The sequence below is a fragment of the Episyrphus balteatus genome, chromosome 4 (genome assembly GCF_945859705.1).
Source record: "Episyrphus balteatus chromosome 4, idEpiBalt1.1, whole genome shotgun sequence".
NCBI lineage: Eukaryota > Metazoa > Arthropoda > Insecta > Diptera > Syrphidae > Episyrphus > Episyrphus balteatus.
The window spans coordinates 72,004,663-72,148,841 of record NC_079137.1 but is presented as its reverse complement, the minus strand read 5'-3'; positions in this window follow the sequence as shown (position 1 = coordinate 72,148,841).

The following is a 144,179-nucleotide window of genomic DNA, read 5'->3' as shown; positions in this document are numbered from 1 at the left end:
GTCTGCAGGAGAAATTGCATTTTTGTTTGGCACTTGTTGTGAGTGAAAGCTTCCACAATGATGGGCTTTATTTTTTTTTTTTCCTTTAGTTTTGAGATAAACTTTATTTTTTGGTTTGGTCAAGTACAAGTATAGTGTATTTGAAGAGTGAATTTGTGTGGAGGAAAAAAAAACTTTATTTGCATCTGATGTTTTTTTGATTATTTTTTGTTTTTTTTGGAGAAAAAAAAACTTTTTTTTGTTTTCGATTTTCATTGAAAAATGTTGAAGGATTTTTAATGGAGAAAATAATTTTCTTTATTTTTATTTAATTTTATATTTTTTGTCTAATCTTGTGTTGTGTAAGTTCTCAAAAAGTTGACGATGTAAAATGAGCAATTATGCAATTGAAACTTTTCATTTGTTATTCCATTTAGAATGGATAACAAGAGCCTTGGACATTTCTCAAGGATTTTCTTCCTGTGAATGAATGCTGTTTCGAACAATTTTTTATGGTTAAGATTCACGTCAAAACTTTCCTCTTCTCAAATTCTGTATGAAACATATCTCTAAAATAGGAAAATTTTGAAAGAACTCCAACCATTCAAATCAGCTTTTCCAGATCAATTTCACAAAAACGAAATTCGTACATTCACTTTATCCTTGAATTGTGTCTATGTAATTCCCTTGAAGGGATATCATTTCTCTCTAGTTTTTACCTGTCCATTCGTTCAGTTATGGTCTTGAAACGAAAATTGCCCAACGAACGGTTTATACACCTATTTGTGCATTTAGATCCGAAATTCATTCGATGTCTAATTTGGGGTATTTTTGCCAAATAGGAGAGATACCTACTAGACAAAGACAGTTACATACAATTTGTGGATTGTAATGTTTCTGTGTAATAAATCGAAGAAGAACAACATCGATACTTTGATTAACTACAAACGTTTAGGATGGATTTTGATTTCAGGCAAATGGGAGAATTTATGATGCCAATGACCACAAAACTGAGGTTTGTTTTTAGACACTAAATATTGGTAGAATATATGAAGAAGATTCAATTCAAATATCAAGTTACTTCATTAGTTTAACAAATCAAGGCAAAAATTACTTAGAACTAGGAGATGTGGGTTTGAGGTTTCTTTTCCTTTAGAAAACATCAAGTAAAATACCTTTCAAATATTTTGATATGATGATGGTTATAATTCTGATTGGTAGGTACAGTATTCATAGAAATACAAATTTTCATTCATGGAATAGTTTTCTTATACAGTTATATGAAAAGCAATTTAGTTATGCTTCGAAAATTTTAAAAGTTGGCATATTTGAATGGAAATGACATATTTCGAAGTAATATTCTGAAATATGTACTAAGAATTTTTGAAGTAACATAATGCAAAACATTAAATTTGAGATGTTTTATCACTGATTTCTCAAAATTGAAATGTCATGAACAAGAAATTTACTTGTTTCTTATGTTACCGAAAGATGTTTTTTTTTTGGAAGTTTTCCAAGAGATTCAAGAATTATTCAAAAGTAAATTTGTTAATACGTAAATGGTCATGATATGGAAAATGTAAGGAGTTTTTCGGCTTAGTGTTTATTTAATTAGAGATAGTTGAGAAAGATTGGAATTTTTCAAACATCTCTAGGTAACATGGAAAAGTATACTATTTGCCCATTTAAACAGTTATAACTAACTAAATGCTTGTTTTGGGTACTGAAAATCGATCTCCTTTTACAAAGAAAAAGGCTCCAAAATCTTTATGCCAAATTTTCTCAGTATTTGATAAGGATTCGTTTTAGAAACTTACTTGATTCATTCATTTCGTTTTGTGTTCCACAGACTTGACAAGAATAGTTTTATTTTTTTTTTTTAACTTATTTTTCACAAAAATGTTGACTTTGAAATCGATTATTTCGAAAGCAATTGTAAAAATGTATTGAAAACTAGCCTTGCGTTGATACGAATTTTTCACGACAAAAAAAAAAAAACACGTTTACGGGGTTATCTCGAAATAAATTTAATTCGATTTTCGTAAAAACGGATAATAATTATTGCTGAGACCCTCAGGAATAAAGTCTCATTTTTAGTTTTTGTCATCATTTTAGGTAAACTTTAAACTTGTTCAGGATCACTGTGACTTAATTTTTATTATTGATAACTATTTGGGGTGTAAGATGCACAGCGACCTTTAAGGTCTATTAAAACGTTGCGACCACAGCCCTTTACTTCATCCACATATAACTAGTTCCTGAGAATTTATTCATTATTTGGGCAAAAATACTATTTAGTACCTAAAAAGTCCCTTTGGACAGTGAATTTTGAAAAAAAAAATATGTACATTTTTATCAATATATTTTCACATTTTTCAGTTGACATAGAATGGTTAATACCGATTTTGCACCGATGTTTTGAATTATATTTCTATATTTATGACAGTTTAAACACAAAGTGATCAAAACAAAACAACTGCGTTACTTTACTGCAAATTTCAGGAGTGTGTGAAGTTAGCCCCCCTTTTTTTTTGAAATTGTAATTTTTTAAAAGTTGTTTCAGGTTGTTCCCGATTTGTTCCGGATTGTTCCAAATTTTTGTTGAAACATTTTCAAAAATGAAGGTTTTAGATCCAAAAAACCGTTTTTGACCTAGCCCCCCTTTTTTCGAGAATTGAAATTTTCAAAGTTGTTTCGGGTAAAGTTGTTGCGAACAATGTTCCAAATTTTTGGACCTCTAAATTCAATATTTTTAAAGTTAGGGGCCAAAAACAAAAAAATTCTAGCCCCCCTTTTTTCGATGTTTTAAGTTTTTATATTTTTTTAACTTTAAAAAAGTGTTCTAAGCATTGTTCCAAAAAATTGAGGTCCTAAAATTTGTATTTTTAAAGATATCGCTTTGGAAACTTTTTTCAAAAACCAAAAAAAAAACAAATTTTTTTTTCTGAAATCGAATATTTAACCATACATACATATTTATAGTGAGTTTCAGTGTTTTACAGTAAGAGTATCAACTCGAAAATGCACTTTGAAAATAAATCGTGATGTTTTCACATTTTCAAAAATTTCCATAGGCCCCCCTTTTTCGAAAAATAAAATTCCAAAAGTTGTTCCAAGTTGAGCCAAACGAAAAATCGTTAAGAAAAACAAACAACTAGGCATTTAAACTTAAACAAAAAACAATTTTATTAAACTCTTGCCCAATTTTGCCCCCCTTTTGAAAATTTTAAGATCCAAAAATTAAAAAAAAAATTAGTTTTCTGATTCTCTTTAAAGTATTAAAATATAATATTTTTCAAAGATATTTCAACCCCCCAAAATTATTTAAAAAAAACCCCACCACCCCCCCAAATTCGAAAACTGAAAATCAAAAAAACACACACAGAAATAATGAAAAATATATATTTTAGAGCAAAAAAAAACTATTTTTACGATATTAGAAAAAAGTTCTTATTGAACCCCGACAAATTTTCAAATATTAAAAAAACAATATTGTGGCAATATAGTCACATAAGAAAATAAAATGTATATAAGTTTTTTTTTCGAAAACGTGCTCCCAGACCCCCTTTTGACCAAAACTGAGAATATCAAATACTTATAAAAAACCCCATGTTAAAAAACACTATACGAGTTTCATACTATAAAACTTAAAATTAGATACAGTTTTATGATGTGGACTGTAGTTGTTTGTATGTAATTGTGTATTTTGTTTAAATTGTGCTCCCTTCTTAATTTGAGAACGTAGAATTCATTACTGTCATTTTGTTGTTTCAGAATTACTCCCCGATCATTTTGAAATTGCTGGATGGTTATCTATCGTCATTTGAAATTTGAATTTTTAGAGTGGTTCATATTTTTCTCCGACGCAACTTTTTTTTTGCGATGCACTGTCACGCCATAGGTTCTAGGTTCAAATCTAGCCTCCACTATCAAGACGATTTTATTTTTCGGAAGAATTACTTCTTTTAAAAAATTAACAATAAGCCTCCAAGAGCATCAAGTGCATCTGCTAAGCCGTTCGGACTAGGCCTAAACCATGAAAATATTTATTTTATGCAGAGGCAGCAGGTTAAGGATCGTGAAAAATAGAAATCCACATAGTCTCCTAATCAGTAATCCATAATGATCGGGAGCCTTTCTTACCTCTGTCTTTCGAAACAAAGTTAATAAATTATTTGAGGACGAAGCTAAATTACAAGCACTTAATATAAAAGACTTTATCGACAAAACATAAATCTCATTTACAGTAATAACAATAATAATAAAAAAAAGGGGTAAAATTAATATCCATCCTGCAAATGATCCCTATCAACAAATTTTCCTAAATTCATATAGGCACAGGTATCACAACAACTTTAATGACAAACAAACAAAAATATTAGTAAACTAATAGAAATTATAACTACCAACTACGACTATGCACCACAAAAAACAAGAACGAAAATTCAATAAAAACTAATGTCCTGGAAAATATTCTTCAGTATATTTCCTAATTTCCCTCCCTTTCGTCCCAATAAAGTCCTCTCTGATATATATACATATACTCTACCTAATTTTTGAAATTGCTATTCCCGCAATAAACCACTCAGAAAATCTCATTTAACGGTATTCATTATTCTATTAATTGTTATCCTAATTTTCTTTTCTAAACATCCTTGATGGGTTATAGAGTCTTGGGTAGTAGTAGTTTGGTAGTAGAAAGAAGCGCATTTTGAAAAAAAAATGACGACGAAGAAGAAAACGAAGGAAGATAATGAACATTTTTGATGACGATGATGGAAAAGGACAGAAAAAAAAAATAAAAATGAAGAAAAAAAAAAGTAGTTAAATGCATTAAGCAAATACCCCTGACATTCATTTAGTTAAAAGACATACAAGAAAGGGTGGAAATTGAGGGTGAAGGTTTGGTATGATAATGGTAAAAGTATATATTCTCTCTCTCTCGTCTCATTAAAACATTCTCAACTTCTTCTTCTTCAAGCTTTAACAAAAATAAAGACAAAAGATTATAAAATCATCTACCCCCCTTAACACCCCCTTTAAGCTGGCGCTGCTGTTCTAGTGGTACACAAACACAATACCTTTTTTCCCTTACCCCATTACCAAGAGAAGACTGAGATAATTCAGAGACACACCTAGGAATTCTGAATTCTCTTTAAATTTAATCAAATAAAATACATCCTTAGGAAGGATGAAGAACAAAGCATATAAAAATAAAGGGGTTGTCAGTGGAGTGGAGCGGCATGGAGCAGCGACAATGGAGAAAGGTGGATGATAGTGGAGTCCTCTCTAAATTGCCTCTTGTCATATCATTGTGCGACGCTGGCTGTTGTCAACGTGGTGGTGAGTCTTCGTCGTCGTTGACTTTGTCGTCCTCATCGCTATCGTCGTCGTCGTCGTCATGGTCCTTATAGTCAACACAAGGGTGTGTGTCAGCACTTTAACCAGCAGTGTCTCTTAATTACCCATTATCTGTCATAAAGGTAAATGTACCAACGGCAGTCGAGCACACTGTTGGGATGAGGATGGGGTTGGGGGTGGTTTAATGTGAGGGGGTGGATTATAACTACAACGAAGAATCAACAAAAAACAATAAAAAAAAAAAAAAATGTAGAAAAACGACAAAATGCACGACAGTTTTACGAGTATTTGTTAATCCTTAGCGAGGCGGCGCACAGTGGTGCCTTTGGTGCTTTTTGGCGTCAAAATTCATTTGCACGGCCATTTTTGGACGAAAAGTCATGAAATTTGGTACACTGAATGATCTGAATGTTCTTAATTCAAGTCTGAATTCGAAGTCACGTTTCGTAGATAAATATTAATTTTCAACTACTTATGTCTCAAAAACGTGACGTTATAGATTTTTTTTGACTTCAGATTTGAATTTAGAACATTAAAATCTATTAGGAAAATGTATTTTGGTTTATGGAAAAAAAAAAAAATCATGTGTGCAATTAACACGTGGTAGAAGTGAAACCTTAAAAATCATTTTTCTTGCAAAAAAAAAATAAAATAAAATAAAATAGAAAAAATCTACCTATTTTTATTCAATCACCTTCAAATCCATGTTTTTTATATGACAACCTATATAAATTTTATATCATCTGAAAGCTGGTTGTCTTAGCTCAAAATATATTATATCGATCAGGTCTATGAGACATATACAAAAAGAGCTAGAGTTTTTTGAACTCGATGAAATTTCATCCAAAAAGCAAAAAAAACATTTATTTTTATGTTCTCATGCTATTAAATCATTTTTTTTTGTTTGACAACCTATAAAAAGTTTTATACCATGTGAAAGCTTATTGTTTCACCTTGTATAATAATGTATAAATCTTATTTCAAAGATGTCTACAAGAGAAGTTAGAATTTTTTAAAGTCAACCATGTCGAATTTCCAGACTGAGATTACGGTACTTCCTACACTGGTAGCTGGTCATCGCCAACAGATCTCCACAGGTGTTTTGAGGTATTATAGGTTATGTTATCAGCATGCGTATTAAAGTTAAATCAAATTTCTATGTGCACTAGATGAAAAGATATAACGTGTGTTGGAAAAGAACATCTTTTTACCGTTATCTCCGAATTTTGAATTTAAAATGAATTGAAATTTTGTACAATTATAATTTATTTAATTACCTATCTACAGTACAAATTTCATTCATCTATCTATTAAAACAAAAAAGTTATAACAAGTTGAAGTCGTGTCGCGTTTTCGTTTCATCTTGTTTCAAATCACTACGATACTAAAGAAGTTTTCACTTCAATAAATTTTCAGTTTAATCGAACATTGAAACAAGAATTTTCCTAAAAACATAGTTGGCAACCATAGAATCCCAATTTTTTTTTAATTTTTTTATGATACACAAATAGAAGAGATGTCAAAATTGTGCTAATTTAAAGAATAAATATATTAAATATCGTAATAAGAGATCTAACATTGTGTTTTACTAATTTAACACTTTTTGGACTTTGTTTTTAAATTTTTTTTTTTTTTTTATGGAATACCTATGAATCTTTGAGTTCTAAATTTAATATCCAACACCTTTTTGACATGAATTTAGCCAAATTTTTAGCTAATATACTATTTTGAAAAAAAAAAAAATTTATTTAAAGGCTTATTCTGACCGCAATTTTGGAGCCGCCATTTTGAATGAAAAAAAGTTGGCAGTTTTTCCATACTAATATTATGACATTTTGTCAAGAAATGGCGGTGCAAATGAATTTTGACGCCAAAAAGTACCAAAGGCACCACTGTGCGGCGCAGCAGTTGTGGCGGTAATAGCAACGAAGAACCGAGAAAACGAAATGAAAACATGAGAACGTTGTTGCTTCTTCTGTTATTCTGCTGCCTTCTATTGTTATTGCTCTGCTCTTTGACAAGAGGAGCTCACCGAAGGGGGTGTTGGTAGGGGGTTGTGATGAAAACTAAGGGTTTTTGAAAAGTGTTGTTGACGTTGTATGGGTCATGAGAGAGAGGCATATAAGTGCTGTTGTAGTGTCGTTGGCGGCAATAGCAGCTAGTAGCAGAAAGCAGAGTGATGGTTGGGTAGAAGGCTCAACAATTTTAGCTCATTTGACGATTGTGTAGGTGAAATTCTGGCTGGGTTCTGGGAGATGTTGCCGACGACTACAATGATGATGATGATTATTTTGATTGTGATATGCAAGGCACATATACTCTCAACTGGCTTGCGAGTATAAAAAGTACTTACATCCAAATGAAGAATATGAGGGTTGAAAAAGAATTGCAGTTTCTGGCTGCTGCTGCTGTTGCTGCAATTAGGAAAAGTACACGTGTAATCGGATGGCAAGTGAAGTCTTACAGGTGAATAGATACAGTTTATGAGTTGAAAATTTATATATTTTCTTTCTCTCTTTAGAAAAAGGTAGCTTAATTTCTACTATATGCCTTCACATGCGATATAACAACAACAGCATTCATTTTTCATTGTCTACATGTTTTTCTGATTCTGATGATTCTACGATGGTTGGGCTCATTCTTTTGTTGCTGCTGCTTTTCTTGTTTTTGTTTAGAGAAGAAAACGTGTGCGCTCTTTCGGTGTATGTTTCAAGTTGATTTTTATTGTTTCTTGTTTTTGAAATTTTTTTTTATTTTTTTTTTTTTTTCATACAATAAAGAAACGTTTTTGAATGCTACTTCATATTCATAGATGGAAATAATATTCTTTTTTTTTTTCTGTAAAATGAAGAACAAAAAGAAATAGATAAGCAACAGATTCTATTAGAGGAAGGTTTTTTAACCTTATAACAAGTTTGATCAATATTCTTGGTTGGTTTTTACTAGAAAAGGTAATTTTATTTAATTTTTTTTTTGTTCAAAATTGCAAATATACATACTGTAAAATTTGAACTTTGAACATTTCTTTAAGTCTGTAAGGCAGGGAAATGCATAGTGCATTATATAAAAAAAAACCCAAATATGATATCAGCAGTACACAAACGATTTTTAAAAATAACTTTATCCATAAATGATTAGATTTTTTGAAAACTCGATTGATATAGTGAACTGTCCACTGTATAACCTTTGTTTGGTTTTTTTATTTTTAACTTCTACAAAAATAGTTGGATTTTAACAAAACCTACTTTTTAATGTGTTTTACATATTTTTATAATTTTTTTTTTTCAGAAAAATATTATATTTTTGTAATTTTAATGAATTTATTTTGTCTATTTTTCAATCAAAAAAGATACCGAAAAAATGTTTAATTTTTGAAAAGTTTGGGAAACCGTGTTTTAGATTAAAACCTTTTATTCAAGAATATGTAGAAAAAGTACACTTTTGTTTCAGGAAATATTTGGAAAAATTAAAAAATAAACTATTTTTAAAATCGATTTTTTCGTAAATGACAGTAGGTAATATTGGCCAGTCAGATTTTGCCATAGAAACTAAACTATAATTTACTAATGGACTTTGACCTTCTGAATTTGAATCTAACATCAGAATTTTTCCAACGTTCAAATTTTTTGAAGGTGTAGAATTTTGAACTTGCAAAAACACTGCTTTTGTGATGAGTACGTAAAAATGTTAATCAGTTGATTTAATTTGATGATTTAGAGAAAAACCTACTCTGGGTGTGGCAGTGGTAGTGTGATGCGTAGTGTATCGGCCTCCAAATCGCTATATAGCTTGTTAAAGTCCCTGCTCGGGCATAGAAATTCTTCAAGTTGATTGAACAGAAATGTAAATAGCACCACTAAAGGAGTTTGATCATATTTGAAACCAGCAAATAAAATTTTACATAAAGAATTAAATAATTTTGTCAATCAATGAGTAAGAAATCCATTTTTTGTTCGTATGTTGACTGTGGTGTACTTGTAACTTTTTTCCACAAACAAATTAATATAGTTTAATACTAATTGTTGTAAATTACACTGGTCGGCAAAAATAAAAAAAAAAAAAGTCGCGTTGAGAACTTTGTAAGGTGATTTTTATTGACTTTAGTGTGCTGAATTCAAAATTGTTTACAGTTTTGTTCTATCACGTCTAGTTTTTGAGCTATACTCATCTCTATTTTCGCTATTAATTCTCAAAAAATAATTTTCAATGAAGTTTTTTTTGATGTTTAATCGAAGAAAATACATTTTTCCTTAAAATGTTGCTTTTTGAAATAGAAATCAGAAGTAGCAAACTGTAATTTGGATGAAAAAAAAACCATTCACTACGATATGTGCTAAGATTTTGAGATATCATACATTTTTGTTTTTGCAATATCTTTGAGAAAAAAATTAATTTTGAAAAAAATGTAAATATATTTAGGACGATAAAATATTGCGCTTTGAAATTGCATAAAAAGATTTTCAAAAAAATATTTAACGGTGGTGTAATTTGACGTCAAATGTACCCAAAAAACGTGTTTTTGACTTTTGAATTGCCAGTGAAATTGTAACCTTTAGAAATTTTGATTTGTTTTTGTAAGAATAATGGAATTAAAAGAATGAAAATCTGTTCTTCAGTGATATTTAAAAAAAAATCAACATAAGTTTTGTATCAATTGAAGAAAAAACTGATATTTTGCTTAAAATACAAAATGTTCACAAAATGTTTGGTTATTTTTTGTAAAAATAAAAATCTAATGATTTTATATTATTAAACGTAAATTTCATGATTACTCCTTTTTTCTGATATTGATTTCTGTTTAAAAAAAAAAAGAATTTATTTTGTCCATAGCACAAGCAGGCAGTAACGAGAAACTCAAGATTTTTTCAGATAGTACAAAATAGAGCTAAGAACCTTTATGATATTGTTATAAACTAAATTATTATTGATGTAGCAAAACTAACCACTTTTAAATAGGGTTTGCTTATAAAAATGTTTCTATAAAAAAAACCGGTTTTCCAGGAAACGAGTTTTAAATTTAGTATCGATTTATTTTTGTATGTAAAAAGTAAGTTAAAAAAAAAAAAAAACTAGTGCTCCTTCTCGTTCAGTTTTTAAAGTTAAGAAATGATTTTCTGTAGGATCAAAGATTACTTTATTCTAATAACTTTTGCATTAAAAACTCAAAATTCGTGACTTTTAAGTTATGCCAGTATTCAAGTAATGAGCGATGGGAACTATCGAATGATTTGAAATATCGAATAGTTCATTCATTTGTTCATTCGAATAAAAACTATCGAATAAAACTATCGAATAAAACTATCGAATAAAAACTATCGAATAAAAACTATCGTATAAAAAAACTATTCAAATGAAAAAACTATCGTATAAAAAAACTATTCGAATTAAAATAGTAACTAAATGAATGAATGAATGAATGGTTTAAAACTATCGAATGAATGAATATATTACAACTATCGATAGTTCGATAGTTCTTGTTCGATTGTTCAAATCACTAATATGTACTGTACATATATAACATTACATATCACAAAATCAACGAAGTTAAACCGTTTTCATTGTCAAGTTGCGTATACACCACCGTGACCCTTTAAGTGTAAACCTCAAAAATTGAAATATTTATATATTTAAGAGCTGAGGAAAAAGTAGAAAATAAGAGTTTATGTTCAACATAATTAAATTATTTAAGTTTCTATTCAGCAAATGGCCCTAAAACAGTTGAGCTTTTTATAGCTTTGAAATTTGTAAGCCTTTTTACTTATAGGGCTTGTTAGAGCAATCATTAACCATATTAAGACTTCAAGAAACAATCAATGCATGGAAAAGTCTATTAAAAAATCTTCCAGGTGTACTTCCGATTGCTTACATTTTTGCTGACTACCTTTGCCCTTTTAAAATGCTCTATTGAAACGTTTCACCTTCAAAAGTTATCGAAAATTTGTTATAAATTTTAATGTAAGTCATCTTTTCCGATATTTTTACGAAGCTGATTTTATTTTTATAAACCCCATTTTTATCCTTATCCAGTCACTCATATCATTATAAAGATTCTTTTATTTTTCCCTTCAAAATAATTTTCTTTTTTGTTTTTCGACTTGTAACGATGACTCATTATTTTGTAAAAAGGTGAAAAATTAGAAAAGTTATATTTTTGTTGTTGTTTTTGATTTCCTTTTCGCATCGTCATTGAAGTAAATAAAATCCAATTAGTGTCGAAGAGAGATCTCTTCTAATATAGAATATCAATGCTCTTCCCTAGTTTGAAAACCATGAGTGAGTAGGTTGATGATGGTATAGAATAGAGATATACAGTTAGTTATTGCTGATTCCTATACCAACCAACCATCAAAACCTAACCAAGCCATAACCAACCTGTGCAACCTACTTACATTATTTACGACTCACAAAGCTCATAATCAATGAAATGTGTGTACTTACTGGGGCAAACGAAATATAAAAAAAAAAAACAATACAAGAAAAAAATAATAATAACAAGCAAAAGGAGAAAAAAAACGCTCTCATCAAGGATTAAAAATAAAAACCCATTGGCTGACTCGTTCTCTGGATATACCGCTGCATAATCGTGTCGGTTAGGGTTGCCATTGTGTGTCTGTGGAATGGGGTTTTGTGTGTGTGTTTATGTTTATATCCCTGGAAATATTTCAGGTTAAATGATGCTAAGCCGCCCTTGGATATTTATTTATTAATACAAAGCAACCGGGGAACTGGCTAATCATCCCAAACAATCTAAAAGTGGGTTGCCCAGGCTCACAACAGAACCCAGGACAGGGAAAAAAAGAATATAAAAAAACATAAAAACTCAATAGCAAGCTACTCATCTTACTCACACCCTTAACACCGACCCACCCTTTTTTTCTGTATTTAATGGTTCGTTCAGAAAAAAAATTGTGTGGTTTTAGTTGAACATCAGACGACGAGATTGACGGCTACAACCCCCCTCAACACCACCCCCATCATGATGATGATGATGCAGATGATGATGTTGATCCAAAGAAAAACCATCACAAACCTTCAACCCCGTCATAAAACAAAAAAAAAACAACGAGAACAAAAATACTTGTTTTAAGGTCCACCGACCTCCACTTCTCCGGCGGCGTCCGTGCGTCGGCGGCGGCTGTGGTGGTGCAGGTGGCTTAAAAAAGCCACTTCTTTCCAGCTCCAACCCCTACGGAATTCGGACCATCAGATTTGTTGTGTGTGTTTGCTGATGTTTATTTGTTTTTGCTCGAGGCTTTTTTATTTTTATATTTTTATTTTCACCCAATATATTGTGGAATTTTTTGGAACACAGATTTGGGGGGGTGGAATGCAACCCCCCCTCCACAAAAAAAAAAAAACCGTTAGTTATATCGAAGCGTGAAATATTACTCCAGGTATACTTCAGTCAGTGCGGTGTACTTCATTTTAGATTTACACTTGGTTTGGTTGAATTTTTTTTGGTAACAAAATTGCACAAAATTGCTCGATGTTTTGCAAATAACATAAAATATCAAAAAAAATAAAAACATTACAGAAACAAAAATGCGAAGTAAATTGCGCAATGAATGGGCTTTTGCGTGGAATTGGGATTTATTTTTTATGAGTCCTTCAGTTTTTTTTTTTTTTGTATTTTTGTTTGTTTTGTATTCGGTTTGTGATACAATTTTTTTGTATGCCTAAGTGCGTATAAATGGAGTTTATATTTTATGGTCATAAAAAATGAAAGAGAGGGAGTTACCCCGTAGAGAGTAAAATAGAGTGAAAGGGGAACAGAGATATATATTAGAAACAATAATAAAAGGGGTGGAAAAAAGGTGAGTTATATTTATATTTTATATTTGTTCTAAGGTGCGGAGGATTAGGTTTATTTTTTATTGCATGTTATTTCGAATGTTGTATAACAGTTATAGGTTTTTGTGAACCTATAATGGATTGGTTACGGTTTTTTCGGCTGCCAAGTGCGTTGGGGGGTTGTAGGTTGGTATTTTTTTTTTTTTTTTTTATTTTTTTTTTTTATATCAAACAAATAAACATTAAGAAAATGGGAATTCTCAAGCATATAATGGGCTTAAATAAATTTATATTTCATATTGTCTGTTGTATTGTTATATAAGGGTGTTTAGGGAAGAAATTATCAGTTTTTTTTTTTTTTTGGGGTTTGACCCGGGGAATTTCTATTGATGGTGATAATGGTTTTTATCATGTTGGTACTTAAAATACTTTTTGAAAAGAATATTTGGTGACAAAATGTTATTTTGTGTTTATGAGAGTTGGGGCTTTTGTTGTTGTAATTATATAGGATATAGATACAATAAGACATGTGCTTTCAAAAAATGTGTCTTTATATCTTATTTTGGAGTTATTGTCATCTGCAATTTAAGCTAATCATAACATTTTGTGTAATTTATCGCTTAATTAACTTGTCCGAATATTTCATTCTTTTTAGCTTTCAATAAATTTTGACAACATTTCCATAAATTTTCAGAAAATAAATTTACTATTTTGTTCATGTTTAAGATTACATTTTTTTAACTCTGGAATTCAATTTAAAACATTAAATTTATATATTAGAAAAGTATATTTTTGTTAAAAAAAAATAAATTAAATAAATATTTATTTAATTTTAATCCATTTAATTGTAATTTCTTATTCAGTTTCGCCCGAACGTCATTCCACCCGAAAAAAATCCATTTTTTCTTTTCCCTTATTTTAAGTTTCATCCGAAAAAAATGCATGTACAAAAAATTCCCCTCATCATGAGCATTCAATTCGGGCGAAATATCACACATTTGACAGCTAAAATTTTCACTTATGTAATTTATGGAGGCAAACAAGACGAAAAAACATTAATATGTAGTTTTTCGACAAAAATGTTTATTGTTAACATAAATTATTAAATTTTTGTGTCGGATCTCTGATCAAAATAAAACAACACCAAGGAAGCAAAAAAAAACAGAGGATTGCCAAAGTTAATGCGCAGCAAATTACATTTTATGAACACGATTGAAAATTTGCTTAAAAACAGAGGGGGACATTTTGTGATTTGCTTACTCAAAAAGTTTTTGAAGTGAAAACTTGATTTGTGTAGTGATTTGAAACAAGATGAAACAAAAAAGTGACAGGAAAAATCAATTGATCAATTTCTGTCTTAAAGATAGATGCATAAAATTTATACGGCAGACCGGTAATTAAATAAACTATAATTGTGCAAAATTTCAGTTAATTTTATATTCAAAATCCTGAGATAACGGTAAAAACATGCTCTTTTTCTTAACACGTTATATATTTTGATCTAGAGCACATACACATTTTTTTTAAACTTTAATACGCATGCTGATAATAACCTTCATTTGATATATCACACGAAACGATACGTGCTCTTCAACTTGCCCAATTTTAAATTGAAAAACTTGAAAAATACCTCAAAACACCTGTGGAGTGGAGATCTGTTGCCGATGACCAGCCACCAATGTAGGAAGTACCGTAATCTCAGTTTGAAATTTCGACTTTTTTTTATAGGCATGATAGAAATATGATTGAAGCATCATATAAAAGGTGAAACAATAAGCTTTCAGATGATATAAGATTTTTTATAGGTTGTCATATAAAAAAAAATGGATTTAAAGGTCATGGAATAAAAAAAGGTACATTTTTCGATTTATTTTTTGTAGGAAAAATTATTTTTTAAGGTTTCACTTCTACCACGTGTGAATTGAACACATGATTTGTTTTTTTTTTTTAATAAGTCGATTGTAGAAGCATTTCGAGTCAAATCAAGGTATTCAGTGGCCATAATTTTAACTCAGATGCCATTCTCAGTTTCCATAACAGAAATGGGAAATTTTATTTAGAGATGTTTTCTGAACATACCTATTTTTCGAAATGTCAGTTCTAAATCCGAAGTGAAATCTTATTCGGGCGAAACTCCTGATAGATTTGATTATTTAATGTTTTTTTTTTCAATCCTTACACTACACCAAGTTTCCAACAGTAAGGCCAACATTGTTGCTCATCTAAATTATAAATATCATAATATTGACTTTTTAACTAGGTATGTTTTACTGAATTTTACATTTCATGCCATTCTGGGCTTCGTTTTTTAAATTTAAGAACTTTATTCATTAAATTCTAACTTATCTACTGTTAACCCTTACGGACCCAGCGTTACCCTCATGTAACATATTTTTAAAAATTCGTAAAAAATATTAAATTAAATAATTTTTAAGGTTTCGATGGCTTAATTGAAAGATAATAATGCCTAGTTACTGGATTAGTACAAAAAGTTAGTCAAAAATTATACCTTTAATTTTTTTTTATCATAAAAGGGAATGAAATTTACATTTTTTTTTGCACAAATATTTTTTTTATATATTATGGTCATAATTTTGAAAAAAAAAGATATAAAAAAAGTTAATGCAGAAAGTGTTTCGTTTTTTGGCTTAGAAGAAGTAGCATACATTATAGTTTCATAAAAAGTTATTTTCTCAGTTTTCCGACTTTTTTTAGTGTTCATAGGCAGTGCATGTTACTTACATGTAACATGAAAGTAACACATTAGTTTTGCTATTTATTATATTGGAAAATAACTTTTTGCTATTCATATTTCTTAGTTGTGATGTTTTTGACACGATTCTACTGAAAAAAAAACATTTTTTAATATCGATTTTCATAGCTTGGGTTCGAAAGGGTTAAAAAAAAATTGGTATTTTCTATACCAATATCCGTCAGTGTACTTAATTTCATGTTTTTTTGACAATTAATGACCGTGCGCGGCTGGGTAAATTTTGGTTGATGAGAACAATTCTTACATAATCATTTTTATCAAAAAAATTAAATCCGACTTCCATGGATCAAAACCAGGTTTTATGGTTTTTCTAATAGTTCCTATGGCCAGAACTGGACGAAATTGAAATCAAAATTGGTTCATTCAGTCCAAAGTTATGAGGTAACAAACACAAAAAAAAAGTCGGTAGAAGTCGGTAAAAAATCATTTAAAATTAAAAAAATTGTTGTTTAGATTCAAGTGGATTTTTTGACGTGATAACGTCTTATAGGTAAATCGATGAACCATGGTAGCCACCACGAAAAAGTGACGCCTATTAGAGATACAAAAATCTTCTATAGTTTTTTTTGAAAGATAATAACCTAAATTTAAATAAATTTGAAGGATTTTAAAAAATTCCATCTTTTAATAGGGTAAATAGGGGTAAAACAAAATTTCAAAAAATTGGCTATTTTCTAAACTCGACAATGTAAAAAGTTGAATTTTTTTTAATCAATAGATACACTTAGATAAATTTGACAATGATATTGAAAAAATTCTAAAAAATTTCAAAACCAAGCTATTAATGGTTTTCTAAAACTAAAACATGAGGTAGACCTTAATGCCATTAAAAATGGTAAATCTCTCTAATCGCGCACAAATGTAAAAATTTGCGGTAAATAAAGGTTTAAATTTAATGTTGTGTGAATTATTGGTGCTTAATTATTCTAGATAATTTTCCAAAAATAGAAACACATACGTTTGTCGAAAATGACGCAAAAACATTTGCATGGAAAGTCAAATTTATGTAGGCTTACCTACATTCCTTAAATTATTTTATGGGTGGGTGTCACATAGAAATTGCGTTTTTTATTTTCACTTCACTTTTATTTGACCTGAACCTTCTTCGACTGTCAGATTTTAGCAAGAATTTGTCAAACTTTGTTAAATTGAATTCAAAAGAAAATGGCACCATTTCGACATGTAACATGCAATATTAAAACCAACAAAAACACAATTACAAGTTTCAAAATAGAATTTAATAAGAATTTCTGTTTGTATCGATTCATTTCTTAGAAAATGACATTACCAGAAAGGAAAGTTTGCAAATGATAGTAACGTTTTAAAATAAAAATAGTCTTTCTCTATAATAAAACTAGCAATTAGATCTTTCAAAATCACACGAATATCTTTAATTTTCTGTGCAACTTGCCATTATTGATATTTTATTAAAACTAATTTTTCGAAATTATAAAATAGAAAAACCTTCAATATTTCAAAATTTCAGCAGAAATTTTAAATTCAATTTAAATTATGGACGAAACCCTTCTGGCTGAAAAAGTTCGTATCCTCATAAAGGTAACTTCTTGACATTCGATGAACCCTACAGAAAAGCTAACATTATTAAATAGCTATTATATCTGGATATAGGTATGCATTTTGGTTCCTCAAATATTATAATATTATTCGAAAAGTCATATCATAATCATGATACCTATTACCCATAGTTTCACCTGTAGGCAACTGTCAGAGAGATCATTGTTTCAATGTTGATACGGTTATACGCCCAGGAGATATTAATGATAGGTCACTGAATCTATCGACCCATATTTATATTTGGACAAATTTTCGCGAGCCTTTAGCTATTAAATTTATTATATTGAAGCATAATTGGCTTTTAAGCATACACAAAACTGATTTCATTGGTGTTGATTGTTTTCATATAATATTGCCAAGTCTTTGAGATATCAAAATATAATTTTGATATCGTTGGCTTTTGATACAAATTCAGTTAGTAAACTTTGGAGTCAATTTTGATAAATTTTTGGTTTTTACTATGGTTATATGGGATTAAGAGAGCTCTGTTTTAGAAACTAAAGAAACTTTTGAAAAAAAAAAAATATTTCAACAATAACTTTATGTTTCTTGAATTTGTTTCTAGCATTTTATTAAAAAAAAAAAAAACATAATTTTTGTAAGACCTTAATACAACCAACTTAAAGAGAAGTGGATTTATAACAAACTATAAAAAAAGAGGTTGTCTGTAAAGCCGGTTTACGGAGGATGATTTAACGTTATAACGTCGTCAGAAAACAGGTTGTGTTTTTGTTTAAAATGAGTCGATTGAAGCGTTTACTTTTTTCAAACAATCATAATTTAGAAGAAAAAGTTAAAAAAATACCTTTTTTATTTTCTCATTATATTAATTTTTTTATTTTAAAAGCTTACATAAAAAATTATGCAATATTTAAAAGCCAAGTAGGTATTTCTTCCTAAGAATAAAACCATTTTTAAATTTTTACAATGCGCAAAAAGTATAAAAATAATTTATTGAAAGCAATCATTTTCATTAAAAAAAGCAAAAAAAAAAAAAAAAACATGAATTTTTATCTTCTCACGTCATTAATTCCATTTTTTTCCCTAACAACGTATAAAAAATTTTATACTATCTGAAAGCTTATTGTCTTAGCTCAAAATATATATATCGATCAGGTCTATGAGACATCTACAAAAAGAGCTAGAATTTTTTAAACTCGATCAAATTTCATTAAAAAAAGAAAAAAACATTTATTTGCATGTTCTCAGGCTATGGAATCAATTTTTTTGTTTGACAACCTATAAAAATTGTATACCATGTGAAAGCTTATTATTTTGCCTTTTATATGACGTATCAATCTTATTTCAAAGATGCCAACAAGAGAAGTTAGAATTTTTTAAAGTTAACCATGTCGAATTTCCAGACTGAGATTACGGTACTTCCCACACTGGTGGCTGTTCATGGCGCAACAGATCTCCACTGGTGGTTTGAGGTTTTTCGCAAGTTTTTTTAATTAACATTGTGAAGCTTGTAGTTAGTCTATCGTTATGTGTGATATACCAAATGAAAGGTAATTGTATCAGGATGCTCTTAATTTAATTTTAATAAAATTTCTATCTGCTCTTGGTCAAAAGTTATAACCTGTTGAATTCTAAAATTTTATTTTACCGTTATCTCAAAATTGTGTTTACGAAAATGATTGAAACTTCGCACACATATAGTCGTAGTCATGGTCTATCATTATTCTATATACTTTATTCCTGTATCTATTAAAGAAAAAAAGATAAAAATAAAAAAAACGATGAAAATCAGTTAAAAACGGTCAAAAAACGTGTTTTTTTAAAAACTTGTTTATTCCGTTATTCAGTCAAAACTCACTAAACGATTCTAAGCTTTTGCACATGTAGGGGAGAGTGGGGCTAAATGTAACAGGGGTAAGAATTAACAGCTAAAAAAAGCGATGTTCCTTTCAATATTAAGAAACGCGTAAAGGAGAAAAATGCTCAATTTTTGCATATCTACCGGCACATTTTCTTCAGGTGAAGATTAGACGACAGGGTGAGAAGTTACACTAGTGGTGCCCAAAAAATGCATGTTTGTAACTTTTTTTTTTAATTTTATTTTTGGTCTACCTCTTTACCCGAAAAAGATAGAGTGCTAAGTGTTTTTTTGTTATATGCAACTGTGTTTTGGCTCAATTTGCGTGTATATGTTATGTCTACATCAATTTCGCTTTTTTTTTAAATTGATTTTATGTGCCAAATTTCATGCTTGGGCTAGTTGTAACATTTTTCCGGGGCAAGTTGTACCATGTAAAAACCTACCTCTACTGAAAAATTGTTTACCTAATATAATTAACAACCCTGAATATGAATGCTTGTAATTGAATTTGTATTTATTTTGAAATTGGAAACACATTTTCGAACCACCACTTGAATTCCTAAAGCTTATAAAACAATTTATGAATTCGAATAACTTTTATTTAAGACTACTGTCAAATTTTCTCTGGAAATCTTGGATTTGCTCCACTTTTTACAAATTTGCACCAAAATTTCATGACTGAGGTTTGATTTTATTGTTATTAATTAAAAATAAATAAATATAAACAAATAAAGGTATTTTTCTCTTATTTTTAGTTCTTGGTACAACCTACCCCGGTATGTGTTACACTTTGCCCCGTATGTGGGGTAAGTTGAAACAACACGATTTTTTTTTTGGAAGCTTTATTTTTCAACATTACCGTTATGTTTTGCTAAGTTTTTATGATGGATCTTGGAGCTAAAACATGGGTCTTTAATTTAAAAAAGGTCTGGTTGACCCACTTTCAAATTTGTAGGAGAACCATCGATTTTAGAAAAAAGTGTTACATTTGGCCCCACTCTCCCCTATGCTTAAGGCGAAAAATTAAATGTCCTATAAGTTTGAACGCTTCAAAAAAAAAAACTAAATATAAGAAATTACCAAAAAATACCCCTTAAAAACAAGGTGTTTTTCAAAAATTAATATTTCGAAACGCAGAGTGTTGGAAAAAATCCGTATCGGACACCTAATTTTTTTCCCTCATCTTTCACTTGGCATCTTTAGAAATGTCAAAAAAAAATTTCCTTTACCCAAAATCATCATTTTGTCATAGCCCCAACACGTGTACAACGTTCAAACAAAACGTTATAGCTTAGTTTCAAAATTTTTTAGAATTTTTTCTTAAATGCAGTTACTCTTAAATTAATATCATCTATCTAAAGCAAAAAAAATCAATTCTCTACGACTTCGCGTTTAGATTTTAGCCCAAATTTCATTTTTCCGTTTTACCCCTGTTTACCCTATTAAATGACGGAATTTTTAAAAATACTTCATTTGGAATGAGCTTTAGGTTATTATCTTTCAAATAAGCTATAGAAGATTTTTGTATCTCTAATAGTTTATTTCTAATTTTTAATTGATATTTTTTGCCGCACTGCGAAATTGCGAGAGTGTAACGTTAGAAAATGGCGTCACTTTTTTGTGGTGGCTGCCATGGTTCATCAATTTATAAGACGTTATCACGTCAAAAATTCAATTTCTTTCTAAACTTCTAATAAAATATATGGAAGCTTAAAATATACATGTAGAGTAGATAGACAAAAAAAAATATAAGCAGAAAATTAATAATTAGTATACAGGGTGTCCCACAGGACAGTCCAAAGTAATTTTAAGCCAAAAAATGTATGAGCAAATATCTCTTTTTGGCCTTAGATGGGAAATAATGATTCAAGCGCTGGTGTTGAGGGAAAATATCTATAACTATTATTGTGGTAATTTTTCTACATCAGAACAGAAAATTTTTTCAAAAACTATTTAATTTTGTTCGAAGCAAAATATTTACCGTTCCATTCTTTACGATGTGTTTTTTTTTTTTTTTTTTGTAAATGATCTGATTTTTCATTTTGAAAAATGTAAGTGAACAAACTTTTAAATTTAAAAAAATTTAAGATGAAATTTTTAATTCTTTAAGATTTTGTAAGCATATTGTTACTCTGAAAATATATTTTGATAAAAAAAAACGCTTTTTTTTATTAGTAAAGTGCAATAATAATATATTTTCGAATTCTAAAATTTTTCACTTCAAGCAATTTTTATAGAAATGATGTGATTGTATTGGCTGACCAGTTTTAAAAAATACGCTATTGACTCCTTTGTTTAAAAATTTCCAAAAACCTTTAACCATCATTTTTGTCCATTTTAGGACTTAATCTTATTTGAAAATACATACATAGGTAGTAACAAAAAATTAAAAAAAAAATTATTCCATAGATTAACTGAAAAAAACGATCCTGAAAAAAGCGGTTTTTGTTTTTTTTCCAATTTTGGAGTTGCCTATATCATTTGAATGTAAAAGTTTTAACAATACAAAAAAAAATTCTTCCTTAATTTATCAAAACGATTTTTTTTGTACAACCAACTTTCTTGATTTTAATAAGACCATATACAAGTTAAACCATGAACAATATACCTGAAATCCTCTAAAATTAAGTTTAAGAAAATTTCTTCATCACCAAAAATGTCTTCAAACGCCAAAATATTATTAAATTAAATTAAAAATTACATTTTGCAGGCACAAGATTTCCTAACACTTTTGATGTAAGTTAAAGAAGTCTAACTTGATTGTGTTACTAATTTGTTTGGGTAAGTGTTTCAATTTATTGTCTTATTGGCGTTAGAGGTCACTGTGGCGTATGTGTAACTTTTTTTTTAAAGAAAAAATTAAAATATAAGCTTGAACTTGGATTTGACTTTGAACGTTCCAACTGTGCTTGTTCATAAAAAAAATTTGTACCTACTTTGGAGCAGGGTTGAAGTGGATAAAAATGTGTCTGCGTTTAAAAAAAAATAAGCGAAATAAAAATGTAAATATTAGACTGATTCATAGTTATTGAACGTTGTAGAACGTAGAATTTTATACAAGAAAATGATTAAATCTATCCTTTCTGATAAACAACTAAAAAATTATAAAATTCTAAACTCAAAAACACAATCTTTCACATTTAAATCATATGGTAGATAGAAACTTGCGATGGGGTAGTAATTAATATTAATATTAAATGCTTTACTTTTACAAGATTTTTTTTTGTCATTTCCAACAATATTTGCGATATAACTATGAACAAAAAAAACATTTTTTTTTTTAATCAGCCTAGTAAATTTATTAGTCTTTTTTATTTATTGGTTTTATTTTTTTAACTAAATTTAAAAATATTTATAGTAATTTTGTATTTTCTAAAGTATTAAACCCAAAAATTTTCCAAGATGCTTAAAAAAACGACAATAAACTCCAACACAACACCCTATAACTAGCATTATGTTATTTCCTATTTCCATTTTTAAATGTTTCCTCATTTCCATAATATTGATATAAAATCAAACAAAAACTTCCCGCCCAGAAGTTAAAATCTATTTATACCCTAAAAGGTATTTCTTGTCTTACCTAAAATAAAAAAAAAAAAAAAACAAAATCTAATTTAAGACATTAAATAAGTTAATTTTACATCATATCCTTAAATCAGTCTTTCTACCTTCCAACCAAACTTTTCCCAAAATTTAAAAACAAAAACCAATTTAATTATTTACAAATGTAAACATGAGAAACGAGATAGAGTGAGAGCGAGATTGGCAATTAAAATTTAATTTGAAAACTTTGTTGTGAGGGTATAAAACTTTTATCTGCGATGGGGATAGAGTATATATAACAAATATTTCACATATCCAAATATCCTTTAAAAATTCCATCACTTTATAGCTATTTCTGTATACACACTTTCTCTCAACTCTTAACAAAAACATTTTTATTAAATCCTTAATCAAAGTCAAAATCAAAAAAATAAATACATTTTTTTTTTTCATTCATAATCGGTTTAAATTCTTAAGCTTTCCTTTAAAAGTGCGACGCCCCCATAAAAACATTGATAATTCAATAATTAGGGCACGTCGCTGTCTTCTTTTCATTGTTGGTTGTTTTTTTTTTTTTTTTTTTGTATCCAGACAAACAGCTGGAATAAGTTTTCCCAAAAATATACAACCAACGAAAAAAAAAGGACTCAACTTTTTGCGTTAACAGATGTGATAAAAACCTTTTTTAAAACAGTTTTTTTTTTAGGAAACATTTTTTAAGGATGGTGCAACGCCCCGTTGTCCTTAAATATTTAAAGAATTTTCTTTTTTGACAGCAAAAAAAAAAATATTGCAAAACTTACCTCTCAAGAAAATTCACAAGGATCCTAGAAAATTTATAAGTAGATATCCTTTATTTTTGCTCCTTCAATGAATGACGTCGATGAAACACGACGACGATGATGATGGGAAAAAAGAACACAAATTTATTTTTTTTTTCTCTATTTTTTTGTGTACAATGACATATCACCGTTATACAAAAAACACGCACATAAGTATAAGTAGTAAAAATACACAGACACTATTATAACACACACACGCTCTGATGTGCTAACAAAAGCACATAATTTTTTTTTTTCCCAAAAATAAAAAATATACAACAAAAAAAGGACGAAAAAACTTAAATTTGGAACAAAAATTATTATACTCTCAAATTCTGACACCAACACACTTTCTTGTGTATTTTTTTTTTATTAGAGCTTTTTTGCCAATAATTGCACCCAGAACAAGTCGTTGAAATTGGTTATGTGGAGAAACGTGGTGTTATCCTTTTATGTGTTTAATTTTTTTTTTAAGGAAACTCGGAAAGTATTCTACACGAATTCTTGTGTAATCATACAAAAATTCATATGAAAAGGACTATTTTTTTTTTCTATTTTATTTGAAATCCTTTATTCTTCTATTGAGGCCACTTGCACTTTTTTTTTTTTTGATAAATAAAAGCCTCATTGAAAGAGGAGAGCACTATACCACATCAAGTAGGTAAGCGCGTTGATTGCGTTTTTTTTTCCTTCTTCTTCTGTGCTTTTCTATAACGGAGAATACCCGGTTTGTATTTAATTTTTTTTTTTACTAGTTTTTTATTTGCCTCTGGTTGTATTGTAGAAAATTCATAGTAAAAAGGATAGCAGGATTTTTTTTTTTTAATTTTTTTTTCTATGTTTTGTTGATTGAATAAAAAAATCCTTTTTTGATATTAAAGAAGAGAAGGATTTAAAAAAAATTTACGCGCACGATATTCCGTGGTTTACTTGTTACACGGCAAAAGTATCACGACGACTGCTCTAGCCCAGATAGCGGCACAATTCCATTCACCTTTTACGAAGCCTGTGGAATTCCAAGAGGAATAAAGCTTTTTTCTATGGAAATTGTACAGGCGCAGAATCTGGAATTCTTACAGAGAATTCCAGAGCTTTTCTTGATTTCTTTTAAATTTTTTTTTTTTTGGTTTTGTGATTTTCCACACAAAACATTTATCCTGTTGTGGTTGGTCCTAATGGAATATTTTTGAATATGTTGCACGTGTTGCTCCTTCTAAGGACACATTTGTGAAAGGACAATAAAATGTATAAATTTCCCAGTATATTTTTTGTGAATGTCCTGAATTTCTATTTTTAACGAAGAACTCTTTCTCTCTCTCTCTTTCTTGGAATTTAACTCTCTCTTTTTTGTGGGGTTCGTGGGATTTTGAATAAGAAGGTCCTTTAGTCCTTGTTTTTTTTTTTTGTTGTTGTATTTTTTTTTTAAGTCTCAGGTGGAAAATTGGAAAATAATTGCACCTACCTACACAGCAGCTAAAAAAATCAGCGGCGAACCTTTGGTTTGAATTGGTAGAGTGTTATCCTTGTTGGCAGTGTAGGTACCGTTTTTTTCGATATTCAACTGGAGTTTCTTTCTATTTTTTTTTGTCTTTAGAAAAGACCTACGTGGGTGATGTAGGTTTCTATATTGCGTGGGTTGATGTGAATCGAGATTTCAATTTAATGTCAAATTATTTCAGGACTCGTATCGTAAGGTGTGCAAAAAAACATAGGTACATAGGATAGAAAGGAAAAAAAAACTTTTTACCATCAAAGAACTAGTGTGTATGGAAAAACAAACATCCCTTGAGTGGGAGAGGAGAAAAAAAAAACAGGTCGTTTATTGTTCTTGCATACTGCAATGAATGTCCTTTATACTAAAGGTACTATACGTTTTGGTTTGGTTTTGTGCTACTTGCGAGGTGGATATAGGAATGAGTGAAAAAAAAAACAGAGGGTGTGATATAGAAAGGATCCCTGGATTGGGTGGTTGGTAGATATGTTTAGGTTATAGAGAGAAAGAGCGGTTAGCTGACTAGTAGAGTCAATTTATTGCAGAGTTGTTGACTGCATGAGTTTTATGGGCAATGGCAGTGCAGTAGTAGATTTTTCTTGTGTGTGGTTTTCTACTTTTTTTTTTAAGTTTTCTTTTTTTTTTTGTTTTTATTATATTTTTATATATTTTTGTGGATGTCATAAAGTGAACATTAACCCCATTTGGTGGGTGTTATTTTCTTTTTAGAAATTTTGCCTTTTTTTTTGTTTTTCTTCATAAACAGAAAAGAGTGTATATTTTGTTTGTTTTTTTTTTCTTTCTTGTTAGTTTATTTTTTTTTTGTTCATATTTTGACAGCAAAGGGTAGATTTACTGTGTGATGATGGTAATTATATTGAGATCTAGGATGTCTTTCCTTTGAATGTGGGACAGTAGATATTTACTACCTACATGCCATAAGGTATCCTCATAGTTTTTTTTTTATAAGTACCTACCTAAACATTTTCAGATTTAAAAAAAAGGGTAAAGATATAGGGTATTTCTTTCTATGGAGGGTTCCTTTGTACGTTTAATGTCAAATGATGGGGAGGTAGGTATCTATATTTTTTTTTATTTATTTATGAAAGGCGTGATGCTCTAGTTAAGATTTTATTTTTATAAAGAGGACCTTATTTTTTCGTAAAAAATAATAAAGACCTATGCAAATAAGTTTTTGTTTTTTCTTACAAGCATACAAAACAAGAGAAATTCTGTAGAGTTTCCAAGAGAAGAAGAAGCAATATAAAAATAAAAATAATATCACGATTTTTTAACGAAAAATAGATATTTTCAAAATCAAGTAGGTACTATTTCTATAGTTACAATCATTAGGGCGTTCGTAATTTAAGAATCAAGTTTATAAACAGAAAAATTATTTCAAAATAATAAAAAAAAGGGATCGGGTCAAAATTCTGGCTTCAAAATTCAGCTTTTCAAAATTCAGCTTTTTTAACGAAAATTCTGTTTTTGAAAATTCTGCCAGTATTATACTTAGGTAAAGAAAAAAAAATTCTGCCAAATCTGTTTTTTTTTTTTTATAGCATACCTATGCGCTGACTAAGGAAAAATACACCTCATTAATGTAATTCAACATTGGTACTTTCCTAAATTTTTTTGTTTAAGTGTCGCAAATATTTTTTAAAATTCATTGACTTACTTTCTTTTATATAAATTCTATAACTTATTGGAACTAATGTTGTTTGATACAAAATATTCCTTTTCTTATTCAAATTTTTGAATATTCATCTTTATTTGATAAATTAAAAAATTTTGAATTATTTTCGGAAATGTTTAGGTAGTATTAAAAACTTTTTCTTAATATTTTCAAATTTATTCATTTATAAAACAAAAATAAAAAAAATTCAAAGAATGACAAATTACAAATACATTTTTCAAGAAGATGATTTTACAGAATTCTGCAAGAAATTAAAAAAGGGTTTGGAAAATGTTAAAAAGCGCGCGCTTTTAACATTTTCCAAACCCTTTTTTAATTTTTTGCAAAATTTTGAAAAACAAAATTATGAAAAGCAGAATTTTGACCCCGGCAGAATTTTGACCTTAACCCAAAAAAAAAAATTCCCTAATTTTTTTCAGATTTTTAGATGGCGCCCAAAGAAGCTTTAAGTTTTTTCTCATTTGAAATATGTATATGTTGACTTATGAGGCCATTTTTTAGATAAAGCCTTAATAATAAATTTTGAAAAACAGAATTTCAAAAAACATAATTTTGAAAAGCATAATTTTGAAAGCAGAATTTTGTAAAGCAGGATTTTAAAAGCAGAATTTTGACAAAAGAATTTTGACCCCGGCTTAATTTTGACCCCAACCCAAAAAAAAATCCCCTAATTTTTTTGAGATTTTTAGATTTCTAGATGGCGCCCGAAGAGGCTTTAAGTTTTATCTCATTGAAATTTATGTATATGTTGGCTTATGAAGCCATTTTTTAGATATAGCCTTATGTCAAATTTTTTTGATGAAGTTCTTGTCTACACTAAACAGTAAATACCGTTTTCAAAAAAGTATAAACCATTTTTCTACTACCAGGGTTATGTCAGGACATGCATGTTTTTTTTCGCTTGTATTTTCTTTTTCATTCTATATCATACCTTTGTAAATTAAATTATCAATTACACAATCGGACCGTTTTTTTAATCCTCTAGATATTTCCAAGTTAGACAAGCCCTCTTCATGGTTAACCTTAATTTTGGCCATTTCTGCCTGTGGGTCAAGGATTTTCCACCCCGCATTTTAAAATGACCAACAAATTTTACTTAATAAATGGGCATAATGGGTTTAAATTCACTTTCCAAGTGTTTTGCTTACTTTTGATTACATTTTGATCTCGTTGAACCACATTTTATGCGAAAATCAGCTGTGCCTTCATAATTATTTCGCACCAGAAACTCAAAAAATTATTTTTTAAATTAAGTTTAACGAATTAAATAAAAATAAAGGGTGGCAAACAATCCAGTATATACTTTACATACCTAAAAAAAAAAATAAAATCAACTGTCTTTATAATTATTTTCTACAGAAAAACGTAGTTTGTAGATTTTCCCCACTGTCTAAAATCCTGCTATAAAACCATAATTTTGGATACAAAATTGTCTAAATAAGCAAAACCCTGCCTTTTATCCCTACATACTTTTTTTTTTAAATTTATAATTGAACAATTTTAATTTTTCGAAATTAAATTCGAATATTAATTTTTTCAAAACTATTTATTAGAAATTCCAAATTTTTTAATTAAACAATAGAATAAGTTCTATAGCACAATTTAAATTTGATCTTGAGGCTAACTCTAAAGTCACACCTACCACTTTTAGCCATTTCTTAATACGTTTTATTGATCAAAATGAAAGAAAAATATTTTAAAATCATGGCAACCCTATTCGATTGTAGCTTGTGGATTTCAGAAAGTGACCAATTTAAAAAAAAAAAACTGTTTGAAAATGATTACAAAATAATGACAGGACAAAAATGTTCCACATACACCACAGTGACCGTTAATTTTAAATTCTTCAAATTGTAAAAAAAAAAAATAACTTTTATTTCTGTACTTTTAAAATATATTACTTAGTAATAAATTAAGTTAAGAATAACACTTTAAATTAACCAAATTATGTTTGAACTCTCAATACTTTAAGGATAATGAGAACATGAAACCTTATTTTAGATATAAATATGTTTTTAGAAGCGTAATATTTTTTTGTTCCTTTAATTTCGACGAAAAGTAAAAATTTTTAAACCTTAACGGTAAGTTTTAAATTAAATGATCCAAAAATAAATTATAGCATAAAAGAATTTTCTAGGAAAATATTTTTCAAAATCATAAAATTTTCCCTAAAATAAAGGTATGATTTTTCATACACATTACCCTAACCCATTTTTTTTTTTTTTTTTTTCAAATTGAATTGACTTGAATCTCTTTTGAAAGCATTCATTATGATACACAAAGAAAAAAAATACAGAAAAAATAACTCTAGATTCTTGATCTGTCAAATTGACAAATAGAAACTCATTCAAACAGGTCTCAAGCCTCAGTTATATAAATCAATGGCACTCCAATCAAATCACATCATATATCTACTCCCCAGGTATGGGATTAACTTTTTAAGTGATTTCAAGTAAAATAGAAAAAAATTACAAAGCTTAACCAACACACATACAATGACGCCGAAGTTGACGATATCGATGAAGACGACTTTGTAAACCTTTCCTATATTTTTTTAAAAATTTCAATTTCCTTTTTTTTAATGTCTCGTCTGAGGCCATGATGGAACTTCATCATTTATCTCAATCATTGAAGTACAAAATATAATACACGCACCCAAACCATTATTCCGGGTAACTCTTATACCAAAATTTCTGACGGGTCTTTTTCATCAAAAATATAAAGAAAAAAAAGTATATCTTTCACATTTGAAAATTAAATCCCTGTGAATGGAGGGATTGGAATTGGGTTAGGAGTGGGTAGTGAACCTAAAACCCTTACTGCACTACCCCCGAAGGATTACGATAAGTACTTTGCTCTCTTATTCTTGGCCAGGAAGGAGGTATTTGAGTTGGTTTCATATAAAGTCACACCACACCACACCGCTGCTAGAGCAGTCATCATCCATCAATAAGAGGCCGATACTTCTCTGACTCGAGACTCTACTCAGTTCATATGTGTGGTATGATGAATTGATGACTCGAGGGCAAAAGAAGAGGGAATTTCGATGTTAAGTATTATTGAACACTGAAAAGTACCTCCATACGCAATACATGTTGCTTAGACTTTTTTTTTATATTTTATGGTTTCTTGAAGGATAAAGAGAATCCTTTTCAATATGTTACTTTATGGTTTTTCTTTTCAGGGATGGTTTTTTTTTTCTTCTTCTTATTCGATTTATTTTTTTTTTTTATTTTTTTTTTTTTTAGCTCTATCTTGAAGCCATTTGTAAGAGGGCAGGCTTGATAAAGGAGTATAATTCGATAAACCGCTTAAGAGGTAATTTTATGTGTTGCCGCCTTGGCTGGGGGTATATTGTATGGATTCTTGAAAAGGTTTTGACATTTTCTTTAATTGGATACTTTATCCTTTAAAGAAAAGGCAACAAAGTAAAAGAGCAAAAGAGTTAAGATATCGATGAAGGGGTTAAAAAAAAAATAAAATATAGATAAGGCCACAAACGATTATTTATTGTTTATTTGTTAGCCTTGAGAACAAAAGCTGACCTAAAACGAAAATGATATGTTTGGTACTTCTTGGAATAAAGATTTAATTTAAAAAAGATTTTAGATAATATTGGGGATTTTCTTGTGAAATATTAACCAATATTGTATTATGTGGGCCAAAATACTTTTTGATGTTTAATTAGGGCAGTGAATTTTGAAAAAAAAAAAAATATGGACATTTTTATCAATATAGCTATTTTCATATAGGTATTTATAGTTTACATAGAATGGTTATACTTTAATCTATTATGAAATAACATTTGCACCAATGTTTTGAATGATATTTCTATATTTATGAAAGTTTAAACACAAAGTGATCAAAACCAAACAACTATGCGTTACTTTACTGCAAATTTCAGTTTTATTGGTAAAATCATATAATAAAGCTCTCCGAACAACGTAAGTCTCCTATGAAATTAAATCACAGAAAAATTAATTTCAATTAAATATTCTTAATAGTTTATTTCATTGTGTTACCTACCTAAAATCAGCTATAAAACTTTAAATACCACTGCGTTACCAAAATAAACCACAATGTTACCGTGGTTTGCAAACAATTCAATCCGAATTTGGGTTTCAAGTATTTTGGCCCATGTGATATTTAATACATTGATTTAAGTAGCGAACGAAAAACACAATTTTTTGTAATTGGAATTTTTAAGAGTTTAAACAATGAGGGCACTCTGACGTATGAGTATTATTTTTTTGACGTGATAACGTCTTATAAATCGATGAACCATGGCAGCCACCACGAAAAAGTGACTCCATTTTCTCCCGTTCCACTCTCGAACTTTCGCAGTGCGCGCAAAAATTTCAATTAAAAATAAACTATTAGAGATACAAAAATCTTCTATAGCTTATTTGAAAGATAATAACCTAAAGTTAAATAAATTTGAAGGATTTTATAAAATTCCATTTTTTAATAGGGTAAATAGGGGTAAAACAGAACTTCAAAAAATTGGCTATTTTCTAAACGCGACAATGTAAAGAGTTGAAATTTTTTTAATCAATAGATACATTTATTGCAAGACTGACAATGGTATTGAAAAAATTCTAAAAAATTTCAAAAATAAGCTATTAATGGTTTTCTAAAACTAAAACATGAGGTAGACCTTTGATAAAGTAGTGATTATAGGTAGGGGAATTTTTTTTTTGACAATTTGAAAAAACGTCATTCGAAAGATAATAAAAAAAAAGTTAGGGGTCTGATATGGATTTTTTTTAAGTCTCCGGGTTTCGAAATATGAGTTTTTGAAAAACAACTACTTATAGACCGAGAGCCGGCAGCATATTTTGGCAGTTTTCATATAACCGAAATTCGAGTGTGCACATATCTAGATATGCACCACAGTATGTCAAGGGAACAAGTCTGGCAGTGATCTTTTTCAGCTTTCCCTTGCCAGACGCATCCAAAGTGCAGCAAAAAATCAATTTTTGGCGTTTTGGTATAACCGAATAAATGATACACCAAAAAATCATAAAAAATCCCCTGATTTCGAATCTGTGGGTACCGCAAGTTTCTTTTTCAGCTTTCCCCCCGCCAGACCGCTTTAAAGCATTTTTAAGTATATTTTTCTAATAAAAAACCTAATAGCTTATTTTCTGTTGGGTATAACCGTATGATGGTAATAAATTAAAATTCTATGTCTATTACTGGTTTAGAAAATATAAGTTTAAGCCAGATAGCTTTCCCTCTGCCAGACGCCCTTAAAGGTTTCCCAAACAGGTTTTTCCATAGAAAAAACACCTAGTTTCTGTTTTTTTCTTATAAAATTGAAATAATATTTTTTGTTTAGAGTAACCATATGATGGCCAAATATTAACTTTCTCTGCCTTTTCCTGATTTAGAAAATGTAAGTTTAGGCCAGTTTTGTTTCAGCCTACCCTCTGCCAGACGCCCTCAAAGGTATCTCAATAGTACGGGAAAGTTAGATTTTGCTATATGGGGGGTCTGGGAAAAAATCCGAAATGCATTTTGACTTCAAGGCTCGAAAGGCATAAAGACACGAGTCGTAAACCAAATTTTGTTCAATCGCACTAAGAGTCATTTGGCCTCAATTTTTTTTTAAATACAAATTTTAGTTTTTCACATAACTCGCGTATTTTTGAACCTACAAAAAAACAATGTCATACTTGAAATAATTTAATTTTCTACAATATATGTTAAACAACATTTTTCGATTATCCCTTTGGTTTAAAAGTTAGGGTGTTTTGTTTTTAAACACGTCAAAAAGTGATTTTCTTATTTTTGTCATATCTCTTTTACTTGAGCGTTTTTTTTTTAATTTGTTCGTTGTAAAAGTTGTAGATCTTTTAATTACCTTCATTTGTTGCAATATTGGTTTTTCGATTTGACAGACCGTTTTCGATCTGTAGGCAAAAAACTTCAAAAAATTGCAATTTTTTGTATAGGGACAAACAAAATGATTCTTGGTGCGGTTGTACAAAATGTGGTTTTAGACTCTTTCGATTCCTGGGTTTATGCTCTTTTAATCCCTGAAGACAAAATGCATTTCGGATTTTTTCCCAGACCCCCATGCCCCATATAGCAAAACCTAACTTTAACGTACTATTGAGATACCTTTTAGGGCGTCTGGCAGAGGGTAGGCTGAAACAAAACTGGCCTAAACTTACATTTTCTAAATCAGGAAAAGGCAGAGAAAGTTAATATTTGGCCATCATATGGTTACTCTAAACAAAAAATATTATTTCAATTTTATAAGAAAAAAACAGAAACTAGGTGTTTTTTCTATGGAAAAACCTGTTTGGGAAACCTTTAAGGGCGTCTGGCAGAGGGAAAGCTATCTGGCTTAAACTTATATTTTCTAAACCAGTAATAGACATAGAATTTTAATTTATTACCATCATACGGTTATACCCAACAGACAATAAGTTATTAGGTTTTTTATTAGAAAAATACACTTAAAAATGCTTTAAAGCGGTCTGGCGGGGGGAAAGCTGAAAAAGAAACTTGCGGTACCCACATTTTTGAAATCAGGGGATTTTTTATGATTTTTTGGTGTATCATTTATTGGGGTAATACCTAGAAAAACGCCAAAAGTTGATTTTTGACTGCACTTTGGATGCGTCTGGCAGAGGGAAGGCTGAAAAATAGCTGACTAAAACTTATATTTTCTAGACCAGGAATAGACATAGAATATTAATTTGTTACCATCATACGGTTATACCTAACAGAAAATAAGTAATTAGGTTTTTTATTAGAAAAATGCACTTAAAAATGCTTTAAAGCGGTCTGGCGGGGGGAAAGCTGAAAAAGAAACTTGCGGTACCCACAGATTCGAAATCAGGGGATTTTTTATGATTTTTTGGTGTATCATTTATTCGGTTATACCAAAACGCCAAAAATTGATTTTTTGCTGCACTTTGGATGCGTCTGGCAAGGGAAAGCTGAAAAAGATCACTGCCAGACTTGTTCCGTTGACATACTGTGGTGCATATCTAGATATGTGCACACTCGAATTTCGGTTATATCAAAACTGCCAAAATATGCTGCCGGCTCTTAGACTATTATTTTGGGGTATTTTTGAGTGAGTTTTTATTTTTTTAAATTTAAATAAAAAAAAATCTCAAACTTATTGAACATGTAGTCTATGGCTGTGTGCATACATGTGCAAAAAATTGGTATTTCAAAATGGTTTTTGACCGAATAACGGGAAAAACAATTTTTTTGTCCCAAGTTTGTTGACCATTTTTAACCGTTTTTTATTTTTTTATTTTTTTCGACAACACATAAATGAATGAAATTTATACAGGACTATATCTGTGCAAAATTTGAATCAATTTTGTAGTCACAATTTTGAGATAACGGTAAAATAAAGTTTTATTATTCAAAAAGTTCTATCTTTTGATCTAAAACAAAAACAAATTTGATTTAACTTTATTGAGCATCTTGATGATGTTACCTTTCATTTGGTATATCACACATAACTGTACATTCACTACAAGCTACACAATGTTAAATTAAAAAACTTGCGAAATACCTAAAAAACACCTGTGGAGATCTGTTGATCATGAACAGCCACCAGTGTGGGAAGTACCGAAATCTCAGTTTGGAATTTCGACATGGTTGGCTTTAAAAAATTCTAACATTTTTTCTAGGTATCGCAGAAATAAGATTGAAACGTCATATGAAAGGTGAAATTATAAGCTTTTACATGATATAAAACTTTTTAAAGGTTGTCTAAAAAAATTGATTCAATAGCGTGGGAACATAAAATTATATGTTTTTTTTGCTTTTTTTATGAAAATTGATCGAGTTCAAAAAATTCTAGCTCTTTTTGTAGATGCCTAATAGACACGATCAATATATATATGTTTGGAGCTGAAGCAATAAGCTTTCAGGTGGTATAAAATTTATTATAGGTTGTTATATCAAAAAAATGAATTTTTGGGTTAGTGGAGTAACTAAAGCTCAAAAATTGGCAATATTAGGGAACCCGGCGGAACAGCTTAGATTTTGATGATCTTTTTTTTCAAACGTCGGTAATTAAAAATACTTTAAAGTCTATAGATTAAAAATTGCCGGTGTTGCCGTTTTGATTTTTTAAATTTAATTGAAGATTTTTTTGAACAAAAACAAATTTTTTTCAAAAATTTTTCTTAAAATTCATAAATTAATTGATGCCAAAAAATTGTCTAGCAAATTCAAGGAAAAAAAATGTATGGGAGTGAGGTACAATCTTCCATAGTTCAAGCGATAGATGCAATTTTCTTATTAATTGACTTCAAACACAAAAAAAAATATTTGAACACAACGGCAACACCTACAATATTCAAATATACATTTTTTAAAAGCTAGAAGCTTAGTCATATATGTAAAATTAAAATGAAGTTAATTGAATGAACGGCTTTTGAAAGAATGGTAATTGAACTCAGATTTTTGAAAAAAAAAATTATTGAAAAAATTTTAACATGTCGTTTTTTAAACTTGGTCGTAATGTAAAATGCATTTATTTTCAAATTTTTTTGGCCGCATTTATTATGATTTCAAATTATGAAAGGAAATGTCAATATGTATTACGGTTTATGAAAAAAATTAAAAAGTATTTCATTTTCGAAGAACTTTTTTTAATAAAAGTTTTGTAACTTATTTTTTTTTTTAAGTTCAACATCTAAACATAAAATTATTTTTTATATATTTAATAACCCTTACTGTTGAAAGTTAAATAGAAAAAATTTAAAGTTCCTATTTACCACAGTATTTGAGAAAATTAATTATTTCAATGCAAAAATTCAGTTTTAATAAAAAAAAACCATTGAAATTGAAGTAATTTTTCATTTTTTTTTCAAAAGTGTGATATATTTTACCTTTTTTGCTTTGAAATTCAACTGATAATATTTATGGCCAAACATTTTTTTTAAATAAATTCATATTTTATTAGAAAAAGTTTGGAAAAAAGTAAAGTATTGTAGGTGTTGCCGTTGTTTTCAAAATATTTTTTTTGTGTTTGAGGTCAGAATGTTAGAAAATTGCATTTATCGCTTAAACGATGGAAGATTGGCCCTTACTGCCTTTTATATATTTTCCTTAAAATACCTAGAGAATCTTTTGCTATCATTTGTTTTATGAAATTTAAGCAAAAAAAAATGATTTAGTTAAAAAAAAATTAATTTTAATTTTAAAAAACAATACGGCAACACCGGCAATTTTTAATCTATAGACTTTAAAGTATTTTTAATTACCTACGTTTGAAAAAAAAAATCGTCAAAATCAGAGCTGTTCGGCCGGGCTCCCTAATAATTTGCTTTAGTTACTCTACTATACTATTAAACAAGTTTAAATACAAGATTTGTAAGAAAACAAAAATTAATTATGGGCAGCGAAAGCAAAGTACCAGTGCATACATAGGTTTATTTTTGAAATTTCATGAGACATGAGGATACCTATATAATATATTTTTTTTTTAAATCCTAAACCAACATTTGCCAACCCTCCAATTTTAGATCAAAAACTGTCAGGAGAGACACTTCCTTACATCCATTTCGCCACATAATTTCAAATGCATATGTTATTTTCTGTAAATCTTCTTATAATTGACATAGCACTTACCTGTTAAGATATACTCGTACATAAAACTTGTACCTTCAAAATGTCTACGTTTCAAAAAAAAAAAAAAAAAATCACAAAGTTGATAGGTATGTAAGAAGAAAACTTGAAAGAGCACTTGTCATAAAAAATTCAAAAACTTGTCATTCTTTAACTTTCAAAAAAATACACACAAAACTTTTATACATATATACATTGCATACCTCAAAATATCGAATATGAGTAAGAGAGGAATACAGAGTACATATTCAAAAATATGCTGATGCTGACATTGTGTATAGACTGAAAAGTACCTACTTTATCCATTTATAAATCAAAAAACGAATTGCTATGCCAAAACTTTTATCTATTTATCTTTTCTTTTTCTCTGTGTGTGTTCTTCAAACACAAAATCCATTTTTGCCTCTATGCATGTTTACTTCAAAAAATGATGAAGAATTTTCTGTGACATATTCTCTCGTTCTATTTCTACCGAACCGCTTTGGTTTCAAATGTTTTATCAACTTTTGAGGCTTAAGGAGTCAAATCCAATGAAACTAAAGGAAAAAAAACTTTGAAATTACTCTCTAAGCAGTTTTACAAATAATTTGAATTCTTGCTTTGAAACTTCAAATAAATTCCAAATCACAACTTAATTTTTGATCTCATGTGTTTGTTGAAAATCGCAAAAATCAATTCCTGTCATAATGCGTGTTGGAGCTAATGAATTCCAAAATGGCGTACCAACTATTACCTTGAACGTCCTTTAATGCTATTCAACAGGAGTAAAGTACAACAACAACAACAAAAATCATCAGAATTTGTCTACTCAACCATGAAAAAGAGAGAATGAGACGGGGTTTGAAACGATAAATCACAAAATGAAGCTACCTTCTGTTTATTTTATTTTTTTTTATTTCATTCCCTCATTTCTATAAAGGACCATTAAGTGAATCTGTTGAAACTTTTAAGAGCTGTAAAAATTTGTTTTTTTCAGTTTATCAACTTATTCTGCCTTCATTCGAATGATTGGATGTGTCGGGAATAATTGAGCATTTAAATTGGAATATACAAGATATTAGTATCATTGGCTTTTATGGGTATATTGATATCAGTTTCATGGTTGATTAAGTAATTGTTGTTGTTGTTATGTGTTTGGTCCTTTTTTATCGAGGGAAATTCAATTGACCACATCATCGTGTAACTGAATCAATCTTTTTCTTTTAGCTTTTAAATGGGATTCAATTATGAATCCCAAGTGGCCTTAAAGAAAAAAAAATATCAAACATCCTTGTCATATTGTAGGATTAAAGAATCTTAAAAGTGCAATTTTTCATCCTTCGACAATAATCTGCACAAAATAAACGAAAAAAAAAAAAATAAAAAACTAAAACTCTTCAATTTCAAAACAAAATAGGCCCATAAACTTTGTAAATCCCTTATTGCCACACACTCTTCGACTCGTATTCGAATCCTTTTTCTATTTTTCCTTTAACTATTGGTAGATATACCTTTTTCTTAAAGTTCAAATGCTAAAAAACAAAACAAAAGATTTTTTTCTAAACTACACACACACAAACAAACAATCCCGGTTTATCTCGACACCACCACCACCACCGTCCATTAGTGTCTATATGTGTGTCTAACATATGGAAAAGTAATTTTAGTCTATTTCCGGATTTCATAACTCCCCATTGAACCATCCTTTTGTTTTTTCTCTCCCTAGGGAATTATATACGAAAGGTACTCTCCTACATTCGCACACAAAACTTCACTTCTTTTTGTTTTCTATATGGATTTGTTGTTGTGCTTCAGCCTTCTGCTTATTCTTGTTGGTTATAAAAATCCTTTTCATTAATTTATATTTCGTAAGAGCATCCCGTTTAAGCCACACCAACTGAACACATCGAAAAAAAAAAATAGACAAAATAAAAACATAGAAACAAAACAATAGAACAATCTTTTACATCTTTGAACTTAAATAGGGATATACCAGCTATGAAAAATAACAATTAAGTGGACGAAATGGTTGTAAGAACTTGCTTATGAGTTAACTGTCAGGAATGATATTGGCAATCTGAAAATAAAATGGAAAGCAACAAAGTGCGGTATTCTAACCTTTTATATAAATTATTTTTGTTTATTCATCTGTTCTATCATAGCTCCTTAAATACATATCACAACTTCAAAAATGAGATAAAGTTCGAAGCGTCTTGTTTGTCCGCTAGTTATAAACTATACGACGCGACGTACGTTAAATTAAATGGGGCGCCCTCTAGAGGCAAAAGTCATTAATTAATTTTTTATTATTATTTCAGCACTTGCATTAAACAGTATTCTTATATGCAAGATTGATTTTCCGGACTCACTGTGGCGTATGCGTACCTTTTTTTTAATAAAAAAATTGTAGTTTTTTTCCTATAAATTTATCAATGGCATAAGTTGACATTTGTTGACTATTCTTTGAGTCCTTAAATCTATGTGAAAAAGTACAGTTTTAAATTTTCAAATATTTAAAATTTTTTAAAAAGGTATAAGATGAATTTAAATTGTTATTTTGTACTTTTTTTTTTAAGTTACAAAAAACTTGTTAAGAGAAATAAAGTTTTGAAACACATAGAAAACATAATTTTTCAATCATTTTTCTATTTACATATATGTCGCACTTCTTCTTCTTCTTCTTCCTTTGTACGGCACTATAACTATCCCGATGTGTCTGTTTTACACAAATAACCCGCCTGAGGGGTTCACCCGATTGATCTCAAAAAGTGGTTGAAAGCTTCCCGATTTTAAACGATTTTAAATTGTTCCATTTCTTGAAACTTTGTTTTAATGTGTTGATTGATATTTCTAACATTTTTGACAAAATTTTTGCTTTTGTTATATTTATATAAATCTATTTTAATTTCTTTCATTTTTTTTTTTATAAAAATTTCAATTTTTTGCAGGTTTTATTAAATCTTATATAAAAATGAGTTCGTTTAGTGTGTGTGGCCGATAAACTCGCGTTTGGCTGGTCCGATTTTGGTAATTTTTTTTTTTTTGTTTGAAAGGTATTAATATGTAGATGGTTTGTATCAAAAAAAATAATACCTTTTCTCGCATCTTTTTACAGTTGTCAATTTGTACGAGTAAAAAACACTCTCGCTTTTTAAATTTTTTAACTAAGCTTAGTTTGGAAAGCTTTCAAAATAATTAAAAAAGCCTGATTTTGAGTGAAACAAATAAATTATTCGCCTTGTGACATTAAATCCACATATGGACTGCACAAATAAAATGTATATTCAATCTCTGATCTTCATTGAGGACACGTGTTTGATTATTGCGAGTAAAGCATTGGCGCAGTTAGGATTGGTTGTTCCAAATCGTGCAGACCAAGATGTATTTGATCAGAAATACTACGCGAAAGGCAATACAATTGTTTAATCAATTAAAAGTATTTGTGCAAACCAATGTGCCCATGTTAAAAGATCAACAAAAGTATGTGTATGACACCATTATGCAAGGTGTCATTAATCAGATTTATGGTTTGTATCTATTATATTATATATTTCTCTCTATTATATTATATATTTCTCCACTTCGACTATGTGCTCAAAGTACTTAAAATGAGCTCCTCAAGGCTGATCTTTAGAGTTTTAAACTATCTGATCACAAACAAACTGAACTTTGTCGCAGCTTGGTTTCAAATTTCGAGTTCCGTGAATGAAACACTGGTAATCAATTTACACGATCATTCAGCATTAAAACAATCTCTTTATCAGTTGGTGACCAAATTAGATGAACAATCTCACCAGAGTTTCATCAACCAGGCCAAATCATCGCAATATAGAGATTTTTACAGCAACCTGCAGTATGACCTTGGACCTCTTAGTTATTTTAATGATAAGAATCCTACAGAAATGATATCGCTGATACTACGAGCTAGAGGGGAAATCCTTCCTCTTAATTTCATTCCACATAGACCTGATTTGCCTCTCGAGTGCGACATCTGCAACATGCATGCCAGAGAAAACGTGGCACACTTTCTAGGATCATGTCCAATTCTCCAAGAAATGAGACGAAATATTTTTGGAAAAAACCATTTGACATCAGAGGAAGTTATTCAAATTTTAAATGGGGCAAAAAGTTGGGAAAATTTGTACAAATTTGTTCGTTTGGCTCTAAGTTATAGAAAGAAAATACAAACAGAAAGCTTTTGATCTATCAGTTTTGATTTTTAAAATAAGAAATTCAAAGAAAAAAAAAAAAAAATTGTTCTTAATATTGTAAACTATTATATTCTATTTGAAAAATTAACACAAAACGCATTGTATAAAATATTATATTATGTTCTGTCAATCTGACCGACGGTTATATACCAGGTCGTAATCGACTTGTATTTAAATATTGTATTTATAAATTTATTTTTTTTTTATGCTTCAATAAAGTCTAATCTAATCTAATCTAATCTAATCTATTTCTCCTGTGCGTTTGGTTGTGACCCTACTTCTAAACGACTAGACAGATTTTTCTGAAATTTTGTGTGAAATGTATGTGAAAAGGTCCATCAGACACAGGTTTTGTTTTATAATTGGACCCGGTAGGTGGCGCTATTTTCAAGTTATACACTGAGGGAAAAAACAACTTAAAATCAACGAAAACCACGTTGATTCAACTATTTATCGGAATGAACATCTTTACTTTAAAGTGGTTTGCCGTTATAAAACATCTTTAAACCAAAGTTGTTTCAACTTTGAAAAACGGCATCAATTTATTAAAAAAAAGAAAAAACTTGACAGCCACTGGGGATCGAACCTACAACTCTTGAATCTCCAGGCGAATGCTTTAGCAACGTGCTATCTCGCTGTTGAAAATAAGGGTGATAAAATGCAACAAAAGCTGAAGTCCGACAAAAATAAAAAAAAATTCTTACGTTGTTTCAATTTTAATTTAAAGATGTTTCATGTTAGTTTTTTCAACATTAAGTCAACGTTGAACGTATTACATTTTACGTTGCGTTTTTTCCCTCAGTGTAGGCAAGTTCCATAGGTGGAGTCGAATGACTGGACAGATTTTTGTGAAAATTTGTGTTATGACAAGGTTCATTCGAGACAAGTTTTGTTTCATGATTGGACCCAGTAGTTGGCACTGTTGTCGTTTTAGGAAAATTGTATATTTTGAACGAACGACTGGACAGTCGTTAGTGGCGCTGTTGTCAAGTTCTAGGAAAATCGCATATTTTGAACGAACGACTGGACTGATTTTTGTGAAATTTTTTGTGTCTGATAAAATTCATTCGAAACATGTTTTGTTTGATAAATTGGACCCGGTAGGTGGCGTTGTTGCCGAAGTATGTATAGACAAATTTCTTATTTTTGGAGTCCGAAAGACTGTGTGATAAGGTCCATCCATGTTTTGGAAATTATAATTGTATTCGGTAGGTGACGCTGTTGTCAAATTATAGGCAAATCTCCTTCCATATTTGGAGTCCGAACGGCTGTATAGACTTTTATGAAATTTTTTGCGTTTGATAAGGTTCATTCGAGACAGGTTTTGTTTTATAGTTAGACCTGGTACGTGGTGCTGCTGTCAAGTTATGAGCAAATTCAATATTTGGGGTTCAAAGAGCTCATATTCAAGGCTTATAAAAACAAACATGATTTTACTCTTTAAAATGTTATTTCCTCAATTAAAATTGTTTACCACTAAGCTATCTCACAGTTAAAAATTGGTATGATAAACTGAAACTTAAAATTTGTTTAAGTTTTTTCAACTACCAATTTATTAATACAATTTCCGCATTAATTTAAGATGATTTAATCTTTTTAAGAAAATATTTTAATATTTAGACGTATGCATAGAATTAAGACGGAATCTTTTCATTTTAAGTCGTTTTCTTTACAATTTACAAAAAAAGATCGTTATTTTTTGGATTTCCTAAATAGCTACAAAATATGAAATTTTAGTAGCGATTGCAAGTGATTGAGAGGAGTTCGAGACACATAAGATTTTGTTTTTAAAAACATTTTTTTACTATTTGACGCAAAAAAACCGTGCCAATACCAGAAAAAATAGTGGCATGCATACAACATATGTACATATCCCCTGGAAAGCAAAATTATTATAACTCCATAGGATCTGTTAAGGACATAGCAGCATTTTGCTTTCCACTGAAGATTTATGTTGTTATACCTACCTTAATAATAATATTAATGAAACTTGGTGCACACCCCAATTAAAATTATAATAGCTGTCAAACAAATGGTTTGCTTTTTTTAATACTTTATACAATTGTATGTTTGTGCTCCATATATCAATATGTGGCCCGATTTTTTTTTGTATTGGAAAAGGTTAACACATTACAAAGCAAAAAATTGGAAATAAATACTAGAAAAATGCGGAACGAAGTCCGCCGGGTCAGCTAGTTCCTTATAAAATTAAATTTAGAGTTTTTATAAGTTTTTCAATATTTTTAATATTATAAGAAACTTTAACATAAGACAAAGTAGCACCTAGTTGTAAATATTATTGTTTTTTATGGTGATCTTAAAGTTCAAACCATATATGTATTATGAAAAGTATTTTATTGATGAAAACTCGTAAAAGGGAAAAATCAAACTAATTTTTTTCAAAAAAAAATTGACCAGCTAGTACAGTCAAATAAGATTTTTACATCACAAACATTATTAAAAGGACTTTTCTTGCAACTTGTTGTTCCTTAAAGCCAATGGCATAAAAATGGCTAGGCACAAATTAAAGTGGTATGTACTATGAATTGGACTTAATTACTTTTTCAAGTAGGTACGATTGGGTCCGTTCACCCTCCAGTTCTGTAGAAAATGTATAGCTAATTAAAAAAAAAGGCAAACATTGCAATAAAAACTGCAATCACAGCTCAAAAATTGAGGGCGACCGGTCCAAAAGGATTTGAAACTTCAATTCTCAAACCTTCAAAAAAAGTACTTTTAAAAAAATTGCCGACTTCTATGTTCTCAAGTTGTAACAACAAAATGCCAAACACATAGCATTAAATGTTCAAAAATTTAAGGTTAATATTTTTTTGCTCTCAAACTTTTTCGATCTGAAAAACTCATTACACTTGCCAACAATTTTCAACTTTTTAAAATTTTCGAGAAAGATTTATATCAAATAGATTTGGGTTCAGTAAGCTCAAAAATCATATTGGTTTCTTTGTAGCAGTTCTAGTTTTTGAAATATTTTTCATATTTTGTGGAGTATTCATACTAATTTTCAAGTTTTCTGATTTCGGGGTCAGTAAACCTAAAAATCGCATTCATTTATTTCTATTTTTTGAAATATTTTATTTTTCCACATTTTGGGGGTAGTTTTGTACTAATTTTAAAGTTGCTTATTTTAACTGTTTAAATATTTTTTTTTATATTTTTCACATTTTGGAAATAATTTGATATCATTTTTTTTTAGATTTTATTATAATAAGCGATTTTAATGTTTTGCTGGAAAAATTTATTTCGAACGTTATGTATTTAGTTCAGTAAGAGCCAATTTTTCAATCTTCTAATAAACAGTCAGTTAACTGTTCGACGAATAAAGTTATTAGGCTCATAAACAATCAAATAAAAACATTGAATTTTTCAATCAAAAATAATTTATTCTACATATAACAAAAAAAAAAAATTGTCAAATTCAAAAATATTTAAAATTAAACGTCATTTTTATTCATGATTGTTTTTGTTTTCTTGTTTTCCACTGTATTTTTTTCAAAATTCTTTCAAAACAGCTTTGACAACTGACACAATATTTTTATTGAGATTATTCCTTAGAATAATTTTATTCGTCTCTGAAAGAAGCAGATAGATTTATTCTTAGGAATAAGCTATATCTGCCTGTTGAAAAATTGATTTTTTCTCTATCCTTAGGAATAAGTACTAACTGACTGTTTAACTGACTATTGAAAAATTGGCCCTAAGTAAAATAAAAATACAAAACAACATTTTTAAATAAAAAAAAAAAACATTTACAAAAAAAATGTTTTTATGAATTTCTATGCCTTTTCATGTATGAATAGTTTAAAAACTAGAGCTGCTAGAAAAAAACTAATGTTGTTTTTGGAATCGGCACCCCAAAGGACATGACCCATTTTTGGGCCCAGGGCGTACACTGACGAGACTAGTACCAAATGAAAGCTTATATTGAGCTCTATAAGTGAGCCAAATATTTTCAAAATTACTTTTGGGGATTTCGAGATATTTGAGTCTGAAGTTGGGGGCGGAAAAATCAGAAAAATTGGAAGTTTTCGAAACAACTCTTCATAACATCCGAAATATAGAACCTAGAAAAACAATTCTGATACCAAATGAAAGGCTACAGTAATTGGTACTAATATCTTTTTCCTATACTCAGTATAAACAGCAGTCTGGAAAATTTGTGTGTGTTGGGCCAGTGTTTTAGATGAAAATGTATTAAAATGCATAGATCGTCCTTTGTTTTATAGTTTCTGATATGTGCCCCCGAATTTTCGTCTAATTTGACTTTACTAAATTATTCCTAGCGTATATAATACCGTCCAATATAATATTTTGAATGTCCCTTTTTTTCTCTAAAAAAAATAACTGACCCTTATCCAGATTTGTGATTTGAAAGTAAAATTATAAAAAAGAAAATAATAATAAAAAATAAAAATATGTGTGAAACAGGATAATTCTCATTTATTGTGTTTCTTTAAAATTGTAGGTTGAAAGAACTAGAAATAACAATTTTCATCCCAAAAAAAGGATAAACATCAGGAAGAGATGCACCACGAGTTCAGAGGGCGTTAAAGAAAAAATAAAATAAAACAAAATATTATACAAATATTCATTTATATCATAGGAGAGTATAGTAAAGTCGGTATAGTTCCTCTCGTGTTGTTTGTAATTTCCTTCCTTTCAAAATATAGACGCCCAGCTTTATTCTCAAAATGCCAACAATATAGAGGTGATGCTAAATGGAAACATGTTTGCCTGTTTGGTTACTGTTCAAGGTGAATTTCTTTAGAAACTAATTTAATTTGAAGATATTTATTTGTATAAAATGTGAAAAGGCCAACCAATGTACCAAATTTTGGAAAATCTTTTCCTATCATTTCTTCATTCGGAACTCAAAGCTATTAATACTGTTTCCTAAGCCCTCGTAACACTCCTTTCTCTACAAAAATAGCAAAACACAGACGCCTATTTTGATAAATTTTAATTTTAGACGATTTTTTCTATGATTTATAATTCACACTCTGTTTTGACATAAAAATAAAAAACGTAGTTATGGATCTAGTTCTATCTAATTTTGTTGAGAGTACTAAATAGAGGTTCTAGGCAACATATTTAGTCTTGTAAAGGGTAAAAATTAAAAAAAAAAAAATAATCGAAAACTCTTTGACTTGTGAAATTCCGTTTTTGCAAATAAACGTCTGTGCATAACAGCAAGCTGCAATCCAACCACCAGAAGATGCTTGCATGTTTTATTGGCAAAAAACAAAAACATAACCAAGTTTGAATCCAACTAAATGTATGAAATGTGTATGTTTACTTCCTTCTCTCCAATTCTCCAATTTATTGAGAAGACGTTGCACATTGCTCTTTGCCATGGCTTCTTGGTAGAATGCTTACAATGTAAACAACTGCAGAAGCAGCAGCAAATGTGCATTTCGTCGCAGTGTTATGAGATTTCCTGTCAAAATGGAATCTTTCTTTGGGTAAAGTTAGCACAAAAAAAAACACAAAAAAAAAACATCCTTCCAAATCCTTCTTCCTTCTAATCAGAGTGTCTTTAACTGATGGTTAAAAATAATTTTCAAACAACTGAAGCTAGCTAGCTGCTGCTAGAGGTGGATAATTAATTTGTTTGTCTGTTTGTTTACTTGAAGTGAAGTGATGGTGAAGAAGCTCTAGAAAGGACGAAAACGATGATGAAGGCAAAACGAGCGACGAGGACATTTTTCTCATCCATCAAATTTACCGGCAAAAGGTATTGATGTTGTACAAATATTCGTAACACTTTTATGTCACCGAAATGATCCACAAACAAGTTTGTTTCGCCTCTAGAAAATCGCTCAATCGGAGGCGGACCATCATCCAGGAACTGTTTTGATGGTGTCGGTCGTCGTAGTTAACCATCATCATAGTCACCATCACAGTATTGCCATATCCTTGTCCTTGACGTCGTCGTCGGTCGTCATCATAATCATCGACGAACGTCCTACTGTTGGGGGTCTATCAAAACTGTTATATACGCAAACATGACCCTAATCAATTTTCAGCAAATATTTATTTTTCGAGGGTGTAAATTCGGTTTTGTTTGTCGGCATAGTTTCGGGCCACTTTCAATATCTCTTATTTATTGATCTTTCGTCCTTTTACAAAGGCAAAACAAAAATCGAAAAAAAATAAAAACTTTTAGTTTGAGGGAAGAATTAATTAAATGCCAATTACATTCTTTTGGGCCAGCTAACAATATTTGATAGATGTTTGGTTTTATATAGAGAGGTTATATGGGTGTTATTTATATGAGTTTATTTTGGTGGGTTATTATAGAAGAGCTTTGACGCTCAAAAGGAGTTTTTGAGGAAATTGAGAATGATAATATCGGTTAACCTTTTTTGTTGTTGACTTAATTAATATTAAATTGGGAGCAAATATTTGATGGGAGGGGTTCGTTCTTCTTCTTTTATAAATAAAGATGTTTGTTATTGATATGTTTTTATTTTATTGTTTTTTTTTTTTATTGCTAAGAAAGGGAAGTTATTATATTTTTGTCAGGTCTACATCAAAAAAATTATGACATATTGAAGAGTAATTGGATGTGAAGATTGATTTATTCAAATGTGACTAGAAAATAGAATTCATGACTTGCCAATATGTGTATAACATAAAAGATGTTTGGATTATATAAAGCTTGTTTAATTAAATGTACATATGTTTTTGATTCGTCCTTGAAGAATAGAAGAACCTTTTCATTGGGTTTTCTTTTCAATAACGCTACCATGTAAGGTCGATGCGGGTGTAGAAATTCAGTTTGGAGGGGGTTACAGCATTCCAGAATTAATCAATCCAAATAAAGACAAAAAAAAAGGTTCAAAGTGCCAAATATACATAATAATTATGTTTGTAAGGGTGTGTCACTTTTGTGTGACGGAAAAAAAGTACTCTAATTTTGCAATGTAATAGTGGTCAAAAGTTGTATTAGGGTCTAAGGTTTAAGAATATGTAAAAAATAATTATAATATCGTTCGTCTTTGGCTCACTCAAATCGGTTAAAGTTGTTAACCCTAGTTTACAAATTGGGGTTCGTGCGAACCCCAACGCAAGTTTAAATGGTTATAACTTTTTTCTAAATCGTTTTTTCGACCTGGGATGAAAACTCACTGAACGAAATTCATTTTTGTTTACGTTTTTTGTCTTTTTTCCATAAAAGCGGTTTTATATAATTTTCTGGAATTTTTTTCTGAAAAAAAGTCACAAAACAAACTTGGGGTTCATGCGAACCCCAAGACTTTAAATGGACTATTTTCAACAATTTTTATTAGGTAGGTATATTTTGGCAAAAATATACCTGTTATATATACGTGTTATCATAAAAAGACACCGCAACTGTCACCTTAATCAATAACAGAAAGAGACAATGCATCAAATTGTTGATAATGAACAATTAGAGGTGCATAAAAGCTTTGGGGTTCGCGCGAACCCCCAAGTTTGGTTATTGCATTATTTTGCGTGCGTTAAACTAGGGTTAAGAAAAAAAAAAAAACGATTTTATATGAGAAAAATGATTGTTTTTTCTTCACTCATTATTTCGCACTTTCCTTACTTTGTGTTCAATTCCAACAAATATGTATAAACTTAAAAGTTTTTTCTTGGAATTATCTTTTACGTGAAAGCCTAAAAATATTTAATATTTTTTTTTCTATCCAAACGCAGCAATCAAAATAAAAACATACGTTTAAGAAATCTCTAAAAATCCAAATTTCTTCGATTTCTTCCTATATTTTGAGCTACCCAAAGATATTAATTAAAATGAAAATTGTAAACGCAGAATTTAATTTTGATAACACAGGTCTACAAAGTTTTTGGTGCCGAGACTAAGATATACTTTTCTGTAGGTTTTCGGTGTGCTGAATTCGAATCTGAAGTCAGAAATATCCTATCAGCTCCCTTTTTTTAAATATTACCGTTAGAAGATGTAAAAAATCTACTTTTGAGGTTATGCTTTATGTGAAGAAATTTTTTTTTATATATAAATTATAACGGTTTCTATAAGAATTATTTTCGTTCTTTCAAAATGTTCTTTAATCTTTTCGATATCTTTTTTATTGTTCCAGTTTTTTGGCTTATTGTAATGTATCAAACAGATTTCACGTTTTCATTTCCTTTTTGATAAAAACACACTTACTTCGTTCCAAAATTTCTCGGGCAGTAAAAAAATATTGCAAAGATTTAAACAGTTTTTGAAAGAAGGAAAATAGTTCTTATAGAAACCGTTATGATTTATATTTAAAATAAAATCTTCAAATAAGGGCATAACATCAAAAGTTTTTTTTTGCATTTTCTAACGGTAATATTTCCAAAACAGAAGCTGATAGGATATTTTTGACTTCAGATTCGAGTTCAACACACCGAAAACCTTCAAAAAAGAATATTTTGGTTTAAGTGGGAAAAATCTTTTCAACTTCAAAATAAGTCCAAAAACAATTTTTTTTAACTTTCTAACGGTAATATTTCAAAAACTAGAGCTGATAGGATATTTCTGACTCCAGATTTGAGTTCAGCACACCGAAAACCTATAGAAAAGTATATCTTAGTTTTAGCACCAAAAAGAAAATTTAATTTTGTTGACCAGTGTATGCAATGCAACTTTTAAAGGCTATTACATTTGAAAATTCCATAGTTTAGCATTTTGACACACCCTAATGTTTGTATACATATCAATATAAATGTTTGTACAAAGTTTTTTTTTAGTAGGTACTTCTAATGTTTGTTAGAAAAAAAATTTCAAAATTTTTGGATTTAAAAAAATAAATTGCACTTGCTCTTATGGTAAAATTAGCTCTTATCTAAAAGCTTTTATTAAAACATTTAAAATAATGTAAGAAAATACAAAATTTCTGTTTTATAATTTATTAATGAAACACTGTTTTTAATGATTTGTTTTTTTTATTTCTAGTATGAAAAGGAATTTTTTTTACCACCTGAAAGCTTATTGATTCAGCTCAAAATGTATATATCGATCATGTCTATTTGGCATCTACAAAAAGCGCTAAAAATTTTTTTAACTCGATCAATTTTCATCAAAAAAAGCAAAAAAAACATATAATTTTATGTTCTCACGCTATTGAATCAATTTTTTTTTTTGATAATCTATAAAAAATTTTATATTATGTAAAAGCTTATAATTTCACCTTTCATAAGACGTTTCAATCTTTTTCCTGCGATGCCTAGAAAAAAAGTTAGAATTTTTTAAAGCCAACCATGTCGAAATTCCAAACTGAGATTACGGTATCTACATCATGTTCATGATCAACAGATCTCCACAGGTGTTTTGAGGTATTTCGCAAGTTTTTTAATTTAACACTGTGTATGTAGCTTGTAGTGAATGTACGGTTACGTGTGATATACCAAATAAAACATCATCAGGATGCTCAAATTTGTATTTGCTTTAGATCAAAGGATAGAACCTCTTGAATAATAAAACTTTATTTTACCGTTATCTCAAAATTGTGACTACAAAATTGATTGAAATTTTGCACAGCTATAGTCCTGTCTATTATCTATCTACAATATAAATTTCATTTATTTATCTTTAAAAAAAAGATAAAAATAAAAAACGGTTAAAAAAGGTCAAAAAACTTGGGACAAAAAAACTTGTTTTTTCCCGTTTTTCGGTCAAAAACCATTTTGAAATACCAATTTTTTGCACATGTATACGCACAGTCATAGACTACATGTTCTATAAGCTTGAGATTTTTTGAATGCTACAAAAAAATTAAAAAAAATTAAAACTCACCCAAAAATACCCCAAAATAAGTAGGTGTTTTTCAAAAATTCATATTTCGAAACGCAGAAACTTAAAAATTTCAGATCCCTAACTTTTTTTATTATCTTTCGAATGACGTTTTTCAAATTGTCAAACAAAAAATTCCCCTACCTATAATCACTACTTTATCAAAGTTCTACCTCATGTTTTAGTTTTAGAAAACCATTATTAGCTTGGTTTTGAAATTTTTTAGAATTTTTTCAATACCATTGTCAGTCTTGCAATAAATTTATCTATTGATTAAAAAAAAAATACAACTCTTTCCATTGTCGCGTTTAGAAAATAGCCAATTTTTTGAAATTTTGTTTTACCCCTATTTACCCTATTAAAAGATGGAATTTTTTAAAATCCTTCAATTGTATTTAACTTTAGGTTATTATCTTTCAAATAAGCTATAGAAGATCTCTAATAGTTTATTTTAAATTTTGAATTGAAATTTTTGTCGCACTGCGAAAGTTCGAGACTGGAACGGAAGAAAATGGCGTCACTTTTTTGTGGTGGCTGCCATAGTTCATCGATTTATAAGACGTTATCACGTCAAAAAAGAACGAATTTAAACATTAATATTGTCAAAATTTTGTTTTCTTATTTTATTTTGTTTTTAACTTTTCGTAATGTATGGATATTTAATTCTTTAAAAAATAAATAAAAAATAGTGATACATTTTAACAATTATTCAAAAATATTACCAAAATGTTGCAAAAAAAAAAAACAATACATATATTGATTATTCTACAGCCATTTTTTATAATTTTGCTATTTCCGTTAACCTTTATTGATGATTCAAAAAATTTTTGTCTCCTTTTTGTTACCAAGCTTCTAAATATTCTTACCAAGATTTCTTCCTCAAAACAAAACAAAAAAAAAAAAAACATCAACAACAACAAAAAAAAAGTTTCTAAAGAAAATTGATTGTTCCTTGAAAACATCTCCCAAAGATGACTTCGCCACCATAAGGACACTCTCTCTGGGATCTACACAATTTCGAATAAGAGAGATGAATTCCAATTTATCTGACACCTTAAGGGTTGTTATATAGAAAGTGTCGTACGATGATTGCTTGAGTATGGTCCAGAATACTTAAACAGTTTCGCGCATACAAAAATACTATACAATTGTGAAGGAGCATAGAATAGGTATGGGCCCTTAAATAAGGACACTTTATTGTCTTTTAGGCATAGCTGAAAAAAGGGGTGATGACATTCATGGCTATATACAAAGTACATGTATGTTGTTTGTTTACTTTGATGACATATTTGCAAGACGTTCTTCGAATGCTCAAATTTCACTGGTTTTTTGTTGTTTCTTAAATGTTCAAACGTGTTGTCATTAAACTTGAAGCAGGTTAAACCTATAAGTTGTTGAGTTGAGAGGCGCAGTGATTAGAGAATTATGATTGTTTACAAGTTCGGTACAAGGATTTATCTTGACAATGTGAGTTATAGAAGTAATTTTTCTTAAAAGCAGAGCTATTAAAAATTCAGTATCATTTGGTAAACTCCTAAATCAAATCTTATCTTGGTATTTTTTTTTTAGGTCAAAACCGTTTAAGATTGAAATTGAATTTTTTTAAGAAATAAAATAAACTCGAACAATGAACCAAGTGAAAAAATATTGACCTATATTTTTCTTATAGGAACCAAGTTGTTCCCTCAGCTTTTTTCCATTCACATCTTCGACAAGTTTAAGGACGAAGCTAGGACGAGTTCGGATTCTGCCTGCATTTGACACTCTTGAGTAGATAATGGAAGAATAATTAATTGGTTATGCAGTAATATGCTCATGAATAATTCAGTTAAGTGTTCGCTTGTGATCTAACGAGGAGGTAGTACAAGTATATATCGGGTTCGTTTATTCTCTTCTTATTTCGATATCCATTTGGCACATGAATTATTCAATATATCGATATAATATTATTCAACATGAATTTCGAATTTTCGTTTCGATTCACCATTTGAAAGGCTGGGCAGAAGAGAGGTGAGGTATAAAATGCGTTGTGTGTGTTTTCTTCTATATTTTTCAGCAAAAAGGGGGGGTATTATCAAGTATTCGAAGAAGAAGAAGTGTCGAAAGTTGTTTCTCAAAGGAATATAAAGAATCTTTTAATATTCATGATTTACCTATATACCTTTTTGTATAGAAGTACACAACACAAACATGCATTATTCTATACAGACTGTGGCTGGTTGTTTTGAAATGAAAATTTTTAAGGAAAAACGTTTAACTTTAAACTTTTTGTGTATATTGGCAAAAGTTTATAAATTATTATTTATCAATTTTGTATACAAAGCAAAACAGTTTCAAATGATGTTTGAGTTATAGGTAAACTGCGCAAAGTTATATCAATGTTATCGGTTTGAGGGAAGAAACACGCGGTTAGGATTTTTGAAACTTGTAAAATTAGGGGGAATTTGTATTCCCACCATGTTTTTAGTATAATTAAATTAACACAACAGCTGAAACTAATAATTTAAAACCAAAACTATCTAATTGCTGCTAAAGCTGTTTAATGAAAGTCAAAACTGTTAAATCCCAGCGGAAAGACAGCCAATTCTCATAAATCCCAATCAAAACTAAGATATAACAATGGAAGCTGGTAAATCGCATTGGAAAGATTGTAAAGAGTACAACTGAAACTGAGATAAACAATTCCAGCAGGGAGCTGTTAAAACCATTAAATGTAGAGGGTTAATGAAATTGGTCAAGGATTTTACTGTCTACACCGAAAAAAAAAAACAATATCAATTTAACATTTTTTAAATATCAAATTAACATTTTTTAAATATCAGGTAAAAATGCTTTATAAAATGTGTTTTATGATATTTAAAATGTTAAAACAACATTTTTATTATCAGGATGATATTTAAATGTCACATTTTGGAATTTTTTTTTGATATTTTATTATCATTTTTTCATATCAATTTCTCATTCCAAATTATTGAAAAATATTAAATAAAAAATTGTTAATGTTTACTAATTTAAAGGCGCTTTGTGTTTTTTCGAAGTAAAATGTATGATTTACTGAGAAAATTTGATCGGCACTAAGATTTTACTTCACATAGTTTAAGAAAAAATAGCAAAACCATTACATATATCACCTTTAATAGAAAAATAATAACACCATTATTTTGTTAAGAATATTCCCTTTCAGTAATGTTTTGAAAAAAGAAAGAAAATTCTTAAAATAATAAAAATAATAAATTGAAAAGGAAAGAAATAGGTTTTATTATAATAAACTAAAACGTAAAATCTAGTCAACATTGATATTTTAATTGTGGGTTTTTTCGGTGTAACGTCAAGGAAAATATTAAATATCTCTTAAGAACGTTGGGCGCCATTATTCGTTTTAATATAAAAAGGACAAGGTTTTTAGCTCAAGGAATCGATTTTAATGCTCAACAATGATCAGTCCTCAAAATACATGATTTGGGTTTTTGTCTCCAAGTTGTATAGGTAATACACTTTATTAGTTTTAAATAAAATAATAAACAGTTACACAATTTTTTATATATAAATATTTATTTATTTTAATTTTTTATTTTAAAAATATACAACTTTTATATTTCTTGTGACGACGACGCGTTTCGGAGCTGCTACTCCATCATCAGGTCGAATACTTTTGTTGTTTAGTGTTGTTGTATTTTATCATTTGACCTGAGCTTTTTTAAATCTTCTGTTGTTGTTGTTGGTGAAAGTTTAGTTGTTCTTTGTTTAGAGTTTTTATAAATTTTTTATAATTTTAAAAATTGATATCCTCCAAAAGATTCTTTTGAGTAGAGTCAGATACCTATGTTGCGAAAAGATATGTCGTTGTTGAATTTCGGTAAGCGGATTTCGGTGATATACTTAACCCTTTCGGACCCAGCGTTACTCTCATGTAACATATTTTTAAAAATTCGTAAAAAATATTAAATTAAACAATTTTTTAGGTTTCGATGGCTTATTTGAAAGATAATAATGCCTATTTACTGGATTATTACAAAAAGTTAATCAAATATTATACCTTTATTTTTTTTTTATCGAAAAAGGGACTGAAACTCACATTTTTTTTTTTTTGCAAAAAATTTTTTTTTGAATATGGTCATACTTTTGAAAAAAAGATTAAAAAAATTTTAATGCAGAAAGTGTTTTGTTTTTTTGCTTAGAAGAAGTAGCATACATTATAGTTTCATAAAAAGTTATTTTCTCAGTTATCCGATTTTTTTTGTTGGCAGTGCATGTTACTTATGTACATGTAAAATGAGAGTAACACATTAGTTTTGCTATTTATTATTTTGGGAAATAACTTTTTGCTATTCCTATTTCTTAGTTGTGATGTCTTCGACACGATAATACTGAAAAAACATTTTTAATATTGATTTTCATAGCTTGGGTTCGAAAGGGTTAAAAGATTCTTGTTTTACACATCTGTGAGAGTTCAGATAAATCTCCTTAAAGTTCAAAATTGTGTACTTTTTTTCTTAAGGTTGAACCTTGTTCTTGCTTGCTCTGAATTGTAGCGAATTGAGAAGCTTTTGGTGATGATAGATCTTTAAAGTTCTTTTTTCAATTAACCAGCTTTGTACTGTAACAAGCCCATTGGCTCACTATACTCCATAAGGCAAGCTGACTATGACGTTATTAAAATGTATGGGCCTTCTACATTCACTTGTCCGGACCAGATGGAGTTTATTTTAAAGTCCAAACGTACTTAAAAAAAACCTTGGAAAATCATCGTGTGTGAACTTTGGCTCTTCTGGAAGCTATAGTATCAGCGATGGAGACTTATGTGAGATGGAAAACAGCAATCTCACTATATTCTTCGAGGTTGAATTGTAAGAACAAGATGAAGGTGCAAAAAAAAGTTTTCTAAGGATGCAGACGAGCAAAACGAACAATTCCATTAAATAAACAAGTAGCAATAATTGTATAGAGGTTAGTGAGACCACCAAAACAATTATCACTGGATAAAGTCCTCTTGGTTTCTTTTACTGACTTTTGTGAATTCTGGATTTCCTCAGGAGTTGTGAAGGCTGTGATATAAATGAATCGTTTATTTCAGAAACAGCATAAGTCCACTTTTTCCAAAAATTTTTTTTTTGGAAATTTCTCATTTATGTATAGTTATTCATCTTGTGAAAAAAAAAAAAATAAGTATGTCAGTCCCCCCAAAATACGAAAACTGAAAGAAAAGGGCTCAAAATATATGGAAAATTTTCACCCGGTGACAACATTTTTGACTGTTAAATACATGACTTTTTACCAGTTTTAAATTTTTTTGGCAAACATCATGACACGCAAGCCTTTAAGTTATACATCTATAAAAAGGTAAAGATTTACTCTATCTACTGCTATTTAATTTATTAAAATCGTAAGTAGGGTTCAAAAGCTATAGCTAAATAAAAACAAAAGTTTTACCACAAAAATTTCGTTTATTTCAGAAACGACATAAGTCCACCGACTTTAAAGGCTTAAAAACCCGCAAAGACCTAAAAAAAAGTTTATATTTTTAAAGTTTATAAATGCATCTTAGGCTAGATTATAACTCGGCATACTCTAAATTTGAAGTGTTGTGGAATTTTAAGTAAAAAAAAGTTATTTGTTGCTCCTGAAAAGTTTATGCTCATGGACTTATGTTGTTTCTGAAATAAACGATTCAAATGGGATTACTGATAAGATAAACGAATTCTTTTTCTCACAAGAAAACGTTTGGTGAAATTTTAGATCTAATTCCTCTAGGAAACCAATACTGCTGGTGGATTTTGTTAGAAATAACATTCCAAGTATGTATGTCCCAAAAGCTCAAGTTCAGCCTTAGTTGACCGTAACTTGGAAATACCTTGACATCTTTGCTCTGGAAAGTATGCCACTTCTTCTGTTTCTCAAGAGGGTTTGGAGAAATAGCTGTCTGAATCATGAAATTTAAAATTTTTCTGTTCCCAGAAAGGTACTGATCCCGAGGCCATATTTGAATTTTTCGAACACTCTCTTATTACTGAAATATTTCTGCAACTATAAATCAATGAATTCAGTAAACGTCTTTATAAATTACATATGATAAGGTGTTTGTTAACAAGTGGTTCGAAAAAGGAAGGAGCTTCTGCTTTTTAGAAATGATCACATTTTCGTAACAATTGTGCTTAATCTTTCTGAAAATATGACTTCTTCCAGAATGTTGTTGATGTTGTTGAGCTAGGACTTTGTCCTGTTATTGAAAGTTCCATTATTACTGCAGTGATACCATTTCTATATCACATCTATCTGGAAGATATAACAGCAGTTTTTCATTATTATCTTAAAAAGCATCATAGCTTACTTTGGAAGTACTCTCATTACGAAATTGAATTCTGTTTTCTTTAACTTGAATTGGCGGTATTTTTTTTTTTTTTCATATTTTGCTTCTGGGTTGAAATCCAGCCTTAATACAAAGACATTTTTTCAGGATTGCTGTTTTTTGAAAGAATTCTTAACAGCCTTTTACTTAAATGAACCGGCCTGTAACAAGCCATTCTCAATTTTTAGAATAAATTTGGACCTCATGATAGTCAAAATTATCAAAACTTTCATAAACATTTAAGAAAGAATTAGGTACACTATTAGACCAGTGCCAAATCCGGTTTTCAGAAGGCAAAAGTTGAACAAATTATTACAGCATAAGGGTGGTTAGGATAAATGGTATATGAAAGGGGAAAAATAAATTTCCCACAAAAAAATTGGGGGAAAGGGGGTGGGTGGGCGAAAAAGTGGGGTGGGTGTCAAAAATCATGGTTTTTTACGATTTCTGTCAAAACTAGACGTCCTATCGAAAAAAGTCAAATGCAAAAGTTGTAGGTAGTATAAATTTCTACAACTTTTACTCAAACAATTTTTTTCTATAACCTCAAAAATATTGAAAAAAAATGCAAAAATACGATTTTTTATTTTTATCTTTTACAAAAATAGTTGGATTTTAACAAAACTTGGTTAAAAATTACTTTCTTATATTTTCTATCTATTAAAAAATGTTTTTTGAGCAAAAAGTTCATTTTTGGATTTTTGACGAATTAATTTTGAAAAAATAGCCTATTTTTCGATTGAAAAATTTTTGATTTTTGAAAAGTGTGGAATGCAATTATTTAGCTTAAAACCGTTTTTTTTTAAGATTGTATGGAAAAACTATACTTTTGTTTTAGAAAATATTGAGAAAAATTGAAAAAAAAACAAAAAACGATTTTTAAGATTGATGTTTCCGTAAATGACAGTAATATTGGCGAGAAATAATTTTCCATAGAAACCAAATTATACTTTTCTAATGGTCATTGACCTTTTTAATTTGAATCAAGCACTATTGAATTTTGAACGTCCCAAACACTATTTTTCTGATTTTTGGCATGGTAATATGTCAAAAACGTGATATGATAGAATTTTTCTGACACAAAAAACAATTAGAAAAATATACTTTGATTTCTATAAAAAAAACTTTTTGACTAGTGAAATCGTAAAAAACCATGATTTTTGACACCCACCCCACTTTTTCGCCCACCCACCCCTTTTTATCAATTTTTTTGTGGGCAATTTATTTTTCCCCTTTCATATACCATTTATCGTAAATTTTCCCACCACCCATATGCTGCTAATAATTTTTTTATTTTCAAAAATTATTGGCACTGGTCTATTACTCTAATGTGTTCACAGTTTTCTACGAAAAAAAAAAACATTTCCCAAGAAAAAGCAAAATCACAATTCCTGTAACAATTTGTCATTCAGAATTCTTCATTACATATTTCATCAACGTTTAACCTTGCTCATCGTCGTCCTACATATAAAAACCTAATCCATTTTCATTGCAATAGATCACGTTGTTTGTCTTATATTGTTCTTCCCAGAGTAATCAACTTGGAATATCATCAACCTTCGTTCACCCGAAAAACAATCATCAAGGATATTTGCTGGCATTCGTAATTACATCACCAATTGAAATGAATAGACCAAACCAATATCATGCTCTATATCTTATACGAGATTTCGAAATACAGAAAAGACAAGGAGAATGAAATTTTCACAACAAAATCCTTCTTATATCAGCTCCTAACTCCTATACTATTCCTATTGCTATCGTATTAGAAATTTTGTGTTGAGTGGATGCGAAAGGATTTGTGTGTGATACGCTATTTTATCCCAAAAAAGTTGGTGATCTGTGAGGAGGGGAATACGGGGAAGAGAGGGGAAAAGCGGATGAAATGTTTTGTTGATACAATTACACTAATTGAATCAAAGTGCTACAAAGTGCTTTAACGACAACACACAATATAACTCTGGTGCTTCTGTGTTCTTGTTTGGTTTTTTTTTGTTGACTTACCAGAAAGTGTAATGATGGGCATTTTTGGGGTTGTTGGTTATTTAGGATTTTGTGTTGGTGTTGGCTATGCTATACTGCTTTATGGTTCAAAAAGCTTATGCGAGTGAAATGTTTTGTGAAATATTTTATTGGTCAAGTCATTAAAGTAAATGATTTGATCTTATTGAAATTAATAGGTATACAGAAGGAAACACAAATCTGTTGAAGAAAGCATTGCTAAACGAGAGTTATTACTTATTAGTCATATAACACGAAAATTTGAGGTTACATCAACAAAAATAATTGACAGGACTTTATTTCCATTTTCCAGGTTCAAAAATACAGGTAAACGTTTTTTTCCTCCTCGTCGTTTTTTTCCTCCATTTAAATCGATTTAGATTGATGATAATGAAAAAGTGTGATAGTACAAAATATTCACATTAGCATTTTAAAAATATTTTCAATTGATACAATTTGTCGAAAAAAGCATTGCTTCGGAATAAATCGGGAAGCGTCCTTATATCATGTCATTTTATTTGGTGGAATATTGAATGTTCCAACCTATGCTTAGGGCGGAGTAGTGCTGCCTAGCAGACACAAGAGGGTTACTCATGACAATGAAGGTTTGACAGGTGATTGAACTCAAAAGATGGGTAAGAATGGAATGAAAGATTAGTCAAAACGAATAGAGATCATTTCAGACACTTTGTATTGACTGTTACGGATGAATTTTTCTTTGAAACATCGAAGTCACTGGCTTTGTTGGAGTGTGCAACGTCAATCGTTTTCTTGTTGATGATCTTCCAGTATTCGTTAGTTTTCCAGTATTCGTTAGTTAGTTAGTTAGTTAGTTAGTTAGTTAGTTAGTTAGTTAGTTAGTAATATTTCAGTTAATACTGAATGTGAATTGTATAAAAAATAAAATGCACGACTGGGTCGCACGAACTTGCTCTTAGAGTTAAAGTTGCTTAAATTTTTAAGAATTTTTATATAGAAATTTGGGAAAAAAAAACAAGTATGCAGTTTTGATTAATATATTAACATGCATTTTTAGAAAAAAAAAATTTGAAAATCGTTAGAGCCGTTTATTAAAAAACTAATTTTTTATAAATAATTTTTTGGAAAAAAAGTTTTAAAATAAAATTGGTATGTCATTTTGTAGAAATCACTAATCAATATCTAAAAACAAAATTTCAAAAAAATTCACTGTCCCGTTTTCGAAATTTTGATTTTTCAAAAAAAAAATTTCAAATTTTTTTTAAAAATCCAAAAATTAATTTTTTTGGAAATTTTATTTTTGGTTGTTTATATAAATGCTTCTTCACAAAAAGTTTCGTTGAAATCGAATAAGCAGTTTCGGAGATAATTGGTTCTATGGCAGGCACCGTTAATAATGATTTTCAAAAAAAAAATTTTTCATTAAAAGATAGACCTTAGCTTAAAACTAACATTTGAATTTTTTAAACAAAATCGTTGGAGCCGTTTTTGAGCAATTTTCACTTTACTAAAATCGGTATTATGACAAGTACCGTTATTTTAGGTCCAAAAAAATTAATTCCAAAAACCCATCTGGAGAGTCGCCAAATAACGCTACGTATCTACCAAGTTTGACATTAATCGGTTAATCCGTTTAGGCTGTAGCTCCTTATACAGACAGACAGACAGACAGACGGACTTCCGGGACCCACTTTTTTGGCATTGTCTACCATCGTAATGTCATGGAAAAATGTTATCTCAACTTTTTTTTTGTACGAATGAACTCGTATCTGTAAACCAAAACTTGTTCCAAGATTTTGATCCGAAAATATCGGCTCCCAAATGTAGGTGTGCAATTTTTATTAAGATGCACGTTTTTTATTAATAATCCGGATATTCCATGCAAACTAATGACCACGCCTTCAAAAATTAAGTTCGAATCGAATTAAATTTGAAATTCTCCACCAATATCTATATGTATCTGCTTTTTAATAATATTGCGGGTGTTGTTAAGCAAAACCTTCAATTACAAATGTCAATTTCAATTTTAATCACTAACCACAGCAACACTTGGAATTAGATTTCAAAATCAGTTATTATGATGAGTGTTATGAGAACTTCCGCACCTTTATAAACTGGCATGCATTTAATTCTGCCACTACCCAGCTGTCAACATTAACAGAGAACATACAAACACCATAGCAGCAGGCAGGGGTTATCTCTCCAACTCACGTTTTCTATTTCTAATTTGAAATTCTACCCTTTTATAATTTTCCACCCATATGGCATTCAAATTCACACCCCGTTGCGTTTTTATCTTCTTCCTTGATGGAGGTTGCATTTCCTTTGTTTCTTAATATAATCGAGGTAAAATATCCCCATACACACAGAGAGGCGTGTTTGTATGGGGATATTTTTTTTTTTATTTCTGCTCTATGGCACTCTCATATGAGATGAGCTGTCAGTGAAGACATTTAAAAACACACGAGGGAGTACTCAGCTAAATTGGTGTCAATTTAGAAAAATATAAACCTGAAGACAGGATTCTTATGATTTTTTTTTTGCATTGTTTTTTTTTTTTTTTGTTTTTTTTTATTATTATATGGTTCGTATCTAGGAGAGATTTAATATTGCCTCTTTAAGGATGTGTGAAGAAATTTAACAAGGTGGAATTCCTTCCTGAAGCAATATGAGGGGGCGAAATATAATTTTGATTTAACAAAACAAAAAATTCACTCTTTTCACTTTTTTTTCTGAAAACAAATAAAAATAAATATTAGAATTTATTGATAGAGTCCTTCATTTGCAGGAGTTTCTTACTTAAATGCCAAACAAGGAAATTAAAAAAAATCAATCCTAAAAAAAAGGTTTGTAAAATAAATTTCTTTAGTCCTTAAAATAGGGTTCATATTTTTAAAAAATATAATTTTATATTTTTTATTTTTTAGAAAAATATTTTTTTTTTTACATTACTTATAAAAATTATTTTTAAAAAATCATCCCTAACCACCCTTTTTGAGTATATACCTCCTCTAGCTTTGCCTTTCTACTTAAAAATTTACCCAAGCATTAAGAATAAAATTATGAATAAAGTTCTAATTGCTTTACCATTCTAAAAATCATAAAAAAAAACAGAAAATAAAACGCAAACGGAAACATAATATCTGAATTTATTTGCTACCGGAAATAAAAGAAAAGGTGTGAATTATTATTTGCATAGAAAATCTGTTGAAATGTTTTTTTTTTTTTTTTTTTAAGAAAATATTATAATAAAAGTGCGAAAACCTTATTTTTTTAAGGGAAGCTTTGTAGGGAAAAATATCAAATTAAAGAATAAATTAAAACCAGCGGAACTGGATCGTTTCGTTAGTCCCTTGGAGATTTTTTTTCTTTATTTAAATATTGCTTGTTAGTTATTTTTTTTTTTGTTCCTGTTTGTATTCTCTTACGCTGTCCGATTTGAATTTTTGTTTAGGTTTGTTGGCAGTGGATTAAATTTATATAAGACCCATCAACGTCAAAAAAAATTATCTAAGGAAAATTATTTTTTTTGTCTTCTTTTTTTTTTTAAATTTTTGATTCTTTTTGCATATTATTTAAAGACTATCAGGTTGTTTATGAAGAACTTGGGCTTTAATTTTGGAAAGAATTGTCATTCTTTTTCTTTCAATTTAATTAAATAAATTTATGTAGATACTATAAAACTTCCGAAATTGAGAAAAAATCAGTTGAAACAAAAATGCTTCATTTTTGTATAAATTCAAAATATTGAAATTTTTTTTTATTAAAGATGTTTGAGAAAATTCCAATTTTTTTCTTATCGTTTTGGTCATAATGGTGTTTAAATGAAACAACAATTTCATTTTTAGTTTTCCGACCATGGTGATTACCATCTTCTTCAGGGGATTTTTTATTTACAATATAAATAAATTGATTGAACTTAAAATTTTTTATCAATCATTTTTAATTTCAAAAATTAGACAGTTATAAACGTTTAGAAAAAAAAAACTTGAAAAACGTTGTATTTTTTTTTTAAACTAATTTTTTATATGTAGGTACCTACAAATTTTCTAGCATTTTTCAAAAAAAAAAAAATTGGTATGATATTTTTAAGAAATAATTAATTTATACTTAAAAACAAAATTTTAAAATATTTCACAAACGCGTTTTCAAAAAATTGACTATTAAAAAAAAAATTTTAATATTACGGTTACCTTAACGCTTTTGTTTAAAAATTGTCGTTGAAATCGGGTAAGTCTCGTAAGAGGTATTCAGAACCGAATAAAAAACGGTTGTATGGCAGGTACCGTTAGTAACGATAAAAAAAAATATTTTTGATAATTTTGATTTTTGGTGCTAATTGACAATTTTTAAGAACTGGCATACCAACTTTATTTTTAAACTTTTGTTTTTTTTTTTTTATTGTACATATATATGGGTGGCAACCCTGGCACAAAGGTACAAACTACCACTGAGTTAGCCAAAAGTAGACACGAGAGAGACACACAGTAGAGTAAAGCAACGACCGGCACTGTGCACTAAACGATTTCTTTTCTTTCTTTTAATTAATAATTGTTATTCATTTACCTTTTTTTTTTTCATTAAAATTGAATTATACCTATTAAAGGAATATCTTTTATTTAATTTTTAGGGAATAATATTCTACATTTATATTTATTTTATAAATGGGTCTATCGATTTCAAAATTATTTTCTTTTTTCTAAAAATTCACTGTGATACAATTAATTACAACTAACTACCAATAAAAATTATAATTAAAAAAAAAAAAAAACTGGTATGCTGGTTCAAATGAAATATTAATTTTCACTCAAAAAAAAAGTTTTACAAATATTCATCATTCCGTTTTGAAAAAATTTGATTTTCAACAAAAAAAAAGTTTGAATTTTTTTGTATAAATTTTGTCTGATCGTAAGTTCAAAAAAATGAAGATTCCAACCCAAATACTTCCACTTCCATATGCATTGAAATTTGTAAACTTTACTTAAAAATAACAACATTTATTTGAATATGAAAAGGTTTAGAAACTCTTGTCCCTTTTGAGCGGTTTTTCATAATTTAAAGGGCTTATAATTGTATAATTCTCATTATGAAATAAATCTTGAACTTAGTTTTTTTTTCCTTTTCTTCCTCAAAGGTTATAACCTTCTTAATAGCTTAATTTTTATTTAACAGCTTTCTTCCACCATAAAGTCAAATCATCCCTTAATATACGTATACAAAGCCAATGGAAAGGTCATCAGTTAAATTGTAAACGTTTGCAAAAAATAAATCCCCCATTTGGATGGAGGGTATAGTATAAGTTGTGGTGTGTATAGGTAAGCTGTAAATGAGAACCCTCCTAAATCAACGTTACTTCAGCATAAAAATACAATTAGCCATTGCGCGCGAGTCCTTGTCTGTCAGGATACTGATAAGATGAAGTAATTATTGCAATTTAAAAATGAAAAAAGAAAAACACCCGAAGAGCAACCATTTTCTAATATTTCCCATGATGGCATCCAAGAAGACGGACCTTACTCTTAAAAATGGTTACCCCCAGTATTTCAAGTTTATTTTTATTTTTTATTATTGAAGTTATACTTCTTATGGGAGGGTGGGTATGAAAATTTACTTTTTGACAAGAATGTCAAAGGGATTATGACGCGATCACCCTGGGTAGCAGGGCTGTCGTTTCACCTTTAGAGTACGCAGTACTTTAGTATTTAAAAATGCAGTACGCCACAGTACGGCAAACATAAAACACACAACACGTAGCAAGTTACATGTTTCATGTGGCAAGTTGTATGTGGCAAGTTGCATGTGGCAAGTTGCATGTGGCAAGTTGTATGTGGCAAGTTGCGTGTGGCAAGTTGCATGTGGCAAATTGCGTGTGGCAAGTTGCATGTGGCAAGTTACATGTGGCAAGTTGCCAGGGTTGCAAAAAGCTAACATTTCAGCTCAGCTCACAGCTCAGCTCAAATTTGAGCTAGGTACCATAGCTTAGCTCATTTGAGCTGAGCTGAAAGTGAGCTGAGCTGAAAGTGAGCGCCCCAACTTCCAACGCCTATATCTCGGAATTTTGAAAAAAATGAAAAAAAATTTTTTGATGCCAAAAGGTAGCGGGGACTCTAACCTACATTTGGGTACAACTTCCATCCCTGTAGGTACACGCGTTCTCAAACCAGGAGAACTTAAAGGTAAAAAAAAAAGTTAAGCCTGATTCTGAAAAAATAGGCATGATGTGGCGGTTTAACATGCAAAGCGATTTTTTAAAAATCTGACAATGTGCAAAGCGTAGGCCCATGACACAAGCTATCATTTGGCATCACTCCCAAAAATTGCTCTTAGCTTCCAGGAGCGTTCAAAGATTCGGGGATTTTTCGAAAAAAAAATTTACCCCAACTTTCAAACACGATTTTCTCGGAATTTTGAAAAAAATCGAAAAACCGGATTATACCACTTTCGGGTAGCTGAGAATATAAGCTTTCATATGGCACCACTCCCCTATCTCTAGATCAAAGCCTTGCAACGCCTATATCTCGGAATTTTGAAAAAAAATGAAAAAAATTTGTTTGATGCCAAAAGGTAGCGGGGACTCTAACCTACATTTGGGTACAACGTCCATCCCTGTAGGTACACGCGTTCTCAAACCAGGAGAACTTAAAGGTAAAAAAAAAGTTAAGCCCGATTCTGAAAAAAAAGGCATGATGTGGCGGTTTAACATGGAAGGCGATTTTTTAAAAATCTGATAATGTGCAAAGCGTAGGCCCATGACACAAGCTATCATTTGGCACCACTCCCAAAAATTGCTCTCAAGCGGTTTAGCTTCCAGGAGCGTTCAAAGATTCGGGGATTTTTCGAAAAAAAAATTTACCCCATTTTTCAAACGCGATTTTCTCAGAATTTTGAAAAAAGTCGTAAAACCGGATTGTACCTGATTTTTTTTATGATTAAAAAAGAAATATTTTACTAAAAAAATAGAAATATATTTACTATTAACCCTAGAAAGATAATCTACGTCTGTAAGACGTATGGCGTGTAAAGAACTGTTTTATCTAATTCAATTCAAATTTCTGGGTTTTTGTTAAATTGATTTGATTTATTATATCACTTCTTTAAAATAATCTAAGTAATCAAAATTTGAGCTGAGCTGTGAGCTGAGCTCAGCTCACTTTTGAGCTTTGTAGCAACTCTGCAAGTTCCATATTGCTACTACTAGTGCTGAAGCACACACAATTCTCTTAAAATAACCATTTTATGCTCAATTCATTTAGTTTCGTTAAGCGTATACCGTACGTTCTGAACCGCACAACATGTGTAAATTTCACAGAATAAATTGAAAACTACATGGACGCAAGGAGGATGAAAGAATTAATTTATTGTTCACTTGATAAAAATGTAAAAAAACGATGTGTGGATTAATTAATTTAATAATAGAAATTAAAAATATCAAATGAAATTCATTTACATATACTGAATGAGAAGTATAACTTCAGTCGCGTGTACATGTGTACACACACTCTTTTTTTTTATATAGATACGTATATTGCTTCTTGTTTTTATTTCTTTTTTTTTTTTGTGTGTTGCGTTGCTGCTTTAGGGGAATGCTGTGTATATATTGTATTAAGATCCTTAACCTTCGAGTCAGCAAAAAAAATTTAAAATCTTAAATGAGAAAATATAAAATAAAGAAATAGTTAAAATTAGCTTTTTTCGCTATGCCAAGAAAAGCAAATAAATATAATAAAAAAAAAAATCAACAACAACAACAGCAAAAGGACTCTCTCCCCAATTTTCTAGATTACTCATAGAGAAGTAGAAGCAAACAACAGCAACAACAAATACAAAAAAATTAAATGACGCTATAAAAATATACAAAATTTTACATAAATTACAATTAAATTGAAATAACATCCAATTTGGGATATTTTTTTTTTATTCCACGAAACAACGAATAAGCAAATTGGCTCGTTTACGACTCTTCTAAGGTGATTTCGCAGCTTATTTTTGAAAGTTAAGTGTTTTTTCTGTTTTACAGCTCGAGGGCTGTGTTATTTTGTGTTTGTTGTTGTTGAGTATTTTTTTTTGTTCAAAATATAAATATTTTGCTGATATTCAAATAAAAGAGCAATAATAATAAATAAAACAAGGATGTTAAAACTAATTGTGATAAAAAATGAATTTAACATTTTTTTTTTGATGACTATGTACGAGTAGGTATAGTATTCCTACTCTTGGCCTTTAGCTGATGTTATTAAATTGAGGGGAATCAAGAGTAGTGGAAGTAGAATTTTTGAGTGGGTTTCTATATGAAAAAATGACTTTGGGGCAATAAAAACTAATTCTCAAAGTTTTATTAATTTTATGAATAAAGATATTACTTTTTGACTTTTGAGATAAGGTTTATCATTTTTATGGTTTTATTGCAAATTGAAAACTATGTAAATTGTACTTTCATACGCAGTTATGAGAATTTTCCAGCAAGGCACATCTTAAAGATTAACACTCGTATTTTATTAGATTTTCATAAACTGGATTTAACCCTAGTTTACCGCACGCAAAATAATGCAATAACCAAACTTGGGGGTTCGCGCGAACCCCAAAGCTTTTATGCACCTCTAATTGTTCATTATCAACAATTTGATGCATTGTCTCTTTCTGTTATTGATTAAGGTGACAGTTGCGGTGTCTTTTTATGATAACACGTATATATAACAGGTATATTTTTGCCAAAATATACTTAATAAAAATTGTTGAAAATAGTCCATTTAAATTCTTGGGGTTCGCATGAACCCCAAGTTTGGTTTGTGACTTTTTTTCAGAAAAAAATTCCAGAAAATTATATAAAACCGCTTTTATGGAAAAAAGACAAAAAACGTAAACAAAAATGAATTTCGTTCACTGAGTTTTCATCCCAGGTCGAAAAAACGATTTAGAAAAAAGTTAAGCATGCGTTGGGGTTCGCACGAACCCCAAGTTTGGTTTGTGACTTTTTTTCAGAAAAAAATTCCAAAAAATAATATAAAACCGCTTTTATGGAAAAAAGACAAAAAAACGTAAACAAAAATGAATTTCGTTCACTGAGTTTTCATCCCAAGTCGAAAAAACGATTTAGAAAAAAGTAATAACCATTTAAACATGCGTTGGGGTTCGCACGAACCCCAATTTGTAAACTAGGGTTAAAAGCATTTTTAGTGACGCTTGCTTCAATATTTAAACTTATTTTTTTTCTAAGCAACGTGGCTTCGATTCTTGTTTAAAAGATTTTCTATGGGTGATTTCAATTCATAGAAAGTTATGTCAAATAATGTGAAAGAGGTAACAAATCTAGTAAGTAAAAATCTTTCTTGACTTCTTGTGTTTTATGCCGTTGCCGCTTTGTTAGCACTTGTCGCAAAACTGCCCCATGTAGGGGAAGTATGGGGCAATTAAGATTTCATAACATATTTTGTTGGCTTCTGTAAAAAAAAAAGACAGATCTTATACAAATAATTTTGGAACAATTACCAGATTGATCATAACTTTCCTTCACAGGTTATTATAATCAACAAACTAATAGCTTGTGACGAACAGCTCAAAATGGCGAATCCGTAACAAAAGTGTGAAAACAAAAAGTATTCACGACTTTTAGTATTAGGTAGGAAAGTATGAACAGATAAAAGTATTCAAGGAAAAAAGTATGCGCGACAAAAGTTCGAAAAATGGAAAACTATTATTTTGACTGGGTTTTGATCTGGCAATAGTTACAAAGAGAAATGAAAATTTGCGAAAACAAATGTGGCGATGGACAATTCTGATTGGTTAAGAAAGAATAAATAGACGAATTTATTGTTAGATAGGGCTGGGGTCTCAGAAAATAAGAGAGTATACAGAAATATTTATTCATAAGGATAGGAGGTCTAAATTTAATTTTCAGTCTCGCAGCTGCAATGAGCGAGGCAAGGTCAAGAGTGCGCTCGATTATTTTTTTTTTTAATTAGGGAGAGTGGAGTATTTGTATGGAAGGTGGACGTCCCGCGGCCAATATATTGTTATAGGCCAGTCCTCATGTCGTAAAAAACGGCTTAGAAATGCAAAATGACCGAGAAAGCTAAATTTCGGATATGTTGTAGGGGATGCTTAAAAAAGCTTAACTTGAAGTTTTCGACCAAGATTTCCTATATGAGCTTTTTCCGCCATTCTGAAAAAAGGATAAAATTGGTTTTTTCACACGAAATACGAAAATTTTACAAGAATTTGCGTGATGAATATCGAAAAAATTATTAACATAAAATTTGTAGACCATACTCAGACCTACCATTTTGTATTTTTAGTTTTTTTTTGGACAAAAATTACGACTTCCAGCTGGCCTCAAAGTCGTTTAGTCCGCGCCCACCGCCAAGAAAGCCACTCGTTCGGTTGTAAAAAAAAAAAAACAATCATTCATGTTTTTTTTTAATGTTTATATTATTATATCATTAACACATGCATACATATGTATGTATTTATTTAATAGATATTGAGAAGAAAATGGTAATGGTTTTTTTTAACCCCAATTTTATTAACCCAAATTTTGTAAGTACAGTATACCGGCTTTTTGTGTTGAGTGTGCATTTTGTAATTTGTTTCAATCTCTATATTATTAAGTTTATCAAAATTGCAATTAGATCAGTGTCAATAATTTTAAAAAATTAAAATATTATTAGCAGCATATGGGTGGTTGGAAAATTTAGGATAAATGGTATAAGAAAGGGAACAAATAAATTGCCCACAAACAAATTGGGGGAAATGAACTCTACGAGCAAGTTCGTGCGACCCAGCTGTCCATTTTATATACTTTCACATGGCCCGGCAAGAATTCGATCCTACGTACCTCTGCAAACAAGATGAGCTCTGTAAGAGTTCACTGAGAGTATAACCGCAACGTAAATCGAAGTTGAAACAACTTAAACCAAATTTAAAATTTTTATCAGACTTCAGATTTACTTGCAGTTCATTACTTCTGTTCATTTTAAGTTGTTTTTCCCTCAAAAATTGGACTTTTTTTTCATATTGGCATTATTTTAACTGAAATTTTGATTTGACTTGATTTTTCTTTCTTTGGAATTCTTGACAATTATTTTTTTTTTAAATTACAAACCTATTTTCTGTTTTTGTTAAAGTTTATTATAATATTATGATTTAACAAATAAAATTTGTGTTATGCTTTGAAGTATTTTTTTGTTTATTTAATCCTAACTGGGGTTAGGATTGTGAATAAAAAAATTATTGTTACTTTCTTTTTTTGTATTGATTGCTTAAGCTCATCGTTGTAGCAAAAAAGGAAACATGTTAAATTGGCTCCGTTTTAATAAAAAATCGCTCCAAAATTTCCATATTCAGCTAAAAAGGAAGTAATATTTCATAACATAACAAAAATATATTTTGTTGATAATTTTTTTTTATTAAAAAAAAAAAAATTGTACGCTTTTCTTGCATTTTGCCGTCAAAACTATTCATATATTTTCTAACAAAAAGTAATGAAAATTTTATTGCTATACTAGAAGAGATTTGTATAGAAAATACGAAAAAAACTGCCAACTTTTTTAATAAAAAATGATGGGCATTTGTGTTTAAATTAAATTAAAAAATTCTTAATAAACAAAAACTGAAGATTATATTAAAATTTATCAAAAATAATATACTAATTTAAGACTAAATAAAGAATAAAAGGTAAGAAATGTTTATAGCATTATACTATTTAATGCAAATCGTTCATGTGCAAGTATCTGGCACTCGTCCGTTAGGTTTTATGTTCGTATCAACAACTTCAACAGCACAACACTGATGATGAAATGAATATTATAGAAAATTTAATAAAATTACTCTGCATTTTTGAGGCTTCAATTCGAAAACTAGTTTATATATAAAATTTTAAAATTAAATTTACCTAATTTGAAATTTATTTGGATCAACTACTTTTTGTGGCTTCAATCCACTCTCATCATTTTCACAAGAAAAAACACAAAAATTTATGAAATTAAATTTCTAGTATAGAGAGAGTGTTGCCACACATGTGTTGTAGGTATACCTTTCACACATAAAGCTCGTATATGTCTAGTCGAATATGAAAATATCCCAAAAAATGACTAGGGCGAATTTTGCTTTCATTATATGTATTTCCATTTCCATTTAATTCGATTACATGCATGTTGAAGCAGAATTCTATTGAAAAATATTCATCCTTAAAATCACTCAAAATATACTATATAAATTCACCAGACGGCCTCTTGGGTGCATTGACATGGCACCTTACCTGCATACATGAAATAGTTGAAGAAAAAAAAAAACAAGGACTCATCCCGATCCAGGAGAACACCCTTTTTCCGACACGATGCAATGATGTGAACCAACACTTTAGTTTTCAGGTGCATTCGATGTGTTTTGTGTTGTGATGTGAAGTGATGGGTTATATTTTTTGAAATTCAAAATAACTAGACCTACAACCGACAACCTTCACCGACTCTCCCAAACTCGACAACACGCCTAGCCTATGCCTATACAAAAAGAACAAGGACGACGACTCATAACCAATCACTATGTTTTGTAGGTGAATTTGATATTGCAAGTTTAAAAATTGAATATGGCTTGAACGTGTGAAACCAGTGGCGTGCAAGTTTGCATAATTTATTCGATTTTTTTCACAATTTGTGACTTTTTTTTATATATTATTGAATCACTTAGTTAGCACGTTAAAGTGCTGAATATCTACAATCCCAGCCAGGAACCATGGAAAGTCTAGAGTGTGGATTGTGATGTTGATGTGTTTGATAAAATTGGATCTGACACATGCAATTATTTGATAGGAAAACATTTTCAGCACCAAACAAAACGATGAAGCAAAAAAAGTCTAAAGATGTCAAGGCTGCGAGTGAAAATAAATTTTAATCGATTTGTCTGTATCTGAACTTTTGTTTAAACATTTTTTTTTTGTGCGCTATAGGTTTAGATATGTAGATAGTTTCATTGGTGATTTTTTGTTTGGGTGTTTTTCATATAAAATTAAAGGATGAAAAAAATTTGTTGTTTTTTGTACTTATGTTTGAATAAATATGTAAATATACATTGATTATTGCCCTTGGATGTCGATTCAGATGGAGTGAAAGTCAATTTTTTATCATACCACTAATGGAATATACATTCAAAAGGTGCCATTCCAAATCACAAATATTGGTCCAACATTTTGCTTAAACAATTCAGTTTTTAGAGATACTCCAGCATGTTGTCTTCAAATTTGAAATGTACAAGCAGTTCATGTATTCGTATTACGTAAAAAAAAAACTATCGCAAAACAAAAACAAGATAAATTGAATGGTTTATTTCAGAAACGACATAATTCCATGAGCATAAACTTTTCAGGAGCAACAAAAAACTGTTTTTTACTTAAAATTCCACAACACTTCAAATTTAGAGTATGCCGAATTATAATCTAGCCTAAGATGCATTTAGAAACCTTTAAAATATAAACTTTTTTTTAGGTCTTTGCGGGTTTTTAAGGTTTTAAAGTCGGTGGACTTATGTCGTTTCTGAAATAAACGAAATTTTTGTGGTAAAACTTTTGTTTTTATTTAGCTATAGTTTTTGAACCGTACTTTCGATTTTAATAAATTAAATAGCAGTAGATAGAGTAAATCTTTACCTTTTTATAGATGTATAACTCAAAGGCTTGCGTGTCAGGATGTTTGCCAAAATAATTTAAAACTGGTAAAATGTCATATTATTCAAGAGTTAAAAATGCTACCACCACCAGAAATCTGGCTATAACTTTTGAATCCTGAGTACAATTTTAATGAATTTAATAGATATAGATAGAGTAATTCTTTACCTTTTTATAGATATATAACAAAAGGGGGTGAGTGTCAAGATTGCTGCCAAAATAATTTAAAACTGGTAAAAAGTCATGTATTTAACAGTCAAAAATGTTGTCACCGGGTGAAAATTTTCCATATATTTTGAACCCTTTTCTTTCAGTTTTCGTATTTTGGGGGGTCTGACATACTTGATTTTTTTTCAGAAGATGAATAACTATACATAAATGAGAAATTTCCAAAAAAAAATTTTTGGAAAAAGTGGACTTATGCTGCTTCTGAAATAAACGATTCAATTGTTTGTGTTGTCATAAGAACCATTTTTTGGATTTCTGACTTTCTCATTTTTTTTTTGTACAGAATCGTTTATGTCATTTTATCTCTATAAAAATTAATAAATAATTTTCAAAAAATAATTATTAGTAGTTTTTTTTGCTTTTGGTATTTTTTGCAAAAAGTACCTAATTTTTTAAGAATTTCATACCATTTTTATTTTGGAGAACTTTTGACAATCTTGTATAAAGACATTGAAAATCTTTAAAAAAAATGCTTCAATGGTTCAAATTATTTCTTCTAAAAATTGTTTGTTTTTTATAAAATTTGGATATTAAATCCATTTAAAAAGATATTTTTTATGTCTAATAAAAAAAATTATTTTTCTTTAAATTTAATTAGATTTTTAAATTATTTTAAAAAATATTCTTTTATGAATAATTACATAAAAAGTATTTAAATTATTTTGGGGTTATATATTGTTTTGTGACAAAAAACTTTTACATTAAAAAAAAAATTCATAACTTTTTCGACTAGAAAGTGCCAAAATTCAACTTCATGCAACGTAACAAAGCCATTAACCAGCTTCCAATTTGAAAAAAAAAAGTTATTTTTTTTTACTTAGATGATAATTCTACGATTTTGAGAAAAACACTTTAGTGCACTTTGTTTAATAAATCTTATCAATTGTTTAAAAAACTTTCATAGACCTTTGTACTTCGACACAAAAAGTTTTCGTTTTAATTTTTTATATCGAATAATAATCTTATTTTTTACAAACCCTAAAATTATTGAGACAAAATGTATAAATCTACAATTTTTAAATTTCAATCATCAGTAAAAATAATTGTGTTTTTTTTTTTTTAATTTTGTGCAAATCTACTTTTTTGTTTTAAGACTTGGATGTTTTTTAAAGCAAAATACCTACAGTTTTTTTGAATTTTTTTTTTACCGACTTCCAAAAAGGAGGAGGTATTCAATTCGTCTGTATTTTTTTTTTTTTTGTTTTTTTTTATGTTTGTTACCGCATAACTTTGGACTGAGAGTGAACCAATTTTGATAATTCTTTTTGTATTGGAAAGCTGGTGGCAGCAGTGTGGTCCCATTTCAATTTCGTCCATAGGAACTATTTTAAAAACCATAAAACCCAGTTTTGATCCATGGAAGTCGGTTTTGTTTTTTTGCTAAAAATGATTATTTTTGAAAAAAAATGATGAAAAAATTTTTATTTTTCTTTAAGGTGGTGTTAAAAAAAATAAACAACCAAATCATTAGAATTACAATATTGGTAGTAAAAATTCATCATCGGGTTTATCGTCACAACAAAATTTCTAGCATTGTTAATTTTCTACCGATTTTATTTGTTTTTCAACTAGGTATGTATTAAAAAGAGGTTGTCTGTAAAGCCGGTTTACGGACGATGATTTTACGTGATAACGTCGTAAGAAAAAATGAGCCATTTGAAGGGTTTATTTATTTTAAACAGTCATAATTTATAAGAAAAAGCTAAAAAAAAATACCTTTTTCTTTTCCCATTATATTAATTTTTTTTTATTTTGAAAGCTCACAAAAAAAAATTATACCATTAAAAAGCCAAATATTTCTTCTAAATAATAATAACCAAAAAGTATTAAAATAATTTATTTAAAACAATCATTTTCATTAATAAAAAGCAAAGAAAACATGTAAATTTATCTTCTCACGCTATTAAGGGCCAGTTTGTTCACAGTCGATTATCTTTTAATCAAGGATTATTCCATATAAAAATCGTTGATTAAAACATAATCGAGTGTCAACAAACCGGCCCTAAATCCATTTTTTTAACAATCTATAAAAATGTTTACACCATCTGAAAGCTTATTGTCTTAGCTAAAAATATATATGTATATAGATCAAGTCTATGAGACATCTACAAAAAGAGCTAGAATTTTTTAAACCCGATGAAATTTCATAATGTGAAAGCTTATTGTTTCACCTTTCAAATGACGTATCAATCTCATTTCAAAGATGCCTACAAAAGAAGTTAGAATTTTTTAAAGTCAACCATGTGGAATTTCCAGACTGAGATTACGGTACTTCCCACACTGGTGGCTGTTCATGGCGCAACAGATTTCCACTGGTGGTATGATGTTTTTCGCAAGTTTCTTGATTTACCATTGTGTGGCTTGTAGTTAGTCTAGCGTAATGTGTGATATACCAATTGAAAGGTAATTGTATCAGGATGCTCATAAGTGTTTAGTCAAATTTCTATCTGCTCTTGGTAAAAAGTTATGACCTGTTTAATTCTAAAATTTTATTTTACCGTTATCTCAAAATTGTGTTTACGAAAACGATTGAAATTTCGCACACATATAGTCGTAAACATGGTCTATCATTACTTCATATATAATATTCCTCTATCTATTAAAGAAAAAAAAGTAAAAATAAAAAACCATGAAAATCGGTTAAAAACGGCCAAAAACCCGTTTTTTAAAAACTTATTTTTCTCCGTATTCAGTCAAAACTCTTTTAACGATTCCAATTTTTTGCACATGTATGCGCATTTTTCAGTCCTACATGTCCCATATAACTTGAGATTTTTTGAACGCTAAAAAAAAGCTTATAATAAAAAACTACCCAAAAATACCCCTAAAAAAGTAGGTATTTTTCAAAAATTCATATTTCGAAACGCAGAGAGTTGGAAAAAAATCCGTATGAGACGCTTAATTTTTTTTCCTGCATATTTCACCTGGAACCTTTAGAATTGTCAAAAAAAATTCCCCTACCCATAATCAACATTTTGTCATACCCACAACACCTGATCAACGTTCAAACAAAACGTTATAGCGGAGTTCCAGAGTTTTTTAGAATTTTTTCTTAAATGCAGTTATCCTTAAATCAGTCTCCTCTATCTATAACAAAAAGAATCTTATCTCTACGACCACGCGTTTAGATTTTAGCCCAAATTTCATCTTTTCGTTTTACCCCTGTTTACACTATTAAGTGACGGGATTTTTAAAAATCCTTCATTTGGATTAAGCTTTAGGTTATTATCTTTCAAATAAGCTATAGGAGGTTTTTGTATCTCTAATAGTTTATTTTTAATTTTGAATTTAAATTTTTTGCCGCACTGCGCTAGAAAACGCTAGAAAACGGCGTCACTTTTTTGAGGTGGCTGCCATGGTTCATCGATTTACAAGACGTTATCACGTCAAAAATGAAATGCACTACTGGGGTCGCACGTACTTGCTCTTGCAATTCAAAGCACTTTTATGTTAGTTTACTTGTAGATTTTACGAGCTGTCTTTATATAAATTTTAAAGAAATTTTGTTGAAGTTGAGGGCAAATTTTTTTATATGAAAAAAAAAAATTTTTGTATTTGACTTTTTTTGCAAAAAATAAAAATGCAATTTTATTGCAATAGCTTTGAATATTACGTCTGCAAAGTTTAATCAACATCGTTAAAGCCGTTTTTGAGTTATGTGGTTTAAATTGAAAAATTTGTACCTATGGGAGATATAAAAAAACAAAAAAAAAAAACAACTTTCAGAATTCCATTTAAATCATCTGTACCACATTTGAAGAAAATCTATCCACGTGTTTAGGCTGTGGAAAAGTGTACAGATGGACGCACAACCGCACAGACCAACTTTTTTGGAATTCTCCATCATCGTAATGTTGGTTTTGATTAAAACCTCAAATTTATTTTTCGACACGAAACCAATACTTGCCCTATAGAGCAAGTAAATAGGAAGACATTCATAACTTTTTTAAACATGTTCTATTATCAAAAAATCAAAAGCTATTAATATGATTACAAATTACAAAAATATTCATTTCCAGCTTTCTTTTTTTTTTGCAGAAAAAAAAAATATCCTTTAAATCACTAAAAACAAAAACTAGGTCACTATGCCATTATCCCGACCCATAAACATCCTGTTTTGCCAGCCCATCTAGTTCCTTCTAATGTTATAAAATATTATGTCCTTGTCCAGCCTTTCTTAATCTCATACATATACTACACAATACACCCATGTTTACTTCTTGTTTTAGGAAATCCATCAATTTCAATTCACCCAAAAACTCTATCTATAACTCTATAGCTAAGTACAAGGTGGCTTTTAATGGTTATAAAAGGGATTTTAGAAGCCCCTTGAGGAAAATCGTTTGTGTCACGTTTTTTGACTCCCTGCACACAAATTAAACCAATAAATTGCCTCTGTCGTCTTATTTGTAGGCCGATGGGCTGAGTTCTATTAACTTATTTTAAAGTAAACAAAATTTTCTATTGAATGTTTTTGATGTTGTTGTTATTGTTTTTGTTCGAAGTAAAAACTTGTTTTATTGCCATTTCGTCAATTTTTGAATTTAAAAAGGAAAAGAGTAGAGAAGGGTTAAAGAAATCAAATGTCAAAAATTTGGCCAAAGTTTGATGAATTCAAATTCTTCTATTTCCTTGTTTCTTAAAGTCTACGTTTCAAATTAAAAAAAAAAAAGTTCAATTATATTGACGAGTGATGATATAATTAGATTCATATGTCAAAAAGACATACATTTATACAGATGTCACATAAATTATCGACTATTTATATACAACGTGTGAACTTTTATGTTTGACATAATTGAGGTATTATTCAATTTCAACTACATTCCCCTCCCCCAATCCCTATTTCAATGTATTTGTGTTATTTTATCATGTCTTATTGATTTAAGCTGGTAGACGTGCCATTCGAAATTAAGAAGAAGCACACACGTATGTTTTATTTTGTGTTTTCATAAATTTCTAATTTAATTTTAATGAGGATTAAAATATTCAAATCTTTGATGTGTTTGTGGTTTTTTTAGAATAAATTAGAAATAATAACATAGAAACAAAAATACACCACAAGAAATAGATAAAACGATACTTTTTTTTTGGAAACAGACTAATTGAATATTTCCACAAAAGTGAACTTATAGTATTATTTTCTAATAGCCCCCAGCCTAGAGAATAAGGGGGTCCCCACAACAACGTGGATCATTTCCAGATGCCCCACATGGAGCTTTTTAAAATGTCATTGGGAAATGCCCCACGTGGGTAACTAATAAATGCCCTGCTCGGGCGCCAATTTGTGATGCTTTTTCTTTTCAGCTGGGGTAGGACTTAGCGGGGCCAGGGTGAACCCGAAGAAAGCAGCTAAAACTCGGTTGTAAAAGTCCAAATAACACCAAAAGACAGATTTTTAATTTAAAAATAAAAATTTAATAAATATTTTTATTTTTTTTTAAATTCTTTAATTAATTACAATTTTTACTATAAATATAGACGTGGGTCATTTGAAATGCTTTAAATGCCCCACGTGGGTCATTTGGAAATGCCCCACATGGGTCATTTGGAAATGCCCCACATGGGTCATTTGGAAATGCCCCATGTGGGTCATTTGGAAATGCCCCTTATGGGTCATTTGGAAATGCCCCACATGGGTCATTTGGAAATGCCCCACATGGTGCAGGGAAATAATTCCACGGGAATCTGCTCCACATGGGAATTTATTCCACTTCAAGTGGGAATCTATTACACTTTTTGAAGTGGAATAAATTCTCACCGTGGAAGGGAATTTACTACACCAATTTTTTTGTCGAATTATTACCCACCAAAACTGTAGAAAAAAATTTGATTTCTGAATATTTTAAGAACCATTTGAATTCATATTAAGCAATATTTTTATGTATGTATATGGAAATAGAAGGTTTAGTTTTACCAAAATATTTTATTTTTATAAAACGACGTTGTATTCTTTTTCAAAACAAACGATTATAGAGTTTTTCCTTCAATTGAAGTTGCTTGGACGGAATTCTTAATTATGTAACTACATCTTGTGGATATAAGCAATTATATGGATAATGATGCTATGAAATAACGCCAAGTAAAATAAGGCCAACATTAGAAGCGAAACGGAAAAAAATTTGTTGACATGAGAATCTACTCAAATTTCAGAACCGAAACGCGAAGCGGAAATGCCCCACGTGGGTCATTTGAAATGCCCCACATGGGTCATTTGGAAATGCCCCACGTGGGTAATTTGAAATGCCCCCTGTGGGTAATTTGAAAATGCCCCACGTGGGTCATTTGAAAATGCCCCACGTGGGTCATTTGGAAATGCCCCACGTGGGTCATTTGAAATGCCCCACATGGGTCATTTGGAAATGCCCCACGTGGGTCATTTGAAATGCCCCACATGGGTCATTTGGAAATGCCCCACGTGGGTAATTTTTAAATGCCCCACGTGGGTTATTTGAAATGCCCCACATGGGTCATTTGAAAATGCCCCACGTGGGTCATTTGGAAATGCCCCACATGGGTCATTTGTAAATGCCCCACGTGGGTCATTTGAAATGCCCCACATGGGTCATTTGGAAATGCCCCACGTGGGTCATTTGGAAATGCCCCACGTGGGTCATTTGGAAATGCCCCACATGGGTCATTTTGAAATGCCCCACATGGGTCATTTGGAAATGCCCCACGTGGGTCATTTGGAAATGCCCCATGTGGGTCATTTGGAAATGCCCCATGTGGGAAACTTGAAATGCCCCACGTGGGTCATTTGAAATGCCCCACGTGGGTCATTTGAAATGCTCCACGTGGGTCATTTGAAATGCCCCACGTGGGTCATTTGGAAATGCCCCACGTGGGTCATTTGTAAATGCCCCACGTGGGTCATTTGTAAATGCCCCACGTGGGTCATTTGTAAATGCCCCACGTGGGGCATTTACCAATGACCCACTTGGGGCATTTCATTTGTAAGTGCCCCACATGGGTCATTTGTAAATGCCCCACGTGGGTCATTTGAAATGCCCCACGTGGGTCATTTGTAAATGCCCCACGTGGGTTATTTGAAATGCCCCACGTGGGTCATTTGGAAATGCCCCATGTGGGTCATTTGAAATGCCCCACGTGGGTCATTTGAAATGCCCCACGTGGGTCATTTGAAATGCCTAACGTGGGTCATTTGGAAATGCCCCATGTGGGTCATTTGGAAATGCCCCACATGGGTCATTTGGAAATGCCCCACATGGGTCATTTGGAAATGCCCCACATGGGTCATTTGGAAATGCCCCACGTGGGTCATTTGGAAATGCCCCACGTAGGTCATTTTGAAATGCCCCACGTAGGTCATTTTGAAATGCCCCACATGGGTCATTTGGAAATGCCCCACATGGGTCATTTGGAAATGCCCCACGTGGGTCATTTGAAATGCCCCACGTGGGTCATTTGAAATGCCTAACGTGGGTCATTTGGAAATGCCCCATGTGGGTCATTTGGAAATGCCCCACATGGGTCATTTGGAAATGCCCCACATGGGTCATTTGGAAATGCCCCACATGGGTCATTTGGAAATGCCATACATGGGTCATTTGGAAATGCCCCACGTGGGTCATTTGAAATGCCCCACGTGGGTCATTTGAAATGCCCCATGTGGGTCATTTGAAATGCCCCACGTGGGTCATTTGGAAATGCCCCACGTGGGTCATTTGTAAATGCCCCACGTGGGTCATTTGAAATGCCCCACATGGGTCATTTGGAAATGCCCCACATGGGTCATTTGGAAATGCCCCACATGGGTCATTTGGAAATGCCCCACGTGGGTCATTTGGAAATGCCCCACGTGGGTCATTTGTAAATGCCCCACGTGGGTCATTTGAAATGCCCCACGTGGGTCATTTGTAAATGCCCCACGTAGGTCATTTTGAAATGCCCCACGTGGGTCATTTGTAAATGCCCCACGTGGTTCATTTGAAATGCCCCACGTGGGTCATTTGTAAATGCCCCACGTGGGTCATTTGAAATGCCCCACATGGGTCATTTGGAAATGCCCCATGTGGGTCATTTGGAAATGCCCCATATGGGTCATTTTGAAATGCCCCACATGGGTCATTTGGAAATGCCCCACATGGGTCATTTGGAAATGCCCCACATGGGTCATTTGGAAATGCCCCACGTGGGTCATTTGAAATGCCCCACGTGGGTCATTTGAAATGCCCCATGTGGGTCATTTGAAATGCCCCACGTGGGTCATTTGAAATGCCCCACGTGGGTCATTTGAAATGCCCCACGTGGGTCATTTGAAATGCCCCACGTGGGTCATTTGGAAATGCCCCACGTGGGTCATTTGTAAATGCCCCATGTGGGTCATTTGAAATGCCCCACGTGGGTCATTTGTAAATGCCCCACATGGGTCATTTGGAAATGCCCCACATGGGTCATTTGGAAATGCCCCACATGGGTCATTTGAAATGCCCCACGTGGGTCATTTGAAATGCCCCACGTGGGTCATTTGTAAATGCCCCACATGGGTCATTTGGAAATGCCCCACATGGGTCATTTGGAAATGCCCCACATGGGTCATTTGGAAATGCCCCACGTGGGTCATTTGGAAATGCCCCATGTGCGTCATTTGTAAATGCCCCACGTGGGTCATTTGGAAATGCCCCACATGGGTCATTTGGAAATGCCCCACGTGGGTCATTTGGAAATGCCCCATGTGCGTCATTTGTAAATGCCCCACGTGGGTCATTTGTAAATGCCCCACGTGGGTCATTTGTAAATGCCCCACGTGGGTTATTTGGAAATGCCCCACGTGGGTCATTTGTAAATGCCCCACGTGGGTCATTTGGAAATGCCCCACGTGGGGCATTTACAAATGACCCACTTGGGGCATTTCATTTGTAAATGCCCCACGTGGGTCATTTGTAAATGCCCCACGTGGGGCATTTACAAATGACCCACGTGGGGCATTTCAAATGACCCACGTGGGGCATTTCAAATGACCCACGTGGGGCATTTACAAATGACCCACGTGGGGCATTTCAAATGACCCACGTGGGGCATTTACAAATGAAATGCCCCACGTGGGTCATTTCCAAATGACCCACGTGGGGCATTTCAAATGACCCACTTGGGGCATTTCAAATGACGCACATGGGGCATTTCCAAATGACCCACGTGGGGCATTTCCAAATGACCCATGTGAAGCATTTCCAAATGACCCATGTGGGGCATTTCCAAATGACCCACGTGGGGCATTTCAAATGACCCACGTTGGTCATTTGTAAATGCCCCACGTGGGTCATTTGGAAATGCCCCACGTGGGTCATTTGAAATGCCCCACGTGAAGCATTTACAAATGACCCACGTGGGGCATTTCAAATGACCCACGTGGGGCATTTCAAATGACCCACGTGGGGCATTTACAAATGACCCACGTGGGGCATTTCAAATGACATTTGTAAATGCCCCACGTGGGTCATTTGAAATGACCCACGTGGGTCATTTGTAAATGCCCCACGTGGGTCATTTGGAAATGCCCCAGGTGGGTCATTTTGAAATGCCCCACATGGGTCATTTGGAAATGCCCCACATGGGTCATTTGGAAATGCCCCACATGGGTCATTTGGAAATGCCCCACATGGGTCATTTGGAAATGCCCCACATGGGTCATTTGGAAATGCCCCACATGGGTCATTTGAAAATGGCCCACTTGGGTCATTTGAAATGCCCCACGTGGGTCATTTGAAATGCCCTACGTGGGTCATTTGGAAATGCCCCACGTGGGTCATTTGGAAATGCCCCACGTGGGTCATTTGGAAAAGCCCCACGTGGGTCATTTGAAATGCCCCACGTGGGTCATTTGGAAATGCCCCACATGGGTCATTTGGAAATGCCCCACGTGGGTCATTTGGAAATGCCCCATGTGGGTCATTTGGAAATGCCCCACGTGGGTCATATGAAATGCCCCACATGGGTCATTTGGAAATGCCCCACGTGGGTCATTTGGAAATGAAACACGTAGGTCATTTGGAAATGCCCCACGTGGGTCATTTGGAAATGCCCCACGTGGGTCATTTGGAAATGCCCCACGTGGGTCATTTGGAAATGCCCCATGTGGGTCATTTGGAAATGCCCCACGTGGGTCATTTGGAAATGCCTCACGTGGGTCATTTGAAATGCCCCACGTGGGTCATTTGAAATGCCCCACGTGGGTCATTTGAAATGCCCCACGTGGGTCATTTGAAATGCCCCACGTGGGTCATTTGGAAATGCCCCACATGGGTCATTTGGAAATGCCCCACGTGGGTCATTTGAAAATGCCCCACATGGGTCATTTGGAAATGCCCCACGTGGGTCATTTGGAAATGCCCCACATGGGTCATTTGGAAATGCCCCACATGGGTCATTTGTAAATGCCCCACGTGGGTCATTTGAAATGCCCCACATGGGTCATTTGGAAATGCCCCACGTGGGTCATTTGGAAATGCCCCACGTGGGTCATTTGAAATGCCCCACGTGGGTCATTTGGAAATGCCCCACATGGGTCATTTGGAAATGCCCCACATGGGTCATTTGTAAATTCCCCACGTGGGTCATTTGAAATGCCCCACATGGGTCATTTGGAAATGCCCCACGTGGGTCATTTGGAAATGCCCCACATGGGTCATTTGGAAATGCCCCACGTGGGTCATTTGGAAATGCCCCACGTGGGTCATTTGAAATGCCCCACGTGGGTCATTTAAAAATGCCCCACATGGGTCATTTGGAAATGCCCCACGTGGGTCATTTGGAAATGCCACACGTATGTCATTTGAAATGCCCCACATGGGTCATTTGGAAATGCCCCACATGGGTCATTTGTAAATGCCCCACGTGGGTCATTTGGAAATGCCACACGTATGTCATTTGAAATGCCCCACATGGGTCATTTGGAAATGCCCCACATGGCTCATTTGGAAATGCCCCACATGGCTCATTTGGAAATGCCCCACGTGGGTCATTTGGAAATGCCCCACATGGGTCATTTGGAAATGCCCCACATGGGTCATTTGAAATGCCCCACATGGGTCATTTGGAAATGCCCCACGTAGGTCATTTGAAAATGCCCCACGTGGGTCATTTGGAAATGCCCCACGTGGGTTATTTGGAAATGCCCCACGTGGGTCATTTGGAAATGCCCCACGTGGGTCATTTGGAAATGCCCCACGTAGGTCATTTGAAAATGCCCCACGTGGGTCATTTGGAAATGCCCCACGTGGGTCATTTGGAAATGCCCCACGTGGGTCATTTGGAAATGCCCCACGTGGGTCATTTGGAAATATCCCACATGGGTCATTTGGAAATGCCCCACGTGGGTCATTTGAAATGCCCCACGTGGGTCATTTGAAATGCCCCACGTGGGTCATTTGAAATGCCCTACGTGGGTCATTTGGAAATGCCCCATGTGGGTCATTTGGAAATGCCCCATGTGGGTCATTTTGAAATGCCCCACATGGGTCATTTGGAAATGCCCCACATGGGTCATTTGGAAATGCCCCACATGGGTCATTTGGAAATGCCCCACATGGGTCATTTGGAAATGCCCCACGTGGGTCATTTGAAATGCCCTACGTGGGTCATTTGGAAATGCCCCACGTGGGTCATTTGGAAATGCCCCACGTGGGTCATTTGGAAATGCCCCACGTGGGTCATTTGGAAATGCCCCACGTGGGTCATTTGAAATGCCCCACGTGGGTCATTTGAAATGCCCCACGTGGGTCATTTGGAAATGCCCCACATGGGTCATTTGGAAATGCCCCACGTGGGTCATTTGGAAATGCCCCACGTGGGTCATTTGGAAATGCCCCACGTGGGTCATTTGGAAATGCCCCACGTGGGTCATTTGAAATGCCCCACGTGGGTCATTTGGAAATGCCCCACATGGGTCATTTGAAATGCCCCACGTGGGTCATTTGGAAATGCCCCACATGGGTCATTTGGAAATGCCCCACATGGTTCATTTGAAAATGGCCCACTTGGGTCATTTGAAATGCCCTACGTGGGTCATTTGGAAATGCCCCACGTGGGTCATTTGGAAATGCCCCACGTGGGTCATTTGGAAATGCCCCACGTGGGTCATTTGAAATGCCCCACGTGGGTCATTTGAAATGCCCCACGTGGGTCATTTGGAAATGCCCCACATGGGTCATTTGGAAATGCCCCACGTGGGTCATTTGGAAATGCCCCACGTGGGTCATTTGGAAATGCCCCACGTGGGTCATTTGGAAATGCCCCACGTGGGTCATTTGGAAATGCCCCACGTGGGTCATTTGAAATGCACCACGTGGGGCATTTACAAATGACCCACTTGGGGCATTTGTAAATGCCCCACGTATGTCATTTGAAATGCCCCACGTGGGTCATTTGGAAATGCCCCACATGGGTCATTTGGAAATGCCCCACATGGCTCATTTGGAAATGCCCCACGTGGGTCATTTGGTAATGCCCCACATGGGTCATTTGGAAATGCCCCACATGGGTCATTTGAAATGCCCCACATGGGTCATTTGGAAATGCCCCACGTAGGTCATTTGTAAATGCCCCACGTGGGTCATTTGGAAATGCCCCATGTGGGTCATTTTGAAATGCCCCACATGGGTCATTTGGAAATGCCCCACATGGGTCATTTGGAAATGCCCCACATGGGTCATTTGGAAATGCCCCACATGGGTCATTTGGAAATGCCCCACATGGGTCATTTGGAAATGCCCCACATGGGTCATTTGGAAATGGCCCACGTGGGTCATTTGAAATGCCCCACGTGGGTCATTTGAAATGCCCTACGTGGGTCATTTGGAAATGCCCCACGTGGGTCATTTGGAAATGCCCCACGTGGGTCATTTGGAAATGCCCCACGTGGGGCAAATGTCATTTGGAAATGCCCCACATGGGTCATTTGGAAATGCCCCACATGGGTCATTTGGAAATGGCCCACGTGGGTCATTTGAAATGCCCCACGTGGGTCATTTGAAATGCCCCACGTGGGTCATTTGAAATGCCCCACGTGGGTCATTAGGAAATGCCCCACATGGGTCATTTGGAAATGCCCCACGTGGGTCATTTGGAAATGCCCCACGTGGGTCATTTGAAATGCCCCACATGGGTCATTTGGAAATGCCCCACGTGGGTCATTTGGAAATGCCCCACGTGGGTCATTTGAAATGCCCCACGTGGGTCATTTGAAATGCCCCACGTGGGTCATTTGAAATGCCCCACGTGGGTCATTTGAAATGCCCCACGTGGGTCATTTGAAATGCCCCACGTGGGTCATTTGAAATGCCCCACGTGGGTCATTTGAAATGCCGCACGTGGGTCATTTGGAAATGCCCCACATGGGTCATTTGGAAATGCCCCACGTGGGTCATTTGGAAATGCCCCACGTGGGTCATTTGGAAATGCCCCACATGGGTCATTTGGAAATGCCCCACATGGGTCATTTGTAAATGCCCCATGTGGGTCATTTGAAATGCCCCACATGGGTCATTTGGAAATGCCCCACGTGGGTCATTTGGAAATGCCCCACATGGGTCATTTGGAAATGCCCCACATGGGTCATTTGAAATGCCCCACGTGGGTCATTAGGAAATGCCCCACGTGGGTCATTTGAAATGCCCCACATGGGTCATTTGGAAACGCCCCACGTGGGTCATTTGGAAATGCCCCACATGGGTCATTTGGAAATGCCCCACGTGGGTCATTTGAAATGCCCCACGTGGGTCATTAGGAAATGCCCCACATGGGTCATTTGGAAATGCCATACTTGGGTCATTTGGAAATGCCCCACGTGGGTCATTTGAAATGCCCCACGTGGGTCATTTGAAATGCCCCACGTGGGTCATTTGAAATGCCCCACGTGGGTCATTTGAAATGCCGCACGTGGGTCATTTGGAAATGCCCCACATGGGTCATTTGGAAATGCCCCACGTGGGTCATTTGGAAATGCCCCACGTGGGTCATTTGGAAATGCCCCACATGGGTCATTTGGAAATGCCCCACATGGGTCATTTGTAAATGCCCCACGTGGGTCATTTGAAATGCCCCACATGGGTCATTTGGAAATGCCCCACGTGGGTCATTTGGAAATGCCCCACATGGGTCATTTGGAAATGCCCCACATGGGTCATTTGGAAATGCCCCACGTGGGTCATTTGGAAATGCCCCACGTGGGTCATTTGAAATGCCCCACGTGGGTCATTTAAAAATGCCCCACATGGGTCATTTGGAAATGCCCCACGTGGGTCATTTGGAAATGCCACACGTATGTCATTTGAAATGCCCCACATGGGTCATTTGGAAATGCCCCACATGGGTCATTTGGAAATGCCCCACGTGGGTCATTTGGAAATGCCACACGTATGTAATTTGAAATGCCCCACATGGGTCATTTGGAAATGCCCCACATGGGTCATTTGTAAATGCCCCACGTGGGTCATTTGAAATGCCCCACATGGGTCATTTGGAAATGCCCCACATGGGTCATTTGGAAATGCCCCATGTGGATCATTTGGAAATGCCCCACGTGTGTCATTTGTAAATGCCCCACGTGGGTCATTTGAAATGCCCCACATGGGTCATTTGAAATGCCCCACATGGGTTATTTGGAAATGACCCACGTGGGTCATTTGAAAATGCCCCACGTGGGTCATTTGTAAATGCCCCACTTGGGTCATTTGAAATGCCCCACGTGGGTCATTTGGAAATGCCCCACATGGGTCATTTGAAATGCCCCACATGGGTTATTTGGAAATGCCCCACGTGGGTCATTTGAAAATGCCCCACGTGGGTCATTTGGAAATGCCCCACGTGGGTCATTTGAAATGCCCCACGTGGGTCATTTGAAATGCCCCACGTGGGTCATTTTTAAATGCCCCACATGGGTCATTTGGAAATGCCCCACGTGGGTCATTTGGAAATGCCCCATGTGGGTCATTTGAAATGCCCCACGTGGGTCATTTGAAATGCCCCACGTGGGTCATTTGGAAATGCCCCACGTGGGTCATTTGTAAATGCCCCACGTGGGTCATTTGGAAATGCCCCACGTGTGTCATTTGAAATGCACCACGTGGGGCATTTACAAATGACCCACTTGGGGCATTTCATTTGTAAGTGCCCCACATGGGTCATTTGTAAATGCCCCACGTGGGTCATTTGAAATGCAACACGTGGGTCATTTGAAATGCCCCACGTGGGTCATTTGGAAATGCCCCACGTGGGTCATTTGGAAATGTCCCACGTGGGTCATTTGGAAATGCCCCACATGGGTCATTTGAAATGCCCTACGTGGGTCATTTGGAAATGCCCCATGTGGGTCATTTGGAAATGCCCCATGTGGGTCATTTGGAAATGCCCCATGTGGGTCATTTTGAAATGCCCCACATGGGTCATTTGGAAATGCCCCACATGGGTCATTTGGAAATGCCCCACATGGGTCATTTGGAAATGCCCCACATGGGTCATTTGGAAATGCCCCACGTGGGTCATTTGGAAATGCCCCATGTGGGTCATTTGAAATGCCCCACGTGGGTCATTTGGAAATGCCCCACGTGGGTCATTTGTAAATGCCCCACGTGGGTCATTTGGAAATGCCCCACGTGGGTCATTTGAAATGCACCACGTGGGGCATTTACAAATGACCCACTTGGGGCATTTCATTTGTAAGTGCCCCACATGGGTCATTTGTAAATGCCCCACGTGGGTCATTTGAAATGCAACACGTGGGTCATTTGAAATGCCCCACGTGGGTCATTTGGAAATGCCCCACGTGGGTCATTTGGAAATGCCCCATGTGGGTCATTTTGAAATGCCCCACATGGGTCATTTGGAAATGCCCCACATGGGTCATTTGGAAATGCCCCACATGGGTCATTTGAAATGCCCTACGTGGGTCATTTGGAAATGCCCCACGTGGGTCATTTGGAAATGCCCCACGTGGGTCATTTGAAATGCCCCACGTGGGTCATTTGAAATGCCCCACGTGGGTCATTTGGAAATGCCCCATGTGGGTCATTTTGAAATGCCCCACATGGGTCATTTGGAAATGCCCCACATGGGTCATTTGGAAATGCCCCACATGGGTCATTTGGAAATGCCCCACATGGGTCATTTGGAAATGCCCCACGTGGGTCATTTGAAATGCCCCACGTGGGTCATTTGAAATGCCCTACGTGGGTCATTTGGAAATGCCCCACGTGGGTCATTTGGAAATGCCCCACGTGGGTCATTTGAAATGCCCCACGTGGGTCATTTGAAATGCCCCACATGGGTCATTTGGAAATGCCCCACGTAGGTCATTTGGAAATGCCCCACGTGGGTCATTTGGAAATGCCCCACGTGGGTCATTTGAAATGCCCTACGTGGGTCATTTGGAAATGCCCCACGTGGGTCATTTGGAAATGCCCCACGTGGGTCATTTGGAAATGCCCCATGTGGGTCATTTGGAAATGCCCCACGTGGGTCATTTGAAATGCCCCACATGGGTCATTTGGAAATGCCCCACGTAGGTCATTTGGAAATGCCCCACATGGGTCATTTGTAAATGCCCCACGTGGGTCATTTGAAATGCCCCACATGGGTCATTTGGAAATGCCCCACGTGGGTCATTTGGAAATGCCCCACGTGGGTCATTTGAAATGCCCCACGTGGGTCATTTGGAAATGCCCCACATGGGTCATTTGGAAATGCCCCACATGGGTCATTTGGAAATGCCCCACATGGGTCATTTGTAAATGCCCCACGTGGGTCATTTGAAATGCCCCACATGGTTCATTTGGAAATGCCCCACGTGGGTCATTTGGAAATGCCCCACATGGGTCATTTGGAAATGCCCCACGTGGGTCATTTGGAAATGCCCCACGTGGGTCATTTGGAAATGCCCCACGTGGGTCATTTGAAATGCCCCACGTGGGTCATTTAAAAATGCCCCACATGGGTCATTTGGAAATGCCCCACGTGGGTCATTTGGAAATGCTACACGTATGTCATTTGAAATGCCTAACATGGGTCATTTGGAAATGCCCCACATGGGTCATTTGGAAATGCCCCACGTGGGTCATTTGGAAATGCCACACGTATGTCATTTGAAATGCCCCACATGGGTCATTTGGAAATGCCCCACATGGGTCATTTGGAAATGCCCCAAATGGGTCATTTGGAAATGCCCCACGTGGGTCATTTGGAAATGCCCCACGTGGGTCATTTGGAAATGCCCCACATGGGTCATTTGGAAATGCCCCACATGGGTCATTTGGAAATGCCCCACATGGGTCATTTGGAAATGCCCCACATGGGTCATTTGGAAATGCCCCACATGGGTCATTTGGAAATGCCCCACATGGGTCATTTGGAAATGCCCCACGTGGGTCATTTGGAAATGCCCCACATGGGTCATTTGGAAATGCCCCACGTGGGTCATTTGAAATGCCCCACGTGGGTCATTTGGAAATGCCCCACATGGGTCATTTGGAAATGCCCCACATGGGTCATTTGTAAATGCCCCACGTGGGTCATTTGGAAATGCCCCACATGGGTCGTTTGGCCCCACGTGGGTCATTTGGAAATGCCCCACATGGGTCATTTGGAAATGCCCCACGTGGGTCATTTGGAAATGCCCCACGTGGGTCATTTTGAAATGCCCCACGTGGGTCATTTGGAAATGCCCCATGTGGATCATTTGGAAATGCCCCACGTCTGTCATTTGTAAATGCCCCACGTGGGTCATTTGAAATGCCCCACATGGGTCATTTGAAATGCCCCACGTGGGTTATTTGGAAATGCCCCACGTGGGTCATTTGAAAATGCCCCACGTGGGTCATTTGTAAATGCCCCACTTGGGTCATTTGAAATGCCCCACGTGGGTCATTTGGAAATGCCCCATGTGGGTCATTTGAAATGCCATACGTGGGTCATTTGAAATGCCCCTCGTGGGTCATTTGGAAATGCCCCACGTGGTTTATTTGGAAATGCCCCACGTGGGTCATTTGGAAAAATGACAAACTTTGGGCATTTCCAAATGAAGCACGTGTTGCATTTCCCAATGACCGCGAGGCCGCGAGGTATCTAATAGTACCTCGCGGCCTTTTGTATGTTTTTTTTTAAAGTAATTTGGAATAATTTTATTTAATAATTGGGTGCGTTCACGTACGCACAGATACCTAAGTATACGATACGTTTGTGAACACGAATCAGCTGTTATTCAAATCTCCCATAATATATACGAGAATCCAGAAATTTTTAGTATACCTTTGGACTTTTTTGCTTGTCAACACATGTTTACGATCAGCTGAGATTTTATATGGAATTACAACAACACAAAGGTATCCCTTGGATCGGTACGTGAACGCACCCATTTAATACAAACAGAACAAATCCAATGTGGGATATTTCAGATGGGACTAAATTCCATACATTTTTATTCTGAACTTCTATCCCATTAATGTGGAACATGAGTTCATAATCGAAATATGGTATATGAAGCTTTATTCCTGGGTCTTCCGATTTCATCTTTGAAACATATGTTTGGGTCATATATGGCTTACAAATATTACATCTTCCTGTTTAATGTTTTGTATACCTACAGTTTTTGTATTTTTTTTTTTTTGCAGTCGCAAACCTTTTTTTTTCAACTAACAAAGAAGGAAACAATTACCTTAAGTCGCTTATGATGTCGAGTAAGAAAAACATTGTCTATGGTTAAAAGCATGTCCAAAATGTCCACAATGTCCTGTTAGTTATTAAAGCATTATATAATATTTTTCTTTTTGATGTAAAGTAGCTTTTATGCAAGAGGATAATAAAATGCACTTAACAGAAAGACAGTTCACTTAAAAATGGACAAAGTAGTAAAGACTTTACATGATGGCTAAAATATTTTGTTTTTTACATTTCAATTATAAATTCGCTATATTTACATGCAAAATGTCTAACAAATTGTTTTATTAAATTAAAGTCATCATATATAAAAATCTGCTTTAAAAACCATTCCTATAATAATAACTTCACATTGCTATAATATACAATTAAATAGTAAATTATCATCAATTACCCTCAATTTTGTTTTTCGTTTTATAAGAACTAATGTCAGTTAACATGAAATTGTTATTTATGACAGAGACAAAAATGTGGCATGTATAAGGATTAAATTGCAATCATTTTTTGACAAAGTAAATAATAATAAACGAAATGTATTGTTGTTGACACGAAACCATTTTTATTGGCTCCCAATTTATTTTTATTTGATGGATTTTGATTTTTTCTTTGTATTATTGGTGGATTGATATAGTAATTCTGTTTAAATAACAGTCAATTTGGAAGTTATTTTATATTAATGTGAATGCAAAAAATTGAGTTTATATTCTTATTAGTTTTAAGTTACTGCATGTTTTAGGGTATTCAAACGGATAAATTAAAAAAAATACATCCTTTTTGTTTGAGTCATAACTCAATTTCCATTTCAACAAAATGTACCTCCTAACATACCTTTGCTTTTATAGCTGGCTCATCCCATTCTATCCTATTCTATTTGATTTGTTTTGGTAAAAGGGTATAAGGCTATATTTAGGGGTTTCATAATTCCCCATTAAACCAACTTCCGGGGATATACCTAAACGCACAAATTTTCTTAGTTCCATAGAATCGGGTACCTTTTTTAAAATCCTTTTCATCAATTACTATAATAGTGGAGTAACTAAAGCTCAAAAATTGGCAATATTAGGGAACCCGGCCGAACAGCTTAGATTTTGATGATCTTTTTTTTCAAACGTAGGTTATTAAAAATACTTTAAAGTCTATAGATTAAAAATTGCCGGTGTTGCCGTTTTGATTCTTTAAATTTAATTGAAGATTTTTGTGAACAAAAACAAATTTTTTTCAAAAATTTTTCTTAAATTTCATAAATTAATTGATGCCAAAAGATTGTCTAGGAAATTCAAGGAAAAAAAATATATTGGAGTGAGGGACAATCTTCCATAGTTCAAGCGATAGATGCAATTTTCTTATTAATTGACTTCAAACACAAAAAAAAATATTTGAACACAACGGCAACACCTACAAAATTCAAATATACATTTTTTAAAAGCTAGAAGCTAAGTCATATATGTAAAATTAAAATTAAGTTAATTGAATGAACGGTTTTTAAAAGAATGGTAATTGAACTCAGATTTTTGAAAAAAAAAATTATTGAAAAAATTTTAACATGTCGTTTTTTAAACTTGGTCGTAATATAAAATGCATTTATTTTCAAATTTTTTTGGCCGCATTTATTATGATTTCAAATTATAAAAGGAAATGTCAATATGTATTACGGTTTATGAAAAAAAATAAAAAGTATTTTATTTTCGAAGAACTTTTTTTAATAAAAGTTTTGAAAAAAATGTAACTTATTTTTTTTTTAAAGTTCAACATCTAAACATAAAATTATTTTTTATTCATTTAATAACCCTTACTGTTGAAAGTTAAATAGCAAAAATTTAAAGTTCCTATTTACCACAGTCTTTGAGAAAATTAATTATTTCAATGCAAAAATTCAGTTTTAATAACAAAAAAAAACCATTGAAATTGAAGTAATTTTTCATTTTTTTTCAAAAGTGTGATTTATTTTAAATTTTTTGCTTCGAAATTCAACTGATAATATTTATGGCCAAACATTTTTTTTAAATAAATTCATATTTTATTAGAAAAAGTTTGGAAAAGAGTCATTTTAAATTTTTCTAATAACATTTTTTTTTTTAATTCTGAGTTTGAGGACCTTTTGTTCAAAAAGTCTTGATTAAATTTAGTGGATTTAAATTTAAGAGATAAGAATGAGCTTCTGGCTTTTTAAAAATGTATTTTAAAATATTGTAGGTGTTGCCGTTGTTTTCAAAATATTTTTTTTGTGTTTGAGGTCAGAATGTTAGAAAATTGCATTTATCGCTTAAGCGATGGAAGATTGTCCCTTACTGCCTTTTATGTATCTTCCTTAAATTACCTAGAGAATCTTTTGCTATCATTTGTTTTATGAAATTTAAGCAAAAAAAATGGTTTTGTTAAAAAAAAATTAATTTTAATTTTAAAAAACAATACGGCAACACCGGCAATTTTTAATCTATAGACTTTAAAGTATTTTTAATTACCTACCTTTGAAAAAAAAAATCGTCAAAATCAGAGCTGTTCGGCCGGGTTCCCTAATAATTTGCTTTAGTTACTCTACTATAAATTACAAAGTATTTTCGTTCAACAAAATTTAAGGGGTATTTTTTTTTGTTTTTTGTAAAATGGAATCCTTTCAATTTAAGCGAGTTGAATCCGTTTTTGTATTTTTTTTTTTTTTTTGTGTGAAAAGGGTTTAACTCGCATTGTGATTTTTGAAGTTGTAAGAAAATATTCCATAAGAAAAAGAATACCCATGAGTAAGTTTGAAATTGAAGGAAATAGCTATTCATTGTTACAAAATCTTAAAACTGAATCTTTAACTGAGAGGATGTCATATCAATAAAAATTGTACTAGATGAATTTTAAAACTCATATAAATCATTTTTATTTATTTTTTTTAAGTTTAAGGTTCTTTTGCAAGTTCTATTTGAATGCAATCGAGGTTATTTGAAAACATATTTTAATTCTAAACCTAAATTTGCAAAAACTAGTCAGTGTTTTTTTTGGTGTAACTTTGATTTAGTTGTTTTTGTTTTCATGGTGTTTTTGTATGTAAAGCAATCAAAAAGTTTTTGTATAAGCTTACACTGCATGGATGCAAGGCCAAATAAATCGATTTCACATTGTTTTGGTTAATTGACCATGAAATAACTTGTAAACTAGTTAACTTCTAATCGAATTATAGAGGTAGAGTAGGTTATCTGTGAGAAGGTCAAAGTAAAACTTTGTTTTATATTCTCTACCGCATTGTGTTTTTGAAATTAAACTTTTTTTGAAAATAGTATGTTCAACAAATCAGGGTATCAGAGTGTGAAATTGATTATGTGTACCTATTGTTGTGTTGTGTTGTGTTGTGTTGTGTTGTGTTGTGTTGTGTTGTGTTGTGTTGTGTTGTGTTGTGTTGTGTTGTGTTGTGTTGTGTTGTGTTGTGTTGTGTTGTGTTGTGTTGTGTTGTGTTGTAATGTGTTGTGTTGTAATGTGTAACAATGTGTACAAATGTGTTAAAATGTGTTGTAATGTGTTATAATCTATTGAATTGTATTGTAAGGTGTTGTAACGCTTTGTAATATGTTATAATATGTTTCATTGTGTTGTAATGTCTTTTTATGTGACAATTCACATTTAAAATTGTATTCAAATAACCACAATAAGGAGATGATTTAAGAATCCTGTTGATCTAAATCACAATTAAGTTAGGTATCAGTCTGACTATATTTAAAAAAAAAATCAACATTCTTTAGCATTTTTGTTCTTAATCTTTCTTATTTTTATGTCAAAGCAATGCGTACAAATTACATTCATCAGCTTTGTAAATATTAAAGAGAAATTAAATTAAATAAAAAATATTAAATCTTGTATCACATAATTTTTCAGTAGAAATATTTTTCTAAGAAATCGACTTCTTTTTTCAGCAAAAAAGTATTTCTAAGAAATCTTAATTTTTAAGAAAAACATTTCTACCGAAAAAATCTTTTGATCGCATAACCGCAAAAACCAAAACAAAATTATATATGCCTCTCAAACGTTCTGTCCGCAAAAGCTTCCAATTTATCAAAACACTTCACAACAGACATATAAGAGTGTTGTATGATGATAGGCTATAGGATAACACTTGAGTGTATATTCCTTGGAATACTAAAACATCACGCCCTCCATAAAAACGATACTTTATTACCATGTTGAGACAAAACAGAAAAAAAAAAAACAAAACCAAAAGGGGTGATGAACATGATTACACAAGTGTTATGCTTTTGTTTACTATGACAAAGGCACATGTTGATAAAATGGGTAAGAATAAAGCTCCTCTACACTGAATACAATAAGCATCTAGAAGTGGTTTTAATGTGTTCACACGTGTTGTCATTATTTACAAAATACAAAAAAAAAATATAAGAAAATTATTCAATTTAATACTATTAATTCAGAGAGTTCTGAGCTTAATGATGAAATTTGTGTATTTATCAGTTAAGAGACATGAAAACCATATAAGACGAAAGGTCTCTAAAGTGGTTAAGTAAAATTGTAAAATCTGAGCAAAAGATATCCATGGCAATAACAATTTGGGAGAAGAAAACTGGTAAAAATGAAATTTTAAGCTTAAATCAATAAATTTAATTTAAATCAATAATTTCTTACATTTCTGAGTCATGTGTGTTCCACCATAATTCCTAAAGTAATAGTCTGATTTTCATAAATCTTGGTCAAGATAAAGATTTCGATCCAGGCATGAACATAGGCATAGTATTTTTTTGAAAACAGGAAGATAAGAGGCCTATAACTGTTAACGTAATCATATATACATGTACGAGGTGTTTTACCAAGCGTGATACTGTCAATCAGCTGTACGTTTGGATATTCAATATTTACAACTCAAATAAAGTCAAAAACAACTTTGGAATTTATCACATACACATATTTTGTTTTAATGATGGAATGGCCAAAAATATTAAAACTTAATTCCACACTTCACTTCATGCAAAATTATAGCAAAATTCCATCAGCAAAATAAAAAAAATATTTCTTTCATGGTAATCATCATCATTCTCTGTGACAGTTAAAACGGGGAGAAAGCCACAAAAAAAAAAATTACTAAAATTATGTCCCAAAGGACTATCATGCACATCCTGGTGTTCAGGGAATATAATTTATGCTTTAACTTTTTTATCAAAAAAAAAAAAAATAAAAATAAAAGATTTCATAAACCAGAGAGAAGTTAAGTTTTGTATATCTTGCACTTAACTTTATTCTCATCTTTATTTCTTGAGAAATATTATGTTTTTTAAGAAATTCCAAAGATGTCCTTTAAAACATATATTTGATAATGAGTCTAAGAATCCCAAAGGATCTTATATCAACTTTTTTCTAATACCTTTGGATGCATTTTTTTTAAACTCAACTTTTATAAACTTTATGGATTAAACCAAGGAAATTAAATTTCAGCAGTATTGCTTTCCTTTCAAAAAAAAAAAAAAAAAAAACAAAACAATCATATTCAAATTAAAACGGAAGGACACATCTCTGATATTCTAACTCTCACATTTGTGTCTATTTTTTATCAAAAAAGTTGCAAAAGTTTCTATGTCTTGTTTTCCCCTCAGGATACTATAGCATTCAAAAAGTCTAACAATTAAAAAAAAAAATTATTGAATATTAAAATATTGTCTGCTTTGGTTTTTTTTATTTTATTTGTTTGAAGTTAAAAATTTCCCTAAAGGATAAACTCGAATGAATAAATAATAAAGAGAATGAAATGTTTTTCAAGGACCAAAAATCAAAAGTTGGGAGAGAAAACTGACAATTTGTTTTTTTTTTCTTTTTCCTTTTGTTTTAAGTTTTTTTTTTTAAATGAAGTTGAAAAAGTTTATTTTATTGTTTAGCAAGAAGACACTGGATGCTGATGCTGATAAAAGTTCTTAGAAATATTAATTGTTTTTAACTCAATTAAGGACTCAATTCAAAATTTTAGAAAATATTATTGTATCAGCAAGCCAACAAATTTGACGATATTTTAAAATCAATACCTTGCATTATCATCAGGACATACAGGGACAATTTAAGACAATTTAAGGATGGAAATGGAAAGGCCCACATTCTGTTTTGTATTTTGCAAATATAGTCGAAAATAATTTATGAACAATATTTTAATGTCTGTTTTTCTTGTAAACGAAGAAAGCGATTTCTACGAAAAAAATTTAAAAATTTAAAATCAAAAATTAAGAAATAATTTCAAAAAAATAATTTTTAGAATAAAAAAAAATTCTATTCGTTTTTTTTTGAAAAATCAACTTTTTGAAAACGGGTGGATGAAATTTTTAGAAACATTGTTATGTGAAATGTGGATTGATATTTCCTCTTCATTGGCATACCAATTTTGTTCAATTTTTTTTTTTGAACCTATGTATGTAAAAAAACTATTTTGTTTTTAACGGTTGAGAAAAAATTTCAAAACAAATTTTGTTTAATTTTTTGGAATTCTTCGGTTGGAGGTCAAAACTTCTTTATGTGATGTTTTTGTGATTTTTAATACAAATTTTATATAATTTACAAGTTTTAATTTATTTCTTATTAAATTAAATGAAAATATTCTTCTATAAATTTTTAAAAAACTTTCTTATTTTAAGCAACTTTTTCTTAAAGGAGCACACAGAGAAAACTTGAAAACTTTTTTGAAGCCTGATCTAATTAAATGAACATAATTACACTAGTTTACAAAAAAATTAAAATTTTTCAGACACCAAGTGGCGTTATAATTTTCGTTTAGATTAAAGTCCAGAAAACTCGAAAATCTTATCTAAGAAAATATTTGTGGATATGTTTTCGAGATATGATTTTTCAAAGTTTTTTCCAGCCTACTTAGTATCCGGGCTATATCTTCAGTAATAAACAACTAATCTGAACAGAAAATCCGGCGCCTGAAAGTAATAAACACTAAAACTACTTTTCTGGGTCACTCCAGATGTTTAAGTGCAATGTAGGTATTAAAACATAAAAAAAAAATCGATTTTGAAGAAATATTGTTTAGAAGGACCAAAAACAGTAGATTTTAGCCCTATTCAATTTTTGTGACCATTATTTTGAAAGATAAAGTATCTTCTTTTCTCCTTTACATGTTCAATATCTATAAATGCTAAAATGATAAAAATAGACCATTTAGTAAAAACATCATTTTTACTTGCGATATAGGTACTATATATCAAGTTATGCATTCGTACAAAAAAAAAAGTTGAGATAGCATTTTTCCATGACATTACGATGGTAGAGAATGCCAAGAAAGTGGGTCCCGGAATGATGAACCGATTGATGTCAAACTTGGTATGTAGCATTATTTGGCGACTCTACAGAGGTATTTTTGGAATTATTTTTTTTGGAATAAAAATAACGGTAACTTGTCATATACCGATTTTAGTAAAATTGAAATTGCTCAAGAACGGCTCCAACGATTTTGTTTAAAAAATTTAAATGTTAGTTTTAAGACAAGGTCTATCTTTTAATAAAAATTTTTTTGAAAATCATTATTAACGGTACCTGCCATAGAACCGTTTTTTTCAAATCCGATTATCTCCGAAAGTGCTTATTCGATTTCATCGAAACTTTTTGTAAAAAAACATTTATATGATTTTAGTTTAAGCCAAAAATAAAATTTCCAAAAAAATAATTTTTGGATTTAAAAAAATTTTTTTTTTTGAAAAATCAAATTTTCGAAAACAGGACATTGAATTTTTTTGAAATTTTGTTTTTAGATGTTGATTAAAGATTTCTACAAAATTGCTTACCAATTTTATTTTAAAACTTTTTTTCCAAAAAATTATTTATAAAAAATTAGTTTTTTAAAAAACGGCTCTAACGATTTTGAAAATTTTTTTTCTAAAAATGCATCTTAATATATCAATCAAAACTGCATACTTGTTTTGGAGGGCAATTTGATTTTAGATTTTATTTTATTTTTTTAAAAAACGAATTTTATTTTATTTTTTTTTTTATTTTTTTATTTTATTTTTTTTTTTTTTTTCTGTTTTTTTGTACCCATATAGTAGGTACCTACATTTTCCAAATTTCTATATAAAAAGTCTTAAAAAATTAACCGTGCATTTTATTTCTTTCAGTAATAAAGTTTTTTTTGCAAAAATTTTTATTTTGAAAAATCGATTTTTTAAAAAATGTTTAAATACATTGCACTTACACATCTGGAGTGCCCCAAAAAAGTTGTTCTAGTTTTTTTTTTGCTTATTTACTCAGCTTTCAGGCGCCGGCATTTCTGTTCAGATTTGGTTTTTATTACTCAAGATATAGCCAGAATATTAAGTAGGCTGAAAAAAACAACAACAAGAAGCTTTGAAAAATCATATCTCGAAAACGTATCCATGGTAATTTTTTTTAAAGTGATTTCCGAGACCCTGAGGTCAGAGAACGTAAGAAAAGAATAGTGGGATTGAGTGTCCATTTCGGCTGTCAGCCAGTGTTATTATTCAAAAGATCTGTAAAAAGTTATTAGCCTTTTTATCAATTAACTTTAAATTTTAGTATATCATGCAGGGATGAAGATTTCGTAGTCATTGTAACTAAAGCTTATTTTTTTTCTTCTCAAAAATCTATTGCAATCGAAATAAATACCTAGTCAATTTTTATACAAACATGCTTATAATTTTTTGATTCATTATTTAAAAAATAAATTTAATCGACAGAATTGAAAAAAATAAAATATTTCATGCCACAATATTTCAGTCCATTAGCATTTAATTCGAATCGATAAATTGGCAAATTGCTTTTTCAATAAAATTTATGTTGTCTACTAACCAATTTGGCATAACCAAAGCAATGCATAATTTTTTCCATTCAACCAAATAATTTTGTGTGTGTAAATAGAGTGAAGCGTAACAATACACAGAAAAATAAAATAAAAATGCCCAATGATATAAACAGTCACATTATTATTTTTAATGACAGTTTATAAATCTTCAAGGCGAATTGAGCTTGAGCCATATTGACTATTGTACATTTACTAGTAAGATGGATTTGTGCAGAGGAAAGAGAGTGCAGACTTGAAGCAAATACAAATCGTTTGTCAATTATTGAATAAAGTCCTGGTAGTAAATTATAATGTCGAAAGCGGTTTATTATTTAGATATTTCATTTCAATTCTTGTTTGAATTTATTTGTGGTCTTTTTTCACATTAACAGGAGAAAGAGACTTTTAACATTAAAAAATAAATATGTTATTTACTAACTTCATATATTTGGTGCCGTTTTTATTCTGACTTATTCTGACCGCCATTTTGAATACAAAAAAGTTATATTTTTGGTTGAAAAAGTACCTAATATTTTTGGTGTTTTAAGGGCTCAAGGGTGTATTTTTGAAATGATCTTAGTTAAAAAGATCCTTGTGAAAAAAAAAAGAAATTCATTAAGTAAAAATCAATAAAATAGGTCTAAGAGCATTTCCTTGCGGAACATCGGTTTCTATTTTTTTCGTCAGTAAACATTTTGTCATTTTTTTAAATTTATATTTTTAAGACAGAATTTTCAATTACAATTTTTGTAGGTCTTATAAAAATGTTAAAACAAATAAATTAAAAAATTACATCTATAACACGAGTACGACATAATTACAAGACTACCCCAACTCCTTTCGATAAACCGATTTTAACATTTGAAACATGCTCTCTGTTTATCATTTGTAATCAAAGTATGTAGGGTAGGTTACGTCATTATATTCTTCTACATAAATTTATGTAAATATATAATAATATTCATATACATACATAATATAATATGAATTATAATTTAATTAAAATGAGGATTTAAAACAAATCAACCTTTGTGGTTTAGGCATTTAATTTATGCTGAATTTCCACATAAGGTTTAAGCTTTGTTGAAACCATCGAAAGGAGTGTAGGTACTTATAATATAAACTCATATATCTATAACCGAAACCTATACATAAAAGCATATCTAGTAAATTATAATGTGTGTCATAGAGTTGTATATTTTTGTATATATTATGTTCAAAGGCTTAAATTTCCAGATAACTGGAAATTTTGAATATAAATGTAGGTAGGTGTATATTCCTACCCTTTACCAATTTTGATATACGATACACAATTTGTATGTTGTTTCTATACTTCACACACCCACCTACAATATTCTATAAACATACAGACATATGTATAGACAAACAGTGTTTACTTAATTAATGGAATTTTCATTGATAATGGCTTAATTAGGGAGGATTTATTGAAATATAGAAATTATATTTGAAAGCTTAAACATTAAATAGTTGCAAAAAATAAACTAAATTGAATAAAATTTTATGTGGAAAGTGAAATTAAAAACAAATATTGATACATGAAAATAGTTAAGGAAAGGGGGGCGTATAATGGGATAGAAGGGTTAGAAGGTATTCGGAAGCCAATGTAAAGATAATGGATATGGAAATAGACTTTGAATATTTTAGTTAAATGAATTTCTGGAAATGGTATTCTTTATACAGAAACTAAACAATTCTACTTAATGAATCCAGCCATATATTGAAAAAATTACTTAGATATGTCAGTTCCAATTCGATATATAACTGATCACTGTGGTGTATGTGTAACTTTTTTTGTGTTGAAAACTACAGTCAATATTTATTTATAACAATGAACAAAAGATGAAACCAAACGATTTCTCATAAGTCATAACCAATCTTCTGTCTTTAAAATTACATATGTTGATAAGTGATCGTGATAAGTGAAAAGCTATAAGCAATAGGTGATAAATGATAATGATAATGATAAGTGATACATCATAAAAGGTAAGCGATAACTTATAGATGATAAGTTTTTAATGATAAGTGATAAATGATAAGTGATAAATGATAAGTGATAAGACGTTCGCAATTTGCAGTAGAACATTTGATAGGAAGTCATTAAACACTTTTCTGTCTTTAATGTTATGTTGATAAGTGATAGTGATAAATGGTTATTAAAAATCATTAATTAAACAAAATAAAAAGAATACAAAAAAATGTAAGTGAAAAGCGATAAGCAATAGATGATAAGTGATAAATGATAAAAGATACGTGATAAAAAGTAAGCCTTAATTGAGATAAGATAAAATGTGAAATGATAAGTGATAAATCATAAGTTATAAGGCGTTCGCAATCTGCTGTAGAACATTTGAAAGGTAGTCATAAACCAATTTACGTTCTTTAAAATTGAATCATTTATTTTCAAAACATGATAAGTCCATGATTTTAAATTTTGCAGGAGAAGAAAAAAATGTTCTATTTTCTTTTGATGTGTGTAACAAAATTTATAAAAAAATATATTCTGCAGAACTTTTGCCTAGGTACAAAATATAGTTTCGTTTTTAATTTTTGGAGCGATAGTTCAAAAGATAAAAAATAAAAACGCTTTTGGGATTATGATACTTTGAAATAAACGGATGTGAAATTAGTTTTAAAATGGGTACACAATTTTGCTTTCATCCCCAGTCTATCACAAAATTGTATTTGAGATTAAAATATAATGTCCGGAGTGCTTCTTTAACTTTAAAGACGCTTTAAACTTAAGATTTTCAGCCAGTAGCTTAATATAGCATTTACACATAAAAAAGCTGTTGTTTATTTTCAAAAGATGATAAGTCCAAGACTTATAATGTTTTTGATACTAAAATAATATTTCGCTTAGCTGTAAAATCGGATATAGATGGAGTAGATACTTCATTATTTTGAAGATAGACGTGGAGTAACAATTTAGTCAAAAAAAAATAAACGAATTTTGAAAAAAAGTGGACTTATCATGTTTTGAAAATAAATGATTCAATTATATTGATAAGTGATCGTGATAAGTGGTAAGTAAAAAGATAAGAAGTAAGTGATAAATGATAAATGATAAGTGATACGTAATAAGTGTGAACAATAAACTATAAGTGATAAATGATAAGTTGTTAATGATAACTGATAAATGATAAGTGATACGTAATAAGTGTGAACAATAAACTATAAGTGATAAATGATAAGTTGTTAATGATAACTGATAAATGATAAGTGATAAGGGGCTTACAATTTGTTGTAGAACACCCTTGGAAGTGTGCTGAAGATCTTACCTTAAAATATACAAATCCATTGAATAAACTGAATCATTTCTACTAGCTATAGAAACTTCAATCCGCAGAAATGTTTTGTCCAGCCTTAACTAGAGTGAAGTTTACTGAAAGAAAAGCTCAACATCGAACACACATTTCTTAAATGTATCCTTTTTAATTTTTTTCTAGATTTCCGTAAAACTAAAGCTCTAATCAACAAAACCCCTAAATCGTTTATCACAGTTTTATCTCACTTAAAACAACCCTTCACGAATTTTTATCCCCAAAAATCCCTCTAATCGTCTGAAATGTTAAAAACTCCTAATTTCTTTTCAAGGACTTCCAAGACACCTATTATTTTTTTAACTCTCCACACAATTATTTCTAAGATTCAAAGATCTGATAAAGCATTTGCATGCTAGCTATATAAAAATGTATATTCGAATAAACTTGTTACCAAAACGAATTAAAGCACAACATCACATCCTATAGTAGAAGAGTGATATCAATTTCAGACAGTTTAAGGGCGACACGAACGATAAAAAGGGGACCAAAAATAAAAATAAAGTTTACCACACGTTTCAACTGATGTGACAGTCTTAGCGTGTAACAATTATCCTTGTGGGTGCACCTTTAGGGAATTCACACCAAACCAAAGCTGAACAACAACTCTCAAATGCTCCCAGGATGTAGGTAAGCCTGAGGAGCACAGAGAAGAAAGTTTTCTTGCAGAGCAGCATAGTCCTTTCTCGCTCTCTACAAGAGTATATGTCTATGTCCTTCGGAGTCTCTCTTGAGGGGCTTTCGTGACACTTCCATTTGTATTGCCAGATTTAATAGAATTAGATTTTTGCATGGGTTACATGAGGCGATAAATATTAATTGCTACTGAATCTAACTGAGGTTTGTTGCGTGTGTTTGAGAATTTTCTTTCCTTTTATTTTTCATTCATTTAGTTGCTTGCGGGTTTGGGTTTTGTTTTAATCACATTTTTGTATCTTGACAGTAACTAATGAATTTGTTTAGGTAATAATTTTGATATCAGTCGTTGTTGGCGTCCATCAGCGTGTTTCGTTCATTTCGAAGGAAACAGAGTTGACGTCTTTGAGGAGAAACCATGTCAGTAGGTGTACATAAAAGGTTATAAGTTGAATAAATTAAATTATTTCTGAACTTTTTATTTGCTTCTTGAGAAATTCATGTCCTTATGACATTTATATCAAAAATGTTATAAATTCAAAAATCTTATTAAGACCTGAATCGATTTTGATTAAATTCTAAAACTTTTGATTTCAGTCTTTCTTTGTTATTTTGAAGAAATTCCTATCATCCTTGTATTATTGACTCATAAAAACAAGTCCGTACGTCAAAGTCACGTTCTATATTTCCTGTGTCTGTGCCAAAGCCACCACATATTTTAATGTAAAAATATTTTTCTTAATTATTTGTTATTACTTCCATCTACCCCACCAATAACCTAGTTGGTTGATGGTTAATAAGGGGTGACACATAATTACATTAAGTGTAAATGTGACATGGGTTTGAATTGAAGCCAGCTATGAGTACCTAAGAAAGACATCTAAGTATCCTTACCTACAGACTAAAAAAAAAAATAAAGGTCGTGATGGTTAATGAAGTTAACATTTGCCTTGAGAAGCTTTTCTCTTGTGGTCTTGTATGACAATATTATGATAAAATTCAGAATTTGTTTGGCAATGGTTTTACCTGTGAGAGCGTATATACATATAACATTTTTATTAAATAAGAATAAATGAGATGAAAATGTGAAATGGTTAAGATGGGGGCACAGGAATGTGGATAAATGAGGTTTGCTATAGAAACCAAAGGACTTATAAATATAATGAAAAAAAAAAAAAACAAAGATATTCTGTTACAAGTTCATTGAGCATAAATAGGTTTGAATAAAAATATCAAGAAGCTTGCATTTAAGTCTTTAAATAGCATTTTCTTACAGATACAGAAAACTGAATATTTATGATTCTTGTGAACATGGGTCACTAAAGAAAAGCTTAAGACAAGAAGATTTAAATTAAAGCCTTAATTGTCTTTCATATCTATGACTTTTATTAGTGGGAAAGAATAAAATAAAATTTTGTTCCCATTTATTACAACTTATCATTCATCGTAAGTTACTCTATTTATTACTGAGCTCTTATCATAGGTTATCATTATAACTTATCACTCATCATTTTTTCACTTATCGTTTATGTACCATTTATCACTTATGGTTTATCCCTTAGTTCTAATCACTAAGCTCATATCACTATAGTTATCACTAATCACACATTTTTGTTTCTTATCATTTATTAGTTTTTTTTATTACTTATCATTTATCACTTAGCTTGTGTTAACCATTTTTTATTTTTTACCATCTTTCACAAATTATCACTAATCAACCATTCATCATTTTTCACTTATTACTTATCGTTTATAAACGGATGAAAAGTATAGGGAAAGCATTGGAATTGAGACCATTGAACTCATGGTTTAATGGATATAACTTATTGTTTAGCACTTATCTTGTATTTTAAATTTACCATTTAACGTTCATCATTTATCATTTAATATTTATCAGTTATCACATATACATATACATATACCTATCTCTAAATATATATCACTCAACTCATCATTTTTAACTTAGCATGTATCAATTTTTTTACTTATCACTTAGCTCGAATGAAAAGTTTTCACTGATTGCTCATCATTTTGACTTATCACTTATCGTAAATCACTTAATCATTTAATATTTTAAGAAAAAAGTCACGAAGATAGAAATTATTATTTATCGTTAGCGTAATATTACTTGTCTCTCATCACTCATCAAGTATTATCACTAACGTATTACTTATCACTTAGCTTATATATAACCTTTACGGTTTTTCATTTATCATTAAAAGTTTTCATTTATCAGTTATCACTTATTTCTTACCATTTATCACAAGTTATCACTAATCACTCATCATTTTCACTGATCACTTACATATATATCTTTCACTTATCACTTTTCGAAAACCTCTTTTATTTATCAAGAATGTCCTTAAAAATGTATCAACATTGGACATAGAACTGGGAATGCACTCGTTAGGTTTGAAGCCCAAGATCTAAAGTGGTTGCTGTTTTTCTAGAAGCCGAAAAAATGCTTGAAAGATTTGGATAGCTTCTGGGCCAATTGTATTGGTATTACTTTCTCATTCCATCAATAAGACTCCCATAATCATTGTAAACGTAATTAGTAGTTTTCATTATAGCTTATGATGATTACTCTTAAAAAAAGTATAATTTTATGATGAATATACCACTTCTTTAAAAATCGCTAATTTTAGTCCCATATTCTTCAAAAAGTCAAGTTTTAACATTCTTAAATAGTTATAATTTCATCAAATATTTATCATTTATTGTCAGTCGTCAATCCACGTTTTTATCCCTGCTGCCGCCGGCCACCGACCGCCCGCACGCAGAATAAATGAAAATAACCCCGTCAACAATATTCATCATTATATTTCGTTTATTGACAATAATAATATAATCAAACTTTTTGATGTTTACTATTAATAAACAGTAATTATAGTAATGGCTATTTTTGTGTTCCATAATTTCAAGTTGACACTCGATGCCTATTAATTAAATTCAAATTACTTCCCCATCAAAAGTGTCATCATCATTATTATTTTATATTTTCTTTATAAATATATAGTCAGAGTGGAATTGTTTCGATTTTGAGGGGTGGTTTAAGTTGGTGTTAATTTTATGTGTCTCTTATTTGAGTTTACAACTTTGACAAAACAATGGACATTTAACTTTTATGAACCAATATTCAAATGTCATTAAATATCTGTTGAAGTTGAAGTTCTATTAACTTTCTAAAGACTAAAGTAAGTAAATTTATCTGTTAAAAAGGTTTTGGTGCTTCGGACTGACATTACAACTTTAAGTCGAAAATAGAAATACAAATGGTTGGTGGAGAGGGTGGTAAACTAACAAATACAAAAAAATAAACTTGTCTAGAAAAATTCGTTAACAGAATTTTTGTAGATATGCATTAGTGCGTTTCAAAAAAAAAAAAAAAATTGTTTGATTTTCTTGGAAGCAGGCTCAAAAGTTTCGTTTAGACCCAAAAATAGGTCCCTGAAAATTTAAGCCCTTAATATTATATCTACAAAAATCTTTGATCTCCATGGCAGTGGAATTCATCCTTCATTAGTTATAAAGATCACAAGTAAAAACAAAATGTCCCTCTGTTATTCTTATGGGGAAAAATGCGGAATTAGTTAACTTTAATATTAAGGGCTCAAATTTTCAGGGACCTATTTTTGGGTCTAAGCAAAATTTTTGAGAATTTTGGCTCCGAGAAAATCAAACACATTTTTTTTTTTAAACGCCTTAATATGCATATTATAGATTCCTTATTGGTCAAAGTCACTTAAAACATTTTGGTACCTACAAAGTTTCCACATTATCTTATTTTCAACAAAATAATAAGAACTTTTTTATAAAATCTTAAATATCTATGATAGTCTTCAAAAAAGGTTTTATATTCACGTTATAGGTTTTAAGGTAGTACTACAAAAAATGTTATATCACTTTTTTTCATACAAGTAGTCAGTGTACAAGAATGTGTACACTATTTGACACTCTACAAAAATCGATCAACATTTTTTTTCTTGTATTTTAAAAATATCATTATTTTTACAAATTCGTCAAAAGTTGTAAAAGTGAACCGCAATAAGTCTATGTGCCAAAAATAATCACTTAAAGTTAAAACATTTTACAACAGATTTTTCGTTAAAGGAGAATGGGCAAGTTTGTATGGAATGTGGACGTTGCGCGGCCAGGAATGAATTTGTTGTTTTTTGATGTAATTAAGGTTTACAAATATTGTGGAGAAGTTTTATCCTTGTGGCGTACTCCAAAAACGGATAAAATGCATTTTTGCATAAAACACTTTATGCAGATTGTCTCAAAGTTTTATCTTATGTGTGTATTTTAAGTGCAAAATACGATACTCTCTCATTTTCCCTAAATCTGAAGACCTTTATCTTGAATTTCCAACCACTAGAACCCAAACTATAAGCATTTTAAAACAACAGTTTCAAGACTATTTTGAGAGTTTCGTTATTCAATTTTTTGTTAGTTTGAATTGTTTGAAAACTTTCGAACAAAATCTTGAAGTGGTTGTCTTAAAAATCTTATATTATGAGTTCTATTGGTCGGATTTTCAAGAGTAATGACTTCAGACTCAGGGAAAATGACAGAGCATCATATTTTATGTTCCAAATAAAAATATAAACCAATTTGTCGTTCATACATTGAATAATGCATTAACGATACTAATACTGCATTTTCTTACATTCTTAACGCAATACTGCGAAACGTCCATAGTAAAAGTTTTTCCTAAGTTATAGTCCTTTCATTTGATACCAATTTTATTAATGGCCGCTCAACGTCCAAAATGCCCATTCTCCTTTCTAGGGAAAATTATTTTTTTTTCAGGACAAAATTATATTAAATTAAAAAAAATTAATTTTTTTGAATATATTTTTTTTTTTTTAATTAAATTTTGAAAAAATGTTGATATATACGTTTTTTGTCGAATAATAATTTTTTAATAAGGACAAACTATTTTTTAAATTTTATTTATAAAACATTTTATTTTTTCAAAAGTTTAAGAAATAAAATGCACGAGTAGGTCGCACGAACTTGCTCTTAGAGTTAAAGTTGCTTAAATTTTTAAGAGTTTTTATATAGAAATTTGGAAAAAATAAAATTCGTTTACAAAAAAAAAAAAATAAAATAAAATCTGAAATCAAATTGCCCTCCAAAACAAGTATGCAGTTTTGACTGATATATTTAGATGCATTTTTAGAAATAAAATTTTCAAAATCGTTAGAGCCGTTTTTTAAAAAACTAATTTTTTATAAATAATTTTTTGGAAAAAAGTTTTAAAATAAAATTGGTATGCCATTTTATAGAAATCACTAATCGGCATCTTAAAATAAAATTTCAAAAAAATTCAATGTCCCGTTTTCGAAAATTTGATTATTCTTGGTTTATATTTAAATTATAGAAATGCTTCTTCACAAAAAGTTTCATTGAAATTGAATAAGCAGTTTCGGAGATAATCGGATTTGAAAAAACGATTCTATGGCAGGTACCGTTAATAATGATTTTCAAAAAAAAAATTTTTCAATAGAAGATACACCTTAGCTTAAAACTAACATTTGAATTTTTTAAACAAAATCGTTAGAGCCCTTTTTGAGATATTTCAATTTTACTAAAATCGGTATATGACAAGTACGGTTATTTTTGGTCCAAAAAAATTAATTTCAAAAATCCCTCTGGAGAGTCGCCAAATAACGCAACAAACCAAGTTTGACATAAATCGGTCTATCCGTTTAGGCTGTAGGTTCGTATACAGACAGACAGACAGATAGACTGACAGACAGACGGACTTCCGGGACCCACTTTTTTGGCATTGTCTACCATCGTAATGTCATGGAAAAATGTTATATCAACTTTTTTTTTTTTTGTACGAATACATAACTTGATATAGGGTAAATTAGGGAATTATGGCATACCTAAGCACAAACTCAAATAACTTTACTACGGACTACAATTTTTACTTCAATCATTTTTTTTAATTAAATTTCATAAAAACGTAACATAAATAAATTATTTAAGAATAAAAATTCAAGCTTTTTAACAAAAAATAAATTAAATTAAAAATAGTCCAAAAAAATCCATATTGCCCTATGTACGGGCAATATGGCGAACCCCATTTACTTCGGAGCTCTTTACTTTTTTTACGTATATTTGACATTTCTGAAATATAATTGTAAATAAGTTTCATAAAATTAACGTTAAATTGAGGTTATTTTCAAATTTAAAAAAATGCAGAGTTACTTTTGAAATTAGTTTTACATAAGGGCATTATGGCGCAGTCGGGTATAATATAGCGCCATAATGCCCTTATTACATCTGCGCCATATTGCAAAATATACACATATTCACAAAACTCCAAAAACTAAACACAATTCTTACTTCAGTTAAAATATAACAAGTGATATAACCAAACCAAAACTGTACTCTGCGTTTCACTCTTTACAACAAACACGTGCACTGTATACTTACCGAGATACACACAAACAAAAACAAAGCGATATTATATTGGAACCCAGAACCGGTATATTTTTTTTGTTTTGTTTTTTGTTTGCCACAAAAATAATAGCACACCTGCGATCGTCACAAGGCTAGTGTTCGACGAAGGCCAAAGTTTCTGCATTGGTTTTATTTAAATGCGAGTATTGGAAGTATGGTAGTTGAGAGGTGCGCCATAATGCCCGAAGTTACCCTATAGTACCTATATCGCAAGTAAAAATTGTAACAATTTATTGTACCGAGTACATTATTTGACATAGACCATACAAAACTTTGTATCAAAATCGTTAGAGCCGTTTTTGAGAAAAGTAATGTATGTATTTCGTTTTGTACATATATACATAGGTACATGGAATGTACCTATAATTTTGACAACGACGGATACCACACCCCCTGAATGGAAAGTCTCAAATTTTCAATTTTTTTCATTTTTGTATTCACCACTGTTCTAAGTTACAAATTTCTACGATAGCTGGAAGTTCTCCATAATTTTTATAATCGGGCGATGAGTTAGTCAGTCAATTACGTTTTTTTGTGATTTTTGCAGCAATATATCTCAGAAAATATTCATCCGAAGAAGCTGAAATTTTGTGAGGAGTTTTGTTTTTGTCCAGCTCAACAAAAAGTGAGTTTGAAATTTCTGACACCCTTGGTAAAGAAATTGGAGGGGGGGAGGGGGGTCAAAACTGGCCTAAGTTGTTTTCTGTACACAAGGGTGCAGTGCTACCAGTTGCTAGAGAACTTTTCTGGTATCGCGCTGAAAAAATTTGCCTCAGTATTATAGCCGTTTTATGTGGTAACTCAGTAGGTAGGTATTTATTTATTACTAAAAATTATTTATGTTGTTAAGAGTCAAAAATGTGTAAGTTAAAATAAAAATAAAAATTCTTGGTGTATACTACAACAATTGAATTTTTTTTTATCCTTAGTAATCATTTGTTGTTTACAGTGCAAAATTTTATTCAGCTAAGTACTAGGTTACCAATAAAACACGGCTTATATTTGCAACGTGACCGCCAAGACTATTATTATATAGTCTAACTTTTTAAGAAAGATTCCTTTCTATCGTCAAATAAATCGAACTTTGACGTAACATGTTCAAAAGTTGTCCCTTGCCCATAGTGTATGTTCGTATACCATAACCAATACCAAACTAAAACTAAACTGTTGTTTATGTGTGTTTAATAGTATAAAATGTCGATTATAAATACCTACCTATCTACATATTGTGTGTATATTTACACCTAATATTTGATTCAAAGAAAATTTAATTAGAATTCCACGCGAACACTTCGTTAACAGAATTACATTTAAGCGAGACTTCATGAATAATACAAAAACTTACACTAGAATAAGACGAAGAAGGTGTTACACTCTGTTTCACTCTGTTATACGCATTTGTATGAACAAAGTTAGAAGGTATATGTTTTTTGTTAGGTTTTGGTATATGATAAAGAAAATTACGCGTTTGTGTCTGGTTCAACTCGTAACAATAAACCACGTGTAAACCAAACTAACATTTTGTGGTGTTCTTGGGTGTTTTTTTTATTTTTATTTATGTAGTTTTAGCTTGGCGTGCTCCTTAGTTTAAGGAATAATTAAGTGAATGATGTCCTCCTACAGTACGCTTTTTACCTCCTTCCTCCGCCCTTCATCGTACTCACTAAAAAGCTATAAACCATCAAGGTAAGATTTTTAGATACCGATAACGTGATGAAAAGACAAGAATTGTTGTTGATTGACACGAAGGTCTACAAAGAAAAAGTATAATGTGTCGCTGTTAGGAAAATGTACTAAGTGATTGAAGACGAAAATCATACTTTTTTGTCGCGCATTTACATCGATTTTTGCGATTCAAGGTTGAACAGTTTAAAGGAAACTAAGTTCTTGAAACCTTGAAAGGCTTTAAGGACCGGAGTAAAAATAGAAATTGAATTTTTAAAGAACAAACTTAAAAAATCTTGACCGCCGCACCACAGCTGTACCACAGCCGTTTGGCGAAAAATTTCGGCGTACACCGCCGCCGCAATACAACTGCACCACGTCCGCACCAACTAATTTTGAATGAAAAATTCGGTGCACCACCATAACACCACAACTGCACCACGTCCGCACCATTTCATTTTGTATGAAAAATTCGCTGCACCATGATACATAATTTTGTATCATTGAAAAATAAAAAAAAAAAACTGCCGACGAGAAGGAGATTTGAACCCGATTATTCAGAGCATTTTCAATTAGAAGTCCAAAGTCTTAACCACTCGACCACCAAGTCATGTACAATTTGTTGCTTAAGTAAAAAAAACGAGACTAGAATTTTTGATCATGGTGCAGACGTGGTGCACTGAATTTTTCCTACAAAATGAAATGATGCGGCTATGGTGCAGCGATTTTTTTTCAAAATAAAAAGGTGCAGACGTGGTGCAGCGGTGGTGCAGCGGAATTCCATTTATACTCGGGGACTTCAACTCCTTCCTTCTAAAATTTTATGAATTTTTGACAAAATTTTTCTTTAACAAAATCCCTTATGTCACTGATAAATGAATTAAAATATAAAAAAATTCCAAACGCGGTATCTAAATATTCAAAATGTCAAATACCTATGCACATGATGCAAAAAAAGGTACCTTACCCGGAAATTTCCCAAAACCTGTCACGTTTTGCATCCCTCCAAGCAAGAAAAAAAAAAACAAACAAAACAAACCTTCTCTTTTATTTAATATCTTATGATTCCATATTCCATGAGATAAAATGAACTCCTCAAAAAACGTCTTATTAATATTAAATCACCTAGCTACTGCTCATACAATTTAAAACCGCTATACCAAAAAATGGCACTGCCATTATATCCTGAGATTTTTGGCATTTGAGCGCGAGGTCGGTTTTAGGTATAGGTAGTAAGTAGATAGAAGGAAGGTAGCACCAGATGAAGTCAACGATTCCGCTGAATTCCGTCAACGTGTCATATTTCTTTCGAAATCTTCTTCTGTCATAGACAAGTAACCGTTATGAGTGAGAGAAGAGGGGGGATGATTGTGTAGGAATAAAAATAAGACGAAAGGCCCTTTTAACGAAACCACTATGCGACACTTTTTGACATCTGTTCGACCGTCATTTATAATGTAGAGGGACTTTCTTTTCCGTCTGCGTTTGTTTTTTTCCTCCCTTGCATATCAAATAAGGGGATCAAATGTTATTTTTATACCTTGCAAAAGATGTGAATTCCCCAGAATGAATGGAGGCGATGAGAGTACATCAAACCTACCTTACATACGAAAATGAAGGAAATGCCAGCCAAAAGGAGCCTTAAATTGTGATTTCATCGCTATTTTTTTTTTTTTTGCAAAAAAAGAGGGAGGGGGGGAGTATTTTAATGTTTGTTCATTTTTTCAACGACTCTTTTTTTTCATTTTTTGTTCCAAAAAAAATTTCAAAGAAAAGAAAAATGATTTGGTAATTTTTTTGATTGCCTTATCAAGCTTTGAAGAAAAGTGAGTCCTTTCCATTTTTTCATATTCACATATTTGGATCCTTAGAAAGAAATTACCCCCCATTTTTCGAGAAAAAGGATTTTTTTCAAAACTTTACACAAAAAAACACATAAAGGCATTCTCTATGCAGAAGAAGCTCATATTTTTCTAAATTGACACCAATTTAGCTAAGTACTCCCTTGTGTGTTCGTTCAAACAAAAAATACACAAAAAAAAAAGGAAAAAATATAATTCCTTGCTGACAGCTCACCTCTCTTACACACACAAAAAAAAAACAACACACAGTAGGATATCATCATCATATATGTGCGACAGAGCGGACGAAATGACGGCTCTTGAGGGCATAACAGGAGTGACAAAATGCGGAATCCTTCAGGACAAAAGAAACAAAAAAAAAAAAATATAACGCACTGGCGATGACAGTGGGTAATAATATCAAAGCACCAGAACCAGCACCATAGCACCACCATGCCACCATATCACCATTTCTACCATATGAGCAGAAAATTAAAGTATAGAATTGCAAATTAGGGGAGGTTTTGACGCGTGATGCCATTTTTATGTTTAAAAAGAGGAGGAGTGGGCGGGTCGAGTGTGTTATAGAAAGCATAAAAGGTTATTTGACAGGACTATTTTTTTTTAAATTTTTTTTTTTGAAGTAGTAGTTTAAATGTATAATAAAGCGTTTAGGTTAAATGGTGGATGGATGTCAAGAACATTATTAAATTGTTTAATAAGCTGGTATATGAGACAAGCTAATCCAGCAGAAGTAGTTGTTGTCCACTTTTGAACTCGTTGAGCTTTAGTATTCAGGGTGACTTAGTACAAATGAGATGGGGAAAAAAATAGGAATTTTAAATCGACAATACGATTTTACTTGGTTGCTATTTTTCATCGAGGGTGTAGGGGATAAAATTTTTAGTACATAACAACAATTTCGTTAAAAAAAAAGTTACGAATACGCCACAGTGACCCCAAATGGTAATACATAATGAAACAAACAAGCACGGCGCGACACAACTCGAAACTGGACACAATGTGACAAAATGTGACATAATATGACAAAATAGAAGAAAATATGAAACAATGTGACACAATAAGACGCAAATTGACACCATGTGACACAATTTTACATAATATGGCAATATGACATAATGTTAGACAATGTTACACAATGTGACAAAATGTGACAAAAAGTGACAAAATGAAACAATATGACAATATGTGAAAAAATGAAACAATGCGACACAATATGACAAAATGTGAAACAATGTGCCACAATAAGACACGAATCGACACCATGTGACATAGGGTGACATAATGTCAGAATGTGACACAGTTTGACGCACTTAAACACATCGCAACGCAATGTGACGCGACGTTACATAAAGTGAACCAAGGTGCCACGACGCGACGCAACGCATTACGAAACAATGCAAAGTGACACAATGGGTACACAATGTGTCACAACGTGAAACAACGCGATACATCGCGACACAAAGCGATATAACGCTAAACAAAGCGACACGACGCGTTGAGCTTTTCATCACAATTGTCAAAAATGAGCACGTTACACACACACGTCCCAAAATGTAACCCTTGTTTTTACAAAAAATGTCTACCTTACCTCACGTTTTCAAAATAAAATAAAAATAGTGATGCCATTTCCACTAATATTTTATCCACCATTATTCCACATTGTTGCTATTTTCGTTGTTCCTTTCAAATTTAATCCTGCTGAATGTGCAAAATATTTCTTAAGAAATAACCCCCGATGCGAAAAGAATAACTGACAGTCCCCAAAAAACTCCAGAAAATAAATATAATGCCAGCAAGAGCTTGTCGTTTGTTTTATGGGATCAAATTGTTTAATCCCCCCGGCGAATTAGCAGTAAAGTGGAAGGGTTATATTTCTTTAAACACAAAAAAAAAAAAAAATAAAGAATAATTTCGGTATAAGATTTCATTGAAATTGATACAAAAGAAGTCCCAAGTTATATAAATGTACAAAAAAAAAAAAAAAAAAATTGAATGAAAGTAACACCGAAACAAAAAAGTTGTCGTTATCCTAAATCAACTAATCTCTGCAGCAGGTAAGAAATTGTCTGATATCCTGTTTCGTTATTCTTTTGTAAATCACTCTACCGCCTTAAACCTTCTCATGCAAGAAAAACACAATAAATAAAAAAAAACAAAAAGAAAATAAAATAAAAATATCAGGATAACTTCTTTTTTTTTGTGTGATTTTTTTTTGTTGATGTCCTGATGGAGATCCCGAAATAGAAAATTACCCACAAAAATGTCACCAGGATACAAATGGAAGCAATTTGAATGGAACGCTGTCGCCGTTTCTCTTTTTTTTTTTTTTTTTTTTATTTTCATCGTTTTGTTTGAGGAGGGGATGGGGGGTTCAGGACAAGAACAAAAAAAGTTTGTTTGACATGTTTTTCCTTTGGTGTCAACGGTCTATGGTACTTAGGTCCGTTCTCTTATTCGGAGAAGAGAAAAAAACAAAAAAAAAATATTTTTTGGGAAACAAAAATGATTTATGTAGTCCTCCGCATTTTACCTTTCTTAAAGGAACGTGCTTTTGAGGAATTTTTGTTTCCTTCCTTCTGGACAGTGATGATGCGGGGGCGATTTGGCCTTCCCTTTGCCAGAAAATGCCAGTCAATTTTCGTCCATTTTATATTACTTGTGTTTTTTTTTTATTTTGTTTGTGGGCTTATCCCATCATCCAAAAAGAAAACAAGAATAATAAAAAAAAAAAGTTAGAAATCGTCGTCGTTTGAAATTAAATTCGTTTCCCGTTGAGATGGAAGGTTATGTCAGAAACTGATGGATTTCAACTGAGTGAATTATGATTTTTTGGTAAAAGAATGACAAGCTTGCTGCTGTAGTAGATTTGGGTCATTTGAATATGGAAGGTTATTTATTAAGTGAATATTTTCTTCTTCTGATGAAGAACAAATGTTTTTGTGATGAAAATTTCAACATAACAACTTACATACATTTAAAAGGAAATGATGCGGTATTTCTGTGTAAGTCTGAAGGAAAAAAAAGGCAAGAAGGCTTGTGTTTATAAAGCATTAAAGCTGATTCTTACTTAATTATACTTTCTGTCAACGACATAAATATAATTCAATATAACACAATGTTTGTGGTATTTTTTTAGAATTCTCAATTTTAAATACTGACAAGTTCTAAGTCTTGGTAAATCTTGAAGGAATCAATTAATCAGACTATCACAATTAAGCAGTACACTAGCTACAACACCGCCACAACACCGCCACAACACCACCACAACACCACTACAACACCTTCACAACACCACCACAATACCGCGAAAACAATTTAACAACACCGCCACAATACCCCCACAACACTTCGACAACACAGCCACAACACCGACATAATACCACCAAAAAAACACCAGAACATCGCCACAATACTTCCACAACACCGCTACAACACCGTCTTAACACCACCATAATTGCGCCACACCACTTCCACAACACAACCATAACACCGACATAGCACTGCCACAAAAACACCACAGCACCGCCACAACACCACCAAAATACCGCAACAACACCTCCATAACATCGCCACAAAACCTCCACAACACCGCCAAAACAACACCACAACACCCCCATAACACTGACACAACACCCATATAAACCGCAACAACACCTCCACAACACCGCCACAACACCGCCACGAAACCGCCATAACACCAACACAACAGCACCGCAACACTTTGCCAAAAATACAATATGTTGCCAAGTATTCTGGCGGTGTTGCGGCGGCGATCGATGTAGCGGCGATCTTGCGATGGTGTTTCGGCACTGCATAATATTCTACATAAATGAAAATTTTAATGTACATTTCAGCTCTAAGCTAACCAAAAAAAAATTAAGCAGTAGTTCAATAGAATGACTGTGAGTGCCATATTATGTTATTTAGTAAGTATGTGAAGCTTAATGCCTTTTCCTTTGTTTGAATTTAAAATCCTTTGTTTCTCTCGATCTTCATTCAATTATTATTATATCATAGAAAATTTAAATAAATGCCCAATTTTGACAAACCCTTATCAAAAACCATTAAGTCTAAAAGCACTATATTGTAAAACAAAATGGTAATAGTGTGAATAACAATGTAAGGCATCAAGCCGTGTAAAAGCCAATTTTTGCCTTCCTTTGTGTTATCGAGGAAGTCGAATAATAAGAAGGAAAACGTTTTTTTATTCAGCTCACCACCAAGTCATCATCAATCAATAAGATGCCAACATACAACAGAAACAGACAAAGAGTGAGATGGAGAGAATAATAGCCAGAAGGCTGTGTAGAGGACGTTTTCAATGTTTAGTATTATTGCATGGGTAAGTACGCAATATAAATTGGTGTATACCTACTCTACATACGGCAAACAGGCTTATCCTTTTTTTTTGTATATTTTATAGATTCTCCTTTAAGTCTTTGCAATATGTTTGCTCGATGTGTTTTCTCTTATTGTAGACATAAATTGAATGTACATTATATTTTTTTTGTCTACCATTTTTTTTTTTTTTTTTGGCAAGAGTTTCAGGAAGAGGTCTATCAACAAAATATTCGATAAACCGCTTAAGAGGCAATTTTAAATAATAATTCCTGCTGCCTCTAGCATTGAAAGTTTATTTTATGGATTTAAACTTAAAAATGGTTTTTGACATTCTTATGGATTTAGTTAGATATTATGCTGAAAAGCAAATTTAACATACAATGTTCTTGAGGAGTAATTTAAAGTAATAATATGGTATCATCTTTGAGTTCGATTTATATACAAATCAAACACGTTTCAAGGAGGTCTTTATTGATATTCAGATACACTAGCTTTTAAGGATTTCATATCAAGCTTCGCAACGATCAAGGGATCAATATTTGTACCTATTATTATAATTTATTAGTTTTTTGCGAGCATGATTATAGTTCCTTTTAAATCAATGCATTTCTAAGCAACATGTTGCCAAAACAAATAGCCCTAAGCAATACAATTTTTTTTTATGTAATATGTAGAGGGCTACAAATTCCCTAAAGAATGTGAATCTTAAAAATCTTAGCAAACATGTTGCGGCAACAAAATTTTATATAAAAAAATTTACTTAATCATTTTAATCGCGGAAGCAAAAGTGCCATTTATATTAAAACTAACAAAATTTTATGAGCTGAAAGATCTCATAGATACACATGGTAAAATGTTGCAGCAACATATTTACAGACGTTTTAAAATTATTTAAAAATTTATTCGTCAACTTCTGAAAGATTTTATGCATATCAGCAAATTTTGCAGCAACATTATTGCAGAAATTTTAAATCTATTCAAAACTTTTGTTGGCAACATAAAGGATACAATTTTCCATACACTGCTTTGTCAGATAAACAAGGGTGCAAATTTACAGATTGCAAGTATTTAAAGTTGGAATTTTTAAATAAGTTTTATAGTCGACAATTGCTTCAGGGTAAGTTGAGACCGCCATTAGCAACATTTCCTAGCAACAAATTTAAAGTACATATTTATTTATTCAAATTCATATAGAGTTCTTAAAATGTTGCTAGAATTTCAGAAAAAAACAATTATTTTCGGTGCTTATGTGATCATACGCTTCTAGCAATATGTTGCATAATAAATTTAAAGCAACTTGACAGTGAAGCTTCCAGCAAATTCAGCTACAAAAATGTTTCGAGCCACAAATGCTCAAAATAATGTTTTCGCATCATGTTGCAGTAATCAAATCTAGTTTAAATAAGGTAAGACTAAAACAATTGGACGAAAAAATTAATGAGTGGATAAGGACTCATTACCAGTTCAGTGTTAGCAACATGTTTCTCAAATTATTTTTTTCTTTTAACTAAGAGAAAAAAAATAAACAAAAACTTTATCCGAAAAAGTTGAAAACTTTATAAGTGACTTAGTAACATGTTGCAGCAACAAATTCAAATCTGAATTATATTAAAATTCAAACTTTGTCATCAATAAAAATAAAATGATTTTATTCTTGCTGTTGTAAGCCTCCTGAATAATGCTTAAGAAAATTCTATCCACTTGGAATTATGTAGATACTTCACCTTAAAAAAAAGTAATTTCACACGGTAAAACTATTAACCTCTGATGCAAATTTCAAATAGAATTATATACAAAATTGCTGACCGCAAATTGAATAATTTGTCGATTCTTGGTGGTAAACTAGTTTGCCTCGTTAAAAAATAACGAATAATAATGGATTTTCAGAATTTGAAAAAAAAAAAAAAAAAATAAAAATGAAAATAGAAAATCCATTGGTATTTCTTCCACTATAGTTACCTACCTGCAATTTGCAATATTATATCAAACATCACTATTACGACAATAATTGCTGACATTTTTAAATATTCATGACAAATCCATTTTGAAAACTCTCTAATGGTGTCAATTTTGTGTTATTCAAAATAAATCCTGGTAATTGTGGTCGGTGCTCAATGCAATATTCATAACTATGCAAATGTATTTGCTTGCTTATATTTTTCTATGTCAAAAATAAATGTGTGTGTGTATTTTGTCAAAGTTTTGTCAGGTTGAATTTATATTTTAATTTAATATTGCATGTACCTAAAATAGAGACAAAATACGATGGTAATTAATTTTTGGAAATACAGATTTAATGAATTTAAAGGATCAAGGATATTATTTCAGAAATAAAAAAAATTAACAGATAGAAAACATTTGAAAGCTTCAAGAAGACATCACATATAATAAAGATAAACTAAAGGAATTAATCTTCTTTTAACACATTAGTTTTTTTTTATATTTTCAATTTTTAATGGCAACTTGCACGAAACTCACAAAAAAAAAAAATACATATAAAGAAATAAACGAAATTTTTTTAATTAACCACGTGGAAGGATTCCTTCTTCCTTATATACCACAGACACAGACTGATACACTCTGTGTCATGCCAAAAACACATACCACTCCCACATTTGAGTGTTAAAATCTTAATGGAAGGATATTTCATATCACCGGTAGGTATAATAATTGCATTGCAATCAGTTGGAATGGACTCGATATGTGATATCCTTAAAATTTTATGATAATTGAATTATGGGATTCGTTTTTGGTGTTGTTGTTGTCTTTTTTGTTATGGTTTTTAATTAATTGGTGAAAATAATAAAAATGCTGAAAAATGGCAACTTGCCACGAGATCGTTAATATAATATGCCAGAAGGGAGGATTAAACTTCAATGACAGTGATTTTTAAATAAAGCTTCAAATTAATAGGAGATATTGGGTATTTTGGTATTGAGTTCTTAAATATGAGGAAAGCTGTAGTTGTAATTTGTTATCTACTTGTATCAAGCTGATTATTATTAAATTAAACAATTTTTTAGGTTACGATGGCTTAATTGAAAGATAATAATGCCTAGTTACTATATTATTACAAAAAGTTAGTCAAATATCATACCTTTAATTTTTTTTTATCGAGAAAGGGACTGAAATTCACATTTTTTTTTTTTCAAAAAAAATTTTTTTTATATATGGTCATAATTTTGAAAAAAAAAAGATACATATAAATAAAATGCACGACTGGGGTCGCACGTACTTGCTCTTGTAGTTCAAAGTATCTTTATCTTAAATATCTATTGAAATTTTAAGATTTTGTTTGGTGTCGAGAAAAAAATTAGAAAGTTAAAAAATAAAATTAAAATTTTTTTTTTCAAAAATGATTGTTAATTTTTTATTTACATTTTACACTTCAAAATGAAGTCTGTAAATTTTGGATAAAATTGACTTATGCTTTGATGAAAGATATGAATTTTAAAAATTTGTCGATTTTCGAAAAACGGCAACACCATATTTCTGTTCTCCGCAATTTTTGAGAAAAACTAAAAACGCAGTTTTGTTAGAATCAATAACACTATTACGTACACCAAATTTAATCAAAATCGTTAGAGCCGTTTTCGAGAAAATTGCAATACCTTGAAAACGTTATATGGGAGATATGCGTTAAAAAGGAGATATTAAAAAAATAAAAAAAACGGTCTAGGGAATTACATAAAAATCATCTGTACCAAGTTTCAAGCAAATCCATCCATCCGTTTAGGCCCTAGCTCGATGTACAGATGGACGCACAGACGCACATACGCACATACGCACAGACGCACGGACCGACGGACCATCATCGTAATGTTGGTTTTGATTAAAACCTCAAATTTTTTTTCTACACGAAAAAAATACTTGCCTATAGAGCAAGTAAAAATGTTAATGCAGAAAGTGTTTTGTTTTTTTGCTTAGAAGAATTAGCATACATTATAGTTTCATAAAAAGTTATTATCTCAGTTCTCCGACTTTTTTTGGGGGTCATAGGTAGTGCATGTAACATGAGAAAAACACATTAGTTTTGCTATTTATTATTTTGGAAAATAACTTTCATATTTCTTAGTTGTGATGTTTTTGACCCGATAATACCGAAAAAAACATTTTTTAATATTGATTTTCATAGCTTGGGTTCGAAATTGTTAAGGCTAAGTATATTCTATGCATGTTTCTATAAGTTAGTCGAACACTAAAGTCACTTATACTTCTTTCCAACAAAAAATGTAAATAAGCAAAGCTCGAAAAATTATAATTATTAATGCATAGTCAATTTAAATCTTAATAAACTTTTATTTTCATAATTTTATGTAATTATGAATTTGCTATTTAAATCTAAATTTTCATTGTTATCCAAATTTTAAATATTTTCATTTTTTTCTATATTTTCAACGTTTTCAAATTTTTAATAATATCGAATTTTTCAATATTTTAAATATTTTCAATATTTTTATACATATGTATTTTCAATATTTTCAATGTTTTTAATTATTTCAATATTTTCAATTCTTTCAATATTTTCAATACTTTAAATATTTTCAATACTTTCAATATTTTTTTCAATACTTTCAATATTTTTATTATTTTCAATATTTTCATTTTTTTTTCAATTTTTTTAATATTTTCAATGTTTTCAATATTTTCAATCTTTTTAATCTATTCAATGTTTTCAATATTTTCAATACTTTCAATATTTTTATTATTTTTCAATTTTTTCAATTTTTCAACTATAATATTTATGCATCAGACAACTTAAATCTTAATAAACTTTTATTTTCATAATGTTATGTAATTATTAATTTGCTATTTTAATCTAAATTTTCGTTGTTATCCAAATTTTAAATATTTTCATTTTTTTTCTATATTTTCAACGTTTTCAAATTTTTAATAATTTCGAATTTTTCAATATTTTAAATATTTTCAATATTTTTATACATATGTATTTTCAATATTTCCAATGTTTTTAATTATTTCAATATTTTCAATTCTTTCAATATTTTCAATACTTTAAATATTTTCAATACTTTCAATATTTTTTTCAATACTTTCAATATTTTTATTATTTTCAATATTTTCATTTTTTTTTTTTCAATTTTTTTAATATTTTCAATGTTTTCAATATTTTCAATCTTTTTAATCTATTCAATGTTTTCAATATTTTCAATACTTTCAATATTTTTATTATTTTTCAATTTTTTCAATTTTTCAACTATAATATTTATGCATCAGACAACTTAAATCTTAATAAACTTTTATTTTCATAATGTTATGTAATTATTAATTTGCTATTTTAATCTAAATTTTCGTTGTTATCCAAATTTTAAATATTTTCATTTTTTTTCTATATTTTCAACGTTTTCAAATTTTTAATAATTTCGAATTTTTCAATATTTTAAATATTTTCAATATTTTTATACATATGTATTTTCAATATTTCCAATGTTTTTAATTATTTCAATATTTTCAATTCTTTCAATATTTTCAATACTTTAAATATTTTCAATACTTTCAATATTTTTTTCAATACTTTCAATATTTTTATTATTTTCTATATTTTCATTTTTTTTTTTCAATTTTTTTAATATTTTCAATGTTTTCAATATTTTCAATCTTTTTAATCTATTCAATGTTTTCAATATTTTCAATACTTTCAATATTTTTATTATTTTTCAATTTTTTTCAATTTTTCAACTATAATATTTATGCATCAGACAACTTAAATCTTAATAAACTTTTATTTTCATAATGTTATGTAATTATAAATTTGCTATTTTAATCTAAATTTTCTTGAAAACGTTATATGGGAGATATGCGTTAAAAAGGAGATATTAAAAAAATAAAAAAAACGGTCTAGGGAATTACATAAAAATCATCTGTACCAAGTTTCAAGCAAATCCATCCATCCGTTTAGGCCCTAGCTCGATGTACAGATGGACGCACAGACGCACATACGCACATACGCACAGACGCACGGACCGACGGACCATCATCGTAATGTTGGTTTTGATTAAAACCTCAAATTTTTTTTCTACACGAAAAAAATACTTGCCTATAGAGCAAGTAAAAATGTTAATGCAGAAAGTGTTTTGTTTTTTTGCTTAGAAGAATTAGCATACATTATAGTTTCATAAAAAGTTATTATCTCAGTTCTCCGACTTTTTTTGGGGGTCATAGGTAGTGCATGTAACATGAGAAAAACACATTAGTTTTGCTATTTATTATTTTGGAAAATAACTTTCATATTTCTTAGTTGTGATGTTTTTGACCCGATAATACCGAAAAAAACATTTTTTAATATTGATTTTCATAGCTTGGGTTCGAAATTGTTAAGGCTAAGTATATTCTATGCATGTTTCTATAAGTTAGTCGAACACTAAAGTCACTTATACTTCTTTCCAACAAAAAATGTAAATAAGCAAAGCTCGAAAAATTATAATTATTAATGCATAGTCAATTTAAATCTTAATAAACTTTTATTTTCATAATTTTATGTAATTATGAATTTGCTATTTAAATCTAAATTTTCATTGTTATCCAAATTTTAAATATTTTCATTTTTTTCTATATTTTCAACGTTTTCAAATTTTTAATAATATCGAATTTTTCAATATTTTAAATATTTTCAATATTTTTATACATATGTATTTTCAATATTTTCAATGTTTTTAATTATTTCAATATTTTCAATTCTTTCAATATTTTCAATACTTTAAATATTTTCAATACTTTCAATATTTTTTTCAATACTTTCAATATTTTTATTATTTTCAATATTTTCATTTTTTTTTCAATTTTTTTAATATTTTCAATGTTTTCAATATTTTCAATCTTTTTAATCTATTCAATGTTTTCAATATTTTCAATACTTTCAATATTTTTATTATTTTTCAATTTTTTCAATTTTTCAACTATAATATTTATGCATCAGACAACTTAAATCTTAATAAACTTTTATTTTCATAATGTTATGTAATTATTAATTTGCTATTTTAATCTAAATTTTCGTTGTTATCCAAATTTTAAATATTTTCATTTTTTTTCTATATTTTCAACGTTTTCAAATTTTTAATAATTTCGAATTTTTCAATATTTTAAATATTTTCAATATTTTTATACATATGTATTTTCAATATTTCCAATGTTTTTAATTATTTCAATATTTTCAATTCTTTCAATATTTTCAATACTTTAAATATTTTCAATACTTTCAATATTTTTTTCAATACTTTCAATATTTTTATTATTTTCAATATTTTCATTTTTTTTTTTCAATTTTTTTAATATTTTCAATGTTTTCAATATTTTCAATCTTTTTAATCTATTCAATGTTTTCAATATTTTCAATACTTTCAATATTTTTATTATTTTTCAATTTTTTCAATTTTTCAACTATAATATTTATGCATCAGACAACTTAAATCTTAATAAACTTTTATTTTCATAATGTTATGTAATTATTAATTTGCTATTTTAATCTAAATTTTCGTTGTTATCCAAATTTTAAATATTTTCATTTTTTTTCTATATTTTCAACGTTTTCAAATTTTTAATAATTTCGAATTTTTCAATATTTTAAATATTTTCAATATTTTTATACATATGTATTTTCAATATTTCCAATGTTTTTAATTATTTCAATATTTTCAATTCTTTCAATATTTTCAATACTTTAAATATTTTCAATACTTTCAATATTTTTTTCAATACTTTCAATATTTTTATTATTTTCTATATTTTCATTTTTTTTTTTCAATTTTTTTAATATTTTCAATGTTTTCAATATTTTCAATCTTTTTAATCTATTCAATGTTTTCAATATTTTCAATACTTTCAATATTTTTATTATTTTTCAATTTTTTTCAATTTTTCAACTATAATATTTATGCATCAGACAACTTAAATCTTAATAAACTTTTATTTTCATAATGTTATGTAATTATAAATTTGCTATTTTAATCTAAATTTTCGTTGTTATCCAAATTTTAAATATTTTCATTTTTTTTTCTATATTTTCAACGTTTTTAAATATTCAATAATTCAAAATTTTTCAATATTTTCAATATTTTTATACTTATGTATTTTCAATATTTTCAATGTTTTTCATTATATCAATATTTTCAGTACTTTAAATATTTTCAATACTTTAAATATTTTCAATACTTTAAATATTTTCAATACTTTAAATATTTTCAATACTTTCAATATTTTCAATACTTTCAATATTTTTATTATTTTCAATATTTTCAATTTTTTTAATATTTTCAATCTTTTTAATATTTTCAATATTTTCAATATTTTTATTATTTTCAATATTTTCAATTTTTTAATATTTTCAAAATTTTCAATATTTTCAATACTTTCAATATTTTTATTATTTTCAAAATTTTCATTTTCTTTAATTTTTTTAATATTTTCAATATTTTCAATCTTTTTAATCTTTTCAATATTTTCAATATTTTTAATATTTTCAATATATTCAATATTTTAATTTTTTTTTTCAATATTTTCAATATTTACAATATTTTCAATATTTACAATATTTTCAATGTTTTCAATATTTTCAATATTTAAATATTTTTATAAAAATTATGATCCTAAGTGGGCTATAGGTACGGTGACCATCCGTCCCGGTTTACCCGGGACTGTCCCGTATTTCTACAGCTTGTCCCGGGTTTTTATTTAAGAAACCCGGGACGTATAAGTGTCCCGTATTTTGTAATTTGTCCCGTGATTGTCCCGTATTTGCACATTCTCTGATTTTTGTATTCAATATTTTAAAGACTTTGTACGAAAAACAAGAAAACAGTGATTGGAAATTAAAATTTTTCTAGTACGCTGCTGAAGCAAAACGAAAAATTTTCTAAGTCTCTAAAGTAAAAAAACGATAAAAAAAAACTCTCCATATATTCTAGCACAGGTAAGAATTTCGTTTCCTAAGCTGCGTACTGTGCAACGAAAAGCAAAATTTTCGTTTACGATTTCGTTTTGCCTCTAGACTAGGCTTTAGTTTTTTTTTAAATGTTCGTCCACTCGTATTTAGTTCCAGCTTCTGTTTGTCAGGTTGGTACACCAGGAAAAATGTTTTCAAATAAAGAACAATATATGGAAGAGTAAAGAACCCAGATAAGTTTCAAAACTTTTAAGGACATGTTAAAAGTTGTGTTAAGGTTTATACAATTTCAAAACCATTTAAATAAAAATGTTAAAAACAGCTCTCCCGATTTTGATTAAAAATATATTTTTTTAGAAGTTATAAACAGACATTAGCTGCGTTCCTTTGGAAATATTTATCTACTTTTTAGTACTTAAAACTACTTTGAACTACTTTGCTATATTGAAAAAGTAGTTCAAAGCAGCTTTAAGTACTAAAAAGTAGATAAATATTTCCAAAGGAACGCAGCTATTATTAAAAAAAACCATTTTCTTGAATTCTGATTTCGTAAACGACTTAAATGATTTCAACAAAAACGCTCCCTAAAAATCGTTTAGGAAATCTTAATATCAAAAAAAGGAAAAATTATGAAAACTCATTTAAAAAAATTTTAATTTTTTATCCGTCCCGGGTTTGGCTTCCAGAAATATGGTCACCGTAGCTATAGGTCTGTCTTGGTAATTTTAATATTTTGTCGACGTTTCGGGCGTGATTACACCCTTCTTCAGGACTCTAAATTAAAAAATTTTATTCTAAAAATACTAAAAAAAAAAAAAAATCTAAATTAAAATCTATACTTACAATATTATAAAATTATAAATTTTAAGTATTTTTAGTATTTTTAGAATAAAATTTTTTAATTTAGAGTCCTGAAGAAGGGTGTAATCACGCCCGAAACGTCGACAAAATATTAAAATTACCAAGACAGACCTATAGCCCACTTAGGATCATAATTTTGATTGAAAAAAGGTCACGAAAATAGGATAAATTTTTAAATTTTTTTATATTTTTTATTTTTTTTTTTTTTATATTTTCAATATTTTCATTTTTTCAATTTTTGAATGTTTAAAATTATTCAATAATTTCAATGTTTTCAATATTTTCAATATTTTAAATGTTTTCAATATTTTTAATATTTCCAATATATTCAATATTTTCATTTTTTCAATATTTTCATTTTTTTTAAATATTTTTTTTTTACAATATGTTCAATTTTTTTAATATTTTTTAAATTTTTATAATTTTCAATATTTTTAATATTTTCAATATTTTCAATATTTTCAATATATTCAATATTTTCATTTCTTTAATATTTTAATTTTTTTTTTCAATATTTGTGCATTTTATTCCTAGAATCCTCTTATAGCCCTCAAGCTTTCCTGAGCTTTTACACAATTTCACCTATCTAGGCTACATGGGCAATGTTTACAAAGCATCTCCACTTTCCCACCTTAAATAGAGTTTCTATCAACTTTTCTACACTTTTTCATCCATCCCCAAATGCGTTCAACTGTGACCTGAATTCAACAATCAAACAGCCTATTACCTGTGCACTACACACACATTCACACGCACACACTCTGACACCAAGCCAGCAGCAGGTTATTTTGTTACCTAAGCAAGCACAGCACAGAGCAGCAGAGAGTTTATATGCAAAAATGACCCATTTTTGTTGTCAGGATAATGTATTGACGTGTTGTTCATTCATATTTAATCAACGTTAAAGAGCCTCTTGAAAGGCTAGAAGAGTAGATAAGACTCAGAGTAAAGGTAATTTCCTTTGACAACAGTGTCGAAATGAGCTACAGGTTGTTGACACATGGGAATAGGAAATAATTCATGTGAGTCAAGTGTGTCCTTTACAAGCTAAGAAATTCATTAGATTTTTTAATCCATATATCACACACACACACATGATGGTGATGTGGTAATGACGATGATGATGGATGCGTGCGAGGGAGGCGTTTACAGTCTGAATTTTATATCAACTTAAAATGACATAAATGTAGCCTACCGGATCGCTGTTTCAATAAATATTTAAAATTCTTAAACGTTTCTAGTGAAAAGGACTCGCACTCTGAATTCTGCAAAAATTATTGAAATAAATTATAGTCTAAATCAGAAATTATTGTTTCTGATAAGACTACACAAGAGGGCGCTCATTTAAATACATTATTGATAATTTTTCAAAAAAATAAACAACAAATTTTAATTTTTTTTATCTCGAAAAGTCAACTTAGAGAACTTTTCCTAAATTAGATCTTATTATCATTTTAATGCAAAACAATTCTATTTTCACCTCCACACTCTCGCACTCGACCTTATTTAAAAACCTACTTTGGTGGCTATTTTGCGTTTGTGTCCTTGAATTGAGAGCGAACAACAATCATTTTTATCGTATATACGCCTCTCGTCGTCCTTTAATATTCGTCTATTGTTATTACTCTATTTTATTTGAATAATAGCAAAATATTTATTTTGGTGTTTTTTTTTTTATTTTTGGCAATATAATTTAAAGACACCAAAAACAACAAGATAACGATCCCAAGGTTTTTTTTTGCAAAGAAGATAAATATACAAAGGCACTTTACGTTGGCAAAATTACCTCAGAGGAGTCCTATAAACGAAAATAATGTTTGGACAATTTTGTGTTGCTTATCCCTGACATCCTCCCTAGGTTTCTCAAAAAAATGGAGTCAACAAAAAAAAAATAAATGTAAAACATTTTTTTGAACGTTATTTCGATTTAATTGTAATTTATGTAAAATTGTGTAAATATTTTTATGGCCACTTAAATTTTGTTTTGGAGTTTTCTTGTTGTTTTCTTCTCTGCTTTTTTTTTGTGATATATTTTTTTTTCCTTTTTTACTCTGCGTTCTAAGTAACAGACAATTTAATTTTTTTTCTTTATTCTGTATTCGAAAACTTTATAAGCATACAAGTCTAGATAAAGTGACCCTAATTAAGGTTACTTTGTAACCAGTTCTTAACTAAAAAGTACCTACATTGTATTTCATTATTTTGAAATAGAAAAACTCTGAAATCATTCTCAAAATTATCAATGTTAACTTTTTGCCTAAAAATATAATATCGCTATGACACTGAATATGTCTAACAATAAGTTACTTAGAAGTTAAAAAAAAAACTTTCCTAAAACACATTTTGAAAAAACTCTAACTAACAATTTTGTGTCGGAACTTTGGCTGTTTGGAGTTTAAAAATTTTACAACTACTGACAAGAAGCTTCTCTGGATCATTATAGAAGCAAAAAATAAATAGCTTACACTTGGTTAATTTTTTGTGTATCTTACATAGCCTAATGAATTCAAATTGGTGACGATGATTCCAGTTCAATTAATAAATTCAAATGAAATAGTATGAAATAGGTTGTAGTTTATTTGTTTTTAGAATAATCATTTTCTCAAGTTTCTTTTGTAATTGGAAACTTTTCTTTGAAAAAAAAAACAGTTCTTTGAAGTTTGAATTTAGAATAAATTTTGATGATGAATCACCTCAAGAATTTGAATTTATTTTCTACGAAAGTGATGTAATCAACAAGGTAATTTTGCAAACATAAAATATTCAACAACAATCATCAAGGTGTGGAAATTTCTGGGAACCATCATTATTCGATAAGATCCTAAAATAATAAAGTCAGCTAAATTCATTTAGCAGTAAAACTATACCTTAAATTAAAGAAAAGGAAGCCTGAGGTGCTCATTAGCTTTTCCATAAAACTAAAAAACATGATTTTTTTTTTTAAATTGAAAATTTTAACTAGCCTGAAAATAAGCACATAAAATGTTTAAACTCAATAAGGATATAATTACTTAAAATAACATTTTGCGATAATCCAGTTTATAGATATTCTCTTCAAAACAGATGTAGGTACCTTAAATCTTTTATGAAATGCAGTTTCATTGTCAAGATATATATATTTTTGACTTGTAACTCAGATAAAAGGATAATGGTTATATAGATATGTAAAATATTTGTAGAACAGTTTTCTTAGTAGCCATTATCTGTTTTGTTTGAAATATTTTAACAGGAATATGATGAATTACTTCCTTTTCATTTTGAGGTTTTGGGTAAAACATAAAATTAGGTTTTCTTATTATAAAATAAATATAGATTCAAGAGTTTACTTGCATCAAATAAATTAAAGATTTTATTTTGAGAATACACTCTCTTGTAAAATAAGCTTTTTATTAAATTTGATAATACAAACATATATTTCAGAAAAATATGTCAAGAATTTGTGTGTACAAAACAAGGTAGATTTGTATGTATATGACGTGTTCAAAAGCTGCAGGTACTAGTGCAAGTTAAAGACACCTAAAAAAATCGAGATAACAGTAAACTAAAGCAAACAAATTGTTCCCTTTATTCTGTTTGTCTGCCTGTCTAATAATATCTCGAGCTTGAGTACTTGACCGTTCAAACTTGTATAACTTATAGATAAGGTTGATCCTTTCACTATCTCAAAAGAAAAAGACCTTTCTTTTGATGTCTCATTCGATAGATTTGAAAGAAATTCCGCAATGGACAAGCGCTACTTCTTAAGTGCATACAAAAATTTGTGATTTTTTAAGATGGCGCCCAATGTGAGCCATTTTTTTTTATGTGTCGAAATTAACAAAACGATATCAAATCTAAAATATATTTGACTTCAAGACTTAGGCAACAAAGGTTTATCAAGTGCTTAAATGGCGCAAAATAAATAATGACAATTCTTTGATTTGACTTGGTTTTTTGGTCATTAGAAAATTTTGTTATGGACAGTAAAATCTAATATATTTTTGAATGGCGCCCAACGCGAATTTTTTCGAAATTTTTTAATTTCTAATTTATTTAAGTTCAACACTCAAAAAAGTTTTTGAAAATTTAGTCATTTGACTTTCATTTCTAACTGGTTAAGAATGCGTATATACATATATATAACTTTCAGCTATAAGTTAGCTACCCATAAATGATGGATTTTATTTTTGGTAGTGAAAAGGTTGAGCATTGAGATTTATATCTTTTAAAATGGCGCCCAAATAGGGAACTAAAGGTTTTTATTTTGATTTTGCCAAAATTGTATTGAGTTGTAATTTTTAATTTATGGAATAAGCGAAACATAAAACATATTTGAATGGAAAAGATAAGAAAGTGGGATAAATTTATGTTGAGTGTTGATGGCGCCTATTTTAAGACAGTTAACTTAAAAAATTTAATCTATCCTAAAACTAATTCAAGTAAAAATTCAAAGAACATTTTTTTTTGTATACACATTTATGCATACATTGATAGCACTCGCCTAAAACCTTAATTTAGTTGGAATTTAAAAAATTAAAAATATATGTAATTGTGAAAACGAAAAAATTGGTCCTAAAGATATTAACTAAATTATTTGAATTTTTCTTATCCAAACAATATGTAATTATGTTTAAAAATTGAGATTTCTTTTCTTGAAAACTTTCAAGAGTTTTGTCGGAGTGAAATCCGAAGGCATCTGGAAAAATTATTTTTTTTTTAATACCTTGTTTAAATTAGTAATAAAGCTTGATTCTCGCAATAATTTAATTACATAATTGATGCAAAATTCATTAAATATTTCTACAGAATACATCCTCCAAAAGCAAACACATAATGTACAATACAAGTTCTTGAGTTATTCTCCAAAGTATTTACGATTATATACATGAAAACAATTTTAACCAGAATAATTTAAGATAGAAATGGTCTAAACTCCAGAACAATTGCGAGCACTCCCAAAACAGCATTAAAAGATCGCATAAAACATACTTTAGCCATTAATGCGAATGCGATTTCTGTTCGACAAAATATAATCTCTTGCGAATTGTTTTGCCCCCAGGAACAAATTATTCAATGTATAGCTTTGGTCATGGAATTCTATATTCTCCACATTAATATCTATTTTCTTGCTTCAAGTTTGATGCTGTTATCGATAATATCTATTTAAACAATTATTTTGCATTGAGTTAAGACACATGGGAATTGTTTTGCGTTAATATTAAGTTAACAAACACGATGTTGGCACTGGGTGTTTTGAGTGTTAGAAAGTCATACAAATTGTTTCCTGGACTTTATTAAAAATAAAAAAAATTAAATTCCTAAATTCCTACAAACTTAACTTCTTTATTATTATTTGCACATTTTTTTATGAAACAGTGCCTTGAATGAAATCACGTCCAATATTTAAAATCAATGCTTACTATATTTCAAAAATCATAACACTTAAAAATAGAGAAAAATAATTTAGGCAAATTGAAGAAAATTAAATTTGCAAATGTTCCTACTACCAAAAATCTACAAGACCCATTCATTCCCATCTCCACAATCCGCGTAAATACCAACAAAAATTAATATCTATTCTTGAAGAAAACAACAAATGAAACACAACGAAAAATAAAGTGAAAAGCAAAAAAAAAAATTAATTCCACACTTTATTCGATGCCATGACTCCATTTCTCCTCCTCTTTTTTATAGCATTGCGAACAAAAAAATTAGACTTTCTATACAATTTGGACCAAAGAAGAAAAAGAAAAAGGACCACAGCAAAAAAAAAAAATATATTAGAATAAGATTTTTTTTTCATTTTCATGGGGGCCAAAAGACCTGAGGGACTATCCAGTTCCGGTTATAATTTATGGTTTAATTCTGCATATTAAAGCGCCAGATACTTTGAAAGAAGCTTAAGGTTATTTTTTTCTTATTTTTTTGATTTGTTGTTCCTTGGTCTGTGTATTTTTTTTCTTTTTTTTTTATTTATTTTCTTTTGAAACATTTTCACAGATTTTCTATGGAAATTATTTGCACCTTTTTTTTGTATGTTTCCATCAGAAAATAATTTTTTGTATGCCAGGCTTTTTTTTTTGAAGCAATTAAAAACTTTATATTTTGAAAATTTTGATGCTCTACAAAAAGGATATATTATTTGTGTTTTAGGATAATCAGTTGGTTTTTAGCCTTTAAGGATTAATAATTCTTCGTTAAAAATGATGTTTTTACGTTTTAAGTTAGATACAAGCAGACAAATCTTATAGAAAGCTTATAGAAGCACTTATCACTCCTATAATATCGACTTCACACCTACAATGGCCTTAAAGGAGCATTATAGGTGCAAATACGAAGCTAAGTAATTACCAAAATAGAATACAGATTATTTAGAAACTATCAATATCATCTTATAGAAAGCTTATAGAAGCATTTATTGCTCCTATAATAATGATCATTTTAATATCATTTCGCTCCCATAAAAGACTAAAATTTCAAAAACAACCCCTCAGCAAATAAATTAAAATAAAGATTTGACAATATTTAAACGCTAAATAAAATCCCAACCCCTCGTTTATTGTTCATTAATTTTTTTTTTGTTTAAAAAAAAAAAAAAAAAAAAAAAATAGAACCCATTTTCAAAGCTTTAAAAATGACAAATAATATTCTTTTGGCTTTGCAATTTGCATTCTATTGCCATTGAAAGTTTTCAAAAATGTTCTATATATTTAATTTTCCTCATGAGTGTAGGTCTTCCTTTTCCTCATCCTCCTCAATCCTCATTGCCGTCGTAGTCGTAGTCATAGTCGTTGTCGTTGTTGTCAACTCACATAAACCACTGCAATTAAATTTTGAAAACAAAGCAATTGTCTACTTGGTTAAATTTAAATGGCATTGAAGTTGAAAATTCTCTCTTGTGGATATAGAGGAAGGGGATATATTATATGAATATAATACCAAAAGAGTGCAAAAGTTGCTTGCAAAGATTCCAAATCAGAGAAGCCTCTTTTTGGTAGACAGTCAAAAAGAAAAAAAAAAAAAATATATGAAAACTTTTAATTATTATTTGTTGGATTTTGACTTTTGCCATTGGGAAAGTTTTTATTTTTCCACTGAATCAGATGGTTTCTTTGCAAAAGAATAAAAATTTGACAGTCAAATAAAAATGACTAGAATTGTTAAAAAGAATTTAATACAAACAACAATTTTCTACCTCAGTAGTAAAATTACAGTGATAAGAGTATTACTTGGAATTACCGTGGTGATAAAATGGATATAAATTGGTTATTTTATAACTGCAAGTAAATTTTCGCGGTAAAAACAAACCCTTAAATGAAACCAATGTTAATTTCGGTTAACTTTTTATTATTAATTTAAGAATTTTCAAAAACAAGATTTAAAATTTGACTTGACAATTAGTTTTTCTAATCTCATTTTCAGGTTATTTTTTTACCCGTAATTTTTTTTTTTTTTAAATTTTTTTATTAATGAAAAAGTGTATACCGAAGCAACAATTTGCTACCTTAGTAAAAAATTACAGTGATAAAAGTTCTAATTTGAATTAACGCAGTGATTAAATGAATACGGATTATTTTTCGGTAAAATACAAACCCTTCAATTAATTCAAAGTTCATATCTGGTAATTTTGTATCATTTTTTTCAATATATTCAAAACCTACATAGTTAAAAAATTAGCTTAAAAAATTGCTTTACAACTTGGGTTTTGAATTAGTTATATTCTTACCAACAAATTAACTTTTTTCCGGTTAATTAAAAACCAATTTTGAACATCGAGTTTTAAGATCTTTTTGTTTTTCAAATTATAGACAAAAACTCAAAAAGTAGCAAAAATAGTTTAAATTTTGTATTGATCGAAAAATAGTTCTGAAGTTTTAGAGGTCATCACCTTCACCGCTTTATTAAAAGCTCCAACTGGTTTAATTAGTGAGGAATTTCCTCACAAAATCATGGTATCACAACGGACCAATAAATGGTCTAAGTGTGTCAGTTGTTTTCCTGACAGCCATTTCTACCTAACCTAACCTAACCTAGAGGTCATCATTGACAGATTTTTTAACAAATTCAAGTGAAAGTACGTATATATTGTAATACCCAGTCATGCATACTTTTTTGATTTATTTGGTTGTGGTTTATTTAAGAATTAAATTTCAAAGGCTTTTCAAAATTCAATAATTATTATAACAAGGATTGGATCGATACAAACATAAAAGGACTGTCCGATTTATCTGTAATTAATTATTTTATTTTTTATTTTTGTAGAGAATAATAATAATTTTACAGTTTGGTTAATTGCTTACATAATAATAAACTTTAATAATAATAATATTGAACATGCATATTTATATAAATCCATATGTTTGACATACATCATAAATGCATGCAATACATATTTGCAGATTTAATTGAGGTCCAATTTGGAGCAGTTCATTTAGAGTGTTATTATTAAATGATTCAATTTGATGCCAAATGCATTGTTATTATTATATTTTTAATTTCTGTGTGTAAAATAATAACACTAATTAAAGGAAACTTGATTCTTTCAGTGATTGGTTAGGTAGTGTTAACTTTTCATATTAAATTTTATACACGTAATTAATGTTGGTTTGGTTAAAGTTGCCTTAAACTTGAGCTAAAAATTCCCCACTAGCACAAGTGTGAAAAATGCGAAAAGTCTAAAATGTGCGACCAGCGCGAAACTTGCGAAATGTGCGACATGTGAAAGGTGCAAAATGTGTGACAAGTGCGCAATGCAATGCAACGGATGCAAAAATTGCGAAAAATGCTAAATATGTATACAAAATTTGCGACAAGTGTGAGAAATGCAAAATTTGTGCAACAAGGGCAAAATGTGTGACAACTTTGCGAATTGCCGACAAGTGCGAAATCTGCGACAAGTACAAAAAGTGCGACAGCTACGAAAAATGCAACAAGTGCGAAATATAAAACAAGTGCAAAATGTGTGACAAGTGCGAAATATGCTACAGTGCCAAATTTGCGACGGGTGCGAAATAGGTATATGACAAGTACAAAAGATACGAAATGTGATAAATATAAAAAGTCCGAAACCTGCGGCAAGTACGAAATACGCAACAAGTGCTACAGTGTGAAAAGGTCGAGATGTGTGACAGGTGCGAAATATGCGATAAGTGTGAAGTGTGTGAAAAGTGCGAAATATGTTTCAAGTGCGAAATAAGCGACCAGTGCAAAATATGCGACATAAAGGTTTCCATGTTCTTAATATTTATATTTACTGAGAAGGCTTTGAATAGTTACCTTTTCACTTACTAACTAATTGTTTGAAATAAACGGTTCAACCGCAGCCATGTTTTTTGAGTATATAATTGTTAAAAATCTGTTGTCTTATTAAGTTTAATTTTCTATGACATTTTAATTAAATTAAAAAACTTATTTAAATTTAAGTACTTTCTAACCATTTATTCATTTATAGGTAGGTAACTATATCACCCCTTTCGTTTAGTATTCACAAAAAAAAAAAAAACCAAAAGCACTTCTATTCTATCCACTTAACCTAAAGTAATTTTTTTACAGCCTTCATAATATTGCAGTCATTTAACTTAGTTGAAACTCAAAAAAAAAAAAAAAAAATTTGAAAAAAAACCTCAAAACGAATGACATTGCTCATTATAATGTCAAGTTGTGTTGTCAAGCTTTTAAACCTCCTCATACAAGCAAACACACTACCACCGACTGGAGTCGAGTCATTCACATTTTGTTACTCATTTAGCCCATTACTCCTTCACAAGCCTGTTTAATGCCCAATTAATTTCCACACCCCTCTGCCACTCTACCACTGTTTTTTTTTTCGTTCGTTTTTTTGCTTTTATTTTTAAAGCAATTAACATAAAAAACGCATTTACTATTTTCATTTTCTGGAGGCATGAAAAGTCATCAGCTTTATGACATTGCACACACGGTACTTAACCAAACATAACCACATTTTGCATTGCAGCAAAAAAAAAGAAGCAAACACACATACTGACATATATTTATATGTATGCTGAGTAAAAAAAAAATGTCTACCGCACCGTTAAGCTGCACAATAAACTTTCTACTCTCCGTGGATTAGTCAACACTTGAGCATAGGTCTCTCAATTAGCTGTGGGTAGCTAACCCAAACTCAAACCCTCCCCAATCCATCCTTCCAGAGTAAGAGTACAGAGTAAGTCCTTCTCATTTTCCACACAGTGAAAGTAAAGTTTAGTGTGTGTATATTCAGAATGAGCCTTCGCAGTCCTTATAGCAGAGGGAACAATTACTCACACACAATGAGCGCTAATCCGCGAGAAAGTCTGCCATCCTTTACAAATGAAAATGCTTCTGTAGAAATGTTTGTTTGTATTTGAATTAAAAATGTGTGTGAGTGTGTGTAAAATATTTATATGCGGGACTATAGTTGGAACCTTTTCAGGATTTTTCCTTTCTTTTATTTTGATTTTGGTCCCAGATCGAAAACTATACGGGGATTTAAACTTTTGAATTTTCACCCACCACCGACTTTTGGAATATGGTGGAAGTGGAAGGTGGTTTTTGAGGGGGTTTTCAAGAACATTACTCTCGCTAAATAATTGAGATAAAACGATGGGTGATGGTTCTGAATATGGTAGTCATTATGCTTTACCGCTATACGAATCATGTAACACTGCCTTGCCTAGTACTCGTACCTACCATGGAATTTTGTGCTATGCCTCTTTGGTGCAGAGGTAATGATCTGACCTATTTTTTATAATCCTACTGTTTCTCAAATTAAACATGAAGTTCTTTTGTTTTGGTGTTTTTATATAAAAAAAAGGTAGGGGAAGAATATTTTATCTTATTCTACTTCATTTTTATTATAATTATTCCTTTTTTTTTTTTTTGAAAATATGAGTTTCAGAGAATTTTTGAGTTTTTTAATTTAAACTACTTGGAATATCCGCTTTTCTTTTACAAATGCTTTAAAGCTCAATACAAAAAAAAGCAAATATAAAAAAAAATTCAGTTGACAAGATGCTTCCTTGGGTTAACCCAATTAAGATTAATCGTAGTGTATTTCATTGTTTAAAGATCCTATAAAACTCCTAAGAGTTAAAAAAAAGTTACATTTATTCACTCATGTTGCAGGTTGCACTTAAAAGAGGTACACTCAGAAGTATTATTCGTTTCATAAGGGCAATAGAGAATACTTATTGCATATTAAATGCGACTATTAATGATGAGAGAAGAAGACCTAAAAGAGTTTCTCAGTTGTTTTAGAAAAAAAAAACTCTTACAAAAATAATAAGTTTAGCGAATCTGACTCAAAAATGATAAATTTTGATGAAAATGTTTGCATTTAGTATAGAAACCGAGGAGATGCGATGATATTACCAAAATTCAAATAGGTATACATATATTTTTTATTTAATTGAATATGGAAACATTTTATTTTTAATTCAAATTAAATTAATTTGGGTGGGAAAGCTGGAAAAATAATGCTTTTATTATGTATTTTTATTACAAAAAATTTTAAAAATAAATCAAATCAAACAAATAATTTTTACTTGCGATATAGGTACTATAGGGCAAGTTTAGGATTCGTAAAAAAAATCGAACTCGAGATAACATGACATTACGATGATGGAGAATGCCAAAAAAGTGGGTCCGGCAATTCTGTCTGTCTGTCTGTCTGTCTGTCTGTCTGTGTGTCTGTCTCTATCTGGAGCTGCAGCCTAAACGAGTGAAGTGATTTTCTTCAAACTTGGTAGTTAGCAGTTTTTGGTGATTCCCTAGAGGAGAAATTGAAATTTTTTTTTTATGATAGAAACTAACGGTACCTGCCATATAACGGAAATAAAAATGTTAATTTTTTTCAAAAGCGGCTCTAACGATTTTGATTAAAATTTTTGTGTGTAGTACTACACATAAGAGCCAACTTTTTAAATAAAAAAAATATTTTTTGTACCGTTATTAACGGTACGTGTCATATAACGGTTTTTTTCGTTTCTGAATATCTCGTACAACATTAACCCGATTTAAATGAAATTTTTTATACAAAAGTGTGTAAGTAAAGATAATATTAAAATTTTAGAAAATTTTCAAAAAACGCATTTTTGGTTTTTTAAAAAATATTTCAAATTTTTTTTTTGAAAAATCAATTTTTTGAAAACGGATCAATGAAAAATTTTGAAATTTAGTTTTTATGTGTAAATTAATTATTTCTTCAATATGGCATACCAACTTTTTTTTTTAAAAATGTTAAAAAATTTTATATATAAAAAACTATTTTTTTAAAAAACGACTCCTACAATTTTCGAAATTTTTTTCTAAAAATACCTTTTTATACGAGAAATAAAATGGCATATTTGTTTTTTTTTTTAAGATAATTTAAAACGGAGTTTAATTAATTATAAAAACAGATTTAATTTTTTTATACTACTTATGAAATTTCTTCAAAATATCAAATTTTAAATTTTTTGAATAAAAAGCTTTAACATTATAGTTACATTAAGCATAAGAGCAAGTACGTGCGACCCCAGTCGTGCAATTTATTTTCTATTGGTATACAAATTTTCAAACATTTGCCAAAAAAAAGTAATGGTACTATGCATTAAAAAAAAGCCATAATAAAAAGGCACATGAAAACTATGTTTCACAAAAATTAAGGGAACCGTTTTCAAAACCGTTTTTAAAAAGGATTTTTAATTTTTTTAAAACCAAAAATGTCTTTTACTTATTTTATTAATAATTTTACTTATTATTAATTTCAGTTGAATCTTTTACGAGGGAGTCAGAAATCAAGAAAACTGTTTTATGACAAATATTTTGTTTAACTTAAAAGTACGCTTTTATTTGCTTCAGTACAAATTTTAATTGAAGCGTTTTTGAGAAAAGAAGGTTCTTACATTTTGTTTCCAAATATAAAATTGCAATTTCGCCTCTAGGGATACTCACAAATCTCAAATCTCTTTCAAGTTTGATCTCAAATCTCTTTTAAGTTTGAAGAAAATCACTTCAGTTCAAGGTCGATACAGAATGACACGTCTAGTTTTTGAGCTTTAGGAATTCATCACTTATTTCCAGGGGCGTAAACTCCCTTGGGGCAAGCGGGGCGGTGCCCCGGGGCCCCCGACCGACCCCAGGGCCCCCACTGGAGACAATGCAGAGAAGGAAACTATTAGCATAAATTGAGTTACGAAGTAACCAGGGAGACAAATTATGTCATTCAGTGTAATGTATAATGCATTGGCAGCCACACAATATATATATATTGATTTTAAAAAAAGTTACCCCAGGGGCCCCAAAAAAAATAAACTGCTTTTTTAAAAGAAAAATTATAATTTTGTGTTAGGGCCCCAAAAAATATTACTTGAAAAATCTTTGCCACCACAAATAATACATTAGGGGCCCCAAAAAAGCAAAAAAAATATTATTTGAGAATCCTCAAAAGTGGTTCAAAACAATCAAATGGAAAATTAAATATAAATTCAGGTTCCCCAACATAAATACATCAGGGCCCAAAATAAAAACATTACGTTATTGGTGGCATTCCGAATATTACTTCAGAACAGAGGCCCCAATACCTATTAATTCTTGGCTCCAAAAAAATTATATTATATTTTAGGGGCCTCTAAGCACTTAATTTTGAGGCTCTAAAAATCATTTTTCAGAGGCCCCAAAATAAAAAAAATTATGTCTGATGATGGAAAATAAAATATGTATTTATTACTTCAGAACAGAGGCCCCAAGAACTATTAATTCTTAGCTAACAAAACATCAAAAAACATCAAATTAAAAATTTTTTATTTTAGGGGGTCTCTAAATATAATTAATTTTGGGGGCCCCTAGTACAAGTGTTTACTACTTTTATGAGAGACATTTTAAGTAAGTATAGCAAAGTGCATTACGAACATATTAAAATATTTAAAATAAACCTAAAAATAAATAAGCCATACCAAAAAAAAACGTATGGCGTATACGTAACTTTTTTTTGTAACTAAGGGGCCCCCAAATATCAAAGGGGCCCCAAAATTTAGTCTTACCCCGGGTCCCCGCCGACTCAACGTACGCCACTGCTTATTTCGCTATAAGGTCTTCAAAAACTAATTTTTAATGAAAATATTTTTTAAGTTTAACCTAAAATATATACCTTATGTAAGATATTTCTTTTTAATTATAATCAGAAGTCAGAACTTGGAATTAGCTTAAAAAACTATATAATAAGATTTTGAAATACCACAAAATTCTATTTCCAATGTTTTGAGAAAAAAAAAAATTAATTTTAAAAAGAAATAAAAATATTTTAGACGATAAAATACGCTTTTTTGAGATTGAATAAATGATTTTGCGTAAAAAAAATAAAGGTTATAGAATTCGATGGTAAAAGTACCTAAAAACCACATCTTTGAACTTTTAATATCAATTATTTCAAAAACGTGAAATTTTAATTTCATTTTAAAAAACGAAATTTTGAATGAGGGTATGGTTTGGTTAACTCTTTTTTCGATGCAGACCTGTGTAATCATTATTAGGCATTGAAATATATCAAGGGGCACGGTAGTGCCCAGCCAAGTTCTCTAGCAACTTTGGCACTACACCCTTATTTACAGGAAACAACTCAGGCCATTTTCAACCCCCCTCTAACTTCCACACCAAAGACGCCAGAATTGTTGAGCTGGCCGAACCCAAATTCCTCACAAAATTTCAGCTTCCTACGATGAGTAGTTTCTGAGATATAGGACTTCAAAAATCGCGAAAACCGTAACTGACTCACTGACTCACTGACTCACTGACAGATCATCAAAATTATGGAGAACTTCCCGCTATCGTAGAAACTTGAAATTTTCAGGGGGCGTGGTAACCGCCCATTTTCGCCGTATTTTCATCAATTATTATAGAGCACTTCTGACTATCGTAGAATCTTGAAATTTGGTAGAATGGTAGAGCTGGTAGTTTATATAAAGGAAAAAATTTAAAATCTGAGAATTTCAGCCAGGGGGCGTGGCAACCGCCCATTTCCGCTGAATTTTCATCAATTATTATAGAGCATTTCTGATTATCGTAGAATCTTGAAACTTGGTAGAATGGTAAAGCTATTAAGTTATACCAAATAAAAAATTTAAAATTTGAGAATTTTAGAATTTTAGACAAGGGGCTTGGTAACCGCCCATTTTCTCTGAGTGTTCATCAATTATAGAGATTTTAAGTTCTATAGCAATACCTTGCAAAAAGTAGTGAAATCACAACAAAAACATTACTGTTAAAAAAAGTGCCAAGTTCTCCTATGTTGAAGTTATGCTGGCACAAAAAGTACTGAAATGTAAAAGTGTACCAAGTTCTAAAGCTTGGCTTTAAATTTGTATACATAAAATGTTGATTGTGCTCTTGACAATTTTTCTTAAAATTACCGATTTTTAAAGCTAATTGAAAAATTGCCAAGCAAACAATAAACATTTTATTTATACAAATTTAAAGCCAAGCTTTAGAACTTGGTACACTTTTACATTTCAGTACTTTTTGTGCCAGCATAACTTCAACATAGGAGAACTTGGCTCTTTTTTTAACAGTAATGTTTTGTTGTGATTGAAATCACATAAATATCTATGTAAAATTATGTAAGTAGTTTTTTTTTAATTTCCAATGTTAAAGTGTTAATGTTATTGCAAATCACATGTAACTTTAATATTAACGCGAAAATTAATTTGACTTTGCAGGAGTATTTAACTGATAGTTTTACAATGTATCATATAATTTATTAACACTTTCGTGTTGGTTTGGCATTATATGCCGATTTAATTAAACATTATATTCATGTAAACTTAACACTTCTCTTTTTAATGCAAGAAGTAAAAAATAAAAGACATTGTCAAAATAATAAATCTGGTTAAAACTTTAACACAACAAAATGATAAATGGTTGATTTAACATGCTTTTTTTTAAGTGGTACTTAATCCTTATTCTTAAAAAATGAGTTTTGAAGACTGTTGGTAGTGTCATAGAGATGAAAAACCACCATGACTTCTTCCATAAATTAAACAAATGAAATAATTTTAAATA